Genomic DNA, 142,655 nt, shown 5'->3' with positions numbered 1-142,655 from the left:
GGAAACCATAACTCCTGCAGCTGATGGAACATCACTCTCTACATCCATAATACATTTGTGAACCCTCAGCAAACCATCAATAGCAGGAGCAATTGGGGCATCAGGCTCTTCCTTCGCAGAAACCATTACCTTTCAAAAGAGCAAAAACATCAAAAAGTCTAGTCAGGGGCATTATGAAGCCATTTTTCATACTTAAAACACAGCAGGTAGCTGATTCTCTTCCTAAAAAGCAGAGTAAAAAACCAAAATCTATTGTAACCTCTTGTGACATTTTTAACCTATCCAAAAGTTAACAAGAATATCATTGTTCATTAATTTTGGGGTAAAGTTGATAACATATGCACCCAACAGATGTGCCCAACAAAGAAAATAAAGAAACTAGTTCATTGCAAGTAACCTTAGGCTAGCATTAGGCGTTTATCTCAGTAATATAGTTCAATTTGACCCAGGACATGGATTGAAAATGGAAATTAGATTATTTAGTTGGGTCACTAGTACTAAGATATGGAGATCAAACAACTTTGGCACTTACACCAAAACCCAATAATTTTACCCAGTTGCATGTAACAAAATTCATGAAAAGACCCAACTGTTGAAAGTTCAATCGAAACTTCATTTTACCAGATGGTTTCATGATAAGAATAATTCTCTTCCTTGAATGAATGACACAGAAGCTCTAATTGGTGACAATATAATGATATTGCAAGGGAAGTTGTAAAATGAACACCCAGCATCAAACTTTGCCACACATAGGTTTTACAGATTCTTTTTTTTTTTTTTTCTTTTTTCTTTTTCTTTCAGGAACATCACATTAATAAATTTAAGAAGAATGCAGGTTTGAACACTCAGTATGTTGAACATATGGAGGCAATCCAAAGCAAACCTTGAAAAATTCCTTTGAGTTAAATCACAAATAAATAAAAGCAATCAGATAACAGAAAGCTCCTTGAAAATAGCCAAAAATAAATAAAATCTGGAGATCACTCTTTGCAAGTACATGAATAATAAAGTTATCATCAACATCCAGTTGAAATTCATTCGAGTTAAATCACAATAACATGCAGAATACAATCCAGAAAGCTCCTTGAGAATAGAAAAAACATCTGGAGATTTGCATTTAGAAGTACATAAATCATGAAGTTAATATCAACATCCAGTTATCAACCTATTCAGCACTCATTCCATAAGGAAAAAAATAAAAATAAAAAGGACAACTCAAAGAGAAAAAAATAAACACACACAAAGCCATTCAATTAAAACATACAATGACACACTCATGTACATCTATCATTTTAAATGATAATACGAGCACATGACTTAGAGATAACAAAAATGAAAATTGAAAATGCAATGCCTTTCAATTTTCTTAAAGTATTCTTAAAGCACTTCTATAAATTAAAGTTTAGCTGTTTAAAATATCACATGAACAATATCTTAAAATGATATTTATTTTATTATTGTTATTATAATTATTTTATTTATTTATTTATCCGTAATAAGCAACAAGATAAGTATACTAGAAAAGGCACCTCTCAAAAAAGGGATGCCAAGATGTACATACCATGTATACAAATTTGTGCCTGGAGAAAAAGGCAATAAACCATTCTATCAACAAATTTCAACAAGGGAAGAGTTTTGCCTCCCATTGGACCACAAAAACAAGGTCCTTAATAGACCATTTTCACTTCAAAATTAGAATGTTCCAGTCCTTCAAAAATCTTTTATTTTTTGCACTCTTTTCAGATAGTCCAGGATAGGCATAATGGAAATCCAAACCATCTTATGCTTCATACCCACAAAAGCCCCATACCAGCAAAGCAGCACCTCTCTAACTGAATGCAGGAGAATCCATGATGCTCCTACTAGAGAAAAAATCACAAGCCATGGCTCAGAAACCTATTCACAGTGCACAAGAGTAGGATGTGGAGACTCATAATCATGTTTCCATAGACAACACATATTGACTAGTCTCGACCTTCTCATGAGATTATCCATGGTTTTTCATCAATGCTGCCTCCCAAACAAAGAAACCAACTTTACAAGAGCCTCAGGATTCCACATCAGCTTGGGTAGGTAGATGGCTGCATCTCCCAAATTCAAAGCATCATAAAGGATCTGACTGAAAATAAGCCTTTAACATTGCTATTCCATACCAGCTTGTCTGTACCACCATATCTTTTTATAAAAGCTACACTACCAAATTTTCAACTGACTGTTTATGTTTATTAAGGAATATGTGGGGAAAATTTCAGAAGCTATTTAGTCATACTGCATCATATTAGTGTGAATTATGGTAGTTTTCTTATAAAGAGTTTAACAAGGTGAGGCAAGACACCATTTGACCAAGTTCTGAAATTACCAGATACAGTGCAAAACTTCTTGGTACCGATGTCCGCAAAATGTATTTCTGATTGTTAAGTCAGAAGAACTTGTAATACTCAATGCTGATCCCTGCACTCTGGATCTTTGGTTCTTCTAAATTGAAGCCACTTTGGTCATTGATTTGTTGCCTTAGGTGGTTGTAGAACCTGCACACACTCATTTTGGTCATTGTGACAAAAGACAGTTTCTTTATATTTAACCTTTAGTTAAGTTGATATTTCTAATTTTTTTATCTTGTTATCTTTTTACCAGTTCACTTTTTGACTACAATTTTACTTCAGAGGGTGAACACATTCTATTTGTTGACATTCTTCACCTTCTGCTATTCATTTACAAAGTTCCAGTTACAATATATGGCTTTTCCTTCTTAATCAAAACAGCAGTTGCCAGAAAGTGGTATTAAGAGTTTCCTATATCATGTTGCCCTTACAGTTCTAAATTATAACAGGAAAAAAAAAAAAAAAAAAAAAACTCATAAAAACAAATGGAGAAACAAGTTTGCTAAAACATGGGAGTTAAACAGCTAATAAATGCTAGTGTTTTTTTCTTCCAATTAACTTATAATAATTCCCTGCATAATACAAAATTCCAGACATAATTTATGCTATTTTTGAATAAATCAGAAAATTGAAAAATGATTTAAAAATTGCTAATACTGTATAGCAATTAAACACAATAAAATGGATAAATCAAATCAAATAACAGTTTCATAGTGTGGATTGCAAATATCTACTATAAGAAACACTTCTTGCAAGAGATAGTTTTAAAGAAACTAAAAAAAAAATAGAACAAAACAAAAACAAAAACAAAAACAAAAAACAAAAAAACAAAAGGAAAACTGAATACATCAAAATGACTTTTCATGTACGGTAGCACAACTTAATCGACTAACAACCATAACACCATCAACAAGGCACGGAATATTAGGTTTTCCATTCCTGTAAGAAATACATATAACACCTATAAAAGTTGAGGTAGAAACTCACAGCTCTTTCAGATGTTCCAGGAGGACCATCGAGAATCTTTATGCGAGCCTTTGTCTCCTCACTAAGTTTTTTGATATGTTCACCCTTGCGACCAATTATATAGCCAACCTTTTGCACAGGAATCAACATCCTGAAAACATTCTCTCCGGGCCATCCAGGCCACTTTTCTCCCCCCCCTGAACCATTGTTGAGTCCCTGTTTTTCTGGAGGATGGCAATTCCCACCTTCATCAAGCTCATCAACATTCTCCCCAGCCATAGAAAACAATTACTAGACATAAATCAACCCAGTGAAACTAATCAATATGCATATTCAAATCCAGCACAAAATAAGTAAAGAAAAACACCTGCACCACCCTTGCCCAAAAAAGGCCATGCCTTCAACAATACACAATATCCACTTACTTCTCCATTTCTAAGAATGCAATGAGGAAACAAGTTAATTAATTCTTTAAAGGGATGAACCATGCAAATGAAAAACAAGCAGCATAGAATAGATTGGATCGTACCATTCACAACCCTAATGTTTAATAAGCCACAACCACTCCATCAATGATAAAGTTATACCCTCCCCCAGTGATCAAGCTAAATAATTTTAAAAGACAGACGATGTTTTAGAAAAACTTGCTTGGACACACACTACGTGCATAAAGTGCATCACATGTCAGTATAAATTTTTTTAAAAAAAAAGAAATGATGTAACAAGTCATATCATGAGAATGAGAAGTCAGAAGGAGAAAAAAGTAATTTGAAAAAAAGTTACAGAATGAATGAGAATTATCTATAGGATCCATTATGTGCAACTACTGTAGTTTTTCAAAGGCACAAGGTGCATTTAAGGAGCTATGGCCCCCTAAAACCCAAGCTTTGAGGCCTAGGCATGAGTTGGACCTCAAGCAGCACTCCAGTGAAGTGAGGTGCAACCTAGGAGGCACATGTGTAATGCATAAAACATTAGAAATTTTGACATGCAAACATTTTTGTTTGAACACATGTCACCAAATATGATCCAAAATTCTAACATATGGAACCAAAATATGCAAGATTCCAAGCACATCAAAAAGAATGAGGGATGTCTCCAGACACTATAGTGGTGCATCTTTGTGCCTTTTTAACAATCATTGTAATTACCATTTTTATTTTTAATCATAATCCTAACTAAGTTAGGGAGAGAATCATTAAGTAAGTTCATAACTTGAAAAGGATTGGCACCCCACTTGGTTTCACTGCTTAACAGTAGTACAGATAAATAACAAAATAAATATCCCTTAGTGCATAAAAATTTTCATATTATTTGCTGTAAGAAAATAGCCATGAGTTGCCAATGAATTAATTATTATATCCTTCACAATAACTTCATCGTCGCGAGTAGATGCCAGGAAAAAAAAAAAAAGTACATATTACATGTTGCCTTTACTTCCTCAACATTAAATCACCTCTGACTTCTGATCTAACAAATCAACAACAAGAGGAATGGATTTAAACATTTAAGGTTTAAACCAAAAATCACTCAGACAACATAAATACATAGTTGAGACAAGATTTCCAGCATTTTGAAATCAAAGCAACATATGCAGACATTAAGGTTGTCTTCGACTTCATTCAAAAAAAACAAAACAAAAAGTAATGGTACATTTAAAAAAACCCAGTTACAAACACACTTCCAAAAATTACATTCTGATTTATTTTATTTTATTTTATTTTATTTGTGATCCATTTTCATGAGCATCAAAAGGGTACTTCCCATTTCAGTTTGTTAACTGAACATGGCATGTTCCCAGAAATTTGCCATTTCACCTTTTAAAAAAAAAAAAAAAAAGGGTTGCCTTTCTTCTCTTTTCTTTTCTTTTTCTTTTTTCCCCAACTGTTCCAACTACCAAACAGAAAGCCTAGGAAACCAAAAATAAAAATAAAAACCAAGCCCTAAGTCACCAAAGCCACCGAATGCTTCATACCCACGGTATTTCTATGGAAAGATTAAAAAAAAAAAAAAAACCCTAAAAAATGTCAGAGACAATTGCAGCGGGCAAATCAACAACAAAAATAGAAGAAACCATGTACAGAATAGAATAAAACCCTAGAAATAAAAAAAAAAGAAGAAAATGCACATGATAGAGAGAAACTAAACCCCAATATTGAAAATAGGTTTCGTTTACTTACAAAATCAGAGAATATTTATGAAAATGTCAGAGAGAGGGAGTGAAAGAGATCGCGATACAGACGGCGCCACAAGAAAATGGAATGGGCTTTAAAGTGAAGAGAGGGGTATTTTGATATTTGAGGGAAAATTTTGTGTTTTAGGATAAACTGAATAGCATCTTTGTCTTCCGCTTAAAAATTTAAAATAGACAACAATTTTCTGGATTTTACTATAAAAATTGGGTGCCAAATTTCATTTATTCATCACATCATATTGATATAAAATATGGCAAATGGGGAATTCACAACTTTGACAAGTGTCTTATTAAAAAACGTTGTAAGTTATGTCAATTTGTAATTGTAAAATATATATATATATATATATATATATATATATATATATATTGAATTGTACTTCAATTTTATTTTATAGGCTATATATAAGAAGGGGAGAGATTTTTTTTTTTAAATTTTAAAATATAGTTTTCTTTCTAAGCACATCTATGAAAATGATAATAAACACAAAAATTATTTTATGATTCAAACATATTTCTTTTAACAATCTTGCATAAAACATAATAGTAATCCTAATTCATCTTCTTTGACACTTAATCATTATATAATCATAAATTGATATTTTTTCTTAATAATCTAAAAAGAAAAAAAAAATTGTATAGGACAATATACCATAAAAATCTTATAAAATATATTGTTATATCAAGTTAAACTTACTTTATTTGAATTTTGACTCAAACCTAATCAAAATTGAGTTTAAGTTGAAAATTCTTAACTCAAATTCAATTTAAATATTAAAAATGATCACTTGAGTCCACTTAAATGTCAAGTTGGATCAACTAACCCGTTTAAATTGTATTATTATATATAACAATCCCCTCGTTAGAGATAATTAATGTTTGTCTTGAAGATGTTTCATATCAACTATTTGAGCTAATGAACACCTAAGATGTTGAGAATATATGATCATGTTAGGAGTACTTCCTTATGGCATTAAAAGCAATCATTGATCCAAACATTAGTGCAACATACAACTTTCATGTCCCACTTTAATGGTTGAGATAATTTATCCAATGATTAAAAAGAAAATATATTATAACCTCTATTGCGCCTAAACTCGTGAATTGCTGTAAAATATATCAAGTAGTAAGAACCCTATGTTTTGTATCATTTATGAAACCATTCATACACGTCGTGTATGATGCAATTTATTAAGATAAAATGTTCATAACAATAAAGACAAATAATAATAATAGAAATTGTGTGCAAATTACAATCCACCCATCAAGTATTATTAATAAATAATACATGTTCCAAAAATCCTTTTGCTTTTGAGGGCTTACTCTAACATTAAGGATTTAGGGCCAAAGGTTAAACAAGGTCAAGATAAATGACAAGCCAGCACTTACTACAATAGCTTATATTCTTAGATAGAATTGCTTGAATGAATTTCTTGTTTTAAGACTCTAACTCTAATTAATCTTTTTTACTAGTTACTCATAATCAGTGTAATTGAAATCAATATAATCATTGGAGTTTTTGTTAATATTAGAATATAGTCTAAAATGGGGTTGTTAAAGGATTGAAGGATTGGTGAGACCAGGGTTTTTCTTTTTAGAAAAGAAAATAGAATTTACATAGAATAGAAACTCAATCTTTGAAAATATTTTTCCATCAAAGTAACATTTGAAAAATAGCACATAATCCAATCTTTTTTCAATTGGAAGAAAGAAAAAATAATTACCACTGATTGACTTCAATTCGATTACTTAATGAAATTTTGAGGTTCAACTACAAATTTTATATATATATATATATATATCTTATACCCTTTGATATGGAGTGTTCTATTGTTTAAAACATTCAACATATCATTAAAGTAATTTTATAATATGGTATAATTATGTGCCACTCAAAGGGGAAATAGAAAACCCATTTGTTGAAAAGAGTGATGTGTAAAGAAATAAGGTATTGCAATTTCATCAAGTATGGTTGAAATTGTTGTTGATGACAAGTGGGAACCATCTTATTATAAATGCATTCCACTTAACCATGTTTTTCTTCCTCTACACCCCATAACCATCTTATTTCTATTTTTGTCATATTATTTTAATTCATCCCCATTTCTAAACTCAGGCTCTCATTCATATTCTTGCATACCAAACTAAGACTCCTATTCATATTTTCGCATCCCAAACGCATCCAAGTGCTGTAGTCTCCTTTACCTATTTCTTTAAACGAAAAGGTGTGTAAACGCATCATGTGGATTTGAGACGAGGAATCAAAGTCACAACCACTTTTTTTATTCTTGGGCACATTCTGAGTTCATTGCACCCACTATGGCTGTTTTTATTTCCTTTTGACCACTGACTGTTCCATTCCTACCAAGGCCGCTGATTTTTTTCTGCTCTCATTTTCCTTGTTTTTCCCCTTTCGCATGTCCAGGAAAACCTTTACATTCTTAGCAAATCAAGCCCACACTTCTACTTGTCAAAGCATGATACGTATTGTAGGTCCAGTTCTTAATTACTTGTAAGCTTTTAGAAAAAATAATTATCTGACATGATATCAAAGTTTTGGTTAACAGAGATCTCGGGGTTCGACTTCTCCCCCTATTTATTGATCTACCCTTCAATGTTTTGGTTAATAATATTTTTTTAAAAAAAAACTTATATTATACTTGGGCATTCAATAACTTCATGGAGAATAAGCCAAAAAAGTTGGTTTTTTATATTTGAGTTCCGAATAAGTGTTTAACTTTGCCAAACTGGGCCTTGATTATCTAACCCTTAAAGATTTAACTTTCAAATGATAAGTATACAATTGGTTTGAATTCTATTTGAAGGTGCACTATCACGTCCCAAGAGCCACTCCAAGGGTGTGACGGTCATTTCACACTTCAAACCCTAAGGCTTACAATGTGACCTAACCCAAAAAATTATCTTGTAATCGGAAGTTACCAATTACCAAACACTTGTTCAGAGTAGCGGAACAAAATCTAAAATCCTAAAAATTCGATTTCAATACTAAAACATTCAATATCCAAAATCCATTGTCCAAATATTTGCAAACTTAAATAATTCAAGTACTAACACAAGTTTCAAAATCTCCAAAACTCAACTTTGAACTAACACAAAATTTAAAGGATCAATATCCAAATAGCTTCCAAATACCAAAAGATTCAAATGAACATAACTAACAGTTAAACAAAATCCAACATAAAATCCTAAGTCAAATCCTAATGATGATCATTCCTCAGCCTAGCCATCACTCCTCACCCGAACTAAGGGTACCTGAAAAGTAGTCAACAAATAGGAATGAACTCACAGCCTAATAAGGAATATTAATGCAGTCCATGGATCAAATATTTCAAACTCACTTGCAAAATATGAGATATTGTAATTAATCATTTGCATAAACCTGTGAGTTCTTTTTTTTTTTTTTTTTGCCAATACATTCAAAATTTCTAACTGTATGCATTTATTTCTTATTCAAACATTTTCATATCAAATTCAGTCAAAACATTCCAATAATTTATTTACTCTGGTCATCAAACATCAAAGGGTGCCCAGTTAGGTGAGACTTTTCAAATGGGTGGCTAGTCTCAAATTGTTCCTTTAAGGTGGACGGAATCAAACACTACTAGTACTAGTAACCTCTAACTGAAACTCCTAGAGGCTGGGATTCAAATCAATTACATTCTCCACCAAGAAATGTAAAGGTCAACTATTATATCCCATTGACAATGGCTAAAAGTCAACTATTATATCTTATTGATAAGAACCAAACAAACCAGAGTCAAACATTTATTTCATTTATTCAAATTTACAACATATAATATCTCCACATTTATTTGTCAAAAACAAAATATAAAATTCTAATATACTTTTCATGCAAAACAGATTTGATCTATGCATAAAACAGAATATAACTCAAACGTTTTCAAATAATGTATATATATATATATAAATTGTTTCAAAAAAATTTAACAATTGCATTAATTTCTCTTACCTCAAAAGAAGTCCTCAAAAACTTTGGAGAGAAAATAATCCTGAAAATCTACTCTTCACCTAACAAAATATAAGAGGAATAACTATTACTATTTATCTATAATTTAACTAATCTATTCCTTATTTAAATAAATTAATAAATTCCTAATTTGTTTCTAATAACACAAAGTCATGTCATTATTAAATAATACAGTACTCAATACTTAAGTACCCATCAAAGTCTAACAATACGGAGTTCTGCTACTATTAAATATTACATACCCCAAGTATCCATCAAAGTCTAATAATAGAGTATGTGAAAATCCACCAATTAGATTTCAACCATGAAATCCTTACAAAAAAAAAGTGGATGCATAGTTCCCACACGCATGCAACCAGTACACACAATTTTTTTTATTTTTTATTTTTAAAAAAACTTAAGATCTCCCAAATTCCAACAATAAATTAAAATCTTAAATTTTCACTATTTGATATTAAAACGAATAAAAAATAATAATAAACTAACCCTAATCTAAATCGAAATCTTCATAGAAAATTTTTTTTTTCTAAAAAAAACTTAAGATTTCCTCAAATTCCAACAATAAATCAAAATCTTAAATTTTCACTATTTTTATTAAAACGAATAAAAATAATAATAAACTAACCCTAATCTAGATTTGGGTTTTCCAAAAAATATCTAATGTGCTTGAAATTAACTAATGAATTTAAAATAATAATCTAAGGGTTAGAATCTTATCTATAGAGGTTTGTTCTTCAAACCTTGAAATTTGATTTCAACTTCACGTTATCTGGAAACTCTCTACGAATAGGAACGCGATTCAGAAAAGAATAGAAGAGAATTTTCTATTTATACCTAGGGTATTATTCGTAAAATTACATTTTCACCCCTCTTCCATTTTATTAAATTAATTAATTAATTAATTTAATGTCACTATTATGAATTTCCTAAATTACCCTTTAAAAAAAAACTTGGGCGTTACATCCTCTCTTCCTTAACAAAAGTTTAGTCCTCTAAACTTGACATACTTGAGTCTTGAAATAATTGAGGATGTTTTTCTCTCATCTCTTCTTCTAACTCCCAAGTGGCCTCTCGGATACTATGATTGCTCCACTAGACCTTTACCAACTTGACAACAGCATGTCGTAGTACCTTATCCATCACATCCACAATTCGAACGGGTACCTCTTCATAGGTCAAGTCCTCAGAAATTTGAATAGGTTCCAACTCCACAACATGAGAGGGATCATAAATATATTTCATCAAAGTCGAAACATGGAATACATTATGAATCTTAGATAGACTTAGGGGCAAGGCCACTTTATAAGCCAAAGTGCCTACTCTTTCTAATACCTCAAATGGTCCCACAAAATGAGAATTGAGTTTCCTTTTTCTTCCAAATCTCATTATAGACTTCATAGGTGAAACTTTTAAGAAAACATGATCACCCACCTCAAACTCCAAATATCATCTGTGATTATCAGCATAACTCTTCTGTCTACTTTGTGCTGCTTTCAATCTTTCCTTAATTAAAGAGACTTTTTCAATAGTCAACTGCACAAGTTCAGGCCCCAAAAGTTTCTTCTCTCCAACATCATCCCAACAAACAGGAGATCGACATCTCCTACCATACAACGCCTCAAAAGGTGTCATCCCAATGCTAGCTTGAAAGCTATTATTATAGGCAAATTCCACTAGGGGCAAATAATCATCCCAATTACCTTTTAGGTCCAAAGCACAAGCTCTCAACAAATCTTCCAAGACCTGAATTACCTTCTCTGATTGACCATCAGTCTGCGAATGAAAAGCAGTACTAAAACTCAACTTAGTACTTAATGCTTTCTGTAAACTATGCCAATATTTGGAAGTGAAACGAGGATCTCTGTCAGATACTATAGAAACAGGTACACCATGCATTCTCACAATCTCCTTAATATAAAGAGAAATCAAACGATCCATAGAAAAATTAACTTTCATAGGTAGAAAATGAGCAAACTTTGTCAATCGATCAACAATCACCCAAATTGCATTATTGCCCCCTAATGTCCTTGGTAACCCAGTCACAAAATCCATAGTAATATGTTCCCATTTCCACTCGGGAATAGAAAGTGGTTGCAAAAACCCTGTTGGTCGTTGATGCTCAGCTTTCACTTGTTGATATACCAAACACTAAGCCACAAATTGCGCAATATCTCGCTTCATACCTGACCACCAATAATTATGTCTCAAATCTTTGTACATCTTTGTCCCTCCTGGGTGGATCGCAAGCCTAGAACAATGAGCTTCCTCCAAAAGCTCTCTCCTTAAGTCTCCAGCATTTGGGACACAAAGTCTAGTCCTAAACCTCAAAATCCCATTATCTGATAATGTGCTTGAAATTAACTAATGAATCTAAAATAATAATTTAGGGGTTAAAATCTTACCTATAGAGGTTTGTTCTTCAAACCTTGAAATCTGATCTCAACTTCACGTTTTCTGGAAACTCTCTGCGAACAGGAACGCGATTCAGAAAAGAACATGAAGAAGAGAATTTTCTATTTATATCTAAGGTATTATTCGTAAAATTACCTTTTCACCCCTCTTCCATTTTATTAAATTAATTAATTAATTAATTTAATGTCACTATTATGAATTTCCTAAATTACCCTTTAAAAAAAAACTTGGGCGTTACATGCACATTCTGAAATGTTTTGGTTGATGATCCACCATGATTATGACAAGTTTTCCAGTAAACATTTTCTATTGATGCAGTGCTTCCACATGTCAGTCCATGTGATCACCCGGACAAAGGGTTGGACGTGCCACGTGTCCAACGGAGGAGTGCCTTGTGAGACCGCCACGTGTACGCTTAGGGGTGGTCCCTACACCCTTGTCAATTATTCTCAGGTAAAAGATGCTGTGGATGCAACCCCTTCCTAGCTCCTTTTAGGACACTGAGGGCCACATGGGGAAACTGGAGATTTTACCAGTCAGCAATCTGAATCTGGCCTCATCCACAAAGCAACATTGGTAAAAAAGTTACACAGCAAGATGGGGTACAGAAATTTTTCTCAAAATAGTGGGAATTCTGGTTTCTTGAGGAGCCCCTTGGAAGCTAGACATCTTGGTCATACTCTCCTTTCATCCACCTTTCTTGTATATAAATCACCCAAAAGAATGAAGGCCTTTACCTTTCCTTTATGTTTCTTAAGGACAGCAAATCTTTCGGTCTTTGCCTTTCCTTTGATGTCAAATGCCATCAATCCAAAATCGCCAAAACCTTGCAGACCTGCAAGGAATCGTTGCAATACTATGTGTTAAATATTAAGTTGCTCCAAAATATAACCTAAAACCACATTTAACACTATGAGCAGAACTTTAGAAGATGTACTGTGTTTGGTATAGGGAAATATAAATGGGAGAAATGGCCCCAGTGAGCCCATGCTATACTTCTGCACATATGAAATAAGGAAACCAACCTTTTTTTTTTCTTTTCCAACTTGGAAAAAGATTATGTGACCTTTTTCCAAGGAAACATTCTGGTGGGCTGTCTTATTCATCTTGTATATTGCAAATACTTGAGCACACATCAATGATGGTTGTCATACTCCTCATCTTTTCCAAGATGCTGTATCTGACAAAAACAAACAGAGCTGCAGTACTACAATTTTTTCACAAATATGTGATCAGACAAGTGATGTTCATTCACCTTCATTTCATAAAAGATACGGTGATGAGCAGAGCTCGTTGGGCAGAAGGACCCCACCAATCCAGATGCAATCTATTAGTCAGAAATTATTGCTGTGTGTAATCATAGTAACTCCAACTTAGAAGTTTGCACAGAAAAGAAAGGGATGCCTAATCCAATTCGACACGAATGATTCCTTTGAGTTAGTGGCTAATAATAAAATCTTACCAAAAGTAAAGAAGAACAACAATGTATGAGTAGAACTTGCTTGAAATGTGGAAACAGAGTACTGTTTTGAAAGGTGACTTGACTCCCTTTTAAGTTTTTTTCCACGGCATATAACTTTTCTTATATGAATTCAGGTCTTGATTCTATCTGCTTTTGTGTTTTTGTTGATGGGGTGATAGATTAATCTACTGTCATCGGAAGTAATATCACGAGAACTTTGAACTTGAACTTTATTCTGCTAGCATTTCCAAACAAGGTGGGGACCTGGAAAAGCTCATTTGACTCCATATTTCCAATGGGGGGCTCTATTCTAGTGCAGGATCTTCTTCCCATTATATAGATTTCTGGGCCAAACAAGGTTTGGTCGTATTATAGAGCTGTCTAACCTATTGCTTTTACCTTTGTCTGAATCATTATGTTGGAACCCGCAGCTACTGGTGTTCATAGGATGTGATTGTACAGACGTTCCTTAGCTGGAGCTCACAATATTTTTCTAGCTCCATGACCCTTGTTATCCTATATGGTATATACCCTGATGGTGCATTGAAACACCTTCCAATGTGTCTTAAACATCAACTGCGAAATGGGCATAGTTGTTGAAGGCATTCTTTAAGCCCTCTTAGGCCTGAGAGCAGCGACTTCCTAGCTATGGTGCCTCACCTGTCAAGACATACACCTGGTTAGAGAGGCCTGCCTCATCTATTTTCCTTTTATTACTTTCATTGCGGTATTGAAATTTTATAATGTGTTACTAGTTCTAAATTTGGTGCTTCTTTTAAATTCTTGAAATCTTGAATTTTTTGTTGCCCACATTGAATTTTACGTCATATTTTATAACATTGATATGCACCCTATGTTGCTTTTCACTTGCTCACATGAGCACCTTGTGTGCAATTTAGGTGTATCTTGCACCTTTCAAAACTGTGGACTGTGTTTTTATACATGTGCAGGCCATGTTTTCTACCAAAACATTTTGTGACGACAAGAAATTTACATGCATACAATGTGAAGGACGGCAACAAGTTTGCATGTTTAACAGTCAGTGTAATTTACATATGAATTGAAATGAATCAATAACCTTTTCTATATATTTTCATGTTACGGTATCAGAACCACATTTATCCGAACTAGTAGTCCAAAAAAGCAGTCCATTAAGATGGTTTTGGTCATGTGTGCTGAAAATCAGTTCCACGATGAGGCAGTGTTTGTTAGCAAAAAAAAAAATGTTCCATGCAGAAAGTGGAATCTTTGGCACTGAAAAAGAGGTCTTTGCCCTCATATACCCTCCTTTTTGGCTCTTCTTCCACTCTCTTCTCCATTGCAACCTCTAAATCATTGCCATACATTGTCAAGGCCCAATCTCGTGTTGTAGAAGAAAAGCAGGTTGCCCCACCTATCTGGAGGAGAGGATTTCATCTCAGGGAGGTCAAAAAACCCTTTCAATCAGTAGCAGTTTAGTTTTCCTTCTCGCCGAACAAGCAGTACACCAATATAGGCAAAAGGCACTAAGAGGAAGAGGGAACAATTCTCCGAAAAATAAATAATGGAGAGAAACATCTACGTCAAGTGAAAGAATATATGAAAATGGATGTGTACTGTTATTGAATCGAAACAGTCTGTCTAAAGCTTCAACAACAAGGACAAAGGGATATCTAAATATTTTTCGAAGATTTCAAATTTCTCTCATATTCCTAGGAACCATGTTACTTAATTCTGTATATTCTAAATGCATCAAGTAGGTTACTTGTTTTCGATCAAACTCAGGCTCGTGTTTAAAGCATAGAGTAAGTTCAGGAGTTCTCATCTTTTCTTGCTTTACTAAAAGCAACTTCACTAGCCTGAAAGACCTCAAATTCGTGATGGCAGGACTGTTATAGGGTCCGCAATTTATCGCCAAGACCACCAAGCAAAAGACAAAACTAAAGTTAGAAGTCTAACAAAGTAACTTAAAAGAAATTAGGTCAAGTAAACAAAGTTTACCAGGCATTAAGCATGGTGACTAAGTGTTCCACTTTTCCTTTTGTCCTTTCTTCTTTTCATGTGATGGTCCGGTAAAAGCTTTAACAGGCCAATCTGTACTAAGCTTGGGTTTTAAGCTTAGCATCACACTAGCTGCATATGCCATCATTGATGAAGGTTCTCCACCTCCCAACCTTCCCCTTTACCCTAGTGGGAAGCAAAAGACATATCCTTTACTTGGGAATATAATAAACACAATGTCAAGATCCTTAAAAACAAGTCAGACACTTAAAGCTCTGTCTGTTAAGAAGAATGATATTGAAAATTTACAAAGAAGAGGGTACACCTGATTGTAGTCTTCTCGAGTTTTATCAGCCAAAACACGATTTTAAGTCTAAATCTATTTACTGCAAATCTATGCAAACATGTCTTAGTTGAATCTTCGAGATAAACAAAGATATTAAAACCTAAATTATTGGAGAATGGGCATAAAATATGTGCTAAACTAACAAACATGACTAGCAGTTTATCGAAACGAGTTTCTTAATGATGCGAGTACTTGGTATTTTCAAAATGGGTTGCAACCTGGTGTTGAAGGTAGAGAGTAGCTTGTGTCACATGCTATAAGAGAGGCCAAAAGTAGCTATTTTGGTTGACCTCACTATCACTAATAGACTAATAACATAACTCTAATGCTAAAAACCATGTATTATGGATGAGGGAAGGTCTTAACTTCTTCTACCGAAATAATATTTATTTGGATTTTTACAAAGGAAATTCCCATAAACTACATCCTATGTGTGAAAAAGCAAGTTAGGGGTGGTGTAGAAAGTGGACTCCAAGTCATGTGACCCAAGAAAGAATCTCTCCTTATTCCTATGTATATATATATATGGACATCATAAAAAATAATGCATGGCCAAATCACAAACTCTATGCCACTTCTCTCTCTCCATCTCTCTCCCTCTCTTGAACAGTTGAGGGGAATGTTGTCTGGTTCGAGATCCTTCGTATGAAGCTCAAGCAGCGTTTGAATGATTTCGGACCAGGCTTCATTCCCCTCAACTCAAAAAACCAGACTTCAATATGCATGCCGGAAAATGCACAGATCGATGGCTGCCTTCTTATGATTCATGAAGAACTTTGAGTCTCTGGTTAGGCCTTATGATATGATACTTGGTTGAATTTCAGACTTGATTGTATTAAAGAGCCTAAGATCCTTTTCGAATTCTTATTCTAATGCAAACAGGTAGACTAAGAGCACAGGAACAGCAAGAGGCAAACAAATAGAATATGAACACAGTAACAGAAAGGTGTTTGGCAGATTCAGAGATAGCAGCAGGCAGCAGCAAGTAGGTATGCTTTAGTTTCCAATGACTTCCCTTGTGAACACACGACTGAACTTTAGGTTAATGTGAACATGAAGACTGAAAATTTTGGTCATCCCTTATCTTTTTGGCTTCTTTGTTTATATTTTTATTATTTGGGACTTGGGGGGTTGATTCTATCATATGGAGATTGCATCCAGAGAGTTGAAAAGAACGCGAGTCATGACTGGGGAGCTTTCACTCTCTTGTGTACTGTGTAAGAGAGAAGCTCTGAATTTGCCTCCTCCTTAGTCCTTGAAGAATTCCATCATCATAACATCTGTCTGCTCCAAACTATTACAAAGGATGTGGTCAGATGTATTAACTCTTGTGGGTCAATTCTACAAGCAAAAAACCCAAAACTCCTTGTGGGTCAGATTTACATGTGAAGCTTGTGATAGCATGTGGATCAGACCTGCCAGAATTTGTCATATGTCAAAAACTGTAGATCCAGCACCGCTTGCCGATACTTTTGCTGCCAGGAAGACAAGGATATCATGCACAAAATGTACTCATTAACCAAACAACCACCATGCAATTTCAGTGTAATTCATGATATGAGGACAATTCCAATATCATTGTTGCGATTCTTGTCTTGAAAGTTTGTGGTTGAAAAAATGTAACAGATGTACTTTATATTAGGGTTTGATAGGACTGGAGGATGGAGAAAACGGAGATGAAAAGAGCAGAAAGTGGAAAAATGAGAGGTGCCTACCGTTTGGGCTTGTCTGCTTGTGTGCTCTACACCCATTTTATCATAAGCTTTGTATTCATTTATATAGAGTTATTGACTTATTTTTCAGTGTTTTTGAGGTGGTACTAGGTTAATGTGAGTTTCTAAAACCTAGTAATGGGATGGAAATATCTTCTTTTCATGTTTGAAACAGAAACATGGATCTTTGAACTACTTTATTGATAGATATATTTAAAAAAAAAAAGGGTTCAATTTTAATAGGAAGCCACTCAAAGAGATAGCATAACTCTATTTTACCTCATTGTATTTATTTTGCGACAAATTGTAACACATCTTATATGGGACTCTTCAGTTGCATGCCCCAATGGCGTGTATCACATCCTCTAGCAACATATAATTCCTACTACCAATTCAATCAAAAGAAAAAGAAAAAAAAAAAACAAAAAACAGAGAGAGAGAGACAAGGACTTCCCCTCTGCTGCAGTCCTTAATTTCCTTTTTCTTTTTGGTAGTTGTTTATCAAAAAAGTTAAGCCCAAAATTTGTCTGTAAAGGAGTAGGGACCCATCACAATGATGTTTCCTCTAAAACGTGTTGTCACCAATAAGAAGAGCGTCATAACATACTTTTAGGAGAAAAAAGCATCCACTAGTTTATTTATAAAAGACTACAGGGAATGGTATCACTTGTCAGAGACCTGAAACAGAAACCACCCTTCATCGGAGTTGGGAAGTTCTATAACCACAGGCACAGTAATCCCTTTCCCCTGCATTGTATAGCTCATTATTAGCTTTAAACCGAACAATAAGAAGCTACTGTTTTCCACAAACTAGTTATGTAGCAACAATTTTGCAAACTTTCCCTCTCCTTCTCATGCATACATACATATTCAAATCCCTATAATTACATGTATCTTATACAAGTTTGACATCAATGAACCAGTCAAAGACAAGAACTAACCAATGGGTAATTCCCAAAGTAAAATAGATTAAATAAAGTCTCACTAAATTCCTCCTCAAAGTAATAAAGATATCATCATATAATTCTATTACTTTTTGACTTAATCAGCAATGATACTAGAAAAAGCATTGAATGAAACACAAGAATCCATTTGATGGCCAGGCAGCAAATCACAAAGGCATTGTTAACATAAAGCTGAACTTGCCTAAATGACCCAACTGACCTTTGATTAAATTTAAAATAAGAATAAAATAACCAACATGATTCATTATGAAAAACAGTGGTGTCTCCAATCATTTAGGTTTGATTAAACCTCCCATATCCTACCGTATAAAACTGTGATCTCAAGTGGATAATTATAAGTTTTTTCAAATATCTTGTGAAAAATAACCTTTAAGGGTCCATGTGGCGAATCCTGTGGACACTGACAATTTATCAGATATATTGGGTAGACAACAAGGACATCCTGTCAATGACATTTATCTTCCTATCATTTTTGGATCTATTAGACCTTGTTTGGCTGCATCCTTTAATGAGCAATGCTGTCGGGTTGTGGTAGAAACATTATATTCGTTCTGTCAACTTACAACAAATCACAACCCATGCTTGTGATGTTGGATTCAGCTTAAACTTGAGCAAAGGGTGAGCAAAATTAAATAACTTCAAGCCAAGACCTGATTAACCAAATAGCATATGATCAAAAACAACTTTAGTTTGGGTTGGTGGACTGTCCTTATTGTCTGTCCAATGTGGGTCCTAGGTGAGGGGACTCGAATTAATACATCCATTTTTGAAGTCATTGGTATGACAATTTAGACCCGGCTGACAAGAAAAAGTCTGTAAATGATTTGGATCAGATTTCCACTGGAGAGAGAGTGGGAGATGAAGGGGCTAGGGAGGGATGTAGGAAACTAAGCAGGCTGGTTAGACTTAGGCTTGTAGGCTTCCTTTTGAGGATTTTCACCAGTTCCTTTTGTTCTCAGATTTCATCCAACGGTCTTGGGTTAAGACACTCGGGAAGTAATGTTATAAAAGAGTGAGCCCACATGGAGGTCATTCCCCCAAAGTGACCCCCCTGTTTAAACACATTCATGTATCAGGTTTTCAAAGTTCGAGAAATATTCTAATCTAATGGCCAAGAGAAGGTAGACTCACATTTCTTGGTGTGAAGGTGTCCTCGCTAACTTTTTTTCCATTGGGTATCATCGATTTTATTAATAAAGAGAACAATTCATACCGGAGTATCATGCTTATGGTATCATTCTTGTCAATGCAGAATGCAGTAGAATTACACAAATAATGATGCTACAGATCACTTACTTCACCCAATCGATCAGCATGAAAATCACCCTGGAAACTGGAAACAATAGTAAAATAATATTTGAGGTTGTTTACAAAAATGAAAAACAGGGTGATCAGATAATAGTTCTGGACTCGTTGATGGAATAGCGTTTGACAAACAAATTTGGCTCACTTTTTGTCGAGACATTAGTCAATATCATGCAGCACTTAAGACATGATCAATCCACCTGCAAATTGGTTGAACAAGTGTAGCGGTACGAGGACCTTGTTTGAGATTCCTGGTCTCTTTTATTTTCTGCAATGGACTAGAATAACTCAACTAGTCAAGCTAATGATCATGAGAATCCGACATCTTGGTCCGTGAAAGGGGATAGAAGATTTAAAAGCTCCAACTGCAAGCAGTTGCTGGTCCATGTATGGCAACGACCAGTTCTCTGTAGGGCACTCTTTCTAGAACTTGCTGCCTAGGTTTGGCCTGCAATCCAAGACCACTGTACTGTTGCAGTACAATTGATATCATGGGCTTTTCAAGGAAATTAACATAAAAAAAACATATAAATCAATGTAGTGAAGACATGCTACAAGGTTACATAATTCATCACTCTCATGCCTTATTGTAACAGTACATAGGATCAATAGCATAACACAAAAATTTGAAAAAAAAAAACATAGGACTAACTAAAGAAAAAATTGACAAATCTAAATACCCATATGCATATGACATTAATTCACTAAAGTAGTATCAAGGTTCATCACATAGAGCAATTAGGGCAAACTATTTGCTCCTTGCTAACATAAGTGAATTTCACAAAGCTTCTATATTTCAAACAAAACAAGAGACTCATAATGTCAATCCTTAGTAAGAAAGTTAATAATCATCTAAATATTGCTAGTTCCAATAATATTTATTTAAGAGGTTCCATCGTATCATTAGGATGTGTACCTGATTAGAACCAAAATATGTGTTCTAATAGCACATATTCAATATAATTTATACATTATAAGATACTCAAATCATTGGACTGGACCTAAATCAATACTAAAGTCTTAATCATGAATTTAATTTGCATTTTGAAGATTTATTTTAAATTAAAAAAAAATGACGTAAATTAAATCATTTTAGAGTTTTGTCAACCGTAATTTTCATTTTTCTTTTTTTTTTTCTTCTTCAAAGAATAGATCTCGAAAATAATTGCCATCCTCACCATCCCAGCTAAAGTGAATTGGAAGCTGTCTAGAGGTGAAAACGACGCCGTACTGTTTTCTCCGTTTCTCCATTGTGTCCCTAGGTTTGGAAAATTTGGTAAAATCAAATGACCCATTCGCGAAAGGGAAAACTGATCAAAAGGGACAAAAATCCCTCAATATTGTAAAACTAACCCCCCACTTTTAATAGCCTCCAAAATGACCCGATCTGGACAAAAATACCCCTCAACTACATCAACTCCTTTTTCCCTCCCATTCTAATTTTATTTCCCTCCATTCACCTCTTTTTTTTTATTTCTTCCACTTTCTCCTTTTTTTTCATTTTCTCCTGTTATTCCGTTTCTCTCTTTTCAGTGCATTTCTTCAAGTCTCATACAGTTTCTCTTCAGATTTCTTCAACTTAAAGCGCTTTAAGTTGTGGTTGGATAAACAGTGTACGTTTATTTTTATTTTTCCATATTTTTTTCTTTCATATTTTATTTATTGAATATTTTCCAACATTTAATGAGATGTAGTAAATATTTAAATAAGTTTGAAATTGTTATAATTTTTTTAATATCATTTACAGCCATGAAAAAAGGGATTAAAAGAAGGAAACAATCAGCTTAAAAAGTGTAGTGTGGAGAAACATTGTCTATATGAAAAAAATCAAATGATGGTAAGTAATAAAACTTATGAAATTTTATGATGGTTTTGGTGTTGTTTGCATATTTGTTCTTTATATAGATGTAAATATATGTGTTAATAGGGTTTTGATATAATATATAAAGTTATCTTTTTTAGTTATATATCAAAACCTTACGGATATTAAGTTGAACTTGACGTAAGTTAAGATTGTATATAGTTATTTTATAGTAACATTATATTATTGTTATTTTATTTAATTATACTCAATTTGAGTTGAATCATTTGCAAATTACCCTTGACATTAAATAAATTACAACATAATCAATCTTTTAGTAAATAAATATATTTTTATTGTTTAAAATAGTTTAGAGTTACAATGTCTGAATTTATTTAATAACTATATACATTGTATGATATTATTTGAGGTAGTAAAGATGATTAATAATGTTATTTATTTGTTGTTTATTAAAAAAATAAATATGTGTAATGAAATAATATGTATTTAATAATGAATGAGTTTTTTAAAATTAATACCTACTTATTGGTGCTAATGCTATGATATAACTAAAAAATATTCTAATATTGTTTGTTGATACCACTAATTGAATTATTTTGTTATTTCAGTGGTTGATGAAGTAGGAATAATGCTTTTATATGAAGGAGAATGGGTAGAAGATGGAAATGTTTTCTATTTCGAAGGAAGTAAAGGTAAAGGCATTGAGATCCCGAAAACTATATCATATAAAGAGTTATTAGGGGTTGTCCATCATATTCTGAAGCTAGATCCAACAAATTGTTTTCTTTCAATGAAGTATGTATTCAATGCCAACATACCCACAAGTCCTATACAACTAATTGATGATGGGGATGTAAAATTCTTTATTGGTTTAAATTGTACAAATGGTAAGCTCTCTGTTCCATTGTGCATCACAGTTGAAAAGAGAATTGATAATCACAATCAGAAATCAATTTGCAATTCTTATTTCGAATGTCATATGTCTTCTGAGATTGATAAAGAATTGAATGGGGACTCAATGTTGATGCATAAAAGTAGACACATTCATTGTGATTCAGTTGAAACTCTTACTGTTGATGGTGAAAATGGACCAAGATTTCAAAATGAGTCATTTGAAGGGTATAAAGTTTATGATTGGAACATGAATGAGACTGCAATAAATGAGGAGAATTATAGGATGAATACTAACCCTACTAGTGATAAGCAAGTGACCCAAATTGGCTCATTTAGAACTGTTTCAGCTCAGAGTGCAGAAACCTTGACCATGATTGATACAAATGATGGTTTCATACATGACAATCCCACTATAATCGAAGATGTAGCAAATGAAAGACAAAACATGATGCAACAACCTATAGTTAGTGGAATTAGTGATGACCATCTAGAAGAGCACCAAATATACTCAAGTAAGAAAGAATTACAAAGGAAGTTGTATATGATGGCTCTGAAAAGGAAGTTTGAGTTCAAAACAAATAAATCCACTACTAAGTGATTGCTTGTTGAATGATTTGATAAAGAATGCAAGTGGCGAGTTCGTGCTACCAAGTTGGGGGTTTCCAATATGTTTCAAATAATGAAATTCTATTCAACACACACTTGTCGGTTAGATATGATGTCTCATGACAATCGACATGCAAGTGGTTGGTTGATTGGTGAGAGTACATAGTTTGTTCCATGATGCTGCCCATGCTTATCGTGTTTCAGAGTTTAATTTTATATTTGGGCAACTAGAGATGATTGACCCAAGAGCAGTAAGATATTTGATGGATATAGGAGTTGATCGATGGGCATGTTCATATTCTACCGGAAAAAGATATAATATCATGACGACAGGGATCGTTGAAAGCCTTAATGTTGTGTTGAAAAATGCTAGAGATCTTCCAGTTTTGCAATTGGTTGAAGAATTGAGAAACTTACTTCAAAAATGGTTTGTGACTCGTCAACAACAAGCAATGTCAATGTCAACTGAACTTACCATGTGGGCTGATGGAGAACTTCATTCGAGGTATAATATGTCAGCAACATATCTAGTGGAACCTATCAACTCCAAGGAGTGTAATGTTAACTATGTCGGCATTAGTGCTCAAGTGAATTTAGACACTCGTTCATGCACATGTCGACAATTTGATTTTAATCATATTCCATGTGCACATGCTATTACTGCTTGTAGATTTTACAACATTTCATGTTACACTTTGTGCTCCAAGTATTTTACTACTAAAGCATTGTTATCTAGATTGGGTAGTACCTAATCATATTCGTGACAAAGTTGTGTTATCATCTAAAACGAGACGCCCAACAGGAAGACCAAGGAAAGTAAGAATGCCTTCTGGTGGAGAGGACAAGCGCACATCTCGTTGTAGTCGATGTGGTCAATATGGGCATAATCGGAAAACATGCAAACGACCAATCCCTTGATATCATGATAGCTTTGGCACTCTATGAACTTACATGGAATGAAAATTGTAATAGTGAGCATTTTTGTTTTTTTGGTACCCATGTGAACGGAAATGTAAGTTACTTTTTTGTATAAGGTGATAGGATAAGCACATAGATGAATATTGTAATAATGATCCCCTTTTTTTGCATACCCATAGAAATGGAGATATTTGTTACTTTTGTACATATATGTTATGATGAGTTATGTATAAAGTATGAATAAAAATTGCATGTTTATTCTCAAACTATGGACTCAACTGTTCTAACGTTTATTAATAAGAAACTTGACAATAGTTAAGTTCAGGTTTTCAGAGAAAACTGTAGACTTAACTACCTTCAAGTTTGTACATAAAACAACTTGACAATGGTTAAGTTCAGGTTTTGTCTAAAGACTGTTGACTTAATTGCCTTCAAGTTAGTACATAAAATAACTTAACAATAGTTAAGTTTAAGTTTTGTCTAAAGACTGTGAACTTAACTACCTTCAAGTTTGTACATAAAACAACTTGACTATAGTTAAGTTCAAGTTTTGTTTAAAGACTGTGGACTTAACTACCTTCAAGTTTGTACATATAACAACTTGACAACAATCAAATTTAGTTTAAAAGGTCAATTGTATACATAACTATCAAACAACATTCATCAAAATATCCAAGTATATATATCAAGTTGTCCAACTACATTTATCAAAATGTCTAACTACATATATGAAGCTATCCAATTACGTATAACAAACCATCCAACTACATTAGCAAAATGTGAAATATCAACATGAATTCATTACATAGGCAAGTATTTCATATAAAATAACTCTGCTACCATCTTTTCTCGAAACCAGTCCATTCGAGCACTTATTAATGACTTCAATGGATGGTTGTGCATTAAGTATTCAACATATTTGATAACAAACATGCCACAATCACCACTGCATGGTACACAGATAATCAATGTTAGGACTATTATTAAAGATTAAGTGTATAAGATATGAAAGTAAATTTAAGATCACTTACTCATTTTCCTGTTGAGGAATATATTGCAGTCGTTCAATTTCCCATTCCTGGTAGTTAACTTTTGTGTTACCATGAAACCCATAATATGCTATTGCATTCAATATATGCGGCAACAATTTGGCTAATGGTTTAATGGCAACTTACAATCTTGCATTATTATTGATGCACATCAATGAGTCATATACATATATAATCCTTCGATGAAGGTGGACAACTCCTAATACCCAGTGACTAGCCCAAACATTGATGGGGACATACACAATGTCAACATCATGCCATTTGACAGAATAAAGAGGTTGCAAACCATTGGCATAATCAATAAGAATGTCATTCTCTGGTAATTTGAATTGATTCCATTTCTTGCCATGCTTAATCCATCTTGCTTGAGCATTTTGCTACATAGAATAAAGTTAACATACATAAATAAATAACCAAGATCATAAGATTCATTATTACAAAAAATTAAAAAAGATAACTAAAATTCAAACTACACATACCCAAAACATAGTATCCACTATGGTAAATTTTTGGAAAAAAATGAGGATTTTCTATTCGCCACTTCCGGAAAAAGAAGAAGGCAACATCAATCAATGTGCTGACAATTACAACCTATTTATTCTAGTGTTTATTGAAATTTGAAACAAAACCAAACCATTTTGAAATTGCAACTTGTTGACAATGAACTTGATAGCAGTTAAGTTCAGTTTTTTCTTAACATATATATTTAAATCAAAATTCTAAATATTTGGATAAAATAATTTCATAAAAATTATATTCAAATACATTATAAATTCATAACAAATAACTTCATTACACAAAATTTCAAAGCCTTTTGATGGTAAACTTGATAGTAGTTAAGTTTAGTTTTTTCTAATCATTCAAATATTGCTTTAAACCTTGGACTATAACCTCACTGAGAAAATTTTCAACAATTAGATTATCAATTCATGAAAAATAAATTCATAAAAAAAGGATAATCGATTAAAAGGGATAAATTTTTTTTAAAAAAATCAAAATCAAAATTTCAAGTAGAAAATTAATGCTTACTGAATCAATTGATTTCTTCTCATTTTTTTATGACGATAACGAGGTTTCAAAACCTTCCTTTCTTTCACTTCTCTTTTTTCCCAAAATTTTATACCTCTTCTGTTTCATATTTTTCATCACCGAATTTTTTTTTTCCTCCATTTTCATGAACTGAATCAACACATAATATCAGAAAGATGAAAAATAGGGTTTGATTTAAAAAAAATGAAAGGAACCAAAATAAGACACTTAGGGTTTCTTTTCATTTCATGGATGAAGATTCATATGTACAGTTCGAAAAACTGAAATCAAAGAATGAATCAATGAAACTTACTCTTTGTTTTTTCCTTGTGTTGTGTTGCCTTTTTGTTCTCTTGCAATAAACGGAAAAGTCCTTCGTGATTTCTTTCTCGCAGGTTAACAGATGGAACAGATGGGTTTGCAGGGTAAGGAAGAAACACAGCACATGGGGAAAATTGGAGTTGGAGGGAAAATGGGCTGAAAAGATAGCTGAGGGGGTATTTTTGTCCGAGTTAGGTCATTTTTTAGACTTAAATAAGTGGAGGGTTAGTTTTGCAATATTGAGGGATTTTTGTCCCTTTTAATCGGTTATCCCTTCGCGAAACTTGTCTGGTTGAGAAACTGAAGGAAAATAAATGTTAGATATGGGCTTGTTATTTTTCCTGCAACTGAGGCTTGTTATCGGATGCATCCCGAAGCAACTACGGTTTTAGATTGAGTCACCCACTCCGACTCTCTCGAGGATAGGGATGGCTGTCAGAACTTCACCTTGTTCTTCTTCCGCGTCTGCCATTTCTTCATCAAGAACTACTCCAAGATGTAAGCTTTCGTCTCTCTTCGAACACCCACATAGACCCATCTCACCTGGTCCCATATCTTTAACAAAAGACACTGTCTCCAATGCCCCAGATCGAGGGCAACTTGAAAATTTCTTGAAATCAAACTGTAAATCTGGTCACATCAAGCGTAGTGAAGCATTTAGTGTTTTTAATCACTTGATTGACATGCAACCCACTCCACCCATTTCATCATTCAATACGTTGTTAGGTGCAGTTGCCAAGATTAAGCGTTACTTTGATGTGATTTCGCTTTATAAGAGAATGAGTTTAATTGGATTGGCTCCAGATTTTATTACACTGAACATTTTGATTAACTGTTATTGCAATTTGAATAAGGTTGATTTTGGTTTAGCAGTTTTGGGGGAAATGTTGAGAAGGGGTCATAGTCCTAATACTGTCACTTTTACATCTTTGGTTAAGGGGCTGTGTCTGGGGAGCAGGATTAGTGAGGCGACAGGGTTGTTAAGGAAAATGGTTCGGATGGGTTATCGGCCTAATGTGGTTACATATGGGACTTTGCTTAATGGGTTATGTATGACAGGCAATACAATGCTTGCAGTTAAGTTGCACGAAGAAATGCTGAATGGTAATGGTGGTTTTGGTGTTACTATTAAACCTAATTTAGTTTGTTATTGTACCATCATTGATAGTCTATGTAAAGATGGACTGATTGATAAGGGTAAAGAGCTTTTCTTGGAAATGAAGGGGAGAGGAATTTCCCCGGATGTTGTTGCATATAGCTCTATTATTCATGGCATGTGTCATACCGGTAGATGGGAAGGGGCTAAAGGTCTGTTTAATGAAATGGTGGATGAAGGTGTACATCCTAATGTGGTAACATTCAATGTGCTGATAGATGCACTTTGTAAGGCAGGGAAAATGGAAGAGGCCAATCATTTGTTAAAACTGATGATTCAGAGAGGTGAAAGTCCAGATACTTTTACCTACAATACATTGATTGATGGGTTCTGTTTGGAAGGTAGGATTGATGATGCAAGGGACCTGTTTGTTTCTATGGAAAGTAAGGGGATTGAAACCGATGCTGTTAGCTACAATGTGTTGATCAATGGCTATTGCAAGAGTGGGAGGATGGTGGAAGCTAAGAAGCTCTATAGGGAAATGATATGTAAGGAAATTATGCCAACAGTTATTACCTATAACACCTTATTAACCGGCCTTTTTCGGGAAGGAAAAGTCAGAGATGCGTGGAATCTGTTTGGTGAGATGAAAGTTCATGACCTTACACCAGAATCATGTACATATAACATATTATTAGATGGGCTTTGCAAGAATGATCACCTTTCAGACGCAATGGAACTATTTCATTATTTAGAAAATCATGACTTTCAACCAAGTATTCAAATTTTCAACTGCCTCATTGATGGGTTATGTAAAGCTAGTAAGATTGAAATTGCTAGAGAGCTATTTAACAGATTGTCTCATGAAGGCCTGGAGCCAAATGTTATAACTTATACAGTCATGATCCATGGGCTGTGTAAAAGTGGGCAATTAGAAAATGCAAAAGATTTGTTTTTGGGAATGGAAGAGAAGGGTTGTGCTCCAAATCTGGTGACTTTTAATACACTTATGCGTGGTTTCTGCCAAAATGATGAGATGCAAAAAGTGGTCGACCTTCTCCAAGAAATGGCAGAGAAAGATTTTTCACCCGATGCATCCACAATCTCCATAGTAGTAGACTTGCTCTCCAAGGATGAGAAATATCGCGAATATCTGCACTTGCTTCCAACATTTCCTGCCCAAGGTCAAACTGGAAGAGGATATGAGAAATCTTAAGTCAGTAACATGAAATTCACTTCAGCAAACAACTCTAGTTTGGACAAACTCCCTGTAGAGTTCAACTTTCCAACCTGAAGTAACAAAGTTGCATGCATAGTGCTGCAGTTCCTACTGTGATTATATCCAAACCTCCAACTTGAATGGTGGGATTGTTCTAATGAAGTGCTTGTGAGGATGGTTCCTTCGGACATCCGGTTGACATGTCATGACTTATGAGGAACAGAAATTTCATTGACTATGGCTGCAACAGCATAATTATTTACATCAGTTGAGATTTGTGTTCAAACACAAGTGTGGAACACAGCTTAAATGGGCTATTGAATGCATGCTTCCTCTTGGTCACGTAAACTACAACTGAAAGTAGATGGCAATGCTAGTTTGTTGGAGATAGGGAACAGAAACCCTCAGGCATCTTACAGCATGAGTTAATATATTCACAGTTTTTCTCAATTCTTTCCTGAATCACTTCAGAATTATCAAGCATTATTGAAGTGCCTGTAGGTCAGTGGCTGACCACTGTATCTTCCATTACTTGGTTACCAAGTGGACAAACCATAAGGTTGGGGATGCGACCGACTTGATATTCTCATTGCAGGTATGAGACCTGTTTTTATTTTCCTTTTCCTGATTTGTGTAAGATGCACTTGTAGGTTTATTTTCCTAGAATAGAACTTCTATTTTCTAGCCATGTACATGAGGGTCATAGCAAATTCAAATTATACATCTGCTATATTGTTTTCAAATTCAGTTTGTTTCATTAAATTTAGAAGTCACCCTGCAGGGGTTGACTCAACTGTCTGCCTCAATTTGATGGTTTACGATGCTGAAAATAGAAAATATGTCTTGCTTTGTCTTTTGTTATCACAAAAAGGTTGTAATGTATGAAATGGTTAAAAAGCATTTGTTATCACAAAAATTTTGGAATCTGTGAGATGGTTAATTTAAGTGACATGCTCAAAACCAAGTTAATGCTTGGCAGTGACTAATAGAAGGAATCTTGTTGGTATTTTGTTGCAATCCTTCTCGATTGATTACTGCAATGAGGTGTACTAATATGTTGATAAATTGGTCTTGAAATTTGAAAATGACATCAATGTTTTATCTTGTAGGTAGCCATTGCAATTGAGTTATAGAAGGTGGGAAATTATGCTGTGATCATTCAACATAATATACTAGCATGTTCTTTTGAATGAAAGTTAAGAAACCAGGTCAAATGTTTCGGTCACAAATTTTAGAAGGTGTGCAAGGAAGTCGTGCTTTTGTTGCCATGGCTCCCCGAGTGGTTTGTTTGGTGGAGCTGGCAGTGTAATAAACTGAATTGATGCATTTGTTGATTGAGAGACCACAATGAATCGAGATAGCCTTACCAAGATGATCAAGAGATTGATAGGTGGAAGAATTCCCAAGGGAGAGTAGGACAAAGTACCAAGGATACTCAAGTGAGCTGTTCAGCTTTGAAAAAATTGGCCTCTGCACATAGGATACAGGATTTTGAGGAGGAAGCTTCATCGCTCAAGACCAACAAGTTCAAGTTAAGAAAACTGCATGAGAGCTGTGGATATAGGAGAGAGAATTCTGAATTTTTTTGGAAGGCGCATTCAATCTGACTGTCATTGGGAATTTGACTTAGTTAGTAGGGAGCAACCTGTTGGCCCCAATTGCTCTAGGTGATCCAGGTTGATGCCACTTTAGTGAATTAATGTTATATGCATATGGGTATTTAGATTTGTCAATTTTTTCTTTATTTAGTCCTGTATTTTTTTCAAGTTATTGTGTTATGCTAGTGATCCTATGTACTGTTACAATGACACATAACAGTGATGGTTATGTAACTCTCTCTTTTATGTTAATTTCCTTGAAGACCCCATCATATCAATGTACTCCAACAGTAGAGTGGTCATGAATTTCACACCAAACCTCTCTCTTTGCGTATATATTCATATTCATATTGATTCTGAGTAATAAATACGTCGCCCGTTCAACCCATGTAACTAATATAAATTTGTACTTTTATATATTTAAAAATAATTAAAATATTTTTTCAATTATAAATATCGTAGATAAAAATAAATAAATAACCAAATCGATATAATTTCATATATTCCATTATAAAGATTAAAATGATTTTATAATTAAAACATTAAATAAAATAACAAACATATATTAAATTAAAATTTTAATTTATTCTCTATATTGTGAACATATTATAATCAAAATTAAATTAATTAATTTTTAAAAATATTAACCTGAAAGTTAAAGCAACTAAAAATTATTTTAATTCAAGTATTTCAATTATTTTTTTTATATTATTCACTTTTTTACATATTCATAACTAAGATTAAATTGAACCTTGCTTGAACCCTGATTGGAATTCAGACCAATGTTTTAAAAATCAGACAAATCATCGATTGAAATTCCAATGGTCTCATGCAAATCATAGTTAATGGTGCCTCTCAAATACTTAAGGACTTTACGAATAGTAGTCCAATAGTCTTGATTAGGACTTTGGGTGTACCGACTCAATCTACCTACTGCATAAGCAATGTCAGGTTTGGTTCAGTTCATTAAGTACATTAGGCTCCCTATTATCTGAGCATACTCTATATGGGCAACACTATGTTCTCTATTTTTCTTCAGTTGTGAGCTGGGATCATAAGAAGTTAACACTGGTTTACAATCAAAGTATTCAAACTTCCTTAGGATCTTTTCAATATAATGCTCTTAAGAAAGTTTAAAGCCCATTAGGTGTTCTAGTTATTTTAATTCCTAGAATCACCTCTGCTTCTCCTAGGTCTTTCATATCAAACTTAGAACCTAGGAATTTCTTGGTCTCACACACAACCTCTAGGCTAGTTCCAAAGGTCAACATGTCATCAACATAAAGACAAATGACTACACATGTGTTATTCTCATACTTGTTGTAGATATGCTTATCAGTATCATTAATGGAATATCCATTAGTTACTAACACATGATCAAACTTGTTGTGTCACTGTTTGGGAGCTTGTTTTAACCCATTTAGTAATTTAACCAACTTACACACCTTTTTCCCCTTCCCTGGAACTACACAACCCTCAGGTTGATCCATATAAATTTCCTCTTCCAAATCCTCATTCAAGAATGTAGTCTTGACATCCTTTTGGTGTATCACCAAATTATGAATGGAAGTTAGAGTGATCGATACTCTAATTGATGTTATTCTAGTCACAGGGGCAAAGGTGTCAAAGTAATCTACATCATTCTTTTGTTTAAAGTCTTTGGCAACTAAACGAGCTTTTTACTTCTCTATGGACCCATCTTGTTTTAACTTTCTTTTAAAGATCCACTTACAACCAATGGTCTTTGCACCAGGAGGTAAATCTACTAACTCCCATGTATGGTTATACATGATTGATTCGATTTCACTGTTAATGGTCTCCTTCCAGAATGGTGCATCAAGAGAAGTTATAGCTTCTTTGTAGGATCTAGGGTCATCATCTATTAGGAAGGTGTAGAAACCATCTCCAAGGTTTGTTTCTTTCCTATCTTTTTTACTCCTTCTAGGTTAAAATTCAAAATGTTCAATAGACTTGTCTTTACTTGTTTTCTGAACTTGTTGTTTACCATTTAGTTTCATAGGAAATATGTTTTCAAAGAAATTTGCATTCTTTGTTTCTATTATAGTATTGACATCTACAAGATTGTTTTTTGACTTAGTAACAAAAAACCTATATGTTGCACTATTCTCAGCATAGCCAATGAACATTGCATCAAAGGTTTTAGGACCTAGTTTTCGTTTTTTAGGTTCAGGGAGAAGAACTTTAGCTAAACGTACACCCCCACACTTTCAGGTATGCTATATTAAGTGCATAACCCTTCCACAACTCATAAGGAGTTTTACCAATTTTCTTGTAAGGTATTCTATTTTGAATATGACATGTAAATAGGATACCTTCCCCTTCACAAGTTTAAGGGTACTCCTGAACTTACCAACATTACATTCATAATTTCTTTTAATGTCCTATTTTTCCTTTCTGCTACTCCATTAGACTCAGGGGAATAAGGAGTAGTTTCATGAATGATCCCATGATCGTCACAAAAAGAATTAAAGGGGTTGGACTCATACTCTCCTCCCCTATCAGTTTTAAGCCTTTTAATTTTCTTACTTAGTTGATTTTCCACTTCATTTTTGTACTTGATGAAAACATCTCTTGTTTCATCTTTGTTTCTCAAAAGATATACCCTTGTATACCTTGAGTAGTCATCTATGAAAGTTATGTAGAATCATTTACCACCTCTAGTCATTGTATTTTTTAGGTCTCCTAAGTCACTGTGTATTAAACTTAGTAGATCTGATTCTCTTTCAACTGATTTGCAAGATTTCTTTCTGGTTTTAGATTCTACACAAGATTCACATTTTCCATGGTTATTTAGTAAAGACTTTGGAAGAGTCTTTACTAAATAACTAGTCACAAAAGGTTCGGGTAATTTAATGTCTTCAATAGCTAAGTCATTAATCAACAAGTGGTAGTCATGGATTTGAAATGACACATCTCTATCCTCGGTTTAGAAATTTCTAAAATTCCCTATGGCATATTTTTGAGTTCCTGCATCTTCCAAAATATTTTTTATTCATTACATCCCAAATTTCTTTTTCAACTTTAAATTGACAATAAATATAAAAAAGATCATTCAAAAGGGTACTCAGAATAGCATACCTAACTTGTTTATTTCCAGTTTCCCAGGTAGGTAATAGATGAGAACCATCTTCTGGTTTTGGGTTAGTCAAAATATGTCCTAAGTTCACTATATCAATTGCAGAGAAAACCCTTTATTGTCATCTCTTATAGAATGCCCCGTTGAAGGGATCAATTTTAGAAGTGTCAGAACGGGTGTGAATTAGGGAAGCTTCCATTTTGATATATTTCAAGATTGTTGGATTTAAGGGTATGGAAACAAAAGACTAGCTCAAAAGACACAAACAAAAAACAAAATGAATAAAAAGAAAAACTTATCGGCTGAGGCATGACAAGCATTGTCCTTGAAATAGATCCACCATCCTCGAAGCCGAACTCGGTGCACTAGGGTACCAATGGTCTACCTTCAGGAGTCAACATCAGATTTCACCTTGGGTGCACTTTGTAAGCGAGATGTATACAAATTGGGTTTTTGAATAAATTCCTCCAAATAGATGTATGAAAATACTTCCTAAAAAAACTCTCTGAAAAAATTCTCTGAAAATTTGGTATTCATATATAGAGAGAGAGAGGAGTGACCTACTTTTATAGGCCACTAACACAGTTTTAATGGGAATCTACTTGTAATTAGAATATGACTCAAAGTGGAAGGTGATTCTACTTATAAATAGAATTAGACTCCACTAGCACAATCTCAATAAGACTCTTTCCAAAAATATGACACTAATAAAATAAAATAAAATAAAATAATATAAAAAAATAATTATCGATAAGACTTTTCCCAAAAACATAAAACTAATATAATAAAATAAAATAGAAATAAAAATAAAATTATTTACACTCTTTCTGCACTGAATGCCCATGCATTCATGAGCAAGTTTATCAATTTATTGCTTTCCTCTTGGCACTTTCAGAAATTATTCTTATCTAGATACAGGTTATTGAAATGATAGCTAGTGGATAATACATTCCGTACGAAGAGGCCAGTTGCCAGGTTTATAATAGTGATCTCCACCTCCAAATATTTTATGCCTTTAGCTGTCTCCATCCTTAAACTAATCCCAATGTCTTATGCCTTGAGCTCCTGCCATATTTATAATTCTTCCCTTCTTGAGGTGTTCCTTAAGGTCGTGACATGTGCTAAGGACCCGTCTGCAGGTGAGAGATGAAGGTTAAAACATGAATCCAACTTAGATTTTGATGAGAATCTAACTACAGAATATTACCAGACACATGGACTCTTCATTTCTGTGGCTTCTCGATCTCCTATCAGATCACTACTTGAGAAACAAGTTGACATAAAATAGTGTGGCTGCTAGCCCATGTCGCAACCTTTTTATTCAGATACATTGCATGAGGATTAGAGAGGAATCAATTATCTACTGGTTCATATATATCATGAATTTCAGATCATGGACAGCTTCCCTGGTTGATTGGGTTTCTGCAGACCTAAAATTAGTGGGAATAGCTCCACAAAACACTACCAACTGTTCTCTGACCTCAATTTTCCAATGCATCAGCATGTCTATCTGCCCTCTCATGGACAGGCATGTTTAAGAACGATTCGTATTCAATTCTAGCTTACCCTGCGTATATAATGGCTGAAATGCTAGCTGGACAACCCATTCAAGACTTCTTTGATGATGTTTAATATTAGTATGTTTTGAGTTTTTGTCAGCTATATATATAGTATTCCATGCAATAACATATTCTTCAACATGTACTTTCCTGGTTTCATTGGATTTTCCCTTTGTTTGACCTTACGGTTGTGGCATGTGGTGTCGGCGGCTGAATAGATAAGAGATGGTGATCATTATACCAATCCAACCAAGCTTTTGAGAATCTAACTATATATAGAACATGACCAATAATATATCAATCTTATCTGTCTTTTATATTGGCTACCTGAGGCATGTAGTAAGGATACACGGGTTGACGCGAGGTCAATTGGAGTCAGACTCTCCCTTTGTTGTGCCACTGAGAGCCTCTGCCCAGCAACAAGAGACTGAGCGAGCTTCTTCCCTGCACAAAGGATGTCCGGATAAGTTGTTCGGGCACGCCCCTCCAAAACTTAAGTCAGACACACAGGTAGGTTGGAACCTTTAGAGAGGAGAGTGAATAGATCAACTTAAAATGCCCGCACCTAAGTTATGCTTCAAGAGGGCTTTTTAGAATGCTCAGGAGAAAATCATTGTAATACTGAGTAGGTACTTTGACCTCCACTATAATGATAGCTATTCTACAGGTGGCAGGGCAATCATTACAGTTTAAGACAGTTGGCAGGTGCCGTCAGATGGGATGTCATGATGCAGCTGCTCGACGTTTCAACCTGATGGAGGCATGGGATAGTGTGTGACAATCTATTGACATGGACGTAAGGATTGGAGAAAGTTCTATTAGTCACCTCTTTGTCAGAAGGGAATGACTACATGCAGCAAGGGGGACTTGAAGGCTAGTTGGAAGATGTTGCCCGCTCAGGGGCCCAATGATGTCTGTAGTGTGCCTGTGTGGTCCGGATAGGACGCTCCGGGCACTACGGCAGTTATCCGGATAGTAATGAGGGGAGTGACACGTGGACAGACACGTGGAAAAAAGTCCCACAATACAGATCCCCATCTCCCACCCAACAAGGTGGAAAGATTAAAATAGGGTAAAGGAGGCAGAAGAATGGCATTTTTGTAAATGGTTCTTATTTGGATACAGTTGAATGAAATGCTAACTGTATACAATAAATTTTGAGGATGTCAGCGACGATTTTTATCATACAATCTCCACCTCCAAACATTTTATGCCTTTTGCTGTCGCGGTCCTGAACCTAATCCAAATATCTTATGCCTTTTTCGCTTCCGCCATGTTTATAATCCTTCCCTTCATGAGGAGTTCCTTAAAGCTGTGGTATGTGGTAAGCAGATAAGGGATGAATGTCATAACATGAATCCAACTTAGATTTTGATTAGAGAATCTACCCGCATTGCTTTTCCAGGCCCATGGGCTCTTCATTTTTTTTCTTTTTCGGCTTTCCAATCTCATATTGCATCATTGCGGAAGAATCAAATTGACATAAAATATTGCGGCGGCTCGACCATGTCTAAGTTTTTGTTTAGATACATTGCATGATAGGATAGAGAAATAAAAATGTCCATCGGTTCGTATCAGCCTGAACAATTTTTTTTTTAGTTAAGAATGAGGCTAAATTTAATGACTATGTAATCAAAGAAAGGAAATGATCATTGAGATTAAGGATGTAGCTTTGGTTTTCAGGAATTTCAGATCATGGACATCTTCTCATGGTTGATTCTGTTTCTGTGTATAGGCCTAAAAATTACTGGGAGACCATGCTCCGTAAACGATTTACCAGCAATTCTATGGCCTCAACTTGCCAATGCATCAGCATGTTTCTTTGCTCGTCTTATGAACATGTTCAAATGCTAACTGGATAAATATCTTATATCTTGAGTTTTTGTCATCCATATAATCCATGCAATAACATATTCCTCAACCTGATATATATATATATATATATATATGTTAATTATTATGTACCTTAATTAAGGTTTTCACATGTAGAATGGGCAACTGAATTGAACAGATCGATCATAAAAAATGGTGGTCATCACAATATATAGCAATCCAACTATAAGATTTTGAGAATCGATCGAATAAACCACATATAGAACATGACTAATAATACATCGGTCTCATTGTCATTTATGTTGTGGCATGTAGAAAAGGTATCCGGATGATCACCCTCTCCCATTTAAGGAGTGGTAAATTAAGGGGGTGGAAGGCATTTTCACAATTTCTATATAAAGCATAAAATGTGGTAAACATGTGTACAAACAAAAAAGGTTATATTTCAGTTTATCAAAATAAAATTTTGTTCCTTCAAAAATTAATTTTAAGAAATGCTTTAAAAAAACCTATTTGTTAATTGCTATCTCAATTTTGAACGTTATGATATGATCATGATCACTCATGGGTTAAGTTCTGCCTTGTTAATTCTATAAATTGGAGGTTATGCCCTTGATTAATTTCACACTATATTTAAAATTAAAAATAAAAACAAATGATTTTGTACACATGTCCAAAAATCTTGAGAATTGATGGTAAAACCACTATTCCATCGCTCACTGGAATACGTGTCCCGAAACAAATAAAACCGATGAATCTGTTTCTCATTTTCTCAACAGAACACTAGAAAACACAATTCTCTCTTTTACCTCTCCTTCAATTTCTCAGACATGCAGAACGGTGAGTCTCAAACAACACAATCCATTCTTGTCTCTCTAATCGTAAAAATAAATATAGGTATTGTCATGTCATGCATGGAAACAAGGGGTAAATGTGATTGTGATAATCAACTTCTTCTTCCCTTTCAGATGACAAGGGCAAGTCTACTTTCACACAGATCCTCATAGCCTCTGTCATCGGCTTCATCATTGCTGCATTGATGCACTTTCGTTTTAGGAGGTGTCTGAAGATTGTTCCACATATGAAGATAACAGATACTGGGCAGGTCAAGCTAGAGAGGTTCTCCCATTATGTAGGTATATAACCATCTGATCCACCTTCTTCTTCTTCGATCTTCCTCTTCCTCTTCCTCCCATGATGCATTCCTATTTGGATCCTCCTTTCAAGCTTTTTAATTTCCCTGTCCCTCGTGCATGCAGCAAGGCAAATAGGATTTGCAGACAGAAGAGAATGTCCTCAGCTCTGCAAGTTGGCCTCCGATTATGCCCGGAAATCAGAAGGATGTGAGGAGAATATCTATACATTCTTTGACACCGAATTGGATGGAGACTCTTTGTTTATAAAGCTGGTGGAGGAGTTCGAGAGATGCATCATCAGCTACTTTGCATTCCACTGGAGCCACGCAGATCTTATGATTAGTCAGGTAATTGTTAAAAGATCTAGCGAACCAAGAACAAATGTATACCAAAGAATCCGTTTGTATAATACAAGTCTCTCATTTTCATGCTATATAATTGCAGATTTTGGGAACTGAAGACCCAAAAAAGAAACTCAGGAGCCTTGTTATGGCAGCAACAAGGTGGGCTTTTACTCCAATAACTGATATTCCTGAATATCATTTTACATTTGAGTCTACCTAGTTTCAATGCACTTACATTTACATGAAATATGAGGATGATATAATCTCTTTCACCTCATGTGGTTTAGAAAGAAAAAAATTATAATGATTTTCTCCCTTCCTGTATAGATATTGTTCACTTTGAGTCCAATAGACCCCTCACAACTTTAGAACGTGTATACCTAAGTAAAAAAAGTAACTACATATATAGTGTCAAGAACTTCTTCATCTATCTGATATGGGATCATAAAGATCAATAAGTTCATATGACTTTTGTTATGTTTATCCGCCATATCAAGACTATAGGGAGAATAAATCATCAACAAGAGAATCAAGGAGACTTCTTGAAGCTTTGGCCCTATCTAAAAGAATCTTTCAACTAAAAATGGTTTTGGATTGCTGAATGGTGCCCATCTTGATTGAGAATTCTATATGGACCACTCCACACGAATCCATGGTTTAGCATACATATTAGAAGTCACCTGTATCTTTCATTTCTCTAGACATGAAAGGAGACCCCAAGCGTAAAGATGCAAAGGCCACCTTTTTTGTTGCATTATTGCACACTTCAACAGAAGTTACAGAACTATAGTTAAGAGTTAACTCAGATTCTGTAACCTCATTCATGTCAAACACCTCAAGGAAAAAGTTGGTTACTACCTATGAAATAGCCCATAATGTTAATCCAATAACTATCTGTAGTTTTTTCTTCCTTCTCAGCAAATTATTTGGTACTATAGAATGATTCTGTTCATACAAGCCTTTTGGCTTCGGAGAGGGTCATTCAACTATTCCAAAGACAAGTACAGAAACTTGTCTACTTCTCAAAAACTCATGTGATCAGACTGCAGTAAAATAAATAGAAATCAGAACCATAGGAAAACAACTGAAAATTAGTCAAATTGCAATTCATTTGTGCTTGAAACGATAAACTGTTGGAAAAAGAACAGAGTGTGTTGTGCGATTATAGTCATAGTACTAAGCTTTGTGCATCTCGTTTGCCTTAGGCAACAGAGATTTGAGAGGGTTACAAAGAACCTGAAGGTGGCCAGAGTATTCAATACCTTGGTGGAGGAGATGAAAGTGATCAGGCTTGCAGCAAATGATGATTCAGAATGTACGGATGTGATGGTTCCAGTCGCTCACAGCAATAGAAGTCCAGTGCTACTCTTTATGGGAGGTGGGATGGGAGCAGGGAAAAGCACAGTGCTTAAGGACATTCTGGCAGAGTAAGAACATTCACACAAATATCAGGTTCTGAAAAATATAAACCAATTGATTCACAGGCATGATGTTCAATATGGTCAATGAAAAATGTTTAGTACAAAATTATAAATAAATGAAGACAACACATATTGAGGGTTTAAAATTAACGCTGTTTATTGGAATGTGAACAGGCCGCTCTGGTCAGGAGCAGCAGGAAACGCAGTGATAATTGAAGCAGATGCCTTCAAAGAATCAGATGTCATTTACAAAGCCCTTAGCTCCAGAGGCCACCATGACATGCTCCAGACTGCTGAACTGGTCAGACTCTCTATCTGTCTCTCACACACACACACACATATCTTCATTCATTTCCATATCCATCGACTAGCTCAATACATCTCCCTTATATCTCATTAACATCATCATCATAGATGTGGTTTAAGATGCAAATATTTAGTAAGAACAGCATTTTCCTAAAGTCATTATTGAATGCAGCAAAAACTCATCTGTTGCAGTACATTCTGTATCTTACATTGTTAATAAAATTTTTGAAACAAAGAATTAAATAAGATGTCCAAAACAATTCAATTAGAGTCCCTTGCTGAAACTGACAGTTGAATAGGTAATAGACATCTTAAGATGGGTTTTGCACTACCATATGCACCAACTGCCTCCACTTGAAAGGATCAAAGACTCATAAAATCCTTCTCCTGGGGTCACTGCTCTCACCTCTTCAATAACCAAAGATGGTGGCACCACCCTTTGAAGATTTTGTTAAAGCAAACTAAGAGTGCGTTTGGTAGTGATTTTAGAAAACGTTTCTAGTCTTTCTAACACTTGAATGATACAAATTTTTAAGTGTTAAAAAGGTTAGAAACACTTCCTAAAATCCATGCCAAATGGGCTCTAAATTTGTTAATAAACTAGCATCTTCATGTCCTATTAAAAGGTCACCTTAGCTTGAGGTGCATGCTTAATGCCATAGTTTTCTCCTCATCGACTAATGGGTTCATGTGACTGGCCTGCAATCTAGCCAAACCTTCTCCTTTTCCCAATATCTGCAATTCAAAGTGAACATAATTTTATTAACAGGATCCTAGTTAATATATAAGAACACACAAAAACTTCTTGTCACCCTCATCTTTATGCAGTGTCTCATTTAAAGTGCGTATCCTACATAGGATCCTGAAGCACCCATTTCCTCTGGACTATGAACAAACAACACGACTAACCAGATCATGAGCAATGAAAAACCTTGGAAGAGTATATCAAATATCAACTAATAAGTAATCAATCTAACACTACTGAAAGCAAGACCTTCCTAAATATTCTTACTCTTACTGAACCTTTTAAACCTATGCATATTCATATCCCAGTTTATATAGCCCCAGTCCAGGAGATTAAAGGATTGAGAATAAGACAAATTAGGGATGGCATAAACATTTTTGTTTTTATTTTTTGATAAGTTTGGGATGATATTATTGTTTCATAGCACAGTTATTCAAACTACCATTTTTCATTTGTTCTATATGAACTCCATAATTCTAAATTTCAATAATAACGTAATCAGGTATGTCCCACAGTAAATAGCATTTTCTGACAAAAAAAATCCTATTTAGCATATGATTATCCCTTACATAGCTCCCTAGAGTTCAGTTGACTCAATCTTACAGCGCACATAATGCACTCAGATTTTATGTTAGCATGCTTGTTTTGACAGCATTCAAAGGTGAAAGAAGCTTAAATATTCTGAACCCAATTTTACATTAGAATTTGACAGTACATTATCATAGTTTTCCCACGACACTACCTTCCTCACTTACAATTGAAGATTAAGGCCAAAGGCCACTGACTCATTAATGGTTTGGAGGCCAGGAAGACTTGCATTAGAGTACCCCATCTTCAATTTGGTTGATCATAACATATTCTTCTTTGGGGCTATTGCAGAGGATTAATTTAACATCAAACTCATTCTAAAATCTTTAGACAGGTCAAGAGCTTAAACTAAATTTATACACACAAAAAAAGAAAAAAAAAAGTGTTATTAACACTATTCAGAAGCATTTTGAGTGAGTAGCAACTGGCTATTGTCTTATGAAGGAGCATCTGGCTAGGCTCATTTCTTGTCTGGGTTGTAGGACAAGATACAGATTATTGTCTCTACTCTGTCTCCCTTTACGGAGAATCCTAGGTTGACCTCCTTTGGCATCCGGTTCTAGAAAGAATCTTTGAGAGACTAGATGGCTGGAAGATGCCTGTCTTATCCTTGGGTGTAGAATTACTCTAGTCCAGTCCCATCTCGCGAAATTTCCACATCCCACCTTCCCACCTCTAAAACAAACTTTGTTCGTTCTGGCTAGGATTTAAGAAAATCCACCATGATTTTCTCTAGATGGTATCAGGGAGGTATGAGAGATCCCACAATAGATTGGAATCAAAGTTTGTAAGTATAAGAGTGAAGTTAGGGTAGGCCTTGTAGAGCCCCTGTTAGGAATAGAGCTCTTATGTGAAAGTTTCTTTAGCATTTCAGCCAGCCAATGTTTTTTGTCCCCTGAGGTGGTAGACATGAAGCTGTTGCCTTTATGGGTTCTCAGAACAACTGTAACTGAGAAGGTGCTTTGACAGGGAGCTTTGATTATCATCCTCAAGGTTATTTGCCTAGAGAGAAATTTTAGGATTTTTTTAAAGGATAAATGGAGATTTATGGAGCAGTTGTTCTAGGCCTTCATGTGGGATTCAGTTACTAAAGATTTCTCAGGCATTCTGTTTAGTACCACTTCTACTAAATTGGAGATGTATGCACAGGTTGTATGAGACTTTAGGGGGTTGAGCAGACCCCACCTCTGATGGTTGCTCCATGGCAACATGGGTCCTATGAGGATTGGTGTTGTCATCAGAGATTCTGATGCAACTTGGTTAAAGCATATTCTCCAAACTAGCTGGTTTTGGACTGGCCACTAAGGCTCAAATTCTAGCTTTGTTGGACAGCTCGACTGAGGCATCACTTTGGACTCGACAAATATGCTGGTGGAAGCGGATTCAGCTATTGTTCTCTCAGGTATTCAAGGGGAAGAGGGAGCTCTGAAACTGGATGATCCAGTTTGCAGAATCCTTGATCTCTCAAGTAGTTCAGAGTGCTGTGTCCTTTGACAGCCTAGGTATGCTAACAGGGCAGCAGATTTACTGGAAAAAGGAGTCTCGGCATCAGATTCTTTTAGTGGGGATTTTCTTCCACCTTATGTTTTCTGCCTTCTAGTGTAGTCCACTGGGCACGAACAACTTGGCATATTGAAGCATGGCACGTCAAGAGAGGAGTTGAGATTCCCTTTCTTGTCTTTTTTATTAGGGGTCTAGCATTTCTTCTGCACAAGCTTTTATTGAATCAAATGCTGCTTTCTCAGCACAAGAAAAATCTGTCAAAGAATTCAACAAAAATATTGTCCTTGCTCCTTGCATATTCAAAGAAAAAGAAAGATATTGCTTTGGCCAATTATTAACAACCACATATAGGAAAGAAGCTGCAACAGTTTTTTGGATTGCAAAGAGAGACTTATTTGGAGAAAATTCACTCACATTGCTTTTATTCTCATTTCTTGTAGTACTGTTGCTATTGTCCTTATTTCTCAAAACCTGTATAAAAACAATCAAGCCAGTAGTTGGAGCTTTAAAACAAAATTCTGGCTCATTTCTTTATTGTGGGGCATGAGAAACAAAACAATTCATTGACATGAATTTTTAAGTAAAACAGGAAAATTTTCAAAATATAAAACAAGCAATAAAAAAGGACTAGGAACTTCTTGAAAAGAGCATGAAAACAGATATACAATTAGAGGATATAACAAGGACATTCATGAGGCAGGGAAACTCTACACAACTCAAGGGGATCAAAGAACCCTATGAAGAGAGATCTGCTGCTTGGCTCCTTGTTTCACTAATTGACATGCAACATGATTAGAAAAACACGGAGTCCAAGAGAAAGAACAACTCAAGTTACTGGCAACATCTAAAATTTGACAGAGTCACTCATCATAATTCCAAGGACCTTTATTTGATTTAAATGTCCAAGAGGTCACAATGGCAGAATCCTGTTGCACCCCTAAATCATAAAGACTCAAAGCCCTATTCTGCATCAAGGCCTCTAAAAGAGCTGAAACCCCCATTTTAATGGCCAGTCTCTCTCTTGTTGGTTCTGAGAAGGCTGTCAACATTGTAACGCAATGATCCCTAATCACACCTCAAATCCCCAGAAGAACCAAATTACCTTAAATGCATGCAACCAAATTGAATTTCAATAAACCACTAGATATGGAATCCATGCTTCAAACAACTCTCTTCCTAACTTTTTAACCCATAGATTCAATTGCAATCAAGTTGTATAATTCTAAAAAGGATAGCCTCAAATATTGCAGAAGTGAAGGTCCAAAGTGTTGAAACAATTAGTGGTCGTAATGAACACACTAAGTTTTCTTCCTAAAGCTTTGGTTCATCATTTCTCATGCATGTATTTTCGTGACATTAAATTAGATTCATTTTAAAAAACACAACACTTATTAAGTTCATGGAAAAGTTCAAAGTATCTCATTAATAGTTCATTGATGGGAAGATCCATAAAGCGCCTATACATAGAAGAGGTTCTTGGTCCTTCTCTCTACTCACAATTAATTGGAAGCATATTCCATGGCCATCACTAAGGGGTGCATTAAAGAGGGAATAGGAGAGTAAATATCAAGGGTATTCCTTAAAGATTTTCAAGCCATTGAGTTAAGCATTATGGTTCAAGGTACGTTTTCGTCTTCATATCCTAAATGTTATTTTAAAGTTTGATATTAAACACTAAATAAAATTTTTCTAACACGGAGAGAAATAAGAATAATCTCAAATGGACTCCCAAATCTCCATTTTCCTTAAATTTGTCTTGGAAAAGCCTTGTGTTCTTTTTATATTAAATTATCCATATTAAAGTAAGATAAGCCACACACCAAAGTACCCCACTTCTAAGACTACTCAATCTCCTAAAAGAAATAATATCAATCATGTAACTATAGGGAACTTAATCTATCCTCACAAGTCAAACAACCTATGCCAAAGCCTCAGAGTTACTAGATAGTGTATAAAAAGATGCTCCATTGATTCATAATCAATGACAATAATGCAACAATTTGGATTGATATCTTTGTAAGACCTCCCTCACATGTAGCAAGTCATTGGTCTTAACATTTGCATTGGCCACCACCCATGCAAAGGCCTTACCTTAAATTGGGCTTTTGATCACAAGTTAGATATATTGAAGCATGATATGCACTATGGGCTCAAATCCTAACAACTTCAATTTCTAAGAAAATTGATTAGTCAACAGTGTATCAGAGCTCTAGTTAACTAAAGGTCTTAGGTTCAAATTCTCTCCCCAACTATATATCTATCTAATCATGTGTGATTTGGTTGTTGCTATTGCAGTTTGCCTCCCACAGAGGGTACGGTAAACCTCTCACAGCATGTATGGGATAGGGCTAAACATGACGTGGGTGTTGAAGCATGATATGCATTGTAGATAACCTCCCACAGCACATATAGGGCAGGATCAAACATGAGGAGGGGTGTTAATGCATGATATTCATTATGCACCCAAATAATAACAGCTTAAGGAGAAGGAGAGAAAAAGGGTGAGAAGGGGAGAGAGGGAGTTAGTTTACACTATATAAGCTCAAGAAAGTCAACTATCTGGCACACCTAGAAAGGAAGGCAATAAGAATATATAAATTCAAGAGGACATAAGAAGCTTATGTTCCTCAAATTTTATAGTAAGGTTGCTACGAAAATTAAAGCTTCAAGATGTAGAAGACCAGAGAAAACTAATGTGGTGAAATAAAGGAGCTTCTAACTCTTGCTACTTTGAAGAGATTTAAAATTGAACATGGTAGTTGATTGTCCCACCACAAACCTTCCTAAAAATGAATCTTAGTACTATCTCTTGCAAAAGAAGAAAACAAGTAAGATGGGAAAAATTCGAGAAAGGTCGTAGAATAGTCTTCCAAGGGCAAAGATGCAACCACCCGACTGCATTGTTAGCATCCCAACCATTGGAATATGACTTATAGATATTCATGATGATGATCTTGTGCTTAAACCACTCCTTTTGTTGGAAAACTTCACAATAACTTCCCGAAAAAGGTTCTCTACATATAAAAGTCCTCTCAAACCTAACCCAACTTCATCCTCAGGCTCCCACTATGAATCCCAACTAATCAGGTAATCTCTCTTTCCTTCCCATGCTCCAAACCATAAAAAATCCCTCTCTAATTTCTTGATTTTAAACGCCAACTTGATCAAAATCCTGAACACTAATAGAAAGTAAATGAGAATGTGAGACAAGCAAGGTTAAACAAGGATTATTCTATGGCCTAAGGCAGGAATACTTTCTTCCTACCATCTAATCTTCGAGAAATTTTGTCTAGTATATGATCCTAAAGCAAAGCAACTTTAGGGTTTCCCCTCAGAGGACCCAAATATGTCAAAAGCCAATTTACAATTTAGCAAGGTTACCAAACCTATAATTTGATCCTAACTAACATTAGTTAGCAATAATGAGCGCTTATGTCAATTTATTTCAAGACTTGATATATATCCACATACCAGTAAAAATAAACTTGACTTAACAAATCTACTACCCTAGCCTTTGAAAAAAATTTGGCATCACCCATAAACTACAAGCGTGACCTTCCCACCAAAAACTTTTCCAAAGCCACACTCCTCAACTCCTTACAGAAGTCCACAATCATCTTCAATGATAAAAAGTAAAGTTAAAACTAGAGCATCTGGTCTTAACCCTCTGGTTTCCTTAACCCAAACTCTGACATGTCCATTCACCAAAATCACAAAACTAACCAAAAATAAGCATCCCTTGATCCAAGACCTCCATCTTAAACTGAAGTCTTTTCTTTTCAAAGCATCATAAAAAAAGCCTCAAACCTCATGCTTGTAAGCGTTTTCAAAATCAATCTTAAAAGCCTCTTTCCCATGGACATCCTTTATCATCCACCACTTAGTTCATTACTAAAACAACATCCAGAATTTGCCTTCCCTCAACAAAAACTGCCTAGGAAATATGGATGGTTATTTGATTTTAAATAAAAATAAAATAAAATAGATGGTTTCATGCCAGGCCCTTGCATTGCAACATGACAGAACTGTGACTATAATATAGAAGGACTTCTCACCCAACTCATGGATCTAAAATCTGAAATTCTATTCATCCAACTCCTTTTTATCAAAAGAGTTATAAAAGTAGCGTTAGTGCTCCCATTATTACCCCACTGTTGTATGGCTTTGAAAACTCTCTATGATAGCCCTTATCTAACAAGATTTTCTTCAACTAGAATTGTTTTTTTCAGTCATAAGCTTGTAACATGTCCAAATTCAAAGTCACATTAAACCATTTCCCTGAGGTCCTTGTGTGGTTGATAATTTACTTTGGCCATTGGTGACATTATCCAGGTTTGTCAACCTGGAAAAGTCACTCTAGTTATAGGCATTAATCTTATTGAGGATATTTTTTGGCTTCATCTCATCACCATGCTTTTAAAAACCCTCGATGGAAAATTTTGGGGCAAAGTCTGGGACTAAAACTTTTAATATCTCCAATGTGCTTGTGAATTAACCTGCTGCTGCTAGAAATCAGAATCTCTTTTCTACCATAATATATATATAGTAATTTAAAAAACTAGAACAAATAAACTTTTGAGTTGTGTCATAAATTTTAGAAAATACTTGTGATGGAGTCTGATGCTGATGCTGATGCTGATGCTGATGCAGATGTTAATTCTGACTAGGTAATCAACTGCTACTCTATTTTCATGAGTTACCAATCTGAGGTAGCAAACCACCTCTTCCAATTTCGTCAGCAACCTCCAAAAAACTGAGAATATCCTGTGGATGAGTCCTTTCATACATGGTTTGACATGATTTGAATTTTCCCCTTCAATTCCCCCTTCTAAACTTAGTCCATTCCCCAACTGCATTCTTTAGTTTTGAATATCCTTTTTGTCTCTGATACCCTGTTGTTTCATGAAAGAATGTGTTCTTTAATGTGACTTCCAATAAATAACATTACCAGACTTTACTTCCATACCATTGGATTCTTATAATGGCTGAAACAATAAACATAAATTACTTACAAACAGGTGCACCAGTCATCTACCGATGCAGCATCATCCCTCTTGGTGACAGCACTAAATGAAGGGCGGGATGTGATAATGGATGGAACACTCTCCTGGGTACCCTTTGTTGTGCAGACGATAACCATGGCCAGGAACGTCCACCGCCGCCGTTACCGCATGGGAGTTGGTTACAGGGTAGCGGAAGACGGAACTGTAACTGAAAACTACTGGGAACAGGTTGAAGAAGAACAAGAAAAAGTCGGGGGAAAAAAGAGAAAACCATACAGGATAGAGCTGGTTGGAGTTGTTTGTGATGCTTATCTAGCAGTTATTAGAGGCATAAGGTATGCTACAAACTACTTACTGTTTGATGGGTATTATATTCTACTTTTCATGTTCAAAATAAGGGAAAAAAGTCATTTTTCTTGTATACTGATGTATTAATGCGGATGTTGGGAGTTCTTAAAGGAGAGCTATCTTGACTAGAAGAGCTGTCAGGGTGAAGTCACAGTTGAAATCCCACAAGAGATTTGCAAATGCATTTACAACATACTGCCAATTGGTTGACAATGCCAGGCTATATTGCACAAATGCTTTGGAAGGCCCACCTAAGGTACATCCACTACTAACTCCTCTTTCTTCATTCTTCCCTTTTCTTCAGTTTTCTAAGTTGCATCTTCAGGTAACAAACAATAAAACAGAATTCATAGAAATGAGGCTCTGAGCTATAGCATACTCATTTACAACATATGCACTTAAATGAAGCTCATTTGGCTTATTAAACTATGATTTCAGCTAGTGTGGGCATCAATACCTCGAACAGATATATGCCTGTACAGCTTATAGATTTCTTCCAACATAGGCTTGTGGTAAACTTCATATCCTAGCAGCTCACAGTATGTAACTAAGCTCAATTAAGGCTGAACCCATCAAAACTGTAATGAACCTCAACAGGGGCCAATTCAAGGTTAACATAAACAAGCCTAGTAAAGACCTTGACAGGCCTAGATGGAAATTTTATAGGAACTAAATAACCCAGTTAACCCGTAATTAGGTATGACATTCAGGAATGGAACCTTGGCCAAAACTTCTACCAACGAGTAGCTCATACTCATACTGCTAATGTTTCATTAAATACGTGATACTGACACAATAACGTTTGTGAAGCTGATAGGATGGAAAGACAGAGAAAGGAATTTGCTGGTTGATCCAGATGAGATAGGCTGTTTAAAGGCAGTAGCCATGTTGAATGATGAAGCGAACTCAATATCCGAACTATACAAGTGCCCAAACCCAGCATCACAAGCTGGGTCAGTTTGGAAGGACATTGTTTTGTCACCTTCAAGAATGAATATTCAACAGGAGCTAAAGTATTCCATTAAGAGAATTGAACAATCAAAATGATAAATCAGACTTCTTGAGATTCGTGGAGGCTTAAAAAGGATTCGAGTATTTTGTTAGATTTGCAACCAGAGTACAAATTCTATTGGTTGTATTAAGTGATACAGCTCATGTGTACAATTTTTTCTTTGTTCTGTTTTTTTACCTGCTAAGTTCAGTTTAGATGAAGTTAGAAAATTTAGCCTCCGTATTTATGCCAAGTTTGGTATTAAAATTGCAGAAAAGAAACAAACAGAACAATCAACAAACAAATGTTTTTCCAAGTTTCTTGATCCAATCAATGAAAGATTAAGCAAAAAACTTATGTCAACATTAGAGAGTTTTCTGTATAATGCCAATATGCATTGAGAATTTTGTATACTAAATTACACAGAAACAAACATAAAACTCAATTACATGACCTTGACTCTGATTTCTCCCTTTTTTTTATTTCTTTCTTTCCCTTTTTTTTCCTTCTTTTTTTTTTTTTTTTTTTTTTGGCATTTCAAATACCTCATTGCTGCAAATGCACTGGACAGCCCAGCTGCTCCAAGCAGTTCCCACCCTAATTATTACCAAGTATTAAAACAGAGACTTTCTCAACACAAGTGCTAAGAAGTAGGGATATCAACGCATATCTAGCAAAGTAGCTATTTAGGCACAAGAAAAGAGTTGACTTTCTAAATTCTCCAAGCAGTCTAACAAACAAGATCTGGGGATAATTAATTCTCTATGTTTGGACACTTCAAATCTCATGTTTGGAATCCCATGGTCAACCTCATAGCCAATAACTTAACCAAGCATGGAGGGGCATTGGAAAGCAATCATTAGACCTAAAAAGATTGAATCTTTATAAATTGTGTTGAATTAGACAATCCAAAATTGAGTTCTTGCATATTAAACAGAGTAAAATAAAGTCTAAGAAGCAAACCTAAAAGTTCTAGATCAAAGATAATCAAGTTTTTAACACCATTCAAGTAAAGATTGGGGAAAAAACCCTCAAAGAAATCTTCATAAATGTACTGAACGAAAAAACTAGTTGGCTGCCACTCTTCTCTCCCTTTGTATGCCTCATTCCTCCCATCAAACGTGTGAAAGAGTCCCCTTCTCAGCCAAATGGGTCCTCTCGAAAACCTAAGCCAATAGGAAGAGGCTTTGGGTCTTTTTAAGGGTATTTGGGCCTTCTCAGGTCAAGCTCAAAATCACTTCCTTTAGCTTCAGCAGGTTTTCTGAATTTTGCTCCAACTTGTGTGATTTATCTGATTGGGCAAACAACCTCAGAATTTGATTAAAGTTGACAAATTTGTTCTTCAAGGAGCATAAGATTTTTCAAAACTATTTCACTCATTTGGACACCTCTAGACCCTTAAACTGATAGCAAACACCAAATTGGTTGAAATCAGGTTTGTGGAGGAGTTATGTGAGCTTCTGCTTATCGTGCTACTTAGTTCTTGCTACCAAACCTTTGTGTAACATTCTTGACCTCTCTAAAATAGTCACAACACTCAAAATTATCGAACTCATCCGGGTTTAAGATCTTGAAAGGAAATACCTACAAAACATCACATGAAGCTTGAAGAGCTGCATAGAGGGAAAGTGCGACTTGGCTACTTAAGGCTTTTAATGTCCACTAAATTGCTTCAAAATATATGAAAATAAATAATAGTTGGCAATTTATGATGCTCATCCTTTAGTAACTTAAATATTCTTTTTTTTTTTAACTTGCAAACAAGATCAATACTTTTTAATAAGCAAATTGATCAATCATATATTAATGTAAGGCACCTTAACTTAAGCCCCACTACGCTCAAGAACAGAATTAATTGCAATCTTAACTAAAAGTACAAACAGAAAAGAGAGGACGATGAAGTAGAAGACAAAAAAGAAGGACAAGTTATCCTTTAGAATGTAAAATAAAAAATGTAGGTGAGCCTCAGAGAAAGAAAAAACAGAGAACAGAAGTCATATGAAGAGATAGAGAACCTCACCCATCAAAAATAAAATATATAAAGAGATACAGAACCTCTTAAACAAGCATACACTTCTCTTCCAAAACCCATAGTTTAAAAGAAAGTCACTTAGCCAATAAATCAGTTGATTGGTTAGCTAAGCAAGAAATTAATCTGAAGGGGCAATCCAGTTAGAAGAGAAGCCAAAGATTTTCTGCAACAAAGAATCCAATTTCCAATGCCCTCTTTTCCTCTGAGGCCTAGGATGAATAAGGCTTAATAATCAATAGCTGAAAAGTTATCAAAGCCACAAGTCTTTTCCAGAATCAAGCCTTCATGAATGCAAGTCCCTTTACCTCCAGAAAACCAGCAACCGCTGGACTAGAATTAGTTCTAACCATATCAAACCATAATCATGATATGCTCCACCTATCCTAGCCGTTCCATGATACCTAGAGAGCACCCATCAAAACTTCGGCTCCAGAAACCCAGGGGCATGGGGAGACAATTCCTAGATGCATTGCTGTTCAGAAACCCAGCACAACATAATCACACTCAACAGAGTACCAAGGAACTGTCAAGAACATGATACCTATAAAAGGAAAAAGTAACAGATCTCTCCCCATAAAAACTTCAAGAGCCTTTATATCCTCAAAGATTCTGGTGTTTCTCCCCAACTAAATTGACCAAAGTAAAAGAGAATTGATACATGCCAGAGGGCCTCGCACCTGGAATTACAACAAAAACAACAATCAGCCATTACCAACATATCTGCTTCCTTTAGGAAGTACCCAAAGCACACCTAGCAAGTCTAAAGTATAGGTCCTGAGTCCTACACAAATGGACAAAGAAGAAAAAGATGATCCACTGATACTCCTGTCACGGCCCAAATCCAAAGATATCAGTTAATACACAAAGCTAATCAAAAGCACAAACATACAGATAAGCAAAACAGAAACAAACTGAACATCAACTGAAATAACAGAATAAATTATACAATGGAAACAAGATATAATAAATACAACCAACAGTAATTAAAGTAAAACGTTAAAATTATGAAAGAACAAACTGTTCCAACAAAGAATGCTCTAACACTGGACAAAAATCACACTCTATCGCATCCTCAACCATAAAATGACCTAAATTGTCAATTCCATACCTTAAAATAAGCATTTGAACTAAGCAGCCTAAGCAATAGAACCAAGACATAAAGATTGCTAACAATGTAGCAATCAATCAACTGTTTCTCAAATTTCATTTCTGAAAAAAGCAGATGCAAAAAACCATCGTCATAATTCTTAAACATGCTCATCTTCAAAATCAATGGTTTATTGCTAAAATATCCTGCATGGGGAAGCCCCTTCACCTCCACCAACTAAGGTCTAACCATCAATATCCATCAGGACCAAGTAACCAAATACTAATAAAAAGCATGGGATAAGTGCCCAAACATCAAACATGTACATATACAGATATCACTAATATATTAAGTAAGAAATGTTGGACTTAACTAACAATAATCAGTGTCCAAATACTGATAATCAATAAAATATCTTTATACTTTCTCCATATTGACAGGATAATCAATATTCAGTAATTCAATTTATAACATGGTTCGTTAAGATAATAAAATCACTGAACGTATATCTAAAAATACATAATAAATTATAATAAATTGATCATATTAGAAAAAATCAATTATCAAATGCTGCCCAAGAATTATAAATATAAAACAATTTACTATAATAGAAATCATTTCAAAAATTTTTATTAAGATGATATTTAAGAAAAACGAAGTAAAACTCTCATGTTAAGATTCTACCCACCTCAAAGATAATCACAATGTGAACGACCAAGAAATTGATAGAAACTAAAAACTTTAAACAATTCAAAAATCCTAAGGTCATGTTTGGTTGGTCGGATATAGCATGAGATAGAATAAGAGGAGAGAGAACATATCTTATCTCATATTTAGTTGGTAATGGGATAGGATAAGTTATCCCCTCATTTATCATATCCTATGTTCAACCAAATATGGGATATGATAAGTGATGTGATATACTATTCACCCTCTTTTTTATATCCCTTTTACGTGGAATATATAATTAAAAACTAAAATTTTTTAAATATATATATATATATAACTACTTGATTTGCTAAACAAAAAGCTCAGGAAAGGGAACATCCCAACTCTCTACACATAATCAAAGTTTGGGAAAGCAATTTATCAAAACCTTCATTACTCTCTTTCCTTCTTAGTTACCCATGAGATGACAAAGGTTGAATCCCCTCCGGTACTAGAAGGGAACAATACTTTAGCCTACATTAGGCTCTTGAGATAGAATCTTAGCCTTAATAGCATAACATCATCTACAAGCTACATTGCATGGGTTTTGGTGTGTAGATATGGGTATGGTAATGTATCTAGGTATCTGAAACTTTACACCTACAATCATATATGAAGCACAAAATAGGAGGATTTGATAAGAATCTCACACCCACACCCATATATCGTATCATGTTTAACATGAGAACCTTGGGTGAAGTTTGAGAATTTGGGTGTCAGGTACAAGTTTCCAAAATCTTTTCCTACAACACTACAACGATTGTTGAGCACCCCACCAACTCCTAGCTGCCTAAGATTACCCAAAGAGCATCTATCATCCAACACAACCCTCATGAGATGGAAATCAAATACGACATATTTCTACATCCATATACTTAGAATTACCTACACACCAAGTTCCAAGTTCCAAGTTCCAATCAAGCAAAAGAAAGCTCAAAGGATCCCTAACAAAGGTTACATAAGCCAAAGCCCACAAAAAAGAGGAGAAATCAAACACATCACAAACGGTCTTTGTTGTTCTCAAAAATCTTTGAATTTCTTTCTCATTAGTTAGTCAAATTCAAAGTGAGGCTATCAATATTCCATAGAACTCTACCTTTAGGATGTCACCCTTAAAAGAAATAATAAGCATCTCCTTCACAATTCTTTTTTTCTTTTTTTCTTTTTTTCTTTTTTTTGATAGGTAAATGAAGATTGTATTAATTTTAAAAAAGTATACACGAGATATATAAAGCAACCAAACAACCAAAAGGTGTGAATCTCCTTCACACTTCTTTGTGGAACCCAATCAAACCTTAACAAGTCTAAGTAGCCAACTGTTAGCACCCTAGCATTACACCTATCCACAACATAATGCTAGTAGAAATGAAGAAAAAGATAATCCATTGGTTATCAACTCTTCTTACCCATACACACCATTTTGAATTGATGTTATGCAAGGTCTTCATGCTTACAATAAATCATGAGTATTTACTTTCTTTTTCACCTCAAGCCATGTAAATAACTTAACTTTGGAAGAAGCTTTAGAAGATAAAATTGGTAGAGCTAAAAAGAGCTTTAAAGAATGAACCAACTATACACAAACTCAAGGAAGTCAATAACCAAACCCTCACATTGAGGAATGTAGGTAATAAATATATAAACGTCATAATAGACATGAGGAGAGCTGGTTCCTCAAATTCCTAATCGGAAAGGCTATAGGAAAAATTAAAACTCCAAAAGGGGGAAGAGGAAAGGGGAACTAAGACAAGAAAATAAGAGCATCTCCCATCCTCGCTACCCTAAAGAGATTAGGGTATTAAAGATGAAAGACTAGACCAGTACAACATGTATCTTCCCAAAAGTGTATCTAGTGCCATCACCCTTTTAAGGAATGTGTAAGACGAGAAATTAGAGAGTATGACCACCTAATGATAATTTTGACATCCCATTCATTCGGATGTGGCCCACAATACAAAAAATGAACTCATGCTAGAAAGTCTCAATCTACCTTGAAAGCCTCCGATGTCGCATTCCTAAGAGGGCTCTAATTCTTCTTAAGATAATTGTACATACACCAAAGCCCCCTTCCCTCTATAGCCAATACAATTGGTCCCACCAACAAGCTATATAGTAAAACCATCTGGTAGTTTGGTGACTTCTCCATGTTAAAGATCGGTTCTTAGATTACTTATGCAATGAATGGTGGTGTCAATTTATTAGAACTCACCTCGCAAATGAATGGGTCCTTTCCAAACTTTCCAACCCCCATGAATCCTTGACCCCCATCGACTATAAAGCTTACTAAAAAAAGGCTTAGGATCTCCTCTCAAATACCATTTTGGTTGTCCAAAATCCCTACCTAACTTCTCATTGACCAAAGACTTTGATCAGTTTCCTTCTTCCATTGGCTAACCAATGGAAATATTTTGAATTTTAAATCCCCCTCTTTAGCCCATTTAACTCTAATTGTCTACTTCCACCATAACTTCTTCCCTTGAAACCAGATCTTCCAATTCCACTTTCCTAGTGGTCCTCAAAGATGCCAATTCACTCATTAAAACCTCTGCCACTTTGTGTCATGAGAACAAACCACAGGAATGTCCTTTGTAATGGCCTCCTTCCTTTCCTTGATGTCTCAAAAAATGACCTTGTTCCAAGTCTTCAATTCTGCTATGATACCTTACTAGTTGCAACAATGGCACAAATCTATGAACTTCTCAGCCTACCCTTAACATTTGGTCCACTATGTGCTAATACAATCCTCAAAATCAAGATGAAGCAATAGCATGTTTCTAAAACTAAAAAGAGTTCAGCGTCAGATAAAAGGATTAGGATCTAAAATGAGACAAGGCAAGGTTTCTTAGAGGCTATGGGGGAAACTAACATTTTTAACCGAAGATACAAAAGCCTATGTAACCACTTGCAAATAGGAAACTCTTGCAAATATAACCACATGATGGTAGCATTTTGAGGAGACAGATCAACTTGCTTGCACTCCTTCATAACATCATTAGAGTCTCTCATACTTCAAGGAATTCTAGAGCCTCTTGCCTTCTTCAAAATCCTTCAAATAGGTTTTACATTTAAATTTTGGAAGGCTTGCCCAAAAAGGTCCGATATCTCTTCCAAAAAATCCCAAGTGCAAACTAAAAAACAACCTAGAATCCCAAAGTATCATATTAGCTCCCAAATCCCCACAAAGGAAGAGCCTTGTCCACTCCCAATTTCCAACATCCACTCACCAAAACCCTGTCATACTACTCCTTAATTACCATAAAATAAAAAGATAACAAGCAAATTTTCCACAAGCACTATAAAAAAAAAGTATTCTAAAAACACTAATTTAAGCATCACTCAAGATGGCAAAAGCTTATATGAAGGATTAATAATGTAAACTTCAATAAGGCTGCTTTAATAATCCACTAAGCACTTGTATCAACTATCTAGCACTAAAGCCACAAATTCATATTAGGTAGACATTTGTCATCGGATAGAAAATTGCTAATGTGAATTCAGATTAAGTGGAAAACTTTTTTTTGATAGTGCTTGTGGAAAATTTGCTTGTTATCTTTTTATTTCATCTCCTCTATTCCTCAATTAACCTATTTGACATCTTTCTTCTATTTTATTGGATCGATAATTTAAGCATAACAAGCAAATTTTGTATGAAGATAACAAGCAAATTTTCCACAAGCACTATAAAAAAAATGTATTCTAAAAACACTAATTTAAGCATCACTCAAGATGGCAAAAGCTTATATGAAGGATTAATAATGTAAACTTCAATAAGGCTGCTTTAATAATCCACTAAGCACTTGTATCAACTATCTAGCACTAAAGCCACAAATTCATATTAGGTAGACATTTGCCATCGGATAGAAAATTGCTAATGTGAATTCAGATTAAGTAGACATTTGTTATTGGATAGAAAATTATCGATCCGATAAAATAGGAGAAAGCTGTCAAATAGGTTAATTGAGGAATAGAGGAGATGGAACCAATTTCTACAGCTTATTTACCCATTAAAAGTACAAGGAGAGGGCAGGAAAGATGATATGGAGGGGAAACTTCAGTGTCAAGTCGTACTACAAAAAGATTTGGGGCTCTCGTGCTCCATTTAGAACATGATTTTTTGTATGAGAGGTTGTTTAGGGTAAGATCTTAACTAGATACATTAATGAAGAGGGGATGACCCATGGTCAATTGATGCAACCCTTATAAAGATAATGAAGAATCAGCATATCACATCTTAATTTATTGTGATAAGACAAGAATGCTATGGAGTTTTTTGTCAGCAGTCTTTGGCTTGATTTGGATGTTTCTGGCTTCCATAAGAAATTTCCTCCTCAAATGAAAATTTAAAAGGCAAGATAAGAATAAAAGAATAGTTTGGCACTTGGCTTTGATTTGCTTATATTAGTGTATTTGGAAAAAGCATAACCATAGAACTTTCAAAGATGAAGAGCTCTCATATCAAAGATTGAAGGAGTTCTTCATTAAATCACTTATAGAGTGATCCCATGATACATTGAAAATGAAGAAACCCTCTATTTTGGATTTCATAGATGCTCTTTCTTGTGGTTAGCTTGCCTTATTTTTTTAGGTTAACCTTGCACATGTTTGGTGCTTGTTTTGGGATGTTTACTGTGTAGCTTTCTTTATACATAGGATGTGCCACCTCACCACCTCTTTCTAGCGCTTCTTAATATATGTTTTTGCTATCTATCAAATAAAATAAAAAAAGAAAAAAGAAAAAAGATTTTACCAAATAGCTTACTTGTGAATTCAAAAATCCATCATTGATTGCACATAGTATCAATTGTATGCTCTTAAGTTAGCACCTCAAAAATTTAAACCAATTGAAGGTCCCGCGTTAATAATGTCATGAAATGATTTATTATGATTTAATGACTTATTAACTTAATATGATTTAATAACTTAATTTAAACTACTACGCATTTAAATATATTTAATAAAATAATTTAATATTATAACTAAAAATTAAAAACAACTAAACATCTTCATGACTTTTTTTATATTAAAAAATGTGTGTGTATACGAGATGTATACTTAATATGACTTAATAACTTAAATATGATCTAACTTGAAATCATTAAGTAATAAACATGAAGTTTTATCGAGACACTTTAAATTTGAACTCATCCAAGGAAAGCATAAGCAACGACCAAATGTTAAAAAATTCAAACAAATGGATATCAACATTACCAAAACCCTTCCAAACCAAACTCTCTTCTAAGTTATTAGCTGAATATAGCATTCAAAAGTAGCAGAAAACTCATTTTACAAAGCTAAATCCACGCATTCCCAAAATATCAAATGAGCAAACCAGTTTCTGCCAGTTCTATCACTAACGTTCAAGGACAAATATTTACCTTCCATGGACAGCAGATTAGAACATCTTGCCTGCCAGATAACGAGTCCATCTTTACCACCATAAATCCTGATACCACATAATAATTTCAAATAAGCCATCATCAATCCGAAGGGGTTGGTTGGTTGATTGACTATGTAGTAGAAACAGATTCACCAACAAAAACATGCAAGAGAGATAACTGAAACAAAAAGTTTCCTTGCTTACCAAGTATAAATAAATGTGTTTCCCAATCACCTCCATCCTTGAAACCTGTTCTAAGTAATCAGTTTACTTGCAATAAACGTCTTCTATCCATTTGAAGAAAAAAAATAAATCATAAATGGTTAGCGACCGATCGATATCAAAAAATCTCTAATCTGCACCCCGTCCTGAGAAAGCCTGCTGTTATATCCTATCTTGAAATTCCGAACCAATCTTGAAAGAAAATGGACTTGTAGCCATACTTTATTTAAATGTCGCCAATTGCTTGGAACTAATCAATAAGAATTTGCCATGAGATTTAAGCGCATAGACAACCTTACTCAAAGACAACAATGGCGAAAGTCTTAAAGAAAGTTTTAAACTCCTCATATGCCCGGGAAAGCTACCATCACCTCTGATTCAATTCGCGATTCCACTGATACAACTAACAAATTCTCTAAACCCCCAAAAAGAAATGAAAAAAGAAACTCCGGATATAAAGGAAATTAAAAAGGGAAGAAATAAAATCCGCTGCTATATTTTTCCATGGGCATATGGATCCTAATACACCCATAAAGTTAAAAACACAAATTTACAGAGCTAGCCCTACGAACACCACTGTCTATCCCTCTTATCACTTCTTCGCCTTCTTGGCTGCGGCTTTCTTTGCCGGAGATTTGACGCTCTTGGGCTTTACACTCTTGGCCGGGGCTTTCTTAACTGGAGTTTTTTTCAGGGCTGGCTTCGGAGGGGCAGCCTTCTTCCCCGGCGTAGTCCTGGTGGACGTCCGTGCAGCCTTAGCTGGCTTCTCCTTCGGCTTAGGCTTGGGCTTCGTCACAGTCTTTGTCTTAGCAGCCGCCTTGGGCTTGGCAGGAACCTTAGGCTTAGCTGGAGCAACTTTGGGCTTGGCAGCTGCCTTCGTCTTAGCAGCTGCTTTAGGCTTAGGAACGGAAGCCTTGGGCTTGGCTGGCGCCTTCTTCGCCTTCGTATTCTTAGCTTCTTTCGGCTTGGCAGCAGTTTTAGGCTTCGTTGCCACAGTCTTCTTCTTAGCCGGAGCAGCACCCGTCGGCTTCGGAGCCGAAGGTCGACTGGGGGGAAGCTTGTACGAGCCTCTCACCTTCACGAGCTTCCCAGCAGCCACAAACTTCTTCAAATGAATGAGCAAAAGCTTCTTGAAGTTGGGCGGAAGTTGCTTATGCTTCTCCTCTATGAACTTCGCGATCGCGTACTGACTCGAACCAGTCTTCTCCTTTAACGCCACGATCGCCTCCGTGATCATCTACAATTCCCAAAACAAAATTCAAATTCACACCATAGAAACAATCCAAAAACTCACAAGTCGGATTCAAATTCTCAAATCCGTTACCTCAATATACGGAGGATGCGTAGGAGGACTCCTAGGCTTCTTCGCACCGGCCGGCTTCTTAGCCTTCGGCTCCTTAGCCTTCTTGGTTTTTGCAGCCTTCGGCGCAGGGTTCTCCTCCGCCGGCTCGGCCGCCTCTGGTTCTGCCACAGGCTCAACAGCTACGGTAGGCTCTTCGGATGCCATTGAAGAACCAGAAGATCGAATCCAAAATCAATAGGCCTCGTGGTAGGGTTTGAGGGATCGGATCTGGAGTATATCGAACTATCTCTACTGGTAATTTTGTTGTGACAAGCGTCATGAAATGAGACGATTTAAATAGTCAAGTGTCTATGACATCGTGTCCAAAAGTCGAGCGCTGATTGGCTAATGGACCCAAGACACGGATCACCCCCTCGGACAAGTTTAAATGTGAACCCTTAGATTTGGCGTTATCGACGGTGGCTAATGCCCTAGATTGCTGCGGTATGGATAGGGAAGCTAATGGGAGGGGGTGTTTAGGACAGGATGGGTGTGTTTCTAAGCTTGGTTTCTTAGGGCATAACTCGAGCTACACTTGATGGATTCGAGTGAAATTTTGATGATGTGATAGCTTATTTTATAAGCTTTCCAATGACTATTTTTCCAGGTTCTAAGGATTACCCATTTGAGAGAAATTTAATTTGCAAGCGACATAGGTCAGGACGAGGGTTTGGTTTGATGTTATTGTGGTTTGAGTTCATTTTAGAAGAATACTTTGAATCAAAATAGGATTTTTGAGTTTGGTGTGATAGCAGATTAGCAAAGGAAGGTATTGACCTAAGAACCATAAAAAACCAACAAGGATTCAATGGATTTTTATTGCTTAGAATGACACTAAAGTTGAACATGTTCTACAAATGTTCATAGTATAATGTAACAATATCAAGTGTATTCTTTTCATAAAAACTATTTGGCCCATTGTTTCACATTAAAAATTGACTTACAGTATGATCTACAGTAAGTTTAGAATTTGAATCCATGTAAGTTATAGATTGATCAGTATTAAAAACCCGTTTTTATAATTCCATGTAATAGGAATTGATAAATAGTTCCTCAAACCTTCCTCTCACCATGATGGTATATACCAAAATTGCTTGGTGTATGTTTATGTCATTCTTCTATCCTTTTAAACACTATTCATTGTTATACCAAAATTAGCTATAAGAAATTAATCGTAGATTGTGAATAACCCTCTTAAATATGACTAAAATTGCATTAGATTGCATAGCATAATCATATACGAAATTAAATTATCTAAAGTTTACCTGTTTGAATAGAATGACCTAAGTGTATTCCCAAAACACCAAGCATGCATTGAACCCAAGTAGGTAGGTTATAAACTACAACAATTTTACATCCATTATCTAAACCATACTATTACTATGGCATGTGTTAGACATAAGAGATAAATCTAGTATGGTTTTTGTACTATAGAATTTGTGGGCAACCTATTGTAACCCATGTCATGAGTAAACATGTTTATTCCCTCTAAGTTGCGACAATGTTACAAATTAGATTCATTAGGCAATCCATTGTACTCATGTTTAGGCATTGAACTCATCCATATTGTGAAGTCAATTTACCATGCATTCTTAATCAACATACATGTAAAAATTGGGTATTGTTTTTTTTTACTTTGTAGTGGGACTACAACCCGAAAAATTGGTTGGATTTGTGGTCTACATAAGCCCCGTTCAAATTAAGAAACTTTGTATTTTAAATTCAATCTAATTCAACTTAGAACTCTAGATATTCAACCCAAATACAACAACATTTTTCTTCAAGGTCAAGTTGAACTTAGTTTAAGCTTAGATTGATAGAATCAATCAAAATTGTATGAATCAAGCTTGAGTTAGGTAATGTTGAGTTGAGTAAAACTCACTTTAAGAATCAATACCAAATTGTACAATATTTTGGGTTAAGAACATAAGAAGGAAAACAAATCTATTGATCTTATTAATAGAATGAAACAAAACATAATATGATTAAAGTCAACATACTTCCCTTTACAATATTTAAAAAACATATAAAATGAATGTGATAATATAAATTATAAATAGTATAGATATATTAAATTAAGTTGGCTCGAGCCCAAACCCGATTATTGAATTTGGATGGCTCAAGCCCACTCAAAAAAGTCAAGTTGGGCTAGGCCCATCCATCCAAATTGCACCTTTAGTTTGTTATATACAATGCGTAGTTTTTATGCTATTATTTTCTTGTATATGAAAAGCTTAAGCTAAGTAGAGAATTTTAACGAGCACTTTGAAAATTTGCTTTTTAGTGATTGTTGTCTAGCAACTAAAATTAGTGGTCAACTCCATGTTATGAGGAAACTAGTAGATAAAAATAAATCATCTAGCCCTTGTAAAATATACTTTATATGAAATCTATTCCAATGAGAGCCTTCTATTTGTCAATAAGCCAAGATCATCACATTAACCTCAAATACTAAATAATGGGTTTCTCAATTGAAGCATATTCTAAGTGTCTATATAGTCTTTCAAGTCTTGCTTTCAACTCAAGTTGGAGTGTTAAGTTTTGTATTTGAGAAATACATTCATTAATGTCAATTTAATAAGATTAAGTTAATTTCCTATTTCTTAATAAGGAAAGTAAGAAATAACCTAGCTCTCACTTATGAGGACTTGAGGGACATGTGGTGTAAATTATCCTAATAATCTCTTGAGCTACTCATGCTTGCATTAACCATTGAACATGTGGTGCATGGAATTGGTACATGGTAAGAGTGGAAATTCATGTTGATGGGCTGGGTTCATGTCGCGTCAAAACTTAAACATTTTATTAAATAGGTCAATTCAAATACAATATAAATAATAATTAAGTTAAAAATATAAACTTAAATACTACCTAATTATTAAATAAGTAAGAGATGTTCGAGTTTAACTAAAAACTAGAATCAAATCCTTCTTGTTAATAATTAACTTGAGTTAGTCTTGTATAGGTTTACATGTTTAATGTATAAACCATACATGTTTATCACTCAATTTACCTATTTATTCAAAAATAAATTTAAAATGAGTCAATTATGAATTAAATAATTTAAAGTTACAATTAGTTTAATTAGCACAATTATTGAATGAGTCAGTTCAGGTTGAATTATGCAATGCAAATAAACCCAAAGACCACTTATTTATTCATCAGGTTATGCAAGTCAATAGAATTTGACAAAAACATTATTATACTCAATCCAAACCCATAAAAAAACATGTTGGCAAATCATGTCAAACATTGTCACCCTTATTACATGGATTGCAAGCATAGATATTATGTATGTATTAGTGGTGTTTACTTATTGATTCATCTAAAAGAATACTTGGAAACAAATGATATGCAAAAGAAGAAAAGAATGATTCAGAACAATAATGTTTAAAAGGCTTGTGGTATATTTTAGTATTTAATAACATTTGGGCATACATTTACTTACTATGAAGTTAAACCACAAGCTAAATAACCAAATTTTTTTGTATCAAGTTTATGAATTTGAAAAAGATAAAAACAAGTGATCTTCTATATAAGTGGTAAGAGCATTTGAAAATGAAATATAACACTTCATTTAAAATTAGTAAATAAGTTACAAATTCGAGTAATGATCTCCTTTCATAAAATGTACTAAAACAAATACAACATTTTGTATCCCATCTTTACATATTTCAAAACATTCATTTAAAATGAATTCATTTGATATTTAAATGCTTTGAAATTATTGTGTCTTAAAGGTTACTATTTTCCATTAAAAGCTTTGAAATAATTATGTAATTAATTTCTTTTTGCTTTCAAATGTTGGAAAACCTTTTTGTCTTTCAAACACCATCTACAAACAAACTAGTTTTGCTTTTTAATCTTGAGGCATCTAAACCTTCCCCGATTCCCTTGTTTTTTTTAATTTGAATTGAGAAAAAGATGGAGAACAAAATGGGGAAGAATATGAGATGGGGATGAGAAAAAGGTGGAGGAAAGAAAGAGGCAAAGGGTAAAGGATTAAGGTTAGGTTTTTTAGTATGGATGGAAGTTAAAGAAAATAGTAATGAGGTTATTTATATATTCTTTTGTATTTCAAAAATGTTTTTAAACGGTGGATTCTATTTAGTCAAAGCCTAGATTCAAGTATAATTCCTCTTTTTAAGTATTTCTTATCAACTTGAGCTACCAACGTTATGCTAGCCTTTGTGTTTTTGAACCGTGGCCCAAGACCAAATGATTTAGGGTGTGTATAAGAGGGTGTTTTAGTGTTTTACAACAAAAATTTCCAAAAATCCATTATGTAAAATATATTCTCATTGCACTTAACCCTGTTTACATATGATCACAATTTTGTAAAAAAAAAAGGTCTTTAAAAGTTCAAGAGTCTTAAAAGATGATTCTATGCTTTTCATTTAAGTTATTTATAGATTGTAAAGTACACATTTTTTAGTATGTTTAACTCATTGACATCTAAACTCACAAATGGAAATATAAAAGTGCAATCAATAGGAAATTCTTATTCTAATGATCAGTTAAGTTGGAAGTTTGAGATTCCAATCAAGTGTTATTCTTATTCTAGTTTTTAGTTATTCTAGGAATTGGTTGAGATAATACAAATTTACATAATAATCCTTTATATGATATTTTAAAATTAGATTCATTTATAAACAAATGAAGGAAGAAAAGTTAATCGTTTGTCATTTTCCCTTTTGTTTTTTATTTTTCAAGACTTTGATTAAAAAATATCAAATCTTATTATATGCACAAATTTTGTAAATTTTAGTCCTGAGAAATTAGCAAAAAAAAGAAAATGAAAATAATGCGAACAAAATATTTATTGAAATTAAAAATATTGTGGGCACAATCTCAAAAAATAATATTCTTTCCAAAAAAATATTTTTCATCTGATTTTTTTGCCTTGATCACACTTTGGAAGATGACGATGACGTTTTTTTGATTTCGGATATCAATCGAGGGCCACAAGTGACTTATTCTCGTATGACCTTGTTGAATGACGAAGAACGCGTGTAGCAGTTCTTTTGCTATTTACCGAACTTGTAAGGAAATTTGATGAAGTTTTTTCTTTTGTTGTGAACCCCATTTTCCCGTATGAAGTTACCTTTGGATTTTATCCTTAAGATTTTCCTTTCTGGATTTTTTTTTTATTTCTGAATTTCCTCCCCCTTCTTGATAGAAGACACCTCTATTTATAGGTGAAGATAGGGAATTTGAATCATCTTTCGATTCGTTTTTCTTCTTGCTTTACATGTTCAATCCCTTCCAATTTGTCATCTCTATATACATTTTTTATATATATAAAGCGGACAATAATTGAGAAACTTGACTTGAACTTTTTTCAGAAAGCTCTTGATCTTTAGGTGTTCTTCAACCCAACTTGAGAAACCCGACTTGAATTCACCACGAGAAATCTTCACCTCTTCAAACTTGTAAGTTTTTTTTTTTTTTTTTTGTTATATATATATATATATATATATATATATATATATATATATATATATATATATATATATATATATATATATCATGCCATACCAAGACCATGTCGTAGGTGGCATGTCAAATTCAATGGAAACGTGCCACAAAGGTGTTGCCTTGAAACGTGATCACTTTTTTTGAACACGTGTCAGCCTTCATCATTTGTATAGACGAATTTAATTTCAGGTAATTTAATTAATTAATTTTTTTTAGTTACCTTAATATTTGAGGGGATTTTTTTTAATAAAATTAAATATCCATGAAAAAATATGAATATTTAAAATTTGACCCTCATGTAAGCAAGTTGTAGCCCTGATGTGAATGAGTGTCGTATTTTCGGCACTTATGTGCTAAATTATTCACCCATGCAAATTGGCTTGACTTGAATGCATGGTGGTGTTCAAGTTTTAATATCTAATTAAAACCTGGAATAATACTTGGTATCTATGCAAACAAGTTATAGCCTTGATGCTACACGGTGTTATATCTTCGGCACTTATGTGCTAAAGTCTTCACTCATGCAAATTGGTTTGACTTGAATGCATTGTGATATTTCAAGGAAGAAAAAAACCTTCTTTTTTTTAACTCGCGTCAGCCTCCATTATTCGCAAAGGTGGATTTGATTTCAGGTAATTTAATTTAATTTAATTAATTAATAATTAAAAAAATTACCTTAATACTTTAGGGGAATTTTCAACAAAATTAAATATCCATAAAAAAAATATGAATGTTTAAAATTTGACTCTCATGTAATCAAGTTGTAGCCCTGATGCGAAACGGTGTCGCATTTTCGGCACTTATGTGCTAAAGTCTTCACCCATGTAAATTGGTTTGACTTGAATGCATAGTGGTGTTCAAGTTTTAATATTTAATTAAAACCAAAATAATACTTTGTATCTATGCAAACAAGTTATGACCCTGATGCTACACGGTGTTGTATTTTCAGCGCTTAATACGACTTGAGTGCTAAGGTCTTCCCCCATGTAAATTGACTTGACTTAAATGCATAGTGGTATTTAAAAACTTAGACCCATATTTTATTCATCTATTTTTCTACCTCTTTTTTGTGTAGGATGGTGTTCTTCAAATGTTTTAAAGAGAAGACCATAACCATTCTTGAAGATGATAGTGAAGATTTTGAAGTACTGACCTTCAATTTTTGTCAGTGCCAGTGACAAAGGACCTATTACACATTTCTTCATGGTCCCAAGTTGCATTTTGCAAGCTTACAAATACCAGCAATTCAAAACTTAATAAGGTGAAACCTGTTTCTGATGTTTTGCTGTTGAATTCCTCTTACCCAACTATTACTGAGGTTCATGATGAATTTGGATTATTGGGTTCTCGTGTTCGTGACAGAGAAGACAAATGGGGAAGCTCATTCAAAGTACTTGGGGAATCTTTCTTTACCGAAGGATATTGGGAATGGGTTGAGGAGGTATTGGGTTGGCATGGACCATTCCTTAAAGGATGTAAGCTTTATGAAGCTATTTTAGCATCTTTATTCAACTATGATCATCATGTCTCTATGATTAGGGCCTTTTGCGAACGTTGGTGTCCTACCACTAACACCTTGCATACTTCCATTGGAGAGGTTTTCATCTCTCTTTGGGACTTGTATCGTATTGTTGGACTACCCATCAGTGGATCTTTTTATGATGAGATGGTACCGAGCGCGGAAGAGTTATCTAATGATGCAACAAAGTCCTCACTCCCACCAAGTTGTCGAAACTTATTCTTTGCATATCATCGAATTTGCTCTGAGACAAAAATGAAGTTTTCAGTCAAGTTAGCCTCTTAGGTGTCATTTTGGCACAAATGCTCTATGAAATATGCAAAATCTCCAAAGAAAAGTACAAGGAATAAGGCGCAGAGGCTTAAGGAAACTCATAACCCCTATGGGAAAATTGATCCTATTAAATCTCGTACTCAATCGGAGATGGAAGTTTTTGACAACCTTGGCATAGCTGAGACAGTTGTTAAAGAGACTTACTTGGCCATTTTTTTAGCATGTTGGTTATGTAAGTTTGTTCTTCCTTGGGGGGTGTCAATTTGATTTGTCCTAGAGTCTTCAAAGTAGCTAGTAGAACGGCTCAAGGTGAGACATTTGGCATTGTTGTTCCGGTGTTGGCAAACATTTACAACGACTTAAATGAAATCGCTTGTTCTTCGAAACTTGGGACTAATGCATCTATTTTCCCTATTCATTACTTATACGGATGCTTAGGTGAATATTTCAACACTCATTTCATTTCTCCTTCTTGGAACCATCCTCCACGAATGACTTATTATGCTGGCGAGTTTTCTGCTAAGTGTTTTGATGATTTGCAAGTTCAGGCTTTGATAATGTCTTACAAAGGCGTAAAGTTGGGCCACTTGGCATTGTGCCACAAGGAGCATGTGCATTGGATTGATAACGAATCTATTAGTGTTACCAAAGTTTTTTATCTCATAAGTCTTCGTTCTAGTTATTTATCATTGCAACAGGTGATCCAACCGTATTATCCTCATCGGTTTTCCAGGCAATTTGGGTATCCTCAAGACCTTCCAGAGGGTTTTCCAGAGATTTTCCGCACTGGAACTTTCGAGGCGGTGCATCAACATTGGGAGTCATGCACCGAGCTTGGTACCTACTCCAAAGTTAGTATACCAGATTATCATAGTATTGAAGAGTTTTCAGTCACCAAGGATTATACGGATTGGTGGATCAGAGTGCGTAATCTTAGTAAGGAAATTCTTACTACTGCTTATATAGAGCCCCTTCCTGATTCTTCTCGGCAAATATCCTCAAAATCTTTAGAAAGTAGAACGCGCAAGAATGATTCAAGTGTTTCTACTAAGAAGAACGTTAAAGACAATGTTGAGAATGATTTTGATGATTTACCTAATGATTTAAGAGCTTATTATAAGTGTTCAATGGGTAGACATCAAACTAATACCTCTACATACTTAGAGCATGAGGAAACTATTGCCAATGGTGGTAATACTCACTATCACAAGACTTTTAAGCAACATAACAATGCATAGGGTTTTTGTGTATCAGACAACGACTTTGAAAATACAAGTGAATGTCACTTCAAACACCGAAATATTAGACTTAACCATGTGTACTATGATAAGACCAACTCTTATTCTCTTGACGCAGATGTCTTTTTTGCTGACGTCCCAACTTCTACTCAACCGATACAATTTGATGGTGAAGAGGTACATTTTTTATTATTATTTCTTTTTTATTTTTAGCATTGATACTAACAAAAATAAATATTTTCCTTAGATGGTGGGTGACAACCAATTTGTCGATGAAGAGGATGAGTTATCTCTTAAGGATCGGTTCAAAAATGTTGTTGCTACTAGGGAGTCAACACCCTTTACATTGACTATGCAACAAGATAATCACTCTATCATCCCATTACCTTTGTCTCATTCTCGTTTGGGTGATGAAGGTATTACTAACATCTTAAGTGATGTTCTGATTGCATCTCAAGGTCAAAAGACCACAATTGGAGATATAACATATGATGAATTGACATTTTTAGCAGTTGCAAGTTTAATTGCTGAACAACAATCTACATGCCCTACTGTGGTTGCTTCTTCTACTTCCACTCACATATTCGACATCGAACAAATCATCCTTAATGCCCAACGCCAAGCATCGCTTATGATAAGAAAAGGCATTAAGGAGATGATTATCAAAACTTCCAATGAGTGTTTCCCATTATTGAGAGGAAAACTTGATGAGCTTTTCAATGTTATCACAAAGATTGGAGTGGACTCTTCACCATTGAAGTCTCATATTGAGAAGTACATGGAAAGTGTAGATCACCTTGATGCAGTGCAACACACCCATTCTATGAAGATATATCTGGAAGTACAAAGTGATCGTTTAGCTATTGTTGCGTCTTAGATTGTGGATGCTCTAAACTCTGAAGGTGTACAGATTGTTGTCAATCATTAAAGGTTGACTTGGCTACTCTTGATGCTAAACAGGAAGCACTTAAGAAGGAATTGGAGCAACTAGGTATACAAAAGGAGCGCTTTTACAACTCAATCTTGGAGATCAATGAGATTATAGCCAATAAACAGAGTGATGTTTCTCGCTTGAGAAAGAACACATCATTATCACCCAAACCCCCGTGCTTACTGATGTCAATGTCAAGACTTTAGAGACACTTTAAGAAGCGTTAAGGATTCAACGTGACGAGCTTGCATGCTTGTGTGGATGTGATTGTTGTACCTTTTTACTTAGTTTTAGTTCTCATTATTTTCCTTCATTCATTATTTTATTTGTATTAAGATGTAATAAAGTCTAGCATTTGTTAACCAAATTTATTAATTAATAAAAAAATGAGATTTTTTTTTTTTGGTAGTGACTGAACTCAAGTGGTTTCCCCAAGTTGCCTATTGTACCATTCAAAGAAAGGGGATAGAGCCAAACGTAGTTTCATTTTTTTTAATTTTTTTTTTACACTCAAACTTTTGCCAAGACTAAAAGAAATATTTAATCTTGGGAGCATATGTCCTAACTTTTGCCTAAGTCGCCTATGAAACCAAGGTTTGGTTAATATTGATTTTGATGATAACAAAACAACGTTTAAAACTAATGATCATATTTCAAGTGTGATTAGGCAAGATGATTTCCAAAATGGCAATCATAAAGACAAATCAAGCCAAGGAGAAATCATGAAGAAGAAGACCACCTCAAATAGAAGAGTTTTTCAAGACCCAAGCTTCATAAGATCTCTTTGTAAGGTTGTTGGTGCATTAGGACTTTCATGCATTTCATTCTTTATTTATGCACCAAAATCATCCAAGAGTAATATTGTTTTAAATATCTTTAGAATTGGATGATTTAATGTTTTCAACTAAAACCTTGTGTTAAATATTTTTCAAACTTGTGTTAAAAGGTTTTAAGTTGAAAAAGGTTGGGTGTTGAGCCAAAAAATGGTTCAACTGGTTCAACTGGTTTAACCGATTGAGGAACCGGTCGACAGATTGTGCCCGTCCGTTCGAGTACCGATTGAGGGAGGCCAAAAAGTTTATCTCTCTCCCAGTGGCCTTCTCTTCCCAGTCAAGGTGATTTTCTTCTCGGTCGAGGACCGGTTGAGGTCCAATTGAGGCTAACGGTCACCTGCCAAACATTTAATGCTAACGGCTTGTCAACCGGTCGACTCCTAGCTCGACCGGTCGAACCCCCAAACGACTAATTTGGCTTTTCTCTTCTATAAAAAGACTCAAATCTTAATTGTTAAAAAACTTAACCTTCCCAAATCTTTCTTGATTATATTTGAGTCTTGGAAGAGTATTTTTTAGTGCACCATTATTTCAAAACTTGCATATCTTTAGTGCACCATTCAATCCTAGTTTTTCTTGTATCATTTGAGTTTAAAGTTCTTGTGCTAAGATTTTTGTGAGATCTTTTATTTGTAAATCCTTGAGAGAAAGTTGTTCAAGAGTGAGATATCTCTTAAGAAGTGTAAAAGGTGCTTGGAGCCAAAAGTCCAAGAGGGTGAATTGGAACCATAATCCAATTGTATTGTTTGAAGGCTTGGTTTAGAAGCTTTGGATTAATGGAACCTCAAGCTTGGGATTGAAGTTAGAGAAGAGTGGATGTAGGCCGGGTTGCGCTGAACCACTATAAACTCTTATGTTTGCATTCTCTTTTCCCTACTCTTTAATTTATATGCAATTGTCTTTATATTGCTTATCATATACTTGCATATAATTGTCTCTTAAATTCACTTGTGTAAATTTGCGAAAAGAGACCATCACCCTATTCACCCCCCTCTAGGGTGATTACCATAGGTTGGATTAGCCTAATATTCCTAACATTGCCTTTTCAAGTTTTCAACTTAACGGACTTTTTTTTTTGGTGTGTCGTACGTAGTTTATGCTCATGCAGGCCAGGAGCATCACTTGTCTTAAGTTTGATTAAATAATGATAAATTCGTGTCCTTGGAATAAATTTTAATTGAGGGTCGAATATCACTTATTCTTAACCAAACTTGTAAAAGACTTTTCTTAAGCATTTTGGAGAACAAAAGAAGTCTTTTGAATTTGTCTTGATTTTCTTCAACCTTAAAAGTGGATGAATAACACTTTTGTATTGTGTTTGATGTTCTTCCACAAGCTTGTTGAAGAATGTGTCAAGCTTGGACTTGATTTTAATCTAATGGTGGTAAACACGTGTTCTTGGAGCAAAATTTAATTGAGGGTCAATGATGATTTGATCTCGAGTAAACTTATCAACAATTTCCTCAAGTGTTTTGAAAAACCCAACCTTATCTTCTTTAGCTTTGAAGGTGGATGAATGACACTTTTTTCTATATTTGATATTTTTTCACGAGCTTGTTGAAGAATGTTCAGAGTTTGATTTTAACTTTTAAAGCTTCATTTTTGGATTTGGCTTCTGGGTTGCATCGCCTTTTTGAGAACGCGTCATGCTAAAAGAAAATAATACTTGTATGTAAAGAAGTTGGAGATTTTAGTTTGAAATATTCAAATTTGACTTCTTTAATACAAAGAGTTTGTTATTCGGTTAAAGAAGTTTGCCAAGAATTTTTATTTTTTTTACTACAGTTTAAGCTCTTGTAGGATAGGAGTAATATGCAGTTTAGGCTCATGCTTTAAGGAACATCATTGGAATGCCGAGGTTTGAAAACAATTGTGGTAAAATTTGATGTCATGCCATTTTCATCGTCCCTAGTATAGGTGATGTTTGCACAACATGTCACACAATCGTGGCATTTGTCCTTAAATTTTTTTGCCCCCTTTATTTTTGTGGCATAAAGTGATGAATTCTTAAGTATTTGGATAGTGCAATTCGTGTTCCCTCAAGAAGTTGTAACATTTCATGGATACTGAAGAGTGAGAGTAAGCACTGTAAGTTTGCTACTACCTCATCATCTTCCTTGGTTTTGCTTGGTTCTGTACCGAAAGATTTTTTTTCATCTTTACTTGACTCATTTTCTTTCAAAATCTCATGACAAGAGACCATATGAGTGGATGTCACCATCCTTTTATTGAAGAACTCCAGAGGAAAGTATTCTCCTAAGGTGATAGGGGTGATGACCTTTTGTACCAAGAGGTCATCAACCTGAACAATCGCTTGTTTTCTTTTAGGTTTATTTTTTTTTTCGCATATCGATGAATATTTTGCTTACGTTGTTCCTTCCTAGGAAGATTTGGGTAGGAATGAGATTCTTGCTTCTTGTGAGGTCTTCTTCGTGTCACCAATGTCCAACCTTCTTCGTTATACGACATTGATTCATTATCAAAATAAAAGTGACGAATGGTGTCTTGACATGACACCTGTGTTTGCTTTGGTTTCGGTGACTCGCATTGAATAGTACCGGCGTATGCCCCCAATGTCTTAGGTGGAACATGTAACGAAACATGATTGAAGGACCCAAATGTGACTATAGCATGATTTGACTTTACTACTTCATCCAGATCCAGATGAATTCTTTTTTGTTTTGCAAGTTTCATTATAAAATCTTTTACAATGAAACATTTCTTCACTAGGTGACTGGCGATTCAATGGTAATGACAATAATTCGGATCATTAACACGACTCATTTCTTCTGGACACTTGCACTCAGGTATCTCAATAACCTTTTTCTAGAGCAGGTCTTCCAACATGCTAGGCACATCAAAGTTAGGAAAATGATACTTCTTTTTCTCTAATTCCTTCAAGGTGAACCGGCACCTCTAATTTTCCTAGGTTGGTCTAGTCTTTTTTACTTTTTTCTTTTTATCTTGCGTTGAGATTTTGATAGGAGTTGTATTTACTGTCATTGACTCTTAGATGAGTTTTATTGAATTCTTATCACTTGTTTTCCTATTGTGTCTTTCTCTTTGCTGGTCAACGATAATGTCTTTTTTAGCACCATGGTTGGCTATACTGGGTTTTATGTCATGTGCTCGAGTAGTTAATTCTTCAAAGGTACGAGGTCGTATTTCTTGGAGGATGTATAAGAGACTCCAATGCATTCCTTGTATGCACATCTCCATGGCTAATACCTCGGATAATCTATATTTGTAGTCAATGCTTAAGGAATGCCAACGGTTGATATAGTCTACAACCGACTCGTCTTTCCATTGCTTAGTGTTAGTAAGCTCCATCATGCTTACAGTTTGTTGGGTGCTATAGAAACAGTTGAGGAATTCACGTTCCATTTGGTCACAATTATCGATATACTCAGGCACAAGATCTATGTACCAATCGAAAGCATTTCCTTGGAGACGGACAAATTGTTTAACTAATAAGTCACCATTTGTACCTGCATTATTACAAGTTTCAATTAAATGGGCGACATGTTGTTTTGGATTTCCCTTCCTGTCAAATGATTGAAATTTTGGAAGTTGATAACTCATAGGCATACATAGGTTATCAATCCTCTTAGTGTAAGGTTTAGAGTACATGAGCGTACTCTGTGAGGGTCCACCGTACTGCGCTCTAATGCTGTTATTTATCATGTCCTGAAGTTGTTAGATAGATAATGACGCTATTAAGGCAGATTCTGTCGTTTGTCTCTCAACTTGCATTGTCCTATACGTATGTGGTGCATCATCGAGATGAGATGCAACATTCGAAAGATGGTTGAGTCATTGAATTGACTCACTCGTATTTTGTACTTGTGCCTCAACCTTATTTATGAGGGAGACTATCTGCATATCCTTCTCTTTGACCATCTTGGTGAGTTTGGCAATGGCGCGAGCCATATCTGCTAATTGTTCCTCTATTGTTGTAGTGCCAATTGTCATTATCGGCATAGTCATCGAGAATGAATCAGTAAAAGAGTTGGAATGATTGGAGTAGTTTTCCTCTTTTGACATTCCAATTGGCGATCTAGAGTGTGAGCCAATGCTAGAGTTGACATTGGTAACAAAGCAAAGAGATTTATTCCCAAAATCCTGTAGTGTTGAAATGAGTTCTCCCATGCTACGAGGACTATGGCTCTTTACCCCCAAAGATACCAAGGTGATGAATGGTTGGTGTTCGTCACGCGTTTTTACCGGTTTTAGCAAACAAGCAAACTCACTTGTTTGTTTTGTTGAGAGTGAAAATGTTGATTTTGCTTTGCTACGAGTCATGGGGCCCATAGCGGCCTCATGTGTCGATTGTGCAATGACGATCTTGTCATTACCCTTGTTGATATGCACAACTTGAGTTCTTTTAGGTGTCATCGATGAAGTAGAGATCAATCTTCTAACAAAAGAGATGAAAGACATAGATGCCCCATCGGGCGTGTCAGAAATTTGTACGCACAAATTTTGTAAATTTTGGTCCTGCGAAATTAGCAAGACCAAATAGGAAAATAATGTGAACAAAATATTTATTGAAATTAAAAATATTGTGGGTACAATCTCAAAAAATAATATTCTATCCAAAAGAATATTTTTCCTTTGATTTTTTTTCTTTGATAACACTTTAGAAGATGACGATGACGTTTTATTGATTTTGAAGATCAATCGAGGGTCACAAGTGGCTTATTCCCAAATGACCTTGTTGAATGGCGAAGAACGCGTGTAGCAGTTTTTTTGCCGTTTACTGAACTAGTAGGGAGATTTGATGAAACTCTTTTTTTTGTTGTGAACCCTATTTTCCGGTACGAAGTTACCTTTGGATTTTCTCCTTAGGATTTTCCTTTCTGGATTTTTTTTTAATTTCTGAATTTCCTCTCCCTTCTTGATAGAAGACATCTCTATTTTATAGGTGAGGATAAGGAATTTGAATTTCAAATTCCCCAATTTTAGTTGCTTAATTCAAGGGATTTAGTTCCTTAATTTTAGCAAATTTTCTTCTCCGATAAGTTTTACCAACAAGATAATAATAATAATAATAATAATAATAATAATAATTTTCTTATTATTATTATTACTATTATCCTTTTTATAGTTGGAGATTAGAGAGACTTATCCATAAGATGATTTTTTTTTTTTTTGAAGACCAAATTTGTGGTAATTTAATCCACTATTTGTTTTTATGTCTACAGTTACTTCAATAACATATTCTCCAAGTTTTGAGCACGTATCTAAAGAAATGAAACTTCTAAAGCTATTTGCACTCAAACATGGTAACTCTACGTATGGATACAAAATAACTTATTCCTTAATTAACTTGTAAACCAAACACCCTTTGGTTTGAGACTCTTATGATCTCTATTAGTGACTTAGATGAAGTTATTAGGTGCTAAAAAAACAAAACTCAAAGGAATCCAAGTTGGATTAGAGTCTAACTGCGTTATGATTTAATTGTTCTAGAGATGAAATCTAATTTCTTTCCAAGCCTTCTTAATTGTTTAATCATCATTTGTTTGGATCCAAGTAAAGTGGAATTATTATTATGTAATATTGTAAACAAATTTACTAGAAATACTATTTCAAAGTCCCATAATATAATTTTTACTAATTTTAGTTAGTTGAAACAATTCTATAAATTTTGTTGATACCTATGACATAAGCATGAAAAAAGAAATAATTGTAGTTGAGTTTGATGTTGTTTCCTTTTCCTTAATGCATGTTTTTATATTTTCCATAAAAAAAAAAAAGGAAGCATTTTTCTCCTCTAAGCACATGTTGGCTTCAATCCTATCAAAAGACATTTTCACTTGTATTTATTATTATGTTGCACATGTAACCATTTCTTTAAAAGCTGTTACCTTCATTGTAGTAGAGTTTATAATGTTATGATAAAGTTCATAAAAACACGACATAATGTAATATAATAAGTTTTCATTAATAAATTTATTTTTTATGATTTTTTTTGTCTCATTTTTATCCTTGATTGCATTAATTAATATATAAGCATTCACGTTGTATCACTTGCATTGTATATGACTTTGGTGTATTAGGAGTTTATACAAAAAATTCAAGTTATGAGTTATTTGCAAGATGATAAGTAGATCACAACTAGTTTATCGATTTACACAATCTATCTAAGACTATAATGCATTACCTCCTAATTGAATAAATGGCTTGTTTTGGTGATTAAGGTGGTTTTTCCATAGTGAGTGCACAAATGTGTGTGGTCACACATTGGACAAAGCTTACAATGAATCATGATGTTAGCTATCAAGTAATTATAATTCACCAAGATACTATGTTGCGTCGATTCTTAACCTTAAGAAAATATTGAGCTAATGTTGAGGTCATTAATGGCTTTCATGTATGAGTGAGACTTTAATGTGATCATATATCCCTTATAGACTGGCTTATTATTGGTTAAGGTATGTGAAGATAGGTATTTTCTATATAAACATCATAATATCTCATAGGGTTTGAGACAATATGTTTTTTTAGGTGATCTTAAAGACATATGATCATAAAATTTATGGTCATAGTAATTCTTTAACTAAAATTTGACATATGCTCTTAGAAAACTAAACTATGTCAATTATTCACATAATGAGCAAATTTAAGATTCAATGATTGAAGAGATAATAATGCAAGGTTGATAATACTTACATTGTTAGATTATGGATGCTAATTCATGGGCAATCCACTCAAGTTTATATCTCGTTTTAATATCACACAACATTGAAATGCAAATGACTTTTTATAATGGGATGATGAGTTGCTAAGAACTTTAGATTGTTCCATCATCCAATCCTAAATCATATAGGGTACATATTTTTATACCTTAGGCTTCCCCATAAATTATTATAGTGGAAACCATGACAATAAAAACCAATTATTATAGATTTAGAGAATATAGTAATTGTACCTTTGATTTTGATGTTTCTAGATCATTTCTAAATCGATAAAGTCGTGGAAATCGCTTTAGAACTCGTCTACCCAGTCTTCTTCCACCCAATCACACTTTACATAGTCCTAGGTACAAGAAAAGTGTGGGTGACTAGGGACTCTCTCTAGAAGAAAACAAGCAAAAGTTTACAACCTTAACCCTTAAAAGTGTATTTATAGGGCTCTCTATGGGCTTAAATGACTTGAGCCTAAATTGGTTTGGGCTACCTAATCTAACCCATGTTAGTCCAAATTAATTAATTAACCCTATTAGGCTCCATTAATTAATTAGTCTGGTCTATAAAGAAAATTTATAAGATCTAGTGCAACATTACGTTTTTACCAAAAAACGCATTTATGTACATTTATGAATTTTAAACCCAAATCCCTTAAAATAAATGTGTTATCATGAATTAGGTGCTCAAGCAGGGACTACTATGATCCATAAGAAAATACCGACTCTCTCAAATTCAATTCTAAAATTAATTCAATATTATACTTAAAAGAATCAGTTACACTTTTGTATCCCATGTCATTACAATAAAGTGAATGCTCAAATATATGACCTACTATCCATTGCATACAAACTTCTTATAAATTAATGTCTATAATTTAATAAGGCAGTGTTATCACCTATTAAGATTACTTATGTAATCCTTGAGTTACAAATCTTCCTTATTATATGACCAATTAACATACTCTACCTCTAAGAAACATATGTCAAATTTCTTCTAAAAGAAATACTATGACTATAATATTTTAGATCACATGTCATTTGGATCATCTAAGGAGACACACTGTCTCAATCTTATGAAATATCATGGTGCCTCTATTGAGTATATATATTGTCACCAACCTCCATCAACATTGACTCAATCCATAGGGATATATGGATCTCACTCACATGTCAAAGTCTTTTGTTGATTTTGAAACAAATTTAATATCCTTTAAAGGTTGATATTCCATGCAATAAAGTAGTTTGGTGAATTATGACAATTGATAGTCTTACATCATAATTTACCATAGTTAAATATATTTTATTTCTCAACCTTTAGCATGTTTTACATTTTGTTCCCTCACACTCAAAACTCAACACTTTGTCTTCCCAAATCTATTAAAGAGTAACACTTAACCCTCAAATTACAAAACTTTTATAAAATTATAAAAGAAATCGGGTTTTTTTTTTTTTTTTTTGTACTTTGATTCGAACATTGGTTTCAATTTAAGTATAATTAACTTTAAATTGATAGTCTTGAAGTGAAATTCCTCAAACACTTTCAAAATATGACAACTGCCATTTTTTATTTTTTATTTTAAAAGGATGCTTGTATGTCCTTTGTGATTTTTGCATGCAGTTGCAAAGTGTGGTAGCTTTGAGCTTGAAGAGTAACTATTTTTCTTTTTATTTCAACCTTGTTTTTATTTTTTAACTTAACATATTATTTATTGATTTTTTTAATAAGTTTAGGAGCAAAATATTACATTTCAACAAATTTATAAGACAAAGTATAAAACAGTTCAAAGGTTGAAGGGTAAAATACTAATAAAAAGATAAAACAAATTTAAGCATCTTTCTAAATTCAGGTTGAAGGGTAAAATGTATAATCCTAAGTATCTTTTTAAAGTATAATTTAATTTTTTAAATTTAAAAAATATTATTATACAAAATAATAAACCTTATAAAAATATTAAATCGGGTTTTGGGTTGGGATCGGTTGTGCACACCTTCACTTCGTGAACCCAACCCAAATTGAGTTCATCCGAGCGCAAACCCGATTATTAAAAATGTTTAGCAGTCCACCCACACATCCGGTTAGGTCGGATCAACCCGCCCAAGCGGTATCCCTATAAATATACAGCAAATACTTCTCAAACCCTAGCCATAGCATTCGAGCTCCCAAGGATTAGGGTTTGTGCTCTCTACATCTTCGGCCATGGTAAGACCTTGAATTCAAAAATGAACATGATGAATTTCTTCGAGAAAATGAAGCCATTCTTTTAGATTTTCCTTTCACTTGCCTTCTTTTTTCCGAGAATCAAACCGAATCATTGTATTGCTGCAGGATTCTCACGGTTTTTTTTTTTTTTTTTTTTTAATCCGTTTTTCAGCCATGGCGGATATCGAAACCGATGTTGCTCCAGGGGTTCCGAAGAAGAGAACATTCAAGAAGTTCAGCTTCAGAGGAGTTGATTTGGATGCTCTTTTGGATATGTCCACTGATGAGCTTGTCAAGCTCTTGCCCGCTCGTCCTCGCAGAAGGTAATCGATCTGATACCGTCGCTTTATATTCATGTATATTAGTGTTACTTACAATTGGTTTTATTTATTTATTTATAGTGTGTATGTTGATGAAATATTAGGTTTCAACGTGGTTTGAAGCGCAAGCCGATGGCATTGATCAAGAAACTGCGCAAAGCAGTAAGTTTTATCTGCATTTTTCTTGTATTCTTTTGATTGCTTGCCCACACTGGAGTCTGATAAATCGTTGGCTTTATGCTGGTGGGATTTGTAAATGTTTACCTGGATGCCCTAATCTCCGAATCAATCGGGAAATATGTTGCTTGCATAGTGTTTCAGAGTTTGTGTTTTGGTTGCAGTTGCCTTCTTTTCTCAGCCTCTTAGAGTTGTTTAAGTTGAACCAGAAATCTGAGTGTGACATTGTTTATAACAAATGCTGGGGTATTTTCTGTTCGTTCTTTCTCTTTTAGTGGGTTGTATCTCAGGGTGTGAATCATAAAATCTCATTCATGTCCGCTTGGGAAGGATTAAAGTTTTAGACTCATTTGACCTCAACCCACCGAAGCAAGTTGAGACTTGAGACAAGTGAAGTTTAGTTCATAGTTTGTTGTGACAATAGTTGTGGAAGTGTTCATTACTCTTGTCTTGAGGTTCTCAAGGCAGTTACATTGTCTATCAAGTCTGTAAGAATTTATCAGATCAGTTATATGCATTTCCTGCGAACTGAAGGTTTGCCTCATGCACTTTCTGCCTTGTTTTATGAAGCACATAAAACATCTTTATGTGTACTTCTTAAAACTAACTATTTTCTTTCTACAGTTCTTCCATTTGCTTGACTTTGAGTAGGAATTTCACAAAATTTAATCTGTAATAGAATGATAATTATGCTCTCTCTTTTTTTTTCTTTTGGTTTTGGCTGTTAGTTATGAATGAAATGGATGGGCACAAAACTTTATCTGTGATGAAATGGTAATCATGCAATTTTGTGCTTCTAGGGTCATTTATAAAAGAACCTTATGTGAAAAAAAAATTACAACAGTGAATCAGTGATTATGCAATTATATGTTGTTGGAGTTATAATAATAGACCTCATTGTGTGTTTATTTTATGGGTTAGATCTCTCATTGTATGACAATATAATTATGAAATCAATCTCAGATTTTGGAGTTTGGGAAATGATGAGAGATTCAAACAGGTTAGCATAGGCTTAATGGTTTTTTTTGTCATGCTGAATATTTTTTGCACGTCAGTCTGATCCCAAACTTTGTGAAGTACAACAAATATGATAGTCTTTTTGTTTTGTTCTTGATGTTGTTATTTCAATTCTGCTTTGGCAGAAAAAAAATTTTGATCACCCAAGTAGCTGAGCTAAGTTATCCTAGATTGGCCTATCATTGATGCGTTGGAGTTATCAATATGTGATATCATTTTGATACCATGGAGTTTGGGAAATGATGAGATGTAAACAGTTTATCATAGGCTAAATTGTCTTTGCTATGCTGAATGACTTTTGCACGTCAGTCTGATCCCAAACTCCTATGAAAAGGGGAAAAATTGAAGTAAACACTTGATGGATTTAGGGTTGAAGGTTGGACTGGCTTCAGAAATCATTTTTAAGGCTCATGTCATTGAATTGTTGTCATAAAATTCCACATGATTTAATCTTAGCTGGTTTTCTTGTAGATTTGTACCACATAGCCTAGGTTTACTAAAAGAAGTTTAGCCTTTTGTAGTTTTGGTACATTTACCCAAGTAGCTGAGCTAAGTTATCCCAGATTGGCCTATCATTGATGCGTTGGAGTTATCAATGTGTGATATCATTTTGATACCATGGAGTTTGGGAAATGATGAGATGTAAACAGTTTATCATAGGCTAAATTGTCTTTGCTATGCTGAATGACTTTTGCAGGTCAGTCTGATCCCAAACTCCTATGAAAAGGGGAAAAATTGAAGTAAACACTTGATGGATTTAGGGTTGAAGGTTGGACTGGCTTCAGAAATCATTTTTAAGGCTCATGTCATTGAATTGTTGTCATAAAATTCCACATGATTTAATCTTAGCTGGTTTTCTTGTAGATTTGTACCACATAGCCTAGGTTTACTAAAAGAAGTTTAGCCTTTTGTAGTTTTGGTACATTTACCCAAGTAGCTGAGCTAAGTTATCCCAGATTGGCCTATAATTGATGCGTTGGAGTTATCAATGTGTGATATCATTTTGATACCATGGAGTTTGGGAAATGATGAGATGTAAACAGTTTATCATAGGCTAAATTGTCTTTGCTATGCTGAATGACTTTTGCACGTCAGTCTGATCCCAAACTCCTATGAAAAGGGGAAAAATTGAAGTAAACACTTGATGGATTTAGGGTTGAAGGTTGGACTGGCTTCAGAAATCATTTTTAAGGCCCATGTCATTGAATTGTTGTCATGAAATTTCACATGATTTAATCTTAGCTGGTTTTCTTGTAGATTTGTACCACATAGCCTAGGTTTACTAAAAGAAGTTTAGCCTTTTGTAGTTTTGGTACATTTACATATATGCACCTCATGCAACTTGATAATCATATTTTTAATACTTTAAGTAACTAACCACACATTTGCATTTTGTCTGTGTCTGGGTTTCTCCGTTTACAGTACAACATGTTATGTAATGAATGTTAACTTGTGGCATTAGTCCACATGTTAACTTTAGACTAATATTATATTCCTAAAAAGGTTATAAATGTTGAATTTTTTTTTTCTTTTTCTGCGTTAATTGTTGTGTTTTGCCTCTCAATTTCATAATTTGTGTTTGATATATAAAACTCGCACCTAATCTTGCTGGTTGGAAAAATTCCTTGCCCTGCATGTCTGCCTATAGAAAACATCTGCGACAATGGCAGTCATAGCTGTGGTTCAGTTTGGGGAGTAGTTGCTTCAAACACAATCGTTTTAATGGAATTTGGCTGTTAGATTTGATTAAAAGTAGCATGTATTAAGATCTTGTTGCTCTGTCTTCTATTTCCGTATTCTTATGAACTTTGACTGTGATACCATGTTTTCATGAGCTTCTCTGATCCTATTTCGTATTATTATATTTCCTATTTTCTTCATGTATGCAATTTCATTTGTGTACCCCAGTATGCATGGTCTCCAATGTACATCATGCCATATCAATTAATCGTTCTTTCTGTTGTCAATTTCTCTCTATTATTATCAAGCTTTAAATTTATGGGACAGTATAATTTCCTTTTATAGCCTTTTTCGATTTCTCATCACTCACAAGTGTTTCTGTGTTTATCCCTTTGACACTTCCATGAACTCCCATAACATAAGATTAAATAAGATTTTCCAGGATTTATTTATCTGTGTATGTGCTAGGCTATTCTTCTCTAGGATTTATGCATGGACATGATAAAATGTTTTAGGCTAGTGACCTAATTGCTGCAACCGTATTCTGTTTAGCATTTGATCCTGCAATACAAGAACTCTAATGGATTTCATTTTTCTGGTATTCTTGTGTTTATCATTATTTTCATTTTCCACAAATTAAATAAAATGGTAGTCAGGTAAAAATTGCATTTTTGTTTATGCATCAGTTATGATTTTTGCTATATAAAGTTCATTTTATTGCATTGGTTAGTGAGTACTCTTGCAAGAATGTGTGGTATCTGGTAGCACAGTACTGACATGGAGCCTCAAATTAAGTCTCTTATATTTGAGAGATTTATCTTTGAAGAAGGTTAATAAAAAGTTATTTATGCTGCCCTTTTTCCTTTCTTTAGGGACCCCTAACTATGCAATGATTTCCTATCTTTTTGCTTTAATTTGTATTGATGATTAATCAGTTTAGTAAATCACAAAGGAAGTGGGGATTATTCATTAATATTTTCATTTTGGTGTTGTGATGTCTTAAAACAGAAACGGGAGGCACCACCTGGTGAGAAACCAGAGCCAGTTAGAACTCACCTCCGCAACATGATCATAGTACCCGAAATGATTGGCAGCATTGTTGGGGTTTACAACGGGAAGACCTTCAATCAAGTTGAAATTAAGCCTGAAATGATCGGTCATTATCTGGCTGAATTCTCAATCTCTTATAAACCTGTCAAGCATGGAAGGCCTGGTATTGGTGCCACCCACTCTTCCAGGTTCATTCCTCTCAAGTAAAAGTTTTTGCTTATGCCCATTTCTATTGTATTGAGAAAGTAACTCTCATTATCTAGACTGGATTTTGTTTGGTTTCTATCTGTTCTAGTTCTTTATTTTCTTGCACAATGTTAGCTCTAGTAAGAACCAAAAACTTAACTGAACTAGTGCGTTGTTGACGCTGCTTTTTGGCTATTGATAAGAAACTTGTTTGTTTGGTATAAAATTGCATTAATAAAATAAGTATGAAGAAGGTGTCCCATTCCGGTGGGATGGCATAATAATGTGGACTGGTGGCACTGCGCCGTCAACCATGGTAGTTTTGTTGGATGGAATACAGGCGTGAGAAAGAGAACGTGGGACATGATTTGACCGGGGCACTTAGATTCTCGTATTTCACGAGTTTGGAAAAGTTGGTTCATGCACATTTTCTCTCATCAGTCATCAGTCAGTGTCTTTCCTATTTCTTTTCAAGCTCATTGTTCTTTTATTTTTTGTGTTCAAAATCATGAATCTGGGCATATTCCTTAATGTGAAAGCTGTCACGGGCAGTGGAAACCCAAAATGCAGCAATTGTTGACCGCATGCGTTGTCTGTGAAATTTTTGTTGGTCAAAATACTGGGATAATTTTTCCCTGACGTATTAACAGTCTAGATTGTGTTGGTTCGTGGAGCATCGGTGTCAGATCTTTACCCGGATAAGGGTATTAGAATGAGATGAGTTAATCCTTGGGGTTTGTTTGGAAATTATTCTTAAAAACAGTGTTTTTTTCCTCCTTGGAATGGAAATAGATTGCCTAACTTAAAAACACAGTATTTGTTTTGAAAATAGGTTTTTTTACAATAAAATAAAGGTATATTTAATTGTTTTAATAAATTGTGACGAGTTTGTACTCTTTGTACCATGTTAGCCTGGACCCTGGAGGGTGCCAAGTTTTGTATGTTCATGATTGTGTTGTGCGTTTTCTCACACCTCTCTTCAATTGTCTTTCAATCAAATTAAGAGTTTCCTTCTAAATTTACTTGAAACAGAAAACTCGACTTCCCACTCGTTGAAATTTGGTTTTCTCAGATGGTACTACGATCTCTGATATAAAGGTGAAAACAAAAGTGCTAGATTTTCAGTAATTAAAACTATTTTTTCATGATAGATTCACATAATTATGAAATACTAATTCAATTTAAATTAACTTGATAGTTTAAAACATGATACATGATACAAATAAACATGTCTAAACAATCACTCACCTCTAGGGGTTTTCAAAATCAAAGCTAACGAGTTTTTTTTTTTTGGCTCAATAAGAAATATATCAACAATTTTCTTTATATATAAAAAAAGGTGATATCATATAATATATTTTTCAAATTACTCTATTGAGAATAAAAATAATAAATGATGAAACCAATCTCAAAGTTTATTTATTTAGTCTTCTTTTATCTCTTCTCTAGATTATTTACATTTATTTTATATATATATATATATATATATATATATATATATATATATATTTTAAACTAAAACTCCCTGTTTAAAATTTATAATTTTTTTAAAAAAATATATATATCTATATCTTTATTATTATTATTTGGTGAAAACAAAATTAGGGATATTACATGTTAATAATGGAAACGACGTGTACACTGATAACGCCTTTTGACCGGGGGCTCAGGACTTTTGTTCCCTAGGCACGAAACTTGTGGCCTTAGCCTCCTTGTCATTGAGAGACACCGCGTTTCGAGTTTTCAACTACCAAATGCACAACGTTTTGTTCATGAAACACAACCTTCCACCATTTTCTCCACTCTTCCCAATTTTTCTTTGACAATTTTGCCGTAGCTTGCTTTCACATTTCACTTTCATCTCTATCGGTTTATTCGCACATCAACTCTTCAATTTTGAAACTTTGTCCACAAAATGTTTCCACCTTCCTTTAAATAATAATCTCAATATTTTAAAATTCTGCTTTTTTATTTTTTATTTTCCCTCCTTTTTGAACTATGCATGAACTTAGAGGAAATAAAATTAAAATTATTTAGAAAAATAGGATGAGAAAGAAAGAATTTTTAGTATTTTCCCCTTTTTTTTTTCTTCTCATCCTAAAATCATGTTTCTTAAATCTTTTTTTCAATATTGTGAAATTGAAAATCTTTTAAATGACGTCATCAACAAAGAACAAAAATAATAACTTGTTTCACTCTAGAGCCAAAAATTTATTCTAAGGAAATTGAAAGATATTGGATGAGGTAGAGACCAAACCAAGAAAGAAAAAAAATCAAAGTAAATATAACTTTATGCCAAACGAAGAAAAAAAGTTCAAAGTAAGCGGAACTTTTAAAATGTGAAAAATAATCGAAAAATGAGGTTAGACCTACCTAATCAATGGCACTTCAAAAAGTGGAAAGCCTCCATTTGGACTTACTAGTCTTTCAATGTTGGCTGGGAATGGTTTTGGGCCTGGGCCTGGACTACGCTGTCCTAACTCTCCCATAATTTCAGAAACGTGTCAGAGTCTGATCCATGTGGGGCCCAATTACTCGACCAAAAGCTTTCAATGTAACCGGCGGCGCCGCGTGCCTCCGCGTGCTACTTGGTAGGTTTTGGCTTGGCTTTGGCTTGCGCCGCCTCTTTAATTAATTTCCACAACCTACACTCCACGTGTCTACTGTTCAATTCATTTTGGGTCCTCCTTACCCACTGTACTTTTTCCTCAGGGACCACCCGTCACTTTATGACAAGTGTACATTTCAAATCTGATCGCTTTTGTTTCCGTTTCACTTATTTATTTATTTATTAAATTCTTTTTAATATCTGATGTCATATGTTTATATACCTATCATATCCCACGTATTTATAAGTTTCGTGGATATGCGAGTTTTGGTCAAAAAATGATAAATACATTTTTATTTTAAACAATAACCTTCTGCTCCATCTTGTCAACATAATGTTGTAATAATTTAACGTCTATAACATAGTTTTTTCAAGGAATAAATGACTAGACATGGATATTAAAAAGTCTATTTAAAAGTGATTTTTAATAATTAAATAATTAAAAATTTTAATTATTAAAAAGATTAATAACTCATTTGTTAGGATTCTAAAACACGCTTTTAATATTTTTAATTCTTGAAAATTTTTATTATTTAAATATTATAAATATTTATAAACACTTTTTAGAATAACTCTCAAACACGCTTTAAGAGGTCCTTACATTTTAAAAAGTGTATTTTATGAAATGTTTCTCACATTTCTAATACTCAAAAAATAAAAAATTTTAAGTGTTATAAATATTAAAAATACTTTCTAAAATTACTATTAAACACACTTTAAACACATTTTTTAAAATCACCGTCTAACCGCCGTGAGCCTTAATTCAAAATATATGAATAATTTATTAGAGTAGTAGCCATACCTAATACCCTGTTCAAACTATTATCTACAACACCTCAAATGATATGTTTAAAAATTTTCAAATTTAAAACAGTTTCTTTGCAGTTTATTCTAAAAAGGATTATTTTTTTAGAATAAATTTGAGTGTTTTTTCAAATATATTTGTAAAATATTCTAAAAAATAATTCCAAAGTGGAAACTTTTCAACTTCATATACACACATTTATAATGCTTTAAGCCTTTAACACATAATAAATTTAAAAGGCTAATTTTTATTTGAGATTTTGAATAAAATTTTGTTTTTGAAACACACATTGAAGTGTTTTTTCCCCCTAAACAATGCAAAACAAACATGAAAAAAATTAGTAACACTCCTAACAGATGCTTATATAAAACTTAGGAAAATTTTGAATATGAGTCATTTAAGTGTATGGTGGATCAAAGATTTAATCATTTTATTTGAAAAACCAATTAATGGCAATAAGATCAATCTAATCCTTCTAAGTCTTATAGTGAAGCTTCACTATCTTCTAATACACATTCATGCCAAAGTTATTTTTTTAACCTTATTTTTTCAAGAACAACATTGTTGCATGTTTAAGGTACTTCTTCCAATCGAGACGTTTGTGACTTGGTCAAATAATCCTTCTTTTGATACGAAACTTTTTGAAGTGTTTTTTTTTTTTAAAAAAATAATTATAAAGGATTTCTTCAAAATACATTTCTATTTTTTTAAAAATAAAAAGTGTTTTTAAATTTTATTAAACTCTTAAAGAGTGTGTTTGGTAGGGATGATAAAAAGTGTTTTTAATATATTTAATATATAAAAGATAAAAATTTTCAAGTGTTATAAATACTATAAATATTTTTTAAAATCACTATCAAATGTAATATTGGAGTATGTTTGATAGTGAGTTTAGAAAACGTTTCTAATATCTTTAATAATTAAAAGATGAAAAATTTCAAGTATTACAAAAACTAAGAGTACGTTTGATAATAATTTTAGAAAGTATTTATAATTTTATAAATATTTGAAAATTTTTATCATTTAGGTATTATAAAACCTAAAAATATTTCTTATAATTATTGTCAAACACACCCTTAAAGTTTATTTGATACCGATTTTAGTAAATATTTGTAATCCTTTTTATACTTTAAATTTTTCATTTTTTAAGTATAAGAAAAAACGCTTTATAGAATACTATTAAACACTTTTTTTATTTTGTATTTAAAAAAAAAAATCTATTTGATAATAATTCTAAAAAAAATATATTTTTAATAGTTAAATTTTTTTATATTTTAAGTATTTAAAAAACTAAAAATATTTGTTAAAATTACCATCAAACACCATTATGTTTGTAAAAAAACTTTATCAGTCATTTGTACTTATCCTATGATCTTACCATCTTATTTTTAACCGTCACTTTCTTTAAGAGCAACATTTTTTATTTTTGCATTGGTAATTCAGAACAAGAAGACCCAAGTGGCATTGGAACTTAATAAACAAATATGTTTTAATTTTAAAAAGAAATTATTTAGTAAACTCTTCATTTAATATTTATTATTATTTGAGAGAAAAAAAACAAAGGAGAAGATTAGTTTAAAGAAATAATAAAGAATGAGTTGGGCGCACACAATAAAGAGAGAGAAAGCGAAACGGGCATGTCATCATTTCTCCATCCTCCATTCCCATCTCAACACGCAGCATTCAATGCATTAACCCATATTTATTTTTTTATTCAAATATTTCTATATTATTACTTATTTAAACGAAGGCTGTCGGCGTTAACCACGACTGTCTCCCTCTCTATAAATAGCACAGCACCACCGCCACAGCCTCTCCAAATCAACCAAATCTTCTCTCATTCTGCTCCGTCACCGGTACACTGCCACATGGCGGTCGAGCCCCTCCACCGCCGATCTCAGCCTTCCGGATCCGGCGGAGCCGTGATCAAGGAGGTGCACTTCAGAGGCGTCAGGAAGCGCCCATGGGGGCGGTTCGCTGCGGAGATACGCGATCCGTGGAAGAAGACGCGGAAGTGGCTAGGGACTTTCGATACCGCGGAGGAGGCCGCTAGGGCTTACGACGATGCGGCCAGGAGCCTCCGTGGCCCGAAGGCGAAGACTAACTTCGGCGACGGAGGACTCTCCTTCGCCTCCGCCGAGGCTCCTGTGGCCGCCGCCTCGGAGTTGTTTGGAAAGGGTCTGCAGCAGCATTGGCTGCAGCCGTCATTAACCGGCGGCGGCGAGTCCGTCGCCGTTACGACGCGGTCGGAGTACACTGGATATAGGTTGGATGCGGTGGATTTGATGGTGAGTGAGGAGGAGAAGAAGATGAGGCAGGAGAAGGAGAAGAAGCCGTTCCTCTTCGACCTGAACCTCCCGGCGCCGCTCTTCTGAGCGTCGTTCCACGCCGAGAAACTCGCCGGAGGTTAGCGTTCGCCTTGAACTCCGCCTCTTCTCCGAAGCTTGATGGTGAAGTTTCTTTGTGTCTTTTTACCTTTTTACCCTCTCTGTTTAGATAGATTTTCCATTTTTTTGGGGGATGTACAGTGAGATTATGGAAGTTAAAAGAGAAATGGTTTAAAACTTGGAATAGCAGTTACTGTGGATTTGACCTTTGACTCATCATTGAATGCAACAGCAATATATGACATGGCAGTTTGCAACGCAACCTGGGATTTCCATTTAATGAATTTTATTTGCCTACTTGTAAATAAAGCTTTCACATCCATATACCAAAAGACCAAAAGACTAGTTTTGATCAAGTGTGAGAAAGCGTTACATATGGATATGGTAAAAGCTCCATGAAGATTCATAGAGTCAAGTCACTTGCCATGTTTGTGGTTAAGATTCTCTTGATAGTTTTTTCTTAATTTATCCTACGATGAGAAGAAGAATCACACTCCAATGCTCCACGGTCCATACATAGAAATAAATCAAAGATAAATAATGGAATTAATAAATAATTAACAATATTAATATATTGGTAGAGGTAATCGAGTGGCCTGGTGTTTGACCGAAGAAGATGGTGGTGGCGGCGGCGGCGGATGCTGGCGAGTGGCGGCTTCTTCTCTTCTTTTGCTTCACTGGTTAGCAGTCTCTCTAATTTGCTTTTGCATGTGTTTTATACTTTAGGGGTCACGTGACTCACCGCTACAGACGGGGCATTCTCCCATTGAATGTGAAGGGTGTCCACCACCATTATTATTTTTATTTTTGGTTTTAAAGATGAGAAGTGAGAAGAAAGGCATGAATCTTCAAGTGTATACTCCTCTCCAATTATTTTATTTTAAAGATGAGAACGCGTGAATGTTATTATAATATTTGATAGGAAGATATTAAGATAATTTTATTGGAAAGGACGTTCTTCCAGACTTGAAGACTTTTTTTACCCATAAAATACTCTCATGAAACACGTTTTGAATTAAATTTTCTTTATGCGACCCCCTTTTTTTATATTATTATTATTATGAGGATTATTTTGTTCTTTGATCCAAATCATTTCATTTTTTCACCCCAAGGATAAAATTGTATCAATTTTTATGTAAAATTAAAAAATAGTGGAGCCTATGCTAATGTGAACTTGGGTGTAATTGGGCTTGTGCACGAGGCAAGTCTAGGCCCATTGGGCTTCCTCACACGTCAACACACTCAAAATGGGCTTGGTTCATGATTAGGTATTTGGTAACCTACAAATTAAAAAATCAAAAATAAAATTTGTGAACTCAAGAAAGAGAATAGTTAAAAGCGGTAGTTGAGAAGCATATGTAAATAGAGCCAAAGATTGTTATATAGATGACAATAGAGGAAGAATATAGGAAGATATCAAGCATGATTGCCCATGTTTGGTCCCCCAATACTTCACATGCATGGTTGTTGGGGCCTCTTCGAAGATGGGTGACTTTGAATAATTCCCTCTTACAAAACTAGAAGGAAACAAACTCCCAAAGGGTGTCTGGTACAAAGATTCAAGTTTGAAAAAGACTTTCTTTGAGAACCCTTACAAATTCTAAACCACTCTACTCCTTTGGTTGGGTTCTCCACTCTATTGATTAAGCCAATTTTTAATCCAAACCCAATTTCTTGTCAATCTGTCAGAATTGCCTAAAGTGCCTTAACATTGCTTCAGAAAGACCTTGACTCTTTAGTCCACTGATTCAATCATATCTACTCTCATGCTAGACTTATCAAAGTGTCATTCCATTGCTTAGGAAAGATGTCAGGTCTCTATTCTATGCTCATGTTAGAGTTGTCTAAGTGTTGTATGTTAGCTTAGAAAAGACCGAAGTCCAGGACACCACACTATTGTGCGCATTCACTCAAATCATCCAAATTTGATTGGTTTCAAAATAAAAAGAAAAGGCATAAAGAGTATTTTAAGTCTTCCATTTTCAACTACTTGGACATAAAAAATGGAGTAGGAAGATACCAAGAACAAAAGTTTCAAGAACTAATGTTGACATCAAACCAGGGTTTGAGCAGTTCGATAGTAGCTTCTGGTTTTGCAACGTATCCCAAATCCAGAACCAGAAACAGAGAGAAAAAGGAATCAATCAAAACAAAAGCTGCCACACTGAAGGGGTATTGCATTCATTTAAAGAAGGAACACTAAAATGTTCAAAAAAACTGACTGTAAATAAAAGATGAGAAACAGTTCTATCAAATTGAGATCCCCATTTTAGTCAGATTTTGTGTCTGGTCCTGGGGTTCATGCCCCGCGGCCCCCCCTCCTCCACCTGCCCAACAACTAAAAAAGGCTTGGGAAGCCAACCAATCCTTCCCAAGCCAAAAAAACCCAAAGAAGAACCGAAACATAAAAAAAAAAAAAATTAAAAAAAAAATGCTCCAAATATGTCCCAAGCTCAAACCATGCAACATATGTACAGGAGCAAATGAGGCAGTCCATGAATAGGACTCTGATGTATTGAACAATGGGGGGCTTGGTGTGATCTCCGCTATGCTTCCATGAAGTTTACTGGTTTGCAGATTGTGATGGTAACCTTGGGTGGTTATGCTCACCTTCATAAGTGACTATAAGCATTGAAGGGTCTTCCAGACATCGCTCCACATGCTTTCTTGCAGGGCAACCTCTCATGCTGCTACATTTATAGTATCCCCTGTACGAGTTCAAGAATGGGTTCTCGGTCAATTTCCTCAAAATTTAAGCTTCAAGTCAATGGATTTCCCTAATCATAATAATCATGTAGATTTTAAGGTGCATACACATACATGAGTTATGAATTAACCAAAACCGAGGATCGGAAGTTGATGAATTTCCTTAAATCAAATTTTCCTAGTGATATCAAATCTACAGAAAGCAGTTCAATCAAATCAATATATAAAGCCTTAGTTGCTATCAACTCACATGGAAGAAACAACAAAATCCCATTGTCAACCCTTCATCCGAGAGTTTGCTCAGAATTTCTCCAAATACTATGAATAAAACATACTAACTGCTCTGAATCCGGCTGTCTAATAGCCCAATCAAGCACCAGCACCAAAAAATTGATTGAGATTCCATTTGGAAAGTATATCATTACTACCAAAGATAAAACATACACCTATCTCTCAGAGGTAATGGCATCCAATAATTCATTCAGATATGTTCAACAAGCCTCCTACTAATTCTGAATTACAAAATCTAGGGTGCTTGCTACTGAAAAAGAATCGGCTAACAGAATATACCTAGGGTGAGGAGAACCCTTTATCGGCTTCTGCCCGTACTTCCTCCACGAGTACTCATCGGGAGGGATATCAGCAAGCTTGTTACTAATAGCCGGCACCTTGATTGACCTCTTCACTCTATGTTTCCTGTTCAAGCAACAAATAAAAACACACAAATGCAACAAATTAACACCACTACAACCCCACTAACTAGGAAAAAAAATGCGAGAAATCAATAGTAAAAGGAAATAGGAACAATTTCAAGCTAATTGCTATCAATAGGGCATTACTGATTGAACAGAACGATCGGAAATAAGTCAACTTCTCTTAATGACAGAAAGAGCAACAAGCACAAGCAATTACTACCAATAGGGTATTATTAATAGAGCAAACCTCTTCTTTGAGCAGTGGCATCTGCCGCTGCTGCCGCATTTCACACTACCCTCTTCTCCCCTTGAGCACTTCCTCTTATGTTGGAAGGAGTTCTGATCGGATCGAGCCGGGCCAATCAAATGGAAGGCGTTTCCATCCAAGTTAGCCACACTTCCATCCACGCTCAGGGATGAGATAAAAGACCGGGTGGACGACATTGTTGGTGTACAACTGGAGCTATCAAAATTGAGATTGATACCGCTATTGCTCCGCCGATACATGGTATCGGCCTGATGCTTCATCTGCTGCTGCAGCCTCTGCTGTTGCTGGTGGTGGAGGAACTGGTAATTTGTTGACGATGGTATGAGTTGAGAAAGTTGCAGAGGGCTTTTACCATTGGAGGTCAATTCCAATGATGGGTTTCCCAAACCCATAGTGTTCTTGGCATTTGACCCCATTTCTTGAATTGGCTTTTCAAGAGAACTGGAGTGGAGAAACTGAAAAGTCTTGGATGGGTGATCTTGTTTGGCATTTGGCTTGTCTAAGAGGATATTGTGGGGGAGAGGGGTTTGAAAATTTTTGGATTTTCTCACCCTGGCATGGCCCAAACCAGTATTGAGAAGAGAAACAACTCTGTTAAACCTAACCACAGCCTCCCCAGTTTCCACCATTAATTTTTTACGCTGAATCTGATCTTGGGGCTGAGACAAGAGACCTAGAACCTTGTTGCAGCTCTCCACAGCTGCTCTGTTGGCTTTCTCAACCTCCTCCATGTGTTTTGCCCTACAACCAAAAACCCTAATTCCCAAAACCCAAAACCCCCAGCCACAACAACACCATTAGCACCTGCAAAATCACAAAAAGAATAAAAACTCACCACAACATCAAATCTTCAACAATCCATATCAGAAATAACAAAGACCCATCCGGTCAAAAGTCCATTTCCACACAAAGAAAACCACATCCAAGAAAAGCGTTTGTTATTTATTTTTTTAAAATCAAAGTTGAAGAATTCCAATTCAACAAAGGTCCTATTTTTTGAAAAGCAGAAAGACCCAGATAGTGAGATTCAACATGGTGTGTAAAAAATGATAAGAAAATGAGACAAACCCAAGATAAGGATGAACATGCAGACAACAGTTCCATTCCAAAATTTGAAGAAAATTCAAGGAAACCACCAAAGAACAGACCTTTGCTGTGTAGTCAAACCCTAGATTCTCCTCCACCCATCTCCGTGAAATTGAAAGGTGTGAAACAGAAGACTTGCTTCACCATATGGATTTCACACCCCCCAATAGCCTACAAACCCCCCTCATTTTATATTCATATTTATATAATTTAGAGAGAGAGTCTCTCCTTTGGGAGAGAGACTCTAAAGAGAGAGAACCTTTTATAGACCCTCTGAAATGAAACTGCTGTCTCTGTCACAGATTTGAGTGTGGGCTCCACCCCAAGACCACTGTTTATTTTTAAATTATTATTATTATTTTCCCAAAAATATTTCAGCATTTGATTTATTAATAATCTCTTGAGATTTTTTGTATTAATTAATTTTGGCTATTTCCCCATCTCGCATTTATGAATTATACTCCATCTGAGGTGTGAGAGAGTGTGCATCAGCCGGAGTTGCCCTGTCTCCATTCACATAAATGCTTTCTGTTCAATCTTTTTTCCTTTTAAAACCCAATCTCATAAATGCATCTACTCATTCAAAAACCTATCAAAAAAATTCCCATTTATCTAAATGACTTGTAAAAAAAAAAAAAAAAATTAATTTTTTCCAAAAATATTTGTAATAATTTTATTACCATTTATACACAGAAAACAGAAGCAACATTAAATTAGAGATAGAGGAGAATCTTGGTGGATTATATCTTCTTTTCAAGGCATTCTATGATATTTCTGCAATATTTTAAAGGTGGATGACAGGATTGTGTAAATGTTTTTCTATAAATCACTGAAAATTTTTTTCTTTTTTTTTCAATTTCAATTTATTACAAATTTAATTTATTTCCCATTTTCTTTTATTTTTATTCTTATTTTTAAATGCAAATCCACTTCATTTTTTCTCCGACCAAAATTAATATATATATATTTTATAGATATTTTAAGGGATAAAGTGCATAGGAGTCAAAACTCTTGAACATAGCCGTTGCATAAGCCAGTGAATGGGAAGATGCCACGTGGAAAACAGGTATGAAAAGTGGACACGTGACCCAAGGCTTGTTGACTGGGAGAACTTGGCGCTCTGTTAAATTGCGCCGGGGGAGAACTGTTAAGTCGGTGACTGACAGCCTCTGGGTCCCACTTTTTCTGAAAAGCGTTGACTTTTATGCTCTCTCAACCAGTGAGGGTATTTTAGTACTTTTGAATTTCTGGGTTTTGATTAGGCTCTGTAATTGATTAATTCAGTGAAATTAGTGCCCTATGATTTGATGGTCTACATCACTTCAATGACTAATATGCCCTTGGGAACGCAATTTAATTACTTCCAATTTATGTTATTGGTATATTTTTATTTCAAAGAAAAAAATAAGGAATTATTTCACAAAACAAAATTTTAATTTAAAATATTTTACACTAATATAAATTTATTTAAAAAATAATTTTCAATCAAATATATATTTTTAAGCAATTAATATTTTTGTTTTCGAAAGTTTTTTTTTTCAAATAACTCTTTTAATTATCTATCTTCAACATGACACATAATAATTAGAATCGAAAATAAATTTTAAAATACTTATATTATTAAAAGCGAAAAATAATAATTTAATATTATAAAAATTAGAAGATTTTGAAAATTTTATTGTATTCCTTAACGTAACTGGTTTTTAACTTCTAACTTACGCCAAAAAAAAAAAAACCACCTAAACTAACTAATTTTATCGTTAAAATGAGTCTCTTTAACCGTTTGTCTAAATAACTAACTACAATTCCTTTATCCTTATCTCTTTCTTGCGGCCGCGTATTTTTAACTTTTGAGATTCATTACTTTGCATTTTTTTTTCCTCATTAAAAGTAACTAAAAATAACTATCTTTACCGTTAAAAAGTAACTTAAAAACTGACTCGACCGTTAAAATTTTCATCAAAATTCCCGATTTTTAGTATGGGAGAGTTATAGTTCGGTTTTTTTTTTTATTTAAATAAAGTCATAACTTTTAAAATGCCTCCTTTTATCTAAATACCAAAAACAACATTTTAAAGATTCCATGATGTTGAAGTTTTAAGGAATATTTTAACTTTAAAGAAACCTACATATTTCATAAAATCCAACTACAAAGTTTTTATTTTATTTTATTTTAATAAATAAGATATAAAATTTTAAGATAACAATAAAAAGGAAAAATTAAATTTACATGTATTTTGTAAAAGAATTTGAAAAGGTTTAGGATATAGTGTATGTGATATATATATATATATATATATATATTTAAAAAAAATATTAATATATAAGATACTATATATTATAAATATTATGAAAATTTGGACCAAGCTTAAGTTATACTCTTAAATTTTCATCAAAGAATATTTTATTTAATTATAATTTTAAAAAATATCATATTTATTAATATTTTTATTTTTTTATTAAAAAAATATTAATCATTAAATAAGATTTAAAGTTTCTAATATTATAATCTATTTGAAAGTAGTTTTAGAAGAGATTAAAAATATGTTTCTAATACATGAAGAAACTTTTTTATAAGAGGTATTTGATGAAATTTTAAAAATAACTTTTAAAAATAGAAAATCACTTGAAGTAATTACATGGCAATTACTTGCTAAGTATCATTTTTTTAGTTATTTCCATGTACTTCTTTTTATTTTGAAAAATAAAAAAACTAGTATAAAATATGGCAATATACATTTAAAATTTGAAGTAGTAAACCTCAAATTTTTTAAACAAATTTTAAAAAACATTATCTCTTTTAAGGTAAGTTTCAAATAGATACAAGTGATTCTTTTTAAAAGCGTTTCTAAAATTAGTATTAATGAAAGCGCCTTAGCTCCTTTTCTTTTAGGCTTCAATTAAAAACAAACAAAAGTTTACCTCTTGTCTGGTTCTTGAAATTTTTTAAGGAAAATGGGTAGAAAGAAAGTGGAAAATAACAAGATTTAAAATTAATATAAAATATTTTCCCTATTTCTTTTAATTCATTTCATTTATTGTTTTTTTTTTCCTATATGAATATTTAATAATTTAAAATATATAAATTTCTATTTTATTTCATTTTAATTATATTTAATTTTTTCTTTTTGTAATTTTCCTTCTAAACCAAACAAATGGGAAACAAAAAAAAAAAAAAGTAATTTTCATTAGGATTTCATTTACTTGCCGCATAAAAGTTGAAAAGGAATAAACTTAGCAAAATATCAGATGAGGTAAGAAGAGATCAACTTCAAGTTCCAATTTTAAACCTAAAAATAAAGAATAAAAGGTCTTGAAGAAAAAGGGCCATCCAAGCCCTCCACATGGCTACAAGCCTTAGCATCATAGTTTTTCCTTTCACCACATCCAAGGAATATTTCCTCTTCAATGCTATATACTTGAGAATCATCTGAGACCTCCTTTCTCCATTCTTTGGGCACACACATGTACAAAGCTCAAAAGGCAAATAGCAACACTATTTCAACAAGAAACCCACCATAAATCTATGGAAATTTACAAAATATTACAAAAGAAAAAAAGGGAATAATAACACATCTTCACAAAGACTTGATAATATGAAAAAAAAAAAAAAAAAACCCACTTCCATTTTCATTACCAATGGTAGTTTTCTCAAAGCAAAACAACCGACACCATCCTGTATTACTCACATCATCCAAATGGAAGCTTTCTTGTAACAATTCCTAGCATATATTTAGTGTAGACTCTTCTTTTGAGAGAAAAGAGGTTGACACAAAAGTTTGGAACTCTACCTTGGAACATACCCTAATCATGAACAAACAATCCACTTTGTCCTATACCTTTGGCCCCCCATCAAAATTCTATCCTGCTGTTCCTGGCTTTAATAGAAGAATATGTTCCTCCTTTCGAATTGTTTGGGAGGGAAAAGGAGCAGAATTTCACATGCTTTTGAGGCACATGGAAGTAACACTTTACCTTTTGAATGTGCTAAAGCATAGAAAAGCAAAGAGCTACTGCTTTGGGATCCTACCAGTACCAGTCACATAGAACACAGAATTAGAAATGGTAAAGGAAGGACTACCCAGATCTCCATGTCCACTATGGCTTGCTCTCAGACAGACTGACAAATTGGAGAGGGAGTTTAGATCCACACATTCAAACCTGAACCAACCCATTGTTATCTAAGACAAGAACGAAAACCTGAATCCAACTCCATTTCAGCTTCTGAACTCAATCATCTAAAAATGAACTAGAATAACAAGAATAGTAAAGAAAACAAAAATAGTAAATACAGTTATGAACACACATAGGATCAACTTGGATTGTATTTACTTACTACATGGGTGAATAAAACTCATTCATGAGAGTCATATTCTTAAAACCTGAATCCAACTCCATTTCATCTTCCAAACTCAATCATCTAAAAATAAACTATAGTAACAAGAATTGTAAAGAAAACGAAAATAGTAAATATAGTTATGAACACACATAGTATCAACTTGGATTGTATTTACCTACTAAATGGCTGAATAAAACTCATTCATAGAATCATAACAATATCATATTAATCCATCATTTCTTGAATTTTCAATACTCTAAATAAAAGAGCTTATGGCATGCATCACGTGGTTGTGTCACAAATTAAAGGCAACCAAGAACTTTGCTGTCCGCTTGATTTAGTATGCAAGTTAAACTACAACCCCACAATGACAATGACATGCATAAAACAACAAAAGTATCGCTTCTTTGTTAACTAAAGTAAAACTTTATCCACAAAAAATGGACACAAAGGAGAAAAGCATTAGCTAGAATCCCTAGAAAAAATTGCTAATCAGTATGCTATTAAAGAGGACTCAGCAAAAAGGCACTGAAGTTGGCAAAAGAAATATCTGCTATTAAAATCCAATGGTTTGACAAATACAAATCTCCCAAATAATTCACAAACCCTGAATTATTGATCAAAGCCGCCAATCTGTGTGATAACAATAAATTTACTGTTTCCTTCCTCTTCCTTTCTTGGCAGGCTGTACTTCCATCGCTTCTTTTCCTGTAACTTCTGAGATGTCCACTGTATGATAAATTAAATGAAGAGAGAGGAAAAGGGAGGACTGGTTGTTAGAACAGCTTGGCAAACACAAGATCCAAAACAAAAAATAATTATATATGAAAGAATACTAATAATGGCCAAGTTCATATGTAGACAATTTTGAAGATGGCAAGTCCTGCTGCAGGTTCACTTTCAACTCATCTTTCTAACATTTTAGAACATGAAGAAGCTTTACAAGGGCAGTGCATGGACATGCAAAGAATATCTTCTCATCCCATTGTCAACTACAGAGTAATCCAAATGAGTTTAATTTTTGAAAAAGCCATAGCATCTGCTTAAAAAATAGAGATTATTTATTTTGTAAGCATTGGATAAATTTTATAGTACTGTAATTCTAACAGTTTATCAGAATTGTGCCCAAATATTAGAAAAACCAGTTGGGAGGTTTCCATTTCCATGCAATGATCACATCCATCCTGAATGAATAATACTATAATAGAAGTAGAAAAAGGTGAAAAAACCTTCTGGACCCCTAGCCATCAGAGTAAAGAATATGTTATTGAGCTTCTCCATCTTCTTTGCATCCTGTGCCTGGTCTGTCTTGAACTTGAGACACTGGGAAAAATAAAAGGATTGATGACATAAGTTAACTTAGTATACAATGTCAGAAACATAGGTTCTGGACAACATGGCTATTCATTTACATGAGTGATATCAAAACCCTTCTTTACATCTCCTGTATACATATTTATAAACGCAACTGAGCTCAGGTCCATGATGTAAAAGCAGTGGGAATGTGAATTTAATGTAACTAAAAGCTTTCAGAATAAAGGGGCACCTCATTATAGGATGGCCAGAACTTACAAATACTTTCATAGAGGACAATAAGAACAATAGAGACGAACATATGGGAACTTGGGATGGATATGGGGCATCTGTCACTACCATGAGTTATTTAATATGCCATACAAGAGTCAAGTCACACAGGGAGCATCACTAAAACAATGCAAAAATAGTTGAACAATAGTTTTGCAAAGGTGTAAAACAACACCACTAGGCCAGGAATGTTAAGAAAGTGAATTAGCCATCTGAGTTAATCTAATTTAAGGTTGAGAGGATAAGATGCCTTCTCTGAATTGAAACATACTTTACAAGAAGAAAGTCATTCGGTTACATTGAAATCAAAGGCAAACTGCAAGGGGCATCAATGAGTATCTATTTAGAGAATAAATTTTCTTTTTTAAAAAAAAATTATTTTTAAAGCTACGGATTCCAGAAGCACATGGCATCTCAAATATACTAAAATATCACATGTCATCAACCAATGATTTAAAAACCGGTCTGGACCAACTGGTTTGACTTTTTAGCCAGAACGGAACAGAACCAGGTTGATGGCGGTTGGACTGTGAAATTGGTGAACCAGTCCAGCCCAGTTCTGCACCCCTTGTCCACCCCCTTTTTTATCAGCCTAATCTGGCCCTTTCTTTTTTCCCCAAAATGTTGGGCCTAGGCCTGCTTTTTGGCCCAGGGTGGCCGCCTCGTGACTTGCACATCACATTCATGCCACTAATGGAATTTAAACAACTTTACATTCTCATCGGATTCCGATGTGGGATGCATTTACAAAAATTCCAAAATGGTTTCCTCATCAACAGGATTGAGCCTTGGTCCGAAGGTTAAGGAGTAGGGGCTGACCACTAGGGGCCAATTATAGTTTATGGTACAAATTGGCAAGTTGCTATAAAATAAAATAGCTTTTAAAATATTTTCATTATAATAAGTATGAAAATAATATAAATCAAATAATATAATATTTTTTAAAAGTACAAAATAATAAAGTATATAACTTTTATATATAGATAAAATTAAATAATAAATTTTTTCTCATTTTGAAAGTCTTCCCATTTAAATATTATATCATACATGTTTTATTTAATAAAATTTAAAATATTAGCACATTTATATTTATCCTTATCATGATTTAATTTGATAATATCAAATATTAAAAAGATATTATTAAATATCTTGATTATCTATATATATTTTAATTTTTTATAATTATTTTAAATTTTAATAATACATATCAACCACCAGTCCAACCATTGAATCTCACATTTCTGATTCAATGACCAATCCTGTTTAGAAAACATTGGCATCAACTATAAACTCCATACAGTACAAAGGATAACTCATTTTTAAATGCAACACACCAATCTCATACACATAGCATCTTAATTACTTGCTACAAAAAATTTTCGAAACTTATAGGCACTTATACTGCATTACAAAGCTTCAACTCCAAAAACATGATAAATTTAGGATATCCACCACCAATGTCAACAATTTGGTCCTTACTTGACAAGTTGAGCATAAGCTAATACTCATAGACAATGGTATCACTACCCTCATCAGTCAACTTAGCAAATATTAATGTTGCCACCTTCAATCATTCGATGCCACTAAGGACTTCATTTATTTATTTACTTATGTGAACAGCCTAACAAGTTTAAACATTATCATGTTCAAAGTTTTCAAAGGCGTATCCCAGGTGCACCTTAGGGCGAGGCGGGGCAAAAACGCCTTGACGTGTAAATAATAAAACACAACTCCTGAAAGGCGTACGCCTTTTCCAATGAGGCGTGTTTGAGGCGCACTTTGATCGCGCCTTTTACGCTCCGAGAAGAAGGTGCACGCCTTGTAGGAGCTGATGAGGCCATGAACGGAAAAAAAAAAAAAAAAAAAAAAAAAAAAAAACACCCTAACTATTCCCTAAAGCAAAACCCAAGTCCCGATTGAAGGTAACAGAAATTGGGAGAAAAACTCCAAAAGGAAACCCTACCTGAAGTAGCGACCGAGTGCTCAACCTCAGGCGGCAACCAATCGCAGAACATCTTCTTCGGCGGTGACCAATCACAGAGCATCTTCTCCGGCGGCGATCCCTCTCATTCATCTCTAGGTATGTCGCGAACTCGCATCTCCCATGCTTCCCCTCTCGGCTTCATCTCTTCATCTTTTTCTCCATCTTCCATGGCAGTCGACAGACTCGACACAGAGGCTGGTCTCTCTCTTGGCAGTCGACTAGTCTCCTTCTTCATCAATTTTTTTTTTTAATCAAATGCCTCTTCATCCAATATATATGCATATAACTATATATATTTAAATCATTTGACCAAGCTCTCAGCTAATAATTTTGACCATGCTCTCAGTCTCAGCCGCTAAGCCAGTAAGCTCCCTTCATCCATTTTTATTTTCTAAATATTCCAGTAATTTGGCTGCTTAAAATTATTTTTTTGTTTCTGGTTTAATTTTAATTTTCACCCAAATTTTCTTTATTTCATTATTAAATTCCAATTAAAATTTATGTGTATAATTTTTAAATTCCTCTAAAAAAATATTGGTTTTTTTAAATTTAAACCAATTAAATTTTGTATTTCATTTTTAAATTCCTTTCAATTATGTTTTGTTATTATTTTTTAGTCAATTATATTGTTATATAGAAGTTTGAATATTATTATTGGTTTTTTTTTTTAGAATGAGTTCTTCCGATTCGAAAAATTCGAGAAAAGATTTTGTGTGGAAGTATGTTATTGAAGTTGCTGGGGAGCAATATTTAAGATGTAAATTTTGCAATCAAAGATGCACGGGAGGGGTGAATAGACTCAAGCATCACTTAGCCGGAACTCATTATGGTATGAAACCATGCAACAAAGTTAGTGTAGATGCTAAATTGGAATGCAAAGAGGCATTGGCCAATTTTAAGGATCAAAAATTGGCTTTTTGTTATGGCTTAGTTATGGTTTTTTGTTAAAGTTTGAAACTATTAGTATAGTTGAATCTAAAATCTATTTTATGACTTTGTTATGGTTTTTTTGTGAAAGTAGGGAACTAGTATGCTTTTTTTTTTTTATGATTCTAATGAATTGTTTTCATGTTTTTATTTATGTTATTTTATTTTATATATTTAAAAATATTAATTAATTATACAATGTGAGGCTCAAAAAGCTTACGCCTCAACGCCTTGAGGCTTACGCCTCACCTCACGAACACAAAAACGCCTCGCCTTTAAAAACTTTGATCATGTTAAATCATTAAAAGGACGCCCTCTCCTGTCCAAGTTCTTAAGGTGTCCAACTGCTAGGAATAAGCAAGGAATATAATATCACTTAACACCCTATCATCAATCAATAAGAGGTTTATGCCATCTCCATTATCCAACAAACAACAAAACTAAACCCCTAAGAATTTGACCAATTTTCCCATTCTATCACCAATATAAGTTAATGACCATTCTTTAGGGACACAAATTTTAGCTAATGATATTTTTCAAGAAAAATCTCATCAAAAACCAATAATACTGCTCAAAAACATCATGAACATATGACCCATAGACACACATGGATTTTGGATGTCAACTGTCTATGCTTTAATGAAAGGCACAGGCCAATTAGAGAAGACATGACTAACTATATATATGTATAAACCCCCATGTGTTGAAAAGGGAGTCAAGTGGTCAATCCTAGCCTAGTACAGACCTACATATGTTGAAAAGGACTCAGTGACACAACCATAGGTTGTCTCAATGGTTTTCTTGTATTGCGTTGTAACGTAATAGACAAAGAAATTGCTATTTCACATACAAGCTTCAAGCCACCCTGAGTTTTAATGAACTAACCAAGTGGCAGAGGATATTAGACAAGTAGTTCATCAGCTGGTTTCACCATACAAAAAAAAAAAAAAGAATAAAAACACACTTAAGCCTTCAAAGTCTTAAGATGAGGGTGTTTAGATCCGAACTCAACAAGCATACCAGTCACAACAAGGAATTCACCCTAATCAGAGAAGATTTTGTCAAGGATGATGGTTAAGAAAAGACAAGAAAGCAGTGATAATTATGCTGGTGCAGCAGTAAGGCTTGCTGGATGGAGATGTTACTTTGAAAACCACCCAAACATTCTACATTCCCTGTCCAAAAATCTTTGGGGTTTCAATATCCTTCAAGTTGGGTGAAGTCCCTTTGTATCAAAAGTGAGAGAGATTTTGACCCCTTTTCATCAACAAATTTCCCTAGAACCTCATGTCATCGTACAAAGATCAACTCGCCCCACCCCCAAAAAAAAAAAGGCAAATTCACAACACCGAATTCAAGGCATTATAAAACCAGGAACCAGCAAGCACGGACATCATACAACAAGACCAACCCCAATATACAAAGATCAAACACGCACCATCCCTATGCACTGAATTCTAGTATACAAACTTATAAGCATTCCAATACAAGGCAAGAAACCCACAATGAGGCATTGAGAAAAGCCAAAATAACGCCCCACGCATTGCAATAAAGAAAAAAAATCCCAAATCAAATTTCCGAATATAAATCAAGACTTTAACGTTTTGGACCTGAATCCAAAGCATACCTCGCGGTTATCAGTGACTTTCAGCACTAATTTACCATCACAGTGCCTGTACTTCATCACATACCGAGTCTGCAGGGTCAACCACCAAAATCAATCAACCAAAACGAAAACAATCAAAAAGACTACATTCAAACAAGAGTCAACGATGATCGGCGATAACAACAAAGACTCCACGAACAAAAACACATATATGAAATGAATGAGAGAAAGGCGAGTACAGAGTCTGGATCGGCACGAAACAATTGAACAGATCGGTCCACGAACTCGTCCCAAGATTCTATGTACACCATTGTTGGAAGCGAGAAACAGTTTGGCAACAGGGCGTCGAGATTTTCCCGTTGTCTTTCTCTTCACTAGGGTTTATGTGGGTTTGAATCAGTGCGGTTCCGTGGCAGGCATGGATGTGAACAATAACAGCGGGTGGGTTCTGATTCGGGTCGGGTCTGGCACCAGCATAGACAAAAAACCAAAAAAAAAAATGGTAAATAGAATAAAAATTAGAAAACGTACAGGATATCCCTCTGGTATTATCCCAAATTTTAAATCTAAGGTCAGGGTGTTTTGATAAATCAAATTAACCACTGAATAACTTAATTTAAGTCATGTACAGATAAAATAACTCAATATATAACTTAAAGTTAAAAATAATTTTAAGTATTAAGTTAAAATAATTAATTTATCAAGGATCTCATTTACTCACACATGGTGAAAGTATATTTTATAATTATGGTTCCATGTCATGACTCATTTTTTTTATAGTAAATATTTCATAGCTATCTCATGTATCTGCAATACTAAAAATATCGATGTTTAACAAACAAGTTTATTACTTAAGATTAATGAAAATAAATATTAGTTAAAATTAACGATGATAAATATATAATTGATGATTTAGAATAAATTTTAAGTTAAAATTTTATCAAATAACTTTAATACTTAAAGTAAAAAATAAGTAATAAGTTTTAAATTATCAACTTAAAAATAATTTAGTTTAAATTTTTTTTTAAGTCATTAAGTAATAAGTATTAAGTTTTATCAAACATTCACTAAGTTATCTATTTTGATTTAATACTTAAAGTTACTTTTGAGTCTACGTAGTTATATTAAATTATTTTATTGAATATATTTAATTTATTTAATGATTTAAATTAAGTTAATTTACTAAATATCCTTTAAATGTATAATAAAATCTAACCGAGCTAGCATGATACAAAGTAATTACAATTTGTATAAAGTATAGTGCAATTGAATAATAAATACGACACAACTTATTGGAGGACACACATGACACCCTATTTTGGTGTTATACCGTTGAGATATTGCTATCGCTATTCTCAAAACCCTTAAATCTATCAACATTTGAAAATTTTATAAAAAAAAAAAATATTCTTCAAAATTTAGATATGATTTCTACTGCCTAATAAACAAAAAATGGCTATAAAACTAACTTATATATTAAATAATTTTTATCTTTGTAATTAATAAATGGCATCATGGTAGATCTAATTTATGGACAAAGATATGGTTTGTAAAGAAGAATGAAAATTATATTCTATTAGGTAAAATGGTGGTTGATTAGATTTGGCTACACAATGAAAATGGTCTCATTTGTTCTTTCAATATCATATAGAAATGTTATCAATCAAAGTAGATCATTGATCATGTAATTCGAATCGAGATCTCATATGGTTGATTATTTTGTACTTTGATATAGGATCAACTCAAAGCCAAAATTGAATATAATATGTATAATTTTCCCAAGTAAAAAAAGGTTAACTTTTAAACACTTCACAACATTTTAAATTTGCCACTATTATCAAAGTTATTTAAATTTTTATTTTAAATTTTGAAAAAAAAAATCATATTGAAATGAGTAGATTAAAAGTATAAGCTAGATGAAACTTGCATTGGAAATAAAAGCTTAATATCAAAATATGAAAATGCCTTACAAATCAAATATTTCATCTTCTAAATGCCTTGTTCAATAATTTTTTTATTTTTTGCATATTTAATGGCATATATTGGAATTTTGTACGAGATTATGAGCACCATTTATTCAATTAATTGATTTAAAGAAAATATCACTTGAAGTTGGTGTAAACATATAAATAGCTCTAAATATAATTATAAAGAAATATAATCCAATTTTATTTGATAGACTATGGTATGTTAAGCAAAGATATGAGTATGGTCTTTTTCTCTTGTATCTTCCATTTGGTGGTTTTAAAATACTAGAGGGTTAAAATGAAGTGACAACTAAATTGAGTCCAAAACATGACAATAAAGGGGAAAAAAAGAAAAAAAAAATCTAGACACTTATCAATTTAGGGAGGTCGAGACATGACAAAGTATTGTCCTTAAAGTAGGTTCATTTATTAATGAGATCAATTTTAGTGCAATAGGGAGTTGATGTTCTACCTTTAGGATTCAACAACTAAGAACTCAACTCAACTAGGTGTACTCCTTGGACGAGACCAATACAGTTTGAAAAATGAAATGATTGTAGCAAGAGTAAAGTCTACTTCAACTATCAAAAAGTGTTAAACCTATAATGGATTGTAATAGTGGAAGTGTGTTGTAGTGGGTAAGGTGGAATCAGTGTTCCAACGGCTAAGGTGGTATGCAATAGTGATGGACGGGATTGTAGTTAGATGGGTTTATAGTAGATATGGTTATGGTTTATTGCACTACAACAATAGATGAGTTTTCTATAATGGTGGTATGGATTATAGTAGGTAGGGAACGGTGGAATGGTATGGACTATAGTAAGTAGGGAATGGTGGAGCAGAGGTGCAAATTTTATTTTATATAGAGACTTTGAGAGTTGGGATGTGCGTGCAAGTTCTTGGATCAAGCCACTTGAAATCCCATTGGACGGACTTAGGCCCAATGGGCACGCAAGGCTCCCACTTCCCCCTCCATAAGCTTAAGAGGTTATGGATGTGGGACATGATATAAAGTGCAAAAGGTTTCAATCCCTTTCCAATGTAGAATTGACACCTTTATACTATTGCACTCTAACACATACATACATGCATTCTTCTAACAAACCCTTGCATAGTGCATGCGTGAAAAAGTGAATGAAGAAAATAATTAGAGGAATATTAGAATCCAATGCATTAGCATTAGTATTTATGGACTATGAATTAGCCTTAGAATGAATAAGTTTCGAGTCACAGAAACCTAGTGAAAATACATTTCTATGAACCAATGTTTTTTTTATATGATTCAAAGAACCTATTATCCACATTAGTTTATTAATTTTGAGGTATACATAATGAGTTAGCAAAAATAGACCATGCACTTTGCTTGGATATTTCATAAGAATTCTAGAAAATCTGTCTAAGTTTTCATACTATAATCCATCAAGTAAAACTAAACACATCACCTATGATGAATATGATATTCATTAAGTGTAAATATTCATTCTCAATCATTGTGTAATATGTTCTATCTACACCCTAAAAATATACTTCGATATAACTAACTAGTAGAACATGTTATAGTCAACAAATGACTTAATACCTAGTAGAGCATGTTATAGTCAACAAATGACTTAATATCTAAACCTACTTTTGTGAGATTTCCATTATTGTAAGTTGGATTATCATCACTCTTAAACCGTATATTAGACATAAGCTTCATCCCTTTCAATGTTTCTTCGACTAATTTTGTATTTAGTGATTTGGTCAAAGGATGGGCTAAGTTCAACTTTGACCTTACAAACCCTAGAGATTTAATTCTTATCGCAAACCGTTGTCGGCATAATATTGTGTTTTAAGCATGTGTCTATTCTTCCCATTAAACATGTAACTCTTAATTATAATTTGACTATCATATTGCATATATAGAGACAATGATGGTCTTATCCGTAAATGGATATCTAATAAGAGATTTTTAAGTCACTCAACCTCAAAACTTACCCTTTCTATGGTAATAAACTCAGTCTTCGTAAGAGGCCGAGTAATGTATGTTTGATTGGCTCCTCAGAGGGTAAAGACGAGTGGATTTCATCGAATTTTAATATGAGATCGAATAAGCATACGCTAATTGGAGTGACATTCAACGACTGAAAAATAAATGTAAACAGAAAAAAATATCAAGGAGTGAAAGAGGCCGTCCTCCCATTTTTCAACATGAAACAGAAAGAAAGTCAAAAATACAAACTATTGTGGTGACTGGTCTCGCATAAACTCCATTGATGTACTTTTCAAATAACTTCCATCCACCACCGGAGCTGGAGAACGCCAGAGATGGCTTTACCGCTACCAGCAACAACTGCAGAGAAAATCAGGGTCGATGAAGAAGAAGGAGAAAAAGCAGCCAATGAAGTTGCAGTTGCAGGAGGAGGAGGTAGGGGACGTGGAAGCACGCGGCGTTCCATGTGGCGACTACCATCGCCACTCCAGCTGCCTACGCTCCGCTTCCCTTTGCTCTTTCTTCTCTTGGATGGCCTCTTGGTAATTTCATTGCTTTCCTATTTATTTGGTTGCCGAGAAAGTGCAGGAAAGAAAAATAAAAGAACTCTGTTTTTAAAAGTCTGAATACGGGAAACTAGAGAAGTTAAAACCCAGTTATATAACTTGGTTCGCTGGAACTTATAGTGGGTTATGGATTTTTTGCCCCTTGTTTTCTTATCTTTTTCTCAGCAGCCAAACATAGCAATTGTGAACGCGACTAGAATAAGTCAAGTACTGAAATAAGTTGTCAAAATCTATAAGATTGATTTGGTTTATCCTTTGAAGTTAATCTTAAAAATAGCAACAAATTTATTAAATATTTCCTGGGTTTCCCCAAATTTATTAAAAAAATTTCATGTTCAAGCTTCAATTTTTTTTTTTGTTTAAAAACAGTTTCCAATACAATTTTGGTGGAATCTATAAGCTTCAATTTTGTTTGAAGAAAAACTGTTTCCCATGGATTGAGTCCCTAATTTGCAATTATGAGTTAATTTATTACTTTCTTTTAATTGATTTGGCCTGCTGGTTTGAATTGAATATGAAATTGTTTAAGCTAAGGCTTTAAGGGTTTACTCCCCTCTTGAAAACTTCAAATCACTCTCTTTACTGTTTGGTAACCCTGAAGATGGCTCTTAAGTTTAAGCCCATTGAATCGTTGTTACTTTTCACTCTGATTTAGCGCTACATTGAATTGAGTATGGAAACTTCATTGGGTTGAGTATCAAGAGGTTGATTCACATTTCTAGAAAAATTTCTCCAAATTTTCACCATTTTAGTGGTGGCATTGGATGCCTTCTCTCTTTTGCCCTATGTTTGGTGTTTAGAAAAATTGATAGAAAATGTCAAGGAAAGAAAATAGAGAGGAAAAGTAGAAAAAAAATTTGCCATCTCGATCTCATCTGGGATTTGTTATTGCCAATTCAAACTCAGGTGTTAGTAGCTTGGTGGGTGGAACACTGGCCACATGGTATTCTAGCCTTTTGATCGCATCTCTATGGAAATGGAATGGGCAGAAACATATTACATACCGGCTTCTTGGACAGAGCATTTTTGGTCAGTATCCCCTCCATAATCACACCAGTGAAACAAAAGACACAACAATAATAACAAAACCAATGTGGAATTTTCAGTGTTTGTTATGTTTGATTATGCATTTATCTATGACCCTTCTCATCTTGGGCTGCTTTGTCAGTTTTGGATATGTTTTCTTCAATATTTACATGTTTCATAAACGGCTTTTGGTCAAAAATACCAAATTGCACAACTTGCATGAACTCATGCTGAGGCCTTATAGCTCACTGATCTGTATGTTTCATATTGTAACAGTTACTTATCTGTACGTTTTCTTAGCACAAAATATTTGTATACATTGGAGCTAGAAGAACCAGATATAGGAGAACTCAATCTAATGCTTTTCTTGCATTGCATTTTTCCCACCAGTTTTTTATTTTCCTGGACTATAATGATATCTTCTGATTCTTGAAGGATTCTGGGGTTATTGGTCTATTGCATTTTTTCAGCAGGTGGCTTCTCTGGGCAATAACATTGCCATCCAAATTGCTGCTGGCAGCAGCCTTAAGGTCGATTAATCTTTACAGGATCAGTAGTATTTATCATTTCTTCTTTTCATTTTTTCAGGATTGGTCTGTTAGGGTTTATCAACTTCAATGTTTTGTGCAGGCAGTTTACAAGTACTATCACCCAGATGGTGCCTTAACCTTGCAGCATTTCATTATTTTTTTCGGGGCCTTTGAACTTTTTCTTTCACAGTTTCCTGATATCCACTCACTGAGATGGGTCAATGCAGTGTGCACTTTCAGTACAATTGGCTTTGCTGGTACAACTATTGGGGTGACAATTTATAACGGTGAGCTTGAGATGAATTTTCTGATCGTCTTCCCTTTTCATCATGTTCCAAGCTGATTCAGGTTTTCCTGAACCTTTGCCTGATAACATATCTCATTTTAGGCAAAAAGATTGACAGGAATTCAGTTAGCTACAGCTTACAAGGAAGCTCCTCTTCTAAGGCATTTAAAGCCTTCAACGCTCTTGGCACAATAGCCTTTTCCTTTGGAGATGCAATGCTTCCAGAAATACAGGTAAAATATTCTCCTTCACAACCTACATTTGGTTAAAAGACGTTCTTTCTTTCCTTTCTTGATCTCCATCACAACACAGTGAATGCGATCATTCTCTGGTCAGAATACTGTGCGGGAACCTGCAAAGAAGAACATGTATAGAGGCGTATCAGCAGCATATGTCCTCATAGTCTTGTCGTATTGGCAATTGGCCTTCTGGGGCTACTGGGCATTTGGATCACAAGTTCAGCCTTACATTCTGTCTTCACTCACTATCCCACAGTGGGCAATAGTCATGGCAAATATTTTTGCTGTGATTCAGATATCAGGGTGCTTCCAGGTAGCTTTGTTTGCGATTCCATCTGAGTTCTAAGTAATGCCTTTATTTACATAGAATTGCATTGTGAAAATAACTTCATCTATGTCGATTCTTCTTCACCTAGATATATTGCAGACCAACATTCATCCACTTCGAAGAAAAACTCCTATCCCAGAAAACCGCTAGCCGCATCCCCTTCAGAAACTACCTCATCCGTCTTCTTCTCACCTCAGTCTACATGGTTGTCATCACTCTCATTGCTGCAGCCATGCCATTTTTCGGGGACTTTGTGTCCATCTGTGGGGCGGTTGGGTTCACACCTCTGGACTTCGTCTTCCCCGCTTTAGCCTATCTGAAAGCGGGAAGAATGCCCAAAAACACGAGACTTCGCCGCTCAGTGCAGCTCATTAACCTCACCATAGCCACATGGTTCTCAGTTGTTGCAGTAGTGGGCTGCATTGGTGCCATCAGGTTCATTGTGATAGATGTTAGGACTTACAAATTCTTTCATGACATGTAAGGCTTAGGAATGTTGTTTTTGGTTTACTGAATCTTGTATATGATGTATTATCATGGAATTCATCACATGTAGGTTTGATCTTTCTCAGTTTATGATCACAAAGTACTATGAAAACAGAACGATTATGGTGTATCCAAGTGCTTGGATTTAGAAGTTTTTGGGGTTTTAGGATAAATTTTTTTGTGGTATAGCAAAAAGAATTACGTTTGAATTTGATCCTTGGAAACCAAATTACCCTTGAAGACGAGGGTTCGATTTTTTTTATCTCATCTCGAATATTTTAACGATTTCATCATATATTTTAACGGTCTAGATTTGAATGGTGCAATTACGTGGCTGGGAACTTTCCTAAAAGCATGATAATTAAGCGAAGAATACTTGGTGGGAAAGGAAAATTAATAAAGAGGGAAGGTAAAAAACAGCTAAGGTGGCGGTCTCACAACTTTCAATCTTGAAACGACGTCGCTTTCTTCAGAATCTCCTCAAAACGCGTCGTTTTGACCCCCGGTATCCGTTGTTCTCCCTCACAAATAGGAAAAAAATCAAATGAAGAAACCAAAAGGCCTCCCTACTGTTAGGGTTTTACGGTATACATCTCTGCGTGCGAATCTTCAAGTTCTTCAATCTAGGGTTGGGGTTAGGGTTTTGGGCTCTAATGTCGATATCATCATCCTCCGGTTACCGCAACATCCCCTCACCCTCCACCTCCGCTCCACAATTCAACTTCCGGGCCCAATCCTCGCCCGCCACGCGTCGTCCATGGCGCCAATTCGCAGATCTGTCGTCATTCTCCCGTCCGTACGCCGCCGGGGAAGTCACGATCCGCGTCAAGCGAAACGTCTCCTATTTCCGAGTCAACTACGTCATGATGGCACTCTTCATTCTATTCCTCAGCCTCTTGTGGCACCCAGTCTCCATGATCGTCTTCTTGATCGTCTTCCTCGGTTGGTTCTTCCTCTACTTCTTCCGCAACGAGCCTCTTATGATTTTCAACCGCACGATCGGTGACCGGACGGTTCTGATTGTTCTGGGACTCGTTACAATCGTTGTTTTGGTCCTTACTCACGTTTGGTTGAATGTGGTTGTTTCTTTGGCTATTGTTGTTGTCGTTGTTGGCCTGCACGCCGCGTTTAGAGGTACGGAAGATCACTTTCTCGACGAGCAAGATGCGGCCGAGGACGGTCTGCTATCGGTGGTTGGTAGTCCCATGCGCCGAGTTTGATTTTCAGGTTTCCCACGGAGATTGTTGTTGATTCGGATCGGATGTATTATGTATTATATGGAGAATTAGCTTGAGTTCTCGGGGGAGATAATCGCTACATTTGCATGTAAGATTTCTGTGATTTGGTTTATTATTCTTTATAAGCATTATTTGTTTGTTTGTAAATCTTGTATTTGGTAAATCAACCCTATATTGGTTTTGTAGATGAAAATGATGGAAGGGAACTCATACTATGATATCGGTTTAAGTGTGATTGTTGAAGGAAGGAGTATTAATTGTTTCAGGTTCTTTGGTTTTTTTGTTACCATATTAGCGAACTCTGCTTAGATTTCATATGCATGATTTGTTTAGGGGATTCAGAATAATGCACGGTTGCCCTGTCAAGCTAACAGGGGGTTTAAATGTCTAGTTAAAACCCATATGATAAGCTGTTGCCTTAAATCCTTTTACAAGTTCAGACATAATGCTTTCCTTGAGGTGTGCAAGGGTGTTCATGTTATCGACTAATCATGTGAATAAGCTACTGCCTCATGCTTTTAGAGTGAAGTTGAATGGGGACAATTTAATGTTCATTGTAAAATCATATAACTTGCTATTCAATTGATTGGTACTTTTACAGCCATACTTCTTTAAGTAAGCTACCAAAAACAATTAGTTGAAAATCAGTCAGTGCCCCTTGAAGATGTTTGAAACACACCTTTATTTGATACATATATATATATATATAATAAACCATGTAAGAAGGCTTGGTGTTTAGCTCTCTTTTGCTTGTTTTGGTACATTTGGAGAGAGTGTCACAAGTCTTTAATGGAGAAGAGCATTAAGATCAAAAACTAAAGTAAACTTTTATTAAGTTTACTCGGGAATGGTCTATAGTCCCTTGGAAAATTGTACACCAATGAAACTCATTGATAGTATAAACTGTAGATAGTTTGGTTGAAATGTACTATTAGTATATGAGCTGACTGAGAGCGACTAGAGTTCACTTCAGGAATAGGGGTTGTTGATGTAGTTGCTTGTAGTTTTTGATTTCCCTAATAAAACATTCTTCTTGCTTACAAATGGATTTTCTTCTGTCTTGTAGTTCACTTTATTTTATAATTGCTTGTAGTTGGTACCTCCTGTATGCTTCCTATATACATAGGGTGTGTCCCCTCTTTTTGTTTGGCACCTTTAATCAGATGCTACTTGCCTATGTTCATATAACAAAAAAAAAGCACCATTATTGCATAGGAATTCTGTAGTTTCTTAAATTCACATCAGCCTGAGCTTCTATGTTCTAGTGCTCATCAAGTCAATTTACCACATATTTATATACAAGGAACAAAGAATATGATGACCCAATCCTAGTTGGTGGAAAGTAGGAGCTGATGGCCATGACATTCACATGCATGTCAAGCTATTATTTGCCCAGTCTGTTTAGGCATTTGATGTTGTGATTGATCATGTGTAATGGATTGTGGTAGACCAATGTAATGTGTTTTCCCTTATGCCCCATGTGAGGAAAAGTTGTTCAAAAGGACAATAAAAAGTGAGACAGATAAATAATGGAAGCCAAAAGGAGAAAGCTATGAAAGCCTTTCGTCTGCATCATGGTTCTCAGTGAATTTCTCAAAAGCCAAAGCTGGTACTCACATGGCCTCCCCTTTCATGCCCATTACTCTGGAGGAATCTTGATCCTTAAACCATGTTACCATGGTTAAATGGGTAGGCCTCACCAATTAGATGCGTGGTTTGAACAATAGTTTTTGCCTTTCTTATTTTTAATCCACTAATACAGCAGATATGATGAAGCAAAGTGCTCTTTTCAACATTGCTCTCATATATTGGTTAGTGTACCTCCTTAGGGATAAGTGTTAGTATACCTCCTGATGAGTTATGCCTGTTTACTTTAAAAGGAAAATCTTGTTGCAGATGTTTGTGAACCGGTATTCTTTATATTGATTCCCGTTGAAATTTGGTGAAAACCCCTTAAACATAGACAAAGAATCTTGGCCTTGTACTCTTTTATTTTTCTTCCCTGTTTCATTTCCTATTTGAATGTTCTTTACCTTTTGGATCTTTGAAGAAAGGTTCGCCCTCCCTCTTTTGATAGGCATGGATCAATTATTTTAACATCACCTAACCAAAGTGCCCACAAAAACATACATTATGTATTGACCTTGCCTGTGGAGGATATCTTGTCCTTGAATGCACATTCCTACATGTGTACTCTCATACCCATTGCTTGTTATTGATTTAGTTAAAAATTTAATGGGTCTTTCCACTTCAGCGAAAAAAGGCACTTTTTGGTATTAACCATGTAATTTAAAGGATTTATATTTTACAAATGATCTTCCTGTTTCTTCACACAAAAAACAGCATCCCTCTCCTTCTGTTACCTACACTTTTACTCATATCTTTGGTGTATCATTTTTTTTTTCACTTTTTTGGTATCTTACACTCGATTGATGCAGATTATGGTACAGTGCCATAGCTTGTTCCAAATTTAGCGCTCAGTGCCGTGGAACTATATTCTGAATTTGCTTCACAAATTCTGATGTTTGGCTTGGCCAATATCATATATGTTCACGGACTGAGGGTCAGCTACGGGGTTTGCTTCCCTGAACTGAAATTAAATTCTAGCATTGAAAGGAAGAATGCGATAAGAGAATTTGACAGTGTCACTCATGGAGGAGCCTTGCGAGTGCCTATTTTTCTTGATAAACACGTGATCTTGATTTCTCTGCCTGGTTTTCAAAGGGAAGTTCATCGGTATTCTTTGGTCAGCAAGCTCACATCTGCGGCTTTACTCAGAATCTCGGCGAATAGGATGAGAACTCGGACCATGTCATCATTGGAGGCACACCCTCCCAATATGCCATAATATCAACATTTGCGAATTTGGAATAAAAAAAAATATAGTTTTTTAATTTCAAAAAAGGCAGGCTTTGCTGTTTTTTAAAATAAATTTGAAATATTTTCAATATTTTTTTTTTTTAAAAAAAAACCTATTCTAAGTAATAATTGAAAAGATGAATATTTTGAACATTATAAATAAGTGTATAGTAACCAAAAATAAGTTGAAAAAGATTATTTTTCATATTTGAGTTTTCAAACAAACAATTTTATTCTGAACAATCATTTACTAATTCAACCATGTTCAGCACAATTAAAATTCAGCGAGCAAAATAGAAGCCCCCCATGAACTTGAATGTAAGGATTTTTTACTTTTTGAGAAGTCAAAAACTGGATAACAAGACTTAAATCTCAACTTGTACTCGAGAGATATAGTCCTTTTTACTATAGTTTACAATGAAAATACATGGAAATTATAGCCGAAAAATGTGAGAACAACAATTCAATTCACAACAAGCATAGGACATACCTTGTGGGTAGAATCATGCAGTTAAAGGGACAAACTGCTGAATGAAGGACAAGTCTCAATAAAAAGAAGAAAAAAATGTAGGCATTTTAGAATTTCATCTCCTATGAAATCTGCAGCAGGGGAATATAGATTATTGATGGTGTGGAGAAGAAGGGGAAGAAGCAGATTTTTTTAGGGGTCTAGGAGCCTTCGAGCATAAGCCAGCACCATCACAAACTCCTTGCCGGAGGAGCCGATCGATGCCGGTACCCTTTGTGATGTTGATGCTGTTTGTAGCCATAAATCAACTAAATTATGCAGCTGCAATGTAGGGAGGACTGGTTGACCCATGCATTTGATCTCAACCTGCAACAGAATCAACTCAATGTTCAGCAAAAATGTAAATCTTGGAACACTGCAATGATGTACAATACAAAGATTCTCGATCTATTCTCCATATATCCAATTGTCTATTTTCAGAACAAATTATTTAAATTCAAAAAACTGTTTTTCTTTTTGAAGAATAGAAAATTATTTTGAAGAAAAAATTCCAAACAAAACCCTAAGATTCCTTGATGTTTGACATCATGGCATTATTGTATAATCTTAGCTGATGTTTGGAGGCAAGTAACATTATGACATCTTCGCAAAAACTTTGGAGGCTCCATTAGGACTTTATAATCATAATAATGCTTCATTGAAGGCTTCTTCAGAAACCACACAAAGCATAATGATTTTGGTTGTCTTTATTAACATCAATAAAAAATAAATAAAAACTAGAAAAAAAAATAGTAGTAAAACTAAGGTTAACATAGACTTAATCCATCCTAACAACCAAATAAACAATTAAGTGTTCATTTAATTATACCCGTTAAGTACAAATGATCTTTCTAGATTAACAAACATAAATTTATTGATTGTAAAGTCATCGAGGACAGATCTGCTCACCTCGGCTTCACTAGTAAGATCTAGTTTCCTCATCAGGTACTTTTGGATAAAAGATACAGGTACATTCACATCCCTGTTACAGAATGAAACAAATATGACCTGAGATATCTCCTGGAAATCAGAGGATTTCTTTAATTTTCCCACTAGAAGAAATTAAAATAACATTCTCGCATTTCCAATTTCTAGATCCTAAAATAAGCAACAATCGCACAATGTTTTAGTGTCATTGATAAATCCATTTCTAACAATTGATCTCATTTGTCATCTCTTAGTGCCAGTGACAATAGTTTTCTGTTTACTTTTCTGCTAAGGCTGTGTGCTTCAAGATCTTGATTTTCCCTAAACATCAGCAAGTTGTCACCCATTTCCTGATCAGTTCCATCTTAAGATTGTTCATGTGTCAAATAAAAATGTTTCATGCCTTTTTTCTATTCTACATCACTATTCTTTCCCAGAAGGCACTGTCCTTTCTATGGTTTCTGACTTTCTGTGAAGCTAGTATCAGAATCATAACTGTTCTTTAGGGTAATACATTCAATGTGATCATACAAAGCATGCTTCCCACTTGAATTAACCCCCACATCACATATGTATTCAATCAGGCGTTATTGTCATTATTTCTCACAGGGCAAGTTCTAGCCCATGGTTTAATATTTTTCATTTGATAACTTGCCCCACTTAGAATGTCTAATGGCCATGTACTATAGAACGGATTAAGTGGTTATAGCCTAGGCTATTCATGGATTTAAGTTGCCATGTTATGCATGTTTTGATAAATTCAATTAAGTGGTTATAGCCTAGGTATTTTGTCGCATTTATATTGATCTTTCAGTTTTAATCTGAAAAGGAATACCTATCAATTTTAGCAATTAGTGCAGCAGGAATTAATAGAAGAATAATTTAAGCAAATATGAAGATCTTAGAATCAGCTAGGGAGATAATTCAGTCTCACTTCATTGCCTCAATAACCAAGGGGTTCATACAAGTCCCTATGCCTTCGATTATCAGAGAGTTGTCATTTTGCTGGCTTTGGCTGTGTGCATTCACCCATGTGTGTCTAGATTCCTAGATCACTAGGAATAGTCAAAAGCCATCCTTGATGGATATTCCCGAGAGTCCAGGTCAATTAGGTATTTCTGAGATTTTCATGGATAATGTGAGGCATCATATTATGCATTTCTAGTTAATGTGGGGCAGGTGAAGCTGAGATTATGGCCTTAGGGAAGCTAATCACCTCAGCTTGAGAAACATTCTAATTAAACACAATTCCATTACAGTACTAGACAGTTAGTACTCGAATGAAGGCTATTTCAGATTGCCAGGCCTTCAAGAGATATTCACTTATTTTGCATGGGATTTTTAGACATCACTTTGTTTGCTTTACTTGTTCTATCAGATTCATCCATCTGCCAGCTTGGAAGCAGATTATTGGGAAAAAGAGAATTCTTTCATGGGGGTGAGAGAAACTTTATCCACTGTAGACACTACCATGCATATGGCAACTGTAGAGTTCAGCAAGGAATGTTCTTTAATTAACCTCAGATACTAAAGAATACAAGGCAAGCAAATTAATTTGACTGGGAAAGAGTACCAAAACGAACATAGCCTTAGCAATTAGTGTGGTAATTCAGTTCATGCATTCCAGGGACAGCCTCATTGGGATGTGGTATCTCCAACCAAATATGAAGTTTCTCCAATGTGCTACAGTAAGAAGTCTAATTTTGAACCAAGCCATAAGCCTGATATTGTGTTCATATGTTTCAAAAGGTAATAAGCAGTAATGTGATTCCACAACTGGGAACTGCACCATCATCGGCAAAACATTGGCTGCTTGGACAAGCAAGAAAAGAATTGTTGCAGCCAAGTAGACTGTCAAATAATTCAGGAAAATGGCACATATTGATATGAATTGACGCAGCTAAATGCTCTTTTTTTGATTTAACAATTCAAGGAATTTTGAAACAGATGGCTGAAATTGAAAAGTCACTCATTGGCGAGATGATGGAAGGATTAAAGTTTCTACTTTTCATTTTTATTGGATACGAACATTGATAAAATTTGGCATTTAAAAATTTTTCAACCCTTGACAGCAAGGGTATCTTTAAGGGGGTTGAAGTGATGCTTCCCTAGATATCCTTACTGTTAACTGGCGCAGGAAATCATATTTTAGTTTCTGTGTTCCTGTGGCATCTTGTGTTACATGAACAATTCAGTTGTAGTGTTCTAATATGAGATGTTCAATTTCAATCAATGGAACACCCACAGGTTTCTTTTAAAGTTCTATAAGGTTGGGTCAAGCTGATCCATTCTCTCCTCACCTTTTTGTTTTGGTTATGGAGCTGTTTCTTTTTTGGGGCTAGGAGAAGGGAAGGGTGGAGGCTTCCTATCTACTCTTTGTGGAGGCTTCCCATCTACTCTTTGTGGATGGTGCTTTGCTATTATAGAAGGCTAGTGAGGATCAATCAAGGCATTTGAGATGGGTGCTGATTTCCTTTGAGCTAGCATCATGGTTTAAAAATGCAAGGTGATGGGGCCAGATATATTGACTTCTTCTTTATGATGCTAAATTGGACACTTTCCTTTACATATCTAGACTTTCCTTCAAAAGAACTTTTTAAGTTTGATGTAGTTTGGGTTTTGTGGAGGAACACTTTAAGAGAAGATTGGCTTCTTGGAAGAAAAAGTACTTGTCAAAAGAAGGAAGATCTACTCTTATCAAAAGCACTCTCAATATACCAATCTAGCACATGTCCTTATTTGTCATTCTCAGGAGAGTGAGAATCAAAATAGAAAAAATTCGAAGAGATTTCCTATGGGAGGGATCACCTGGGGGGAAATTTCATCGGGTGAATTGGACAAGGGCGTGCTAAGATAAAAAAAAAAAAAAAAAAAAAAAAAAAAAATTGGTGGTGGTCAAGGCATTAGAAAACTTTCTACCTTAACCAAAGCCCTACTTGGAAAATGGACACAGAGATTTGCTAATGAGAGCGACTGTTTGGGTAGAAAGGTCATTAAAGGAAAGCTTGGAGAAGTGAAAGGTGTTGGGGCACTCAAGTGGTGGAGGAGGTACAATGTGTGGGGTTGTGGATAGCCATTAGAAGGGGATGACATGACTTCAACCTTCAAGCCTCCATTTTGATTAGGAATCTTGAGGACAAGATTTTGGTTAGATAGGTAGGGAACAGCTTCTTAAAAGAAACTTTTCCTTGTCTTTATAGTCTTCCTACTGCCAAAATTCCAATTGGTGTTGGGGGGGGGGGGACACTTCTGGGTGGTTGAGAGATGTTAGGGTCATTGAAATCCTAATTTTAGGAGACATTTTCAAGAGTAGGAGCTAATGCCAGTGGATAAGTTTATGAAGTGTATCCATTTGTGAATCTGATTGGGGAAAGAGAGGATAACCTATCATGAATAGCAGTGAAGAAGGAGAGATTCCAAATGAAGTCTTTTTAGAATTCAATGTGTTCAGTAGGCCTCACTCTTTTCCCTGCAAAAGAGATGTAGGGTCCTATGCCCCTTTGAGGCCTTGTTTTTTTGTTTGGAAAGGAGCTGCAAACAGGATTTTAACTACAAACCAACTTATCAGGAGGGGATGGTCTTTATTTAATAGATATAGCCTCTGAAAAGCTAATATAGAATCAGCACTATATTTTAATCCACTATAATAAAGTTCAATTATTGAGGGATATTTTATTTGCCATTTTTGGGTTGGAAGGCTCATGGCATGAATAATAAGTTGAGGAAGTTGTGGTGTATGACTATTCTTGTTTTTCTTTTGGTACAAATGCAGAGAACGTAACAACCGGGTCTTCAATAAGGAGGAGGTTTCCGACTATAAATTGAAGGAGATTTTCATCAAATCCCTCTGGTGGTGCTCCAAAGTCCTGCTTGGGATGGTTAACTGCACTTTTTTAGAGTTCATAGATGGCTTAAGTAGAAGCTGATAGGTTTCCTTTGTATAGTTTTCTTCTTTCATTTTTTCCTGTGGTTCCCTTATATAAGGTTCCTATATACATGGGGTGTGGACCCCCTTTTTACCAAGGGCTATTTAATGCACCTGTATTTGCCCATAAAAATAAAAAATAAAAAAAAGGTTGCACAACAGCAAAATTTCTTATTCAGTTCCCAAGTCACAACACCACATCCAGCCAAGGACTGTTAGTCGGTTACCATTTTAAACAAACACAAACAATAGTGTGTTTCCGAGTTGAGTCCCTATTATATAAGATGTCAATACCACAACAAGAGATATCAAATAAGATTATCAGTTCTCTACTTTTGTCCTCATGAGCAGCAGCACAGTGAAGGATAAACCCTAGCAAAACATGGTGTATTAATCTAATTATTTAGACAATCAGCTGTATCTAGGGGCATATTGTCTGCTAAATCATATGCAAACATATTAGCTCAATTCATGTCCATTTTCAGATTCCTCCTATATGCTGAAGCTTCCTTAAGCTATCTATATTATGTTCTATGCAATTTATAGTCTTCATTTCACATGGTCAAAACATCTCGAGTATTTTCCCTCAACTTGCTCCTTAGTTGTGCCTACCCCTAGGTTCTTCCAAATGTACTTATTTTTAATTTGGTTATTTTTTGTCTTACAACTCTCACCTTCATTCTTCTCAACATCCATCCTTGATGCCTAGCTTAAGTGGTTAAGGGTTGGGATGGGGACATAGGAGGGATCAAGTCTTAGCAGGAAACCTAAAAAGGGAAAGACCTATCATAAAAAGATAAAAACCAACAACCTTCTCAACAATTTCAACAATATTTCATCCATGCTCATTTGATGACCATCTCAACTACTCACGATTCTATAAAGCATAGCTGGTTACATGGCAGTTTTGTAAATCCTCCTCCAATTTACAGGCGAACACCAATTGTACAACACTACAAAAAAACTCGTCCACTTCAACTATTCTTCTCCAATTCTATAGGTAAATACAATGTTCAATCTCTCTCCCTGTTCAGGACATCAAGTCTAGGTAACACAAATAATTACTTTTTGGTATATTCTCAATATTTTTTACTTTATTATTTCCATTTCAACTTTACAGAGGTATATTACATATATTCAGCCTCAAACCTACTTATCTGGAGACTCTTTTAATTTCAAGCATCTTCCATTGAGCCCAACTAAGCTTTCACCCTACTTTAGCTTCATAAACCAAAACTATATTCTCCACAAACAGTATATACCATAGAAACTCATCCAGTATGCGTCCAGTTGATTCATCCATGATTCAAAAAGAAAGATAGGGAGTTAGTCCTGATCCTTAATATATCTCTAGTTATGCTCATGATGGTAACAGATTCATCATTCAGATCCATAGACATCAAAATACATCTATTTGGTCCTCCCTTCTTTTTCTAAAATCCTCTATATTATATCTCTACCCTATATATGCATCATCTTCATTGATAAAGGCCATATGCAGTTCTTTCTTCCTCTCTCTATACCCCCCACATATGCTACAAATGTTGACATTGCAACTCTGGGAATTGCTCAAGGGAAAAAATGGTTCCAATCTTCCATTAGTTTGAAGGCCACCCATCAAATTACTATTTAGCCAAAGGAAGAATCCATTTAGCACGATATGATAACATTCATGGAAATGAAAATGGACTGATACATGTGAAATTATGTACTACTTAAAGTAACATCTTTATGAATATAATGTAGATAAAATATAAAAACTTCAAAAAAATGGACTCATTAATCAAATGTAAATGGTGCCTAGTGCCAGAAGAAATGTAAGGGGGCCAAAAGGAACTCACTTTATTCTTAAGAAATTTGAAGATATCTGTGGCAATGATGCATCCCCTTCCCTGCAACCATTTATTATGGAACAGACAATCAGCGTAGGAAACATTTAATAAATTTATTCAATATCCCTAGAAGTGACAGCTTAAAATAAATTCATAGATGAGTTCCTCACTGGTCTTCAGAAGCTACTAAAGAGAACCAAATTGACCCACTTCTTCTTTTATGGTTATTGACAGCATTTAGCACAGCTTGGGGTGAAATGCCTAGCTCCCCAAAAGCGGCTGCCCTTCTTCGGCGAACCCTGCACAACTTTTTAGGTTTAACTGACTCTGCAGAGACAGGAGTGGTGCTTATTTTTTCATCTTGAACTTTAGATTTACGTCCATGTTCCTTAACTTTGGTTTTGCGCACTTGCGATTCACCATCAGGAACATGCATAGGTTCCGATTTAACAGCAGACCCTTGTGAGTTAAACTTAAGAGACTTAGTCCTATTTGCAACTTCCACCAAACAATTTAAAGGTTTCCAGAGATCAAATTTCCCTTCCCATGATTCAGCACCATTCTCTGTTTCTTTATTGGGTGTGGAGTGGATAGATGGCTCTGCTGAGGGTGAATTCTGCACCAGTTAAATAAGTAAGCTTGCAAATCTTTTATAAATTAAAGCATACACTTAACTCTTTTAAAGCTGGAAAGAAAACCAAATTAGCAGCCTAAAAGAATAAAGTCAGGGCAGAATTGACAGATCATGTTGGCCTCCTTTACCTGCCTTATGTTCTGAGTGAATTTATTTAGAGTCTCAGGTGAGCTTGAGCTCGCTGGACGCTCTCCCACTGAGTCTTCCTCCTTTTTAATGAGCTTCTCAATTGAAAAACCGGAACCTCTTAAAGCAGTAGCCTTTCTTGCAACAGACTTTGTTCTTCTTCCAGTCATTGTAGTCTGTGTTGATACTCTGGGGGTGCTGACCACCAAGGATGAGAGTGATCTCTCCTTTCTTTTAACTGGTAATGTAACTGGAAGCACAACTTCAGGTGCCTTCACCTTTCTTCTTTTGAAAGGGAAAATCTTGGCCCTTACATCTTGCAAATTGTGGTCTGGCCTGATGATTGACAAACATGCTTTAATATATAAGAAACCCTCAGTAATGACTTCCATTTTACTCAAAATGCATAATTTATCTACATAAGGGCTTGTGCATGCATGCCCAAAAAGTGGAATCCTTTACCAATCGGTGCACAAAATCAACAAATAGCTAGTTCCTCTCCAGCTTTTTATTTATATCTATAATAGCATAACTCTTCTAATCCAATCATCTTCCATGGAACAAAAATTTAAGCACCAATAAGACATAACTAAATTTTATAAGAGGTAAATGAAAAAAAGAGAAAAATGGATATGCATGTGAATGCATCAATCAATAATGGTGGATAAAAATAACTACGTGGTAATTGAGGACTAACAAACCATTTCTTCATGATGTATGTATTTTGCATCTCCACATAAGTTCTGAGGATCAATTCATCTTATGTTAAAAGACCTAGAACTCCCATATGGTGTGTTTCATATGTGGTTTCTTACACCAATAAGTAAAAGGAAAGATGAATACCATGCAGAACAAGATGGTGAATGTTTTTTTGAAGCCTTGAAATGATGGTCACAAGTGATGCAAAATCATCACATAATGAATTTCTATTTGAAAATAGGATGGAAGTTAAAAACTTGTACCATTAGATCAGATTCGGTTTAGGAAGATTACCAAATTTAGCAGAACAACACACTGTTTCAGAAAAAAAAAAACTTCGTTAACAATACCAATGTTCCGATCAGACTCAACCAGCCAAGGTAGCAGCCATCAAAGTTCAGATTAGTGCTTTCAAGATGAGGGATCCAATAAAAAGGAGATGAAGTAAAGACTTCCCCTATAAGAACAAGCAAGGATCTAACAACCATGCAGAACATCCCTTAACTATTTGGTAATTTAGGTCTAGAAAAGCTCTAAAAGGAAAGTGATATTCTCCTGTATTGAGTCAACAGAGTTGTGTCTCTCCTAAAAAGTCCCATTTTTTTGCCCAAAAATTTATCCAAAGTTCTAAACCACTAACAGAAAAGCACCTTTTCCCTCCCTCCCCTAAAGATGCCAAAAACAATCCTAATCATGGAGGAAATGTACCTAAGACCAACTTTACCAAAGCGCAACCACTAAATCATATGCAAGAACAAGCACTGCATGAACAAGTGACCAATCAGTCCACTTGCAGAAGAAACAAATCCTAAGGAGCAAAGACTAGTTTGCCCCTAGATTGAAGTATATCATTAACAGCAACCTTATGGTAAACTACTACCAAGCAACTTCTTCACATCCAGGGTGAACTTCATAACCCTTGTTTTGGTATAAGGATGAAAAACTGAGGGGGCCTTGCTAAACTCACTGTTATAAAAGTGAACATATGCCTTTAATTTACCTGTGTTGTCAGAACATTTTGTTATAATCTCCTAATGCAAAACCACTTGTTCTCAAATTCACATCCATAACTCACAAGATGGTCATTTGTGAATAAACTAGAAAACTGTTAGCCTAATGGTTGAGTAATCCTAGATTTGACGATGACAAAATAAAGGTTAAAGACACTAATGAATTTATTCTCTAAGTACATAGGCTTAAAAGGATCACATTATTCCATATGCCAAAGTTCAAGTGATCCTCACATATCAAAAGAAGCAAGTCAAAGTGCAATTAAAAAAGGAGATAATGTTTAGCAAGAAGACCCGTATATCAAGACTAAGACCTTAGTTAGGGTATTTGTTTGCCTTTTTGCATGTAAGATAAGTGAGAGTGCACTACGTAAGAATGGCAAAGCCTTACCTAGCTTAGGGAACCACCTTGAACCTTAGTTTTTACTCTCCCTTTTTTTTTTTTTTTTTTGATAGGCTTGAATCTTAGTTTTTACATGAAATTCTTTTAAGGCTAGTTTTATTCTTTTTTCCCCCTTTTTGATAGACTTGAATCTTGATTTTTACATGAAATTCTTTTAAGGTTCTTCAACTTAACCAAGACATTGTACATTTGAAAAATAGTCAAAACATCAATTAAAGCATTCTTTAAAATGGTCTGGTTTTAGATATCAAATGATTGATAAACTCCTCATTTAGGGCCATTGGACCATCAAAGTGCATGTGGCGGATACCCATAACCCCTATTCTTTGTGCTAAGAATGGTAAAATGGAGTTTTTAGCTACTGCCTAGCATGTGGACATCCAGGTGGACATCCATGTGTACATGTTTCAGCCTATAACGGTTGCTTGTTATACATTAAATGCTCTAATGACTAGTAAGCGAACCACCACATGAAGTTTTGGTTCTAAGGGACTTTGTGTTTGATGGCTAATTCGACTCCAAAAAGTACAATGCTTTAGACACATTTAACATAAACCTAACACACGTCCAAATCTTTTATATACCATTAAGAGTCATCTTAAAATCATTAAGAGTGCTTTGAATCTACATTTGCTAACCCTCATTTAAAGCTCCCATGCTCGAGCATGAGTTGTGTATCAGTTCCTTTTAAGAATTCTCATTGTATTTCTTCACAATTGCAATCTAGTGAGATTGTGAGAAAGCTTTGTGAATAAAACCTTAAAGTTGTAAAGATTTATTAGAGCCCAAGGAATCAAACTATAAAGGAGATTAAGAAGAATTATTGTTGAGAAGGATCTTGGTATAGTGAAAACACCTCAATGGATGTAGGTGGATTGTTGAACCACGATAAAATTTCCTTGTTTGCAATCTCTTTTTCTTTATTTTCTTTATATTCAACAATTTATTCTTCTTGTTTGCAAACATACACTACTTACATTGAATTTTGGTAGAAAATTGAAAATAAGACCATCACCCAATTTATCCCCCTATTGGGTGGTTACCTAGGTTTACTTAGTAAGACTTTTCAAAAACAAGTGGCGACTGGGGGAAAAGGGGAGGAGGGAGTTGATGGCATAACTCATGGCATCCTGTTTCTTAAGACCAAATGAAAGGAAATGCATTTGAAAAGACCAGTACAAGTATTATAAATGCTAATTCATTTGAACTTCTTAGGCCATAAGTCCTTCTACCTAATCAAGGTTAGCTCTAAGAAATGGAAAACAAAAACTTTACTTTTTCAGTTTCATGGGTTTGTACTTGTATTTATCTAAATTCTTAACTTTATACTATCTCATCATTTCCAGCCAGTTAAAAGAAAGCTCCAGTAGAAATCTTATAAAAAACCAATTAAGAAGCTCACTTTGAATTTAATATATATCTTAAGAATTGCTCCTATTACATTTTTTTTTTCCTTCCTTTTTACTAAAGGGCGGTCATTGAACTTCATTTTTGAACATTATCATCCCAAATGTTCTAGAACCTGAATACCATAACAATCTTCAGTAATCATGTGCATGTGCATGGATTAACATCCACCAATTTCCACAACCTCCATGTCAAACAACTATTAGATTCATCATATGTTTACATTGTTTAGAAATAAAAAGAAGCTAACATATTGTGGAACCACCACCTAACACTATAACACACAGAAAACTAGACAAATAGCAGAAAATCCCTGGGGTCTCATGAGCTACTCACCTATTATAGTTTTCTTTCATAATTATTTCTCATAAAAGATAAAAATGCCATTAGTTGAGTCATAGATGCCTTGTACATTTGCAAGGCTATTAACCATGCAATAAGTGCATCTTGTGAGCTCCCCTTTCATATGATACACTCAAAATCCAAACATCTCAACTTGAAGTAATTGCTTCTTTTCCATGATACTCTACTATATATGAGCAACTGACTACCATTTGAGAAAAGAGAAATATAAAGATTGAAAGAGAAGGTGGCAAAGCAGCAGGTAAAAGAAAGGTCTAACCTCAGTTTCTCCAGTGGAACACAACCCAGATCTGTGTTGCATATTGGACAGCATTCTAGTTCCTCATCCGATATCTTGTTATATATGCATTTTCTGCAAACTGGATTTAAATCAAAAGACAAAACCGTAAGAAATTCACAGTCTATAGTGTCAAAAAAGGTACTAAAAAGGGCATTGCCCAGTCAAGTTGAGTTAAAGACGTTCAGAAGGGGCATACTCACATGGACCTAACCTTATCCAAATTTGTGCATCAAGAAAGTACTAAAAAAAACTTAGGATTTCAGAGAATGAACTTTACAGATTTTTGCATAGGGTTGAGAAAGTGATTATAAAAACTTATGCCAATCAAATATTTGGAATCACAAAACAGTGTGCAAGTTACATTCTTCTCCAACAGAATAAAATAGAAAACAAGAGGCAAATACAGAAGATGCCCTAGTCCCAACTAAGCATCAAAACAAATTCAAAGAAAACAATCCACTTATAAGCATTAATTTGAAACAAACAGATACCAAGACTGTTCAACAGAAACCTATGAGTGAAAACTAGATTTAAAAAGACAGATTGCATTCATGAAAGAAACAATGAGATTTTAGATAAACTAAACCTGTAGACTGCTCAAAGCATGAACTTTAAAGAAAAGGGCTTTTGACAGCAAGGTAACGGAGAAAAACTTGTGAATGAAATTTAACAGGAAAGCACCCATGAACATCTTGATACTTAATTCTCCAATTTCCGAAAAATACTAAATCGTATCTGAATGGCTAGATCAATGAAACAGGAAGGTTACTTATTCTTAGTTGTTAAATTCAAATCTCACCCATTAAATCTTCAATATTGGATAGAGAAAATATCAAAAGCCCATTCACAACTATGAAATACCCAGATCAATATAGATCAAACCAAACCAAGGCAAACCCAGATGAGGGAAATGCCAAATAACCAGAACCCAGATCATAAAAAATGGAAAATGCAGAGAAAACACATAAAAGAGATCAAAGATTTGGAGAATTAACGTCAAAAGAGGGTTACAGAAACAGATTAGAGAAACTCACACGTATGGAGACATTCAGAAATGGTGGTAGCATCCCTCAAGAGCTTGTTGCAGAGAGGACATGTCATGCATGCCGCAATCGTCTCTCTCCTCACCTTCACCACCTGATTCGACATCTCCCCAATCCCTCCTTCAACCCTTAAACTTCACCCACGTGCCCACTTGGTGCATGTTAGCATCAAAGACAACAAACACATGAAATTTACGTCCATTCTCCTATCCCCGCCTGCATTAAACCCAAAATACCAAACCAAAAACAAAACATTACAGATAACCACACCCAAAAATACAACAACAAATAGAAAAGAAAAGGCAAAAAAAACCCAAAAAATAAAAACAATAACTTCCAGCCTTGCACACACACCAACAAAAAGAAAAATATCACATGGGAATCATGAGCTGGGTGCATAGAGACCTGCGAATTAGAGAGAGATAAGGGTTTGAAGGTTAAAAAAATAAAATGGGTAGGGGTGATTTGCTGAGAAATGAGAAGGGTTTGGTGGATTTGGAGAGACGATGATGAAGATGATGATCTGTTTGGTTTGGAAGAGTCGAAATGTAGAGAGAGAGAGGGGCTAGAGAGAGAAACAAGAGGCTTTTGCTTGTTTTTATATTATCCTAGAAGTGGCCAACACGCAAATCTACAATTCCATCAATACTAATAATTGTTTCTTCATGTGCTTATCCAAATTATTTTCCCCAGGAAGTCTTCATCATTCTTACTGAAATTTATATTTATTTTTCCGGATTTTTTTTATTTATATTAACTTTATTAAATCAAATTTTCCCTACAACTCTTTATTTCATCTACGCATCTTTTCTAATAATTTCATAAATTTTAAATTATTTATTGCTAATTTTTTGTTTTTGTTTTTGTTTAATAGTTTAGGAAAAAAATCAAAAGAAAAACAAATAACAGAGTAGACTAGTCAAAGGGAGTTGCTGGAATAAAGTGCACCGGGGGTGCGCAGAAGTGTAAGATGCGCACGAGTCTCGTGTCTACTACAGGAAGTCTGGGGTGGATGAGGATGTTGAATGTCACTACAGGCGCATGTTAGAGATGCATTCATTATCATTTTCTTATCCTTCCGCTCCAATTTTCAACTTAAATGTAGATAAATTTTAGATGTTGTATTAACATGAAAATTTTTAAAAATAGGAAGATTTAGGGTCCGTTCAATAATATTTTCGAAAATAATTTTAAATTAGTTTTAAAATAATTGAAATTTTAAATATAAAAAATATCTTTAAATGATATGTTTTTCATAGTGAATTTTAAAATATGTATGCTAAGTTAAAATCTTGTAAAACATGTTTTCTGAATTAAAAATTTGTTTATATTTAAAACATATATAAAATTATTTTTTAGAACAATTCTCCAACAAATCTTTAATTTTTTAATTAATAGAAAAATATTACTAATATGTCTAGCTAAATTCAAATTTTTATTCATTTGGCTCCAACGTTTATTTTCTCAAATATTTAATAGATCAAAATTAAATGTTATGATTTTTAAATCAAACTAATTTCATCTTTCATTTTTTTGTTCCATAAAATAGTACCCTACACTACAAAAACAAAACTATATCCTTTTTGGTCTAGAGCTTCCTCCTTCAATAATTATAATAAGGGTCAATAGGGGTGGATTCCCATTATTAAAAAAATAAAATAAAATAAAATCCTAATGTAAAGTAGAAGTATATAAAATAGTAAATTACAATTTAATTACCACCAATTTATATATATGAGTTAATTTCGGTATCTTCTTTATCTTTAGTATTTGTTTATTTTTTAACCACCTCAAGAAGAATATATGTACATTGCAGGATATATTAAATTGAAGGATAAAAGGAAGAGATATAATGCATGTAAGCCAAGGAAGGCATGAAAACAACAGCACTGAGAAAATGTCATTTCTTTCACATGAAGGCCATGGGAAAAGGGCAGACACACTGCTGCATTTGAAGGAAGGATTTTACAAGCTGTGGGAAGTCAAAAAAGGCGATGCCAAATGGCATTTCTGTGTGGAAAAGCAGAGGGCATCAATAGTCTCATCCTCCATCTCACCAAACCAGAGTCCCACTGCCTATGTGTGTGGACTATGGACCCCTTTCACCTGCCCCCTGGTGTTCATACCTTGATTCTTCAGATACCCCTAAAAGTCCATATCATTTGATGGCCTTGGGGGGCCACTGCCCTAAACCTAAAGTGTCAAGCTTCATGGGGTGGACCTCTCTTTCCGGGTCTTAGCCTGATGGTAAAATTTGAAAGGAAATGGGAACAAAAATGAAAGACTAGTGCTCCATATTTTGGTCAAATTGAATGAGTTGGATACAATTTACAAACGCCATTTGATATGGAAGTTGGGACACTTCCTTTAGTTTTGGTGGGTGGGGGCCGTTTCGGGTCTATTTAGCCCAGCAGAAAAGGGGGAGTCGTATAAAGATAATACCACCTGCACCAACCTTATCATCACTGTTTCAACAAACCAACCATCAATCATTTGGATAAAAATGAGTAGCTATACCTAAAATGAGGGAAAAATCATCAGAATTGTTGGCACTAAAATGCCAAAGAAGGGTTGTTATTAATTCATCGCATGCCCGTTCCTCATGTATGCCATGCTTGGCTTAATTCACAGGGTAATGGGAGGATCATGTGTGAGAACTAGTGTGGCAGGACAGTAACTTGAGATCAGGCATAAGCAAATCTAATACCCTCTTCCATTAAATGTGAACTTACATAATTCGCTTCAATAAAGTTGAATTCACCTACCAGCTATTTTTACGTCGTTTTCTTACAGCAACAACTGAGCAAGTCTTTTTGATACCCTATGCTCCATCTCTAGCTATATCACATCACATTCTAATAACATGATATACTGATACAAGTACCTTTTCATTCATTGACTAATGCCACCTGCATTGAATGGACTAAGTTGTTAACCAGCTCCACAAGCCCTCAAGTAATCAGCAATGCTTCATCAATCTGATCTGCAGGCTCATTTGGAGCGGCTGCACATTATGTTTCACCTCCCAAATGATTTTATTTTTCAAGACCCAACAAGACCTTTGCCCCGAGCATACGAAATTATTGACAAGAAAATGGATGCACAAGCCATTCCCGAGAGGATGACCACCTAGGCATAAAAATTGAGGGAAAAAACAAAACTAAACAATCAAAACCTTGGCAATGTGTTTTTTGATTCTTTTTTTGGCAGTGAGATTATGAACTCCACATACCCATTTGAACATGTATCCATGGTCGTTCCTCCATGTATATGGGATGTTCATGCCAAATATTGCAGCCACCAAAGAATATATAGACAAACAGACAGTTCCAGAACTTAGAAAGAGCTCAAGCTGCCGTCATAGAAAAGGAAAAATTGATTATGACTGGAAGTTTATATGCATTAAGGATGTGAATGGAACTTTTCAAGATACAGCACCTGAATCAGCTGGTTTCGATGATTGTCAAGCTGCAACAAGGAACACACTAGATCACAAAACAATAATATTATCTTTAAATACTTCTTAAAGTAAGAGAGAAATTTTCCCTTTTGTCTAATACATGTAAAAAGATTCCATCAATATTATCAACCAATTTAATTCTGTTTTTGGTGTCAAGTACCAAGTTGTCCAACCATTTACCTGAATATTAATGTAGTCTTCAGTGTCATCAATGTATTCACGCAGCTGGATATGGAAAAAAGGCCAAAATATAAACCAAAAAAATATATATATGAAAACACAAGCAGAGAGATACCAAAAAAAAAATTAAAAAAAAATCCAGCAGACTGCAATATTCCAGGTGAGTCTGCTTCAATCAGAATGAGAATATCCTGGCACTGCTTACAAATGCAACTGTTCAAATAAAAAAGAAGCCTGTATACAACAAATTTGGTGCATACCGTGGATAATTTATTCAATGTGCCGTCAATTTGCATAAAGTAAGCCTGCAAATTTAGGAGGATTCATCTTAGAATTCAGCATGTGTTTAACAAAATAAATGGCATTTGGATAACAGTTACAACCTCAAGCAACATCTCCAGCTCCTCAACGTCATTCTCCTCATGAGTTGTTACTGCACTTGCTCTACTTGTTCTGGATATCCTTGAGCCTATTGTAGGAGATGCAAGGAACCAGAGGGGAGCACCAGAACCACTGGATGATGAAGAAGCCCTAGTCAATTTTCTTGATAAGTACAGGTCTGCCATATCATCATCATCATCCAGAAGTTGTTCAAGCTCATCTCTTACCTGGAACCAAAAGCATCTGAAAGTATAAGTTTAAAATTCCAGGTACAGAAGTCCTTACAATAACAATATTTACTAATTTCAACCGACAAACATACACCAAGTGTGTATATGCATCACGGATATGAATTGAGAATACAGTGTGAACTCAGGCTGATCATACTGGTACAAGAATTGAAGTCTATTTTTCAGGTGTGCGTCCTCTTGCACTAGTGTATTAGTTCAAAAATTTTCTATTCTGCCTAATATCAATGTGGAAAAAAAAAAATTACTTCATTTAGAATACGCAGTTATGAGAATGAGCTATAATCCAATCAATTCATAACCAAAATCTGATTATCACAATAAAACCGAGCACATTGCAGTGCATTGACATTTTATTAATGAAATATAAAGACTGATCATGTACCCCTGAGTCTGAATTTTGGAGATCAATTGACAAATATTCTAACCGAAGGAATTGTTAGCTCTATTTTCAAAATGTGTCCAGAAAGTTGGGCAAGTGTGGTATATATGGACCATCTAGATGGAAAATTTTCATCTCTCTTCTTCCTTTATTTTGCTAATGTTTGAGGAGCATCATAAAAAATGAACTGAAACCTAACAAAACATAGAGCATCTTAATATATCATTGAAGAAAGAAAAACCAATCTTGCATTTGAAACAGCTTATCCAATTTCAATTGGTGATATAAAGTATAATTTGTCACCACATGCTCATTCACCTTCCGCATACCCAACAATCCATGTATCAGGTAACTTTTTTTAATCTTTTTCCTTATAAGCGAATATCCAAAAAAGGGAAGTTCAGGTAATTCAGTTGATAGCTTACCTAGCTAAACATGACAATGCCTTCACACCAGCTACTTGGGGCTTATAATTCAATTAATAGGTTGAGGTGAGTATATAAAGTCAAAATTATTGCTTTAGAAGGAAGGCTTTTTATTCGTTGGAGTGCACTTAGGAAGTCAAAATTACTGATTTAAAAATTGAGGAAGGCTAGACTTGACAATGCCTTCACACCAGCTACTTAGGAGCTAATAATTCAATTAATAGGTTGAAGTTAGTATATAAAGTCAAAATTATTGCTTTAGGAGGAAGGCTATTTCTTCATTGGAGTTCACTTAGGAAGTCAAATCTACTGATTTAAAAAATTGGGGAAGGCTATTAGGAAAGGCTAGACCTGGCAATGCCTTCACACCAGCTACTTGGGGCTAATAATTCAATTAATAGGTTGAAGTTAGTATATAAAGTCAAAATTATTGCTTTAGGAGGAAGGCTATTTCTTCATTGGAGTTCACTTAGGAAGTCAAATCTACTGATTTAAAAAATTGGGGAAGGCTATTAGGAAAGGCTAGACCTGGCAATGCCTTCACACCAGCTACTTGGGGCTAATAATTCAATTAATAGGTTGAAGTTAGTAATATAAAGTCAAAATTATTGCTTTAGGAGGAAGGCTATCTCTTCATTGGAGTTCACTTAGGAAGTCAAATTTACTGATTTAAAAAATTAGATTAATTAATGTACTTCAGGTCAAAAAGGATGAAGTCTCCAAGTAAACAGAGAATCATTTAATGCTAACTGATATAATGATTTAACCTCTTTGTTTAAAGGGAGGAGAGTAAAATACTCTGGTGTCCAATTCTTCCACAAAGATTATCTATAATAAAGAAAAATGATTCACAGACATCACTGAACAGTTGAATTCTCATTTCCGTTTTTATTTTCTTAAAGGATTGAAATGACCATGTTATAAACCATAATACAAAACTGAGTAAGCTACCATGAAACACCTAAAAACACGTCCTGGGCTTTTCAAACTCCAAGCATGTCATTAAAGATAATAAATCAATTTTCATGGGCTCACCTCAAAGTAAAATGCTTGAATTGGATCCCATATAAGTATATAATTGTAATTTAATACTGAAAGAAAGGAATCCAGCCCAAAATTGAGAAAAATATTAGTGTGTTAGAGATATAAACATGCCTTCTGAACCCGATTGGTCAACCTTGTCATGGCACTCTTCAATTTACGAACCCGATCCAAATTACGACTGCTAATCTGCACGTAATTGTAACTGTTTCACTACAAATGATGAGGGGGAAGAGAAGTATCTAAATTGTACACAAATTGGACAAAATGAACATCATGATCAAGATAGTAGCAATCATATGAAAACCCTAATACTCATTCCAATTTAAAATATCATATCAAAGACTAGCACTCACTAAAACCTTGCAACAAGATTGCAAAAACTAGCAACTCTGGAATATGGTCGCAAAAAAGATGACTATTAAATTATGTTAGAACCAGCATGATACAGGGATTCTACCCCAAAGCTGGAACATGAAGTGATTCTACTCCAAAATCCAGAACATAGTCTTTATGAACAAAATCTCTTTTTTTTTTGTGTGTGCGCTTTTTATTGTACAGTGCTGATTGCAGGGTCAAGAAAATTGTCAGATGAAGGGCCTGGAAGAACAGAAGATACTGGATGGTTGTGATTGCCCTTTTGCTCGATTTTTTAGTTTGAACTCTCATGTTCCTAACAATGCTCCCTTCCACTACAGCCGTACAGGATGTATAGATTCATGTAACTATTCTACCTAAGAACCAAAAGAAACTTTTAGCTTGGTAACAAACAAAATTTCAATTTCAACTCAAGGTTAGTAGAATAAGCAGTTAAATGTTTCTATCTTCCAATATCATTCATCTCCCCTAAGTCTGATTTTTCCCAGAAGTTGACTATCCTCAAAGTTGAGTGTGATAACAGGCTTTTTCAGTAAATAATCCCACCAATTAGACTTTAACCTCAATGAGGGTACCTAAAACAACATAATGCTCTTACAGTGAGAGAGGAAAATCCGAGCCCCTGAAAGTTATCTGCAAGGGTATGTTAATAAAAGAAAATTGAACTCCAGTTAACACTATCAAGGGATTTGAGACATGATAGTCTGGAAAATAGAGTTGCTAATTCCTAGATGAATTGAACTATATGGATCAAGCAGAGAGAGTACTTTGTTAACCAAGCCCTTACCTTGGAGGTTAGCTCATCTAAAGCTGGGTAAGCAGCAGTTTCCAGCTCCCTTGTCCGCGCATCAAGAAAGCTACAGATGGCTTCTAGTGCTACTTCTAGAGCCCGGAATTCAAATGGAAATTCTATATTGAATGACTCAGTGCATCAGGATACTAAAAACTCGTATGATAGAGCAACAAAGAATAATAACTGGTACCAAAATCAACCCTAAATAGAAATAAGATGTGACAACATTTCCATTCTATCAATTGTTAAAGTCACAAGGAAAGACCCCAAAAAGGAAAAACTAACTGCAATTCACCATTTTCTTCAGCAGCTTCAGCGTCATTTTGCGCTCCAAGGTCTTCCTCTTCTCCTTGGCCTTGGAAACTGGTACTTACTGCCGGCAACCGTCTTTGGAGCTCCTCAACAATAGGAATAACATTATCATCCATCGGATCTCGAAGCAATACCTGCCCCAAAAACAAAGCACAATTTGCCTTAAAACCTGTCTCAATCTACTCCAGACTAACCCCAGTTCTCCTCATTTACTTGAGATACTCCGAGGAGAACAAAGTAAGAATCCCAATTTTGAAAATCAACCCAAACAACCCAATTTTTTATTCCAAAATGTTTGCATAAATTACCCCTCCACAAACTCAGACAGAATGCACTTAGAGACAAATCAGTGTAGAGAGATTTACCTCATCTGCTGTGATAATTGCTTTGATGTGCTGAAACCGGAAAGAAGAAGAAAAGAAAAAAGGCACAAAAAAACAAAGGAAAATCAACAACAAACCAAACACTGGGATTGCAAAGGGAAAGAAAAATCAAGAATTCACCTCCAAATTGAGAACAATAGCTCTTTCTCTTCCAAGAATGGTCGAAGGATATGACAAGAGAGGATCAAGAATGCGCAGATCTCTGGCATGAATATGCACGCGGCGCATGATGACATACTTGTCCACATCCAGAATTGTACTCTCCCCATTGTCATTCATCAAAACCCAACTACTAACGGCAGTCTTCTTCTTCGAAGCCAGTTGAATATCCCCGGGAACGACAAACCCGTCTCGACCCATTACCAAACATTCAAACCACACCTCTGGTACATAAAAACAAACACCACATCTACATGAACTTATATGGCAAAAGGTAACGGAAACCAGAGAATTTCTGCAGTTTGGTGAAGTGGGGTTGTGAAAAATTCACATGGGTTGGGACTGAGCAGAGTGGTGGTGTGGGAGAAGGGAGATTTACGGTTTTGGAGGGTGAGGGAGAAGGGAGAAGGGAGATTTACGGTTTTGGAGGGTGAGGGAAAGTGAAAGGCACTGGTAAAAGCTTGGAGGCTCTGAGATATTTGCATGGCTTGATGGCTGGTAGTGAAGTTTGTTCGGTGTAAGTTAAAATTGGAGGGGAAAAGGTTTCAAGTAGTCTCATTAATGTTTATTTCACTCGCGTCTGTCAGCGCGTGTCCCACGCTCCTATCATTGCGTGGATATTGACCATCATCCCCCTTCCTTCCTCCGTCTCACTCCAATCCTTTTGGGGTTAAAATAAGTCATTTAAGATGCCATCCACTGAATTTCACGCGCTGCATCTCTTCTAGAAAATGTCAATTGTTTTTTAATTATTAAAAAGGCATTGTCCTATTTTTTTCATGTACTTTCGTGGAAAAATATTTGTTTAATCAGCATTTACCACTAAATAAAGTGGAAAATAATATTATTATGTTAATAATGGGTGTCCTTTAAACACCCCCACCCCCCCTTTTTTTTAAGACGAGCAGGAAAAAGCGAAGATAAGTTTAAAAATTAGAAACAAAACATTTGTTTAATCATCATTTATCTTAATAAAGTGAAAATAATATTATTATGTTTTGTATTTTGATGTCATGTGTTTGTATTTGGACGTGATTATTATGATTTTATCATATTTTTTAGAATTTTCTTAGTAATAGGATAAAAATATTAGTTCAATTTTATTATTTTATATTAAAAGAGATAGTTTATTAAACCTATTTTTAGATTTTTTTAATTTTTCTAAGTGAAAGTGAGAGAGGGCATATTTTTAATTATTAACCTTTTTAAAATTTATTAAGGAAAATAACATAAATCTAAAAGAGGAATATTAATGTTAAGCCTTGATGGAAAGTTGATTGAGATAGGCAAATTAAAAGTAATAAAATTATTTTAAAAACTATATATTTTGAAATTAATTATTGTTTTTGTATGATAAAGAATGGAAAAAAAATTAAGTTAAAGATTGTTTTTATTTTGTATTTTTTTTTCATAGTTCCACAAGGTATAAGCACCTATTCAACAATATTCTCGATTTGTAAGAATAATTTCTAACAAACAATTCTCAATATTTTTATAAATAAAAATATATTTTGGAATTCAAGTGTGAAATAGATTTGTGAACTATTCTATAAAAGACACATGAAAATAATTAAATTTTATTTTTAAAATCATCATTTTTTGAAAATCATAATTTTTAAAAAAATTAAATTGAAGATATTTTTTTTTCCTTTAAAATAAATTAAAGTGGGGAGAGGGGAAAATTATTTTTAAATTATAAGATCTTGTTCATTACTTAAGGGTGTTTTTTGATTCATTAAAACTATTTGAAGTTTATTATGATATCCCGTTAGCAATATAAAAATCACAAGTTTGTTATGATGTCCAATATCTGAAATTATATATTTATCATGTTCTTTTTTATAATATATATTTATTTTAAACTCATAAGAACCAATTATGTCTATAGTGGACAATATATACATAAAAGGAGTAAGTAATCCATATAACATAATAAGAATATTGTATTTGTATGCATAATGAATTTAATATCTCACTTTTAACCATGTATACCCGAAAAACATGTATATGAGAAGGGAATTGTCATTATATTTATTGATTGTATAATCTATTAAACATATATATATATATATATATATTCAAATTTACATAGTTCAAAGCAATATTGCATGGGCACATGAGCTTCCCTATTGGAAATTTAGAAGTATCTCTACCTAGACATGTGACTATTTTGAACAAAATAAAAATGAATTTAGTGTTGATTTGGTTTGGAAATTAGTGTCTATTGGATTTGGACTTTTGTGTTTCAAGCATAAGCTTGAACCTTGATATGTTTTGTGGATTGTTCTTAAAACCCTGATGTGTCTTGAGTTCAGGCTTTAACCTTGGTGCGTCTTGAAGAGTTAGGTCTTCTCCAAATATTTTAATAACTTGTTTGAATTGACTTATGAGAAGCTAGAAGTTCATTATCAAGCTCACAAACAGTATATATGTTTCTATATCTGATTTGTTTAAATAGCTTATAACTTAAAAAATAATTTATATGGAATTTAGACCTAAGTGTGGAAGTCCCCTCTCCACCATTTTAAAAGCTAAAAGGGCTCTTTCAAAGGTTGAGAAAGGCATATAATTTTTTTTTAATCACTTATAAATATTATTTTTTAATTAAAGTTAATGTTCAGGGAGATTTAAAAGACTATATTTAATAACCTTAATCCTTAAAAATATTATTTTGTAGTTAAAAAAGTAATATTTGATTTTAAATATAAATAAAACCATGTAATTCTTTTATATGCATAATTTTTAATATTTACATGCAAAGAGAAAGAACCATTCTGTTGTGTAATTGCACATATTTCAATCCTGTAAATATGATAGAAATGATCAAGATAGAGAAATAATGAAAGCATATAAAAAATAAAAATAAAAAGTAAGTTTGACTTTAATAATTTCTAATTCATTTTCATTCTATTCTATTAATATATATATTGTTTTACTACTTTATTGTTAATGCAAGTTCAACATGGATATCTAATACATATATTAAAAAAAATGAAAAATAATTTGACCTAATTTAGTAATTTAAAGCAAGTTTAGTATTATCTAGTCCAAATGAAAAAGTGTGCTGTGTTCACATTTCTTCCGCCAACCCCACCTCACCATCACATGTCTTCAGGTGTGATATGGTTAGCTCATAGCATGAAATAAATTCTCGCCTCTCATGATCTTCCCTTGACTTTCGACTTAGTGGCCCAAAAAGAAAAAAAAGGGAAGAGAGGGATTGTGATGCCATACTCATCCAAGGAAAAGTCTGGACACTTCGAGATTGTTATGAAAAACAGTTTTTGTGATTTAAAAATGGTTTTTGAATTTGAAAAACAAGATTAACAAATGTTGGATTGAGGACATGTTTTTGAGAATTTGTTGGGAAAAAGAATAATGCTTTCAAATGTTTATAAATCATATTTTAAAACTATAGTTTCTAAATGTTGTAAAAACCATGTTTTTAAAATGGGATTTCAAACTCCTATTTTCCTTCTAAATGTTACAAGTAGATATATCATTATGACTTTTGGTTTGTTTGATCAAAAGGCCTTGCTTTGTACAATTTAGAGTACCAAGGTATTTGAAAGCGACCAATCATGTGCCCAATATTTTATGTCACCATGTGACTTGAATCCCAAGGGGGACCTTGGGCAATACCAGGGAGAAAGAATAGAATATTTGTGCATGGAGGAAACTTACCAATTACTTCACTCCCCTCCACGACAGCTTTGAGTTGGAAGTCAACATAAATTTGGTTAATTTCATCAAGAGCCTCAAAGGTGTTATATAAATATATTAATCCATGCTGGGTTTTTAATTTCATCAAATCACCTTTATAAATTTATTTAGTTTATCAAAATTAACTTTTTAAGAGATTTTAAATAAAAGTATTTAATATTAATTTTTTTATAAAAAATAAAATTTATATATGAAATTTAAATTTTATGATCACTTAATATCTTTTTAGTAAACATCAATGAATAACCTTATAAATTTTGAACCACAATTAGAGTGTAAATACTAATAATAATATTTTAGAAAAACAAGGAATTATTATGTATTTTCCATAAATATTCCAAATAAATCACATTTACAAAAATTTTACATTTAAAGAAAATTTGGTATTTTTGGCTTTAGGTTTTGTGATAATTTTCTTTTTATTTCATATTTTGTCATAATCAAACAAACAATGGATTCTTTCATGATATCTTGCCTAATATGACAAAATTTTCACCATTTATAGCTTAGGGAACCATCCAAATGACCATGACATCATACATTATCATCATCATCCATGTCCCTACCACCATCCACATCATACATCGCCACTCACGCGTCTCCAATCACGACGCGACTCCGGAGAAGTGTAAAAATTCCAAACTAAAAACAAATAAAGACGGTTGCTTCTAAAAACAAAGAAAACAAAAAACAATAAAAACACTTTCTCTCAGTGTCCGAACATGGGAGAAGCTCTCTCTTTATAGATCTCTCCTACTTCTCCGCTTTCTCTCTCTCTCTAAAAAATTTTCTATTTCTCTCTCTAGAAATCCAAAAGCACGGTGTTGGATGCGTATTCATACAGGAACGAACCAAATCAATAGACCAAAAAAACTCTTATTTTTTCTCTCTCTTTGAAGATCCTCTCATTCTCTCTCTAGAATCTACATAGCACATGTTCTTGTTGCTTGGAGAAATTGGAAACCCTAGAGTGAGAACGGGTCTCATCTGCTGCTGATCTTGATGAAGCAGTCTTGGCGATGGAAGAGGATCGCCATCCTCTATTTGCTCTCTCTTTCTGTCTTCTGTCCACTTATTTTACTCTCTGAAAGGCTCAAGCATGTAGTTTTTTTAGGTGAGATGCATATGCATGTTTACATTTGGGTTTTTTTTTTTTTTGGTCACATGATGAATTGTGTTGGATTATTGATACGTATTGGTTGATCTTGTTTGTGAATCTGTGGATGCAGGGAAGAAAGAGTTTGTGGAGGATTTACCGAGTATTGTAAGAATCCTTGTTCTTTGGTTCCAGTTTGCTGTGTTTTCTAAATGGGTGTATGTTTGGTTGCGGAGAAAATCGAGCCAAAGAGATGGAAAATTTTGAATAGTTGTTTTTCATTAGTGTTAGTGGAGGGGAGGCTCCTTATTTTGTTGGGATTAAAAAAATAAAAATCTATTATTTAGAAATCTTGATTGTTTTATTTTCTTAGATTTTCTTAGCAACCAAATGGGTAGGTAGTGGTTTTTATAACAGAGACTGACGGTGGGGTTTGTTTGTTGGTGCAGAAGTATAGGAGAGATGGTGAAACACTTAGTGTTGTCGAGACGGTAATTTAAATTGGGTTGGATCAGCTTTGCATTTG

General features: G+C 34.4%; 13 protein-coding genes, 2 long non-coding RNA genes and 4 other non-coding genes across 32 annotated transcripts in view; 12 read left to right on the top strand and 7 right to left on the bottom strand.

Moving 5' to 3' along the window:
• Positions 1–5,675, bottom strand: part of LOC117918729 (flowering locus K homology domain-like) — an 18,107-nt gene extending 12,432 nt beyond the window's left edge. The window contains exons 1-3 of one of the 2 annotated variants that reach the window (XM_034835583.1): positions 5,528–5,675; positions 3,369–3,638; positions 1–129 (exon numbers count right to left, since the gene is read on the bottom strand). The exon at positions 1–129 is cut by the window's left edge and continues 109 nt beyond it. In XM_034835583.1, coding sequence (XP_034691474.1) covers positions 1–129; positions 3,369–3,626 — 387 coding nt within the window. In that variant the 5' untranslated portion in view covers positions 3,627–3,638; positions 5,528–5,675. Of the gene's footprint in view, positions 130–2,359; positions 2,529–3,368; positions 3,639–5,527 lie in introns of those variants that run through there. The other variant, XM_034835584.1, reaches the window with a different exon arrangement.
• Positions 5,676–16,337: 10,662 nt separating this feature from the next.
• LOC117919125 lies at positions 16,338–17,347 on the top strand. Its single transcript, XR_004652035.1, has 2 exons — positions 16,338–16,537; positions 16,633–17,347. It is a non-coding gene; the product is annotated as an uncharacterized LOC117919125 (long non-coding RNA).
• A 9,305-nt stretch (positions 17,348–26,652) lies between these two features.
• On the top strand, positions 26,653–30,536 carry LOC117917462 (pentatricopeptide repeat-containing protein At1g63330-like). The gene is made up of 2 exons (XM_034833750.1): positions 26,653–29,281; positions 29,796–30,536. Exon 1 carries the CDS (start codon positions 26,800–26,802, stop codon positions 28,681–28,683), a length of 1,884 nt encoding a protein of 627 aa, XP_034689641.1. The 5' UTR covers positions 26,653–26,799; the 3' UTR covers positions 28,684–29,281; positions 29,796–30,536.
• Positions 30,537–37,447: 6,911 nt separating this feature from the next.
• On the bottom strand, positions 37,448–52,697 carry LOC117917755. 6 transcript variants are annotated; one of them, XR_004651758.1, is made up of 6 exons: positions 51,942–52,697; positions 51,732–51,867; positions 43,231–43,287; positions 40,612–40,715; positions 39,516–39,672; positions 37,448–38,225 (listed from the first exon to the last, which is right to left on the bottom strand). It is a non-coding gene; the product is annotated as an uncharacterized LOC117917755 (long non-coding RNA). The 6 variants fall into 6 exon arrangements; XR_004651757.1 differs by having other exon boundaries at positions 51,976–52,697; XR_004651754.1 differs by lacking the exons at positions 51,732–51,867; positions 51,942–52,697 and adding exons at positions 47,422–47,708; positions 47,829–47,915 and having other exon boundaries at positions 37,463–38,225.
• Positions 37,543–49,411, top strand: LOC117917753. Its single transcript, XM_034834128.1, has 9 exons — positions 37,543–37,613; positions 37,742–37,909; positions 38,033–38,256; positions 38,354–38,412; positions 39,459–39,680; positions 39,849–39,975; positions 47,835–48,154; positions 48,279–48,423; positions 48,978–49,411. Exons 1-9 carry the CDS (start codon positions 37,604–37,606, stop codon positions 49,212–49,214), a joined length of 1,512 nt encoding a protein of 503 aa, XP_034690019.1. The 5' UTR covers positions 37,543–37,603; the 3' UTR covers positions 49,215–49,411.
• A 6,080-nt stretch (positions 52,698–58,777) lies between the features above and the next one.
• Positions 58,778–60,195, bottom strand: LOC117917754 (histone H1-like). The gene is made up of 2 exons (XM_034834129.1): positions 59,909–60,195; positions 58,778–59,821 (listed from the first exon to the last, which is right to left on the bottom strand). Exons 1-2 carry the CDS (start codon positions 60,089–60,091, stop codon positions 59,177–59,179), a joined length of 828 nt encoding a protein of 275 aa, XP_034690020.1. The 5' UTR covers positions 60,092–60,195; the 3' UTR covers positions 58,778–59,176.
• An 18,808-nt stretch (positions 60,196–79,003) lies between these two features.
• Positions 79,004–83,745, top strand: LOC117918965 (40S ribosomal protein S15-like). The gene is made up of 4 exons (XM_034835962.1): positions 79,004–79,089; positions 79,267–79,412; positions 79,514–79,571; positions 83,292–83,745. The coding sequence occupies exons 1-4, from the start codon at positions 79,087–79,089 to the stop codon at positions 83,538–83,540; spliced, it is 456 nt and encodes a 151-aa protein (XP_034691853.1). The 5' UTR covers positions 79,004–79,086; the 3' UTR covers positions 83,541–83,745.
• LOC117919482 lies at positions 80,559–80,653 on the top strand. Its single transcript, XR_004652079.1, has one exon. It is a non-coding gene; the product is annotated as a small nucleolar RNA Z122 (small nucleolar RNA).
• Positions 80,835–80,924, top strand: LOC117919486. The gene has a single exon (XR_004652083.1). It is a non-coding gene; the product is annotated as a small nucleolar RNA Z122 (small nucleolar RNA).
• On the top strand, positions 81,228–81,317 carry LOC117919488. The gene has a single exon (XR_004652084.1). It is a non-coding gene; the product is annotated as a small nucleolar RNA Z122 (small nucleolar RNA).
• On the top strand, positions 81,621–81,710 carry LOC117919485. The gene has a single exon (XR_004652082.1). It is a non-coding gene; the product is annotated as a small nucleolar RNA Z122 (small nucleolar RNA).
• Positions 83,746–88,800: 5,055 nt separating the features above from the next.
• On the top strand, positions 88,801–89,307 carry LOC117918262 (ethylene-responsive transcription factor 8-like). Its single transcript, XM_034834768.1, has one exon. It carries the CDS (start codon positions 88,801–88,803, stop codon positions 89,305–89,307), a length of 507 nt encoding a protein of 168 aa, XP_034690659.1.
• Positions 89,308–91,459: 2,152 nt separating this feature from the next.
• On the bottom strand, positions 91,460–94,295 carry LOC117919300 (probable WRKY transcription factor 21). Of its 4 annotated transcripts, none has more exons than XM_034836449.1 (4): positions 94,137–94,295; positions 92,968–93,792; positions 92,596–92,721; positions 91,460–92,027 (listed from the first exon to the last, which is right to left on the bottom strand). In XM_034836449.1, the coding sequence occupies exons 2-4, from the start codon at positions 93,717–93,719 to the stop codon at positions 91,883–91,885; spliced, it is 1,023 nt and encodes a 340-aa protein (XP_034692340.1). In that variant the 5' UTR covers positions 93,720–93,792; positions 94,137–94,295; the 3' UTR covers positions 91,460–91,882. The 4 variants fall into 4 exon arrangements, with proteins under 4 accessions (XP_034692340.1, XP_034692342.1, XP_034692343.1 ...); XM_034836451.1 differs by having other exon boundaries at positions 92,968–93,744; XM_034836452.1 differs by lacking the exon at positions 94,137–94,295 and adding an exon at positions 94,057–94,134.
• A 4,497-nt stretch (positions 94,296–98,792) lies between these two features.
• On the bottom strand, positions 98,793–104,927 carry LOC117917659 (signal recognition particle 9 kDa protein). The gene is made up of 4 exons (XM_034834002.1): positions 104,754–104,927; positions 104,536–104,604; positions 99,643–99,736; positions 98,793–99,142 (listed from the first exon to the last, which is right to left on the bottom strand). Exons 1-4 carry the CDS (start codon positions 104,823–104,825, stop codon positions 99,066–99,068), a joined length of 312 nt encoding a protein of 103 aa, XP_034689893.1. The 5' UTR covers positions 104,826–104,927; the 3' UTR covers positions 98,793–99,065.
• Positions 104,928–108,788: 3,861 nt separating this feature from the next.
• On the top strand, positions 108,789–112,199 carry LOC117918261 (GABA transporter 1-like). Its single transcript, XM_034834767.1, has 8 exons — positions 108,789–108,830; positions 108,893–108,995; positions 109,926–110,048; positions 110,481–110,575; positions 110,676–110,862; positions 110,964–111,094; positions 111,198–111,413; positions 111,517–112,199. Exons 1-8 carry the CDS (start codon positions 108,789–108,791, stop codon positions 111,910–111,912), a joined length of 1,293 nt encoding a protein of 430 aa, XP_034690658.1. The 3' UTR covers positions 111,913–112,199.
• Positions 112,200–112,359: 160 nt separating this feature from the next.
• On the top strand, positions 112,360–113,755 carry LOC117919392 (PRA1 family protein E-like). The gene is made up of 2 exons (XM_034836577.1): positions 112,360–113,240; positions 113,339–113,755. Exon 1 carries the CDS (start codon positions 112,568–112,570, stop codon positions 113,132–113,134), a length of 567 nt encoding a protein of 188 aa, XP_034692468.1. The 5' UTR covers positions 112,360–112,567; the 3' UTR covers positions 113,135–113,240; positions 113,339–113,755.
• A 2,563-nt stretch (positions 113,756–116,318) lies between these two features.
• Positions 116,319–129,778, bottom strand: LOC117918653 (E3 ubiquitin protein ligase DRIP2-like). 2 transcript variants are annotated; one of them, XM_034835454.1, is made up of 8 exons: positions 129,521–129,778; positions 129,160–129,384; positions 128,105–128,204; positions 123,966–124,299; positions 123,374–123,819; positions 123,213–123,263; positions 117,429–117,501; positions 116,319–116,846 (listed from the first exon to the last, which is right to left on the bottom strand). In XM_034835454.1, exons 2-8 carry the CDS (start codon positions 129,272–129,274, stop codon positions 116,673–116,675), a joined length of 1,293 nt encoding a protein of 430 aa, XP_034691345.1. In that variant the 5' UTR covers positions 129,275–129,384; positions 129,521–129,778; the 3' UTR covers positions 116,319–116,672. The 2 variants fall into 2 exon arrangements, with proteins under 2 accessions (XP_034691345.1, XP_034691346.1); XM_034835455.1 differs by having other exon boundaries at positions 129,574–129,778.
• Positions 129,779–131,859: 2,081 nt separating this feature from the next.
• On the bottom strand, positions 131,860–137,788 carry LOC117919172 (magnesium transporter MRS2-I-like). Its single transcript, XM_034836287.1, has 11 exons — positions 137,272–137,788; positions 137,134–137,163; positions 136,752–136,902; positions 136,451–136,572; positions 135,400–135,474; positions 133,192–133,416; positions 133,069–133,113; positions 132,809–132,853; positions 132,607–132,636; positions 132,401–132,520; positions 131,860–132,297 (listed from the first exon to the last, which is right to left on the bottom strand). The coding sequence occupies exons 1-11, from the start codon at positions 137,509–137,511 to the stop codon at positions 132,211–132,213; spliced, it is 1,170 nt and encodes a 389-aa protein (XP_034692178.1). The 5' UTR covers positions 137,512–137,788; the 3' UTR covers positions 131,860–132,210.
• A 3,949-nt stretch (positions 137,789–141,737) lies between these two features.
• The window catches only part of LOC117918423 (probable galacturonosyltransferase 6), a 7,621-nt gene continuing 6,703 nt past the window's right edge, over positions 141,738–142,655 (top strand). For 2 of the 4 annotated variants that reach the window (XR_004651854.1, XM_034835071.1), the window contains exons 1-3: positions 141,738–142,147; positions 142,263–142,297; positions 142,579–142,620. Coding sequence is in view for 3 of the 4 variants with exons in the window: in XM_034835071.1 (XP_034690962.1) it covers positions 142,036–142,147; positions 142,263–142,297; positions 142,579–142,620 (189 nt within the window). In the remaining variant the exon portion in view is untranslated. The remainder of the gene's footprint in view (positions 142,148–142,262; positions 142,298–142,578; positions 142,621–142,655) is intronic. The other 2 variants (XM_034835073.1, XM_034835072.1) reach the window with 2 other exon arrangements.

This window comes from Vitis riparia, chromosome 7, assembly GCF_004353265.1.
Source record: "Vitis riparia cultivar Riparia Gloire de Montpellier isolate 1030 chromosome 7, EGFV_Vit.rip_1.0, whole genome shotgun sequence".
Taxonomy (NCBI): Eukaryota; Viridiplantae; Streptophyta; class Magnoliopsida; order Vitales; family Vitaceae; genus Vitis; species Vitis riparia.
This window is presented reverse-complemented; position numbering and strand designations above follow the sequence as displayed.

Excerpts from the sequence above, each read along its gene's own strand:
- LOC117918653 (XM_034835454.1), bottom strand. The coding sequence starts at position 129,274 with ATGTCGAATCAGGTGGTGAAGGTGAGGAGAGAGACGATTGCGGCATGC. Across the intron at positions 123,820-123,965 it reads TCACTCAGAACATAAGGCAG|AATTCACCCTCAGCAGAGCC; the intron begins GTAAAGGAGGCC and ends TAACTGGTGCAG. Across the intron at positions 123,264-123,373 it reads TTAGTAGCTTCTGAAGACCA|GGAAGGGGATGCATCATTGC; the intron begins GTGAGGAACTCA and ends AAATGGTTGCAG.
- LOC117917462 (XM_034833750.1), top strand. The coding sequence starts at position 26,800 with ATGGCTGTCAGAACTTCACCTTGTTCTTCTTCCGCGTCTGCCATTTCT.
- LOC117918262 (XM_034834768.1), top strand. The coding sequence starts at position 88,801 with ATGGCGGTCGAGCCCCTCCACCGCCGATCTCAGCCTTCCGGATCCGGC.
- LOC117918965 (XM_034835962.1), top strand. Across the intron at positions 79,413-79,513 it reads CCCGCTCGTCCTCGCAGAAG|GTTTCAACGTGGTTTGAAGC; the intron begins GTAATCGATCTG and ends ATGAAATATTAG. Across the intron at positions 79,572-83,291 it reads TCAAGAAACTGCGCAAAGCA|AAACGGGAGGCACCACCTGG; the intron begins GTAAGTTTTATC and ends GTCTTAAAACAG.
- LOC117919300 (XM_034836449.1), bottom strand. The coding sequence starts at position 93,719 with ATGGAGGAGGTTGAGAAAGCCAACAGAGCAGCTGTGGAGAGCTGCAAC. Across the intron at positions 92,722-92,967 it reads TGCCACTGCTCAAAGAAGAG|GAAACATAGAGTGAAGAGGT; the intron begins GTTTGCTCTATT and ends TTGCTTGAACAG. Across the intron at positions 92,028-92,595 it reads AAGGGTTCTCCTCACCCTAG|GGGATACTATAAATGTAGCA; the intron begins GTATATTCTGTT and ends GAACTCGTACAG.
- LOC117917659 (XM_034834002.1), bottom strand. The coding sequence starts at position 104,825 with ATGGTGTACATAGAATCTTGGGACGAGTTCGTGGACCGATCTGTTCAA. Across the intron at positions 104,605-104,753 it reads TTCGTGCCGATCCAGACTCT|ACTCGGTATGTGATGAAGTA; the intron begins GTACTCGCCTTT and ends TTGACCCTGCAG. Across the intron at positions 99,737-104,535 it reads AAGTCACTGATAACCGCGAG|TGTCTCAAGTTCAAGACAGA; the intron begins GTATGCTTTGGA and ends TATTTTTCCCAG.
- LOC117919172 (XM_034836287.1), bottom strand. The coding sequence starts at position 137,511 with ATGGGTCGAGACGGGTTTGTCGTTCCCGGGGATATTCAACTGGCTTCG. Across the intron at positions 133,417-135,399 it reads TGACCAATCGGGTTCAGAAG|GTAAGAGATGAGCTTGAACA; the intron begins GCATGTTTATAT and ends TTTTGGTTCCAG. Across the intron at positions 132,854-133,068 it reads CATTGAATAAATTATCCACG|CTGCGTGAATACATTGATGA; the intron begins GTATGCACCAAA and ends TTCCATATCCAG.
- LOC117917754 (XM_034834129.1), bottom strand. The coding sequence starts at position 60,091 with ATGGCATCCGAAGAGCCTACCGTAGCTGTTGAGCCTGTGGCAGAACCA. Across the intron at positions 59,822-59,908 it reads CGCATCCTCCGTATATTGAG|ATGATCACGGAGGCGATCGT; the intron begins GTAACGGATTTG and ends TGGGAATTGTAG.
- LOC117919392 (XM_034836577.1), top strand. The coding sequence starts at position 112,568 with ATGTCGATATCATCATCCTCCGGTTACCGCAACATCCCCTCACCCTCC.
- LOC117917753 (XM_034834128.1), top strand. Across the intron at positions 39,976-47,834 it reads TGCTCCAGACTGCTGAACTG|GTGCACCAGTCATCTACCGA; the intron begins GTCAGACTCTCT and ends ACTTACAAACAG. Across the intron at positions 48,424-48,977 it reads CTTTGGAAGGCCCACCTAAG|CTGATAGGATGGAAAGACAG; the intron begins GTACATCCACTA and ends ACGTTTGTGAAG.
- LOC117918261 (XM_034834767.1), top strand. The coding sequence starts at position 108,789 with ATGGCTTTACCGCTACCAGCAACAACTGCAGAGAAAATCAGG. Across the intron at positions 110,049-110,480 it reads TCTTGGACAGAGCATTTTTG|GATTCTGGGGTTATTGGTCT; the intron begins GTCAGTATCCCC and ends TGATTCTTGAAG. Across the intron at positions 110,863-110,963 it reads TGGGGTGACAATTTATAACG|GCAAAAAGATTGACAGGAAT; the intron begins GTGAGCTTGAGA and ends ATCTCATTTTAG.